Below are 144,179 nucleotides of genomic sequence, written 5' to 3'. Positions count from 1 at the left end.
GCATCAGGGTCTTTTCCATTGAGTCAGCTCTTTGCATCAGATGGCCAAAGTGTTGGACCTTCCGCTTCAGCATCAGTCCTTCCAATGAATTTTCAGGTTGATTTCCTTTAGGATTGACTGGTTTGATCTCCTTGCAATCCAGAGAACTCTCAAGAGTATTTTCCAACACCACAGTTCAAAAGCATCAATTCTTCCCCACTCAGCCTTCTTTATAAACACTTTTCCTTCGTTAGCTAAATTCTATTTTTACTTCCTGGTAACTGTGAATGGGCTTTGCTGGTGTCATCTGAGCTACATCCCTCCTGCTGATGTTAATTATGTTCAGTCGCTCAGTCGTGTCCGACTGTGCAACCCCAGGAAACGCAACACGCCAGGCCTCCCTCTCCATCACCAACTCCTGGAGTCCACCCAAACCCATGTCCGTTGAGTCGGTGATGCCATCCAACCATCTCATCTTCTGTCGTCCCCGTCTCCTCCTGCCCTTAATCGTTCCCAGCATTAGGGTCTTTTCAAATGAATCAGCTCTCCGACTTGCCCTGTGGGAGAAAGAGAAGTGCTAGTCACCCCTTCAGGAAGAGCCCAGCCTGCAAAGCTAGCTGACACCTGTCTGTGGTCCCCCAGTCCTCCTCTGAAGGGCTGCTGGGCACGTTTCCACTCTCCCCTGTGTCTTTAGCCTCCCGCTGTCTGTTTCAAAAGTGCCTTTCCTGCCTTCTTCCGCCTCCGGCCCACATCACTCACACCGTTCTGTCCTTCAGAGTCCAGCTTCTCCAGAGAGCGGTCCTCACAGTGCAGCAGATGCACTAGGGTGGACTATGTGGTGTTTTTCAGGTGGGTGAAATGAAGTCGCTCAGTCGTGTCCGACTCTTTGCGACCCCATAGACTGCAGCCTGCTTGGCTCCTCCAACCATGGGGTTTTCCAGGCAAGAATACTGGATTGGGTTCCCATTTATTTATCACTGTGTTTCATGCCTGAAAAAGATGAATTGTGAAGTGGGCTACTGGGTTCCTGAGTTACCTAAAGTGGTTTTTTAAAAAAATATTTAAATATTTATTTATTTGGCTGTGCCTGGTCTTAGTTGCAGCAGGTGGGATTTTTTTTTTTTTAAGTTGTGCCATTTCTGCACATGGGATTTAGTTCCCCACTTGTTTCGAGCACATAGTCTTAGCCACTGGACCACCAGGGGAGTCCTCCTGATGTGCTTTTGAAAGTATCAAATAAGGCAAAAGAAACAAAGAGTGGTCCCATGAGTTGCTGTTGTTTTGTTGCCTGGTCCTTTCTGATCCCCTGCAATGTGGCCCCCTCCCCAGCACACCACTGAAACTGCTCTGCCAATGTGACCAGTGCCCTTCGGTGTCTCTGCTTGCTTCGCTGGAATTCTCTGTGGTGTTTGATGGAATTAAGGCTCCAGGACTCTTGGCACCCTTTCTTATTTTTTGGGCAAACTCTCTCCTTCCTAGTTGGCCTCTTCATCTTTTCCCCCAGAGTCTCTTTTTTCCTATACTTTACCACCTGTCACCAACCTTATGTGCAGCCGCTGAAGAAGCTGATCTGCTTGCCTGTGAAGAGGTGCAACGGTGGGAAAGGACGAGCAGCGGGGCTTGGCAAGGGGACTGGCTGGAGCGGGGCTGGAAATTCTCCTCCCCGAGGCTGCCGCTCCCTCTGTGAGGACAGGAAAGTGGAAGCAGTGAGTACAGCTGACCCACCTAACTCAGGGGTTACAGGCACCAACCCTCTGGTCAGTGGAACATTCAAGTGTAACTTTACAGTCAGCCCTCTTATGTCTGTGGTTCTGCATCCATGGATTCCCCCAGGCCCTATCATGTAGTACTCTAGTATGTATGTATTGGGGGGAGGGGAAAGAGTGTACATATGGGCCCTTGCAGTTCATATCTAAGTTGTTCAAGGGTCAACTGTATATAAAATGTGTGGTATATGTTGCTTTTTGATAACTGGATAGAGTCTGAGACTTCCAGATCTCAAAAGATGTAGTCAGGAAGGCATAAAAGGGGAAGAGACTTTACAAGTATAAACATGTGGACCTGGCTTGAGAGGAGGCCTCAGCCTCCCCAGGGGTCTTATCCCCAAAGCAGGCTGGAGTCAGCCTTTTCTGCACTGTGACAAAATGACCATGTCTTAAGTTTATTAAAAAGTCAACTGAGTGCCTGCAAGGGGCACCCTGACTCTTCTCTCCAGATAAACGACCCAATGTAGAGTGGAAGCAGGAGATTGTCTCTTCCTTTCCTCCTGCTCCTACCTTCAGCTCAGAACAAACAGTTTTCAATTTTTCTTTCCTGCCCAACCTCTCCAATCTCCAGATTGAAATCAGTGGGAGAAGGTGCATGCTCAGGTCATTTCACAGGGAGAGAAGCAGGCAGGAGAGAACACGGGGGGAAATGCTTCTTTTAACACAATATGCTGGTCTAGTCTCTAGCTTTCCTACCAGAGGCCTCTACTCCTGTCTTGTGAGGTCTGAGAAGGACTGAGGACTGAGAGGCAGGATAGGAGGATAAAGGAATCTATGTTTGCATGGCTCCAGAAGTCCATCCTGAGGGCCCACTCAATCAGTGGCCTGTCTCCTGCTCCTGTCCCTTCACCAGGTAATTCCCACCCTCTCCAGAGGCCACCCCAGGCTGTGCTGTGTTGCTCTGCCTGAGTGTGGACTTAAGCACACTTGAGGACTCAACTAATGTTTGATGGCAATTAATGGAAGACTTGCAAAAGAGCACAATTTGAAGTGGAAACAAGATAAATGTCTTGGCCCGTTTGGGCAGTTATAACAGAACACCACAAACTGAGTGACTTCGAATTTCTCACAGTTCTGGAGTCTGGGAATCCTAGATCACAGTATCTGGTTAGAGTCTACTGCCTGGTTTGCAGATGACTGTCAGGGACACACAAACATTCATTCTCTAGCTATGAGTCATTTTCTCAGCATCTGCATGTTCCAGACCCTCCAAATGGGTCCTTGTAGTTACATCTTTTCTCTGACCGTGGCATGATGCTAAATCTTGCCCCTTACATGGGCAGTGGGCATCTCCTTGACAAATGTCCCTCCTGCATAGTGTCTAGCTTCTGACATGCAGAAATGGACAAAGATTTCCTGATAGATATAAGAGTTGGATAAATGGAGAGATCTGCTGTGTTCTCAGGTGGGAATACTGAATCCTTTAAAGATAATGACCCTATTATTTTAAAGGGTTAACATAATTACAATTTTTAGATCCCAACAGACTTTTGGAACTTTACAAATGGATTTGATTGCAAATTATTGAAAAAATAGGCAAAATGTTCTTGAAAAAGATGAATTATGAAGTGAACTACTGAGTTTCAAAATCCCTTTTAGAGAAAGCTAATGATGATGAGGATGACAAACTATCATTTGTTGAGAGCTTGTGATGTGCTGGGCATTATGCTAACCACTTTGTGCACATAATTTTTTTTCTGTTCTAACTGTAGTGCTGTGAAATAGGCACTGTTATTACCCATATTTTACAGAAGAAGTGACAGAATTAAAGTGGTTGTTCAAGATCAATAACTTGTTCAAGATAAAACAGCTAATCTGGGTCTCCCTGATTCCTAGGCTTATCGCTTCACTCCTCTTCACCGACCGGGAACCTACATGCTGCTGATTAAAGAGCAGGCAGGTGGAGCAATAGAATAGAACAGAGTGCTCAGGGTAATTTTCTTAAAAATTATGAAGTTAAAAATTATGAAATAAGACACAAGGAAAACGTCTATGAAAGTAACCAGGCAAAAATTTAAGCCTATATTGTTGCAAACACATACACATAGTATACAAACAAGTGAAGGCTTAAGAAACCAAAATGGCAGCAGATATAACAAAGAGTTGGAAAGGGGTCAGAGTTAGAATTGCAGTCCACAGCTGGAAAAGAAAAGCAAGTGCAAGCAGGAGGGAGTCAAGGGTGAAAGAAAGTCCAGAAACACTTGGAATCAATTTTTAACTCAGTATCAGCTGCCCTTTTGACCTATGTGGCTGAATGCATCAAAGATAAACCAGAGGATGTGTGAGAAGTCATTTTAAACAGTAGCCACTCATTTTTACCCCCTAGACTATCTCCCCTTCTAGGGTTCCACAGCCCCGACCCAGAACAGAGGAGCAACCCCCAAAGGATTGCCATCCTCATGTGTGAATGTGCTCAGTCCCTCAGTCATGTCCAACTCTCTGTGACCCTATGGATTATAGCTCGCCACACTCTTCTTTCCATGGGATTTTCCAGGCAAAAATTCTGGAGTGGGTTGCCATTTCCTTCTCCAAGGGGTCTTCCCAACCCAGGGAGCGAACTGGTGTCCCCTGCATTTGGAAAAATTATCCTTTAACTTTGTCACATCATTATTATTATTATATATAATATATTTATATTATTATTATCACTTATCCTTTAACAAATTATTGTTATTCGTCCTTTGACAGACTATGGTATATTTATCCAGTGATTTTCCTTTGTTCAGCTTATGGAGAAGTTGTGTGTTTGTTCAGTATCAGGATCTGAAGAGGGTTTTGTTTTGTTTTTGAGACTGAAGTGTTGTTCTACGTGGTGAGGCCTGAGCCCCGGCATGGCTTGGGGATGGAGCAGGCTCTTAGTCTGGTGTGCAAGCTCTTAGTCCAGGAGGACAGGTCTGACTTGACCCAGCCACCCTCTGGAGGTGTAATAACGTGGGCAGATAGGGAGGGGTGGGGAGCCATCCCTGCTGGGCTCCAGTGGTTGGCTTTTGCTTCTGTCCAGGGTGTGGCTAGGGCAGCCTGACCACTGTCAGAAACCCACTATCAGCACCTCTTAAGTGAGTATCACCTCTGCACCCCACGGGCTGATTGATGGCCGGCCTTCTCTCTTCTGGTATCTGAGATTTCCCAGGGCCCATTGGGTATCCTATGCACCCATTTCCTGGGTGAGGTCTCTGCACTGCTTGTGTTGAAATGGGGGCAGTTTGCTCGCATTACAGCTATATAGTCTAAAAACGACAAAGTATTTTCCACTTGTTCACAGTGACATCCCTAATTTTTCAGGGCTGATAGAGGAGTTCCTCTTTAAAACATAATAATTCTTTGCCAGTTTCAGTGGGGTTGGGGAAAAAACAAGGCAAATCAATGAAATCAAATAATTGTCAATCTCATTGTTTCTAAGGTTTAACTTGTGTAAATAGCAATGATATCACCTTCGTATTTGTATGATTTTTTTTTGGGGGGGGGTGCTGCTGTTCTCTGTGGCTAATGCTGTGTGACCACTATCAGCAGGAACCTACTGCTGACCTATGTCAGTGAATATCGGGGTAAAATTGGAACAAAATCTCCCTAGTCCCATAGTGGAATTATTGGTCCATGTATATTATCATATTTATGTCTCTTCATATGTAACTGCTAAATTACTTTTTCTAAAAGGTCAGTTCCTTTTCCAGTGCCTTCAGTGACAGATGAAGATGTGAAATGTCAAGACTCTAGTTTATCGTGAACATTTTTCCTCCCTAATTTGGTAGCTAAAATAGTACCCACTGCTTATTTTAATTTGTCCTTCTTTTATTCTTTTGAGGAGAAGTCTGTTACCTTCACATTAGCTGCAAGGATGCTAGCAAGTTCCTGCTTGCTGGTTTCACCTGTTCCATTTTATTGAAATAGCTTAAGTTCTCTTGGGTGATGGAAACCTGGTGTCCTCTGTGGCAGATCTGAAGATCTGATATTTTTCATCCAGTCAATTCTTATTCATTTTTTTCAAACCAATGGAAGCCTCTGTTTCTCCCATTTCTTACCTCATGTGACTGCTATCACTGTGTTTCCTTTTCTCCATTTCCCTAACGCACTCTTCATACCAGGGGCAGCGAAAGGAGAGGCGGACGTTTGCAGGGAAACAAAACGTCTCAGCATGGCAAACAACCTAAAGATGAGATGCAGGCCATCTCCATCATGAAAGGGCACAGCCATTCCTCCTCCCAGGAACGCGTCTTTGGTCCCTTGCATTCTTGGATCCTGGCTTCCTTCATCTGGCTGGCCTGTCTCTTCCTGACCACACCTTGTCAACTTCCCCTTCTAGAGCCCTCAGTCTGGGCTGGGCTCCTTGCCTTGTCTTTCTCTGAGGCTTATAGTCCCCTTCTCACTTCCACTTGGCCATATAGATTATTATTATTATAAAATATTATTATATTTTAATAATCTAGAATGATCCATTTGGTGCTTACCCAAGCAAAATGCAATTTTCTCTCCCTAGTAACTATGCCAATCACTTTTAACCATTTTTTTTTTTTCACCCTTTTCCTCCAGACATATTTCCTTTTGTCTGTTTTCCGGTCAGGTTCTTCACTTGTTTATCTACTTATGTCTTAATGTTTCTCTTATTGCTTAATGCCCTTTTTTTGTTCACTTAAAGATTCCTGAATTAAGAAAAAAAGCATAATTAACAGATGTTCTCTCCACAATAAACAGAAGGTACTGTTTCTTAGTTTCCAAAGAAAATTACTTTTTCCTAGAAGAATCAATAAATCTTTCAAAAGATTATTACATATATGGCTTCAAGCTACAAAACAGAAACTCAAATCTATATCAGAAGAAATTTTCCATAGTTGTGTTCATTTATCTCTGGCTGATCCTGGTAATCAATACCACTTTGTTACCCATAAAAAATACAATAAATAGTCAACATCTGAACTTTAATAGGCAAAACAAACATCTTTGTTTTGATTATTAGACGTGTTATTTTATTTTGAACCTTATTCTGAATAATTTGAAAATCATCTAATTTTAGAAACTTGTCTATAAAACTCAAATCTTTGGCTGTGTCTTTCCAGAAGTTACCTCATCTTGCTGTTTATTATATCTCATATGAAAAGAGGTAGATTTTTAGAAAATGCAGCTCATTGTTATTGTTGTAGTTCATTTGTTAAGTCGTGTTCAGCTCTTTGCAACCCATGGACTACAGCACGCCAGGCTTCCCTGTCCTTCACTATCTCCTGGAGCTTGCTTAAATTCATGTCCATTGTGTCGAGGATGCCATCCAACCATCTCATCCTCTGTCACCTCCGTCTCATCCTGTCCTCAATCTTTCCCAGCATTAGGTTCTTTACCAGTGAGTTAGCTCTTCACATCAGGTGGTCAAAGTATTGGAGCTTCAGCTTCAACATCAGTCCTTCCAATGAATATTTAGGACTGATTTCCTTTAGAATTGACTGGTTTGATCTCCTTGCTGTCCAAGGTACTCTCGAGAGTCTTCTCTAACACCATAGTTCGAAAGCATCAATTCTTTGGCCCTCAGCCTTTTTTATGATTCAACTCTCACATCCATACTTGACTACTGGAAAAGCCATAGCTTTGACTTAGACAGACCTTTGTTGGCAAAGTGGTTTCTCTGCTTTTTACGCTATCTAGGTTTGTCATAACTTTTCTTCCAAGGAGCAAACATTTTATAATTTCATGGCTGCAGTCATACTGTCCACAGTGATTTTGGAGCCCAAGAAAAGAAAATATGTTACTGTTTCCACTTTTCATAGCCAGGGCAAATTAATAATAAATGCTCATACCCTTTGCCAGCATTTCTCAAATATACATACAGTGACTCTTTAAGGAAAGCAAAAAAATTTTAAGAAAAAAAAATTCAAGAATGATGCACAAAGGCAGACTATAAAGAATCAATGGGGAATCAAAATAAATAGTAGATAAGTGCCATAAATATAAATATTTAGATATATTTTACAAATAAAAAAATCAAATCAAAATAAAGGGGTTGTCATATCAAGAGCTTGAAGGTGGAAGTAATTCTCTGCCACCAGATCTCTGTGACTAGCACTGGGCTTCGGTCAGAGGGTTAATGTGCATCTCCTGAGCAATTAGCAGGCTGCAGAAGAATAAGGAGGCTTCACATGCCATCTCTGAATGGGAGTTAATGAATTCCAGCCTTTTCTGGAGAGGTCCCTCCCACCATCCTAGGTGGAAGATTCACCAACTTGTTGTTCTTTATGTGACTCTATCCAACAGACCGGAGAAGGCAATGGCACCCCACTCCAGTACTCTTGCCTGGAAAATCCCATGGACGGAGGAGCCTCATAGGCTGCAGTCCATGCGGTCGCTAAGAGTCAGAGATGACTGAGCGACTTCACTTTTACTTTTCACTTTCATGCATTGGAGAAGGAAATGGCAACCCACTTGCCTGGAGAATCACAGGGACAGAGGAGCCTGGTGGGCTTCTGTCTATGGGGTCACACCGAGTCAGACATGACTGACGTGACTTAGCAGCAGCATCCAGCAGACAGCTGGCCAAAATACAGCAAACCTCTTATCTGTCAAACCTTTCAGCTCCTTGCTTCTGCCTGTATGTACGGGAGTAATTCATAGAAACTGAACAGAGGCCAAAGAGCCTCTTGATGAAAGTGAAAGAGGAAAGCAAAAAAGTTGGCTTAAAGCTCAACATTCAGAAAACGAAGATCATGGCATCCGGTCCCATCACTTCATGGGAAATAGATGGGGAAACAGTGGAAACAGTGTCAGACTTTATTTTTCTGGGCTCCAAAATCACTGCAGATGGTGACTGCAGCCATGAAATTAAAAGACACTTACTCCTTGGAAAAAAAGTTATGACCAACCTAGATAGCATATTCAAAAGCAGAGACATTACTTTGCCGACTAAGGTCCGTCTAGTCATGGCTATGGTTTTTCCTGTGGTCATGTATGGATGTGAGAGTTGGACTGGGAAGAAGGCTGAGAGCCGAAGAATTGATGCTTTTGAACTGTGGTGTTGGAGAAGACTCTTGAGAGTCCCTTGGACTGCAAGGAGATCCAACCAGTTCATTCTGAAGGAGATCAACCCTGGGATTTCTTTGGAAGAAATGAGGCTGAAGCTGAAACTCCAGTACTTTGGCCACCTCATGAGAAGAGTTGACTCATTGGAAAAGACTCTGATGCTGGGAGGGATTGGGGGCAGGAGGAGAAGGGGACGACCGAGGATGAGATGGCTGGATGGCATCACGGACTTGATGGATGTGAGTCTGTGTGAACTCTGGGAGATAGTGATGGACAGGGAGGCCTGGTGTGCTGTGATTCATGGGGTCGCAAAGAGTCGGACACGACTGAGTGACTGAACTGAACTGAACTGAACTGAACAGACCTGCTGAATATCTCCAGGAACTTTGAAGTGCTTGGAAGGAAACAATAGAGCTTAAAAATATAGGTGGTATTTTCATGTTTTTTTTTAACTTTCATTCAAAGTGAAGAGAAGAGCGATAAGATAGAAGTGAAAACTTGCTTTTATGGCTGCTGTCAGGGAAAGGGATTTGCTAAACATGCGCTCCACCACCACACACTATACTGAACTGTGTACGAGTTTGCTTTTCTAGATTACAGCTCAAATTTCCCAAACAATGGGTCTTAATAAAGGACAGAATGATTATCCTGAAGACCAGGGAAAAAAGCATTTCTTCCCGCTTTCATCCAAATATACAAAGGCTAATTATGTGGTTAGGAATGCTCATAAATCAATTTGGATAAATTATTTTTGTAACCTTTGGTATCTGGAGCCATACTAACGTGTGAGAAGATAAATAGAAGTGTAATTAGTATTCTTATTGTTGATGAATATATTCTTTGTTTCTGAGCCTGCAGCAAAGGATGCTGAGATCCCAGCACCCACTGTGTCATCTCCCACATCTTGGTCTTTGCCAGGCCGATGGGTGGCTTTTCCTCTCTTGCTGAGTATGTGATGTGGTTGGGGGGAAATATCAGGTGTGGGGTGCGAGGCACACAGAAGACAGAACAGGCTTGTCTCCTGCTGTCCTTAGCACCTAGTACAGCTCCAGGATCTACTTTCTATGGATACGGTGAGGATGAGTGGAATAATGGGAAGAATTATATAACATTGTGGAAAACAAAAGCAAACCCTATTTCAGGGATCAGATGAGATGGTTTCAAATTCCTTCACTTCCTAACATTACAACTTAACAACAATCGCTTAACCTCTCTGTACCTCCAGTTCTTCAGCTGCAAAACAAGAATGATCATAGTAGTCTCTTGTTTTGAAATGTTGCCTCCATACCAAAAAATAGGATAAGTCCAAATTCCTTATCAATACGTATAAACTTCATATTTTGGCCTCAGACTAACCACTGCTGGCTGTTAAAACCTCCTGATGCACCTTCTTCTCCTAGCATATGACCTATTCCTGTAGGACCATAGGGTAGAGGAGGATCCCTTAATAACTTGTACTTATTAGACAAGGTTGCGCTTTATCTTTCTGCCTTATAAAGTCCTCCTCACTCTTACTATTGTTGTTCAGTTGCTAAGTCATGGCTGACTCTTTGCAACCCCTTCCCTCTTAAGTTTCTCTCAAAATCTCTTCCTATTTCTGATGTCTCTGCTTCATGGGAATGAGATGGATCCAGTCCTCTGAGTGCACAGTGAACTCTGAATTTCCTGCTCTCTACCACACTTCTGTTTTACACTCTTTTTGCTTTAACTTGTAAGCATCTTGAGAGCAAAATATGTTTAAGTTATCTTGTCTACCATCTGTGACACTGTAATGGTACATAATGGGCTATCATTTAGTGTTGAGTGAATTAAGTTCTTCCATATGTCTTTTTTAACATGTTTTCTTAAAAGTTAAACAGTGTGACAGATAGTCTTATGTAAGAGTTTATACAGTAACTCAATTTGATCAATGAGTGAAGTGAATGAATCTTCTTACTATTGAACATCTTCACTGATGTTCAGTTCTGTACCTTGAGGCAGGTTGATTCTAACTTAGCTCATAGAAGAAGAGACACAAATAGCCAGTAAACATATGAAGGAAAAGGTTCAGCTGAACTAATAAAGAAGTTAAAGTATAACAACAAGCTACAAAAAGAAAACCCAATAGAATAAGTGAAAAAAAATTTAAAGATATATAATTCTGGCTAAGGTGCTGTGAAGCAAACTCTAATATATTGCAGGTGGGACTAGTGGTCTAACATTTCTGTAAAGCAATCTGATAATATGTATAAAGAGTCTTACAAATCTTATCTGTTCTGCATGAGCAACTTCTAAGAATCTCTCACAGGGAAATAAATAGAAGTCATGACAAAATACTGTGTCTGTAGGTACTCTGCATATAATAACAAAATTTGGACCAATCCAGCTGGGAAGAGTTAAGCAAGTTATAATATGTCCATGCAAGAAATGTTATGTAGCCACTGAAAATTATGACTATCTAGAGTCAGTAATACTGTTGGGAAATGTTGAGGATTACTAGGGCATCATGAACTTTAGCACGAGGATGATGGTGCATAAGCAGTCCGTAATGGCAACAGCACTTCTGTTGGGTATCTTTTTTTTTTTTATTCTGTACTACATTTTTCCTGACTAGTTTCAGTTTTCTCTAATGAACAAACATTTTGTTTAAAAATTAAAGCATTAGTTTAAAATTTAAAACACACATACACACACCCTGAGCTTATCAGAGAGCTGCAATCATGGCCTCAAGTCATTTCTTCCATAAATGGATCCTCTAGCCATCTTCCCTTTAATAGCGCCCCTCAGGGAAGGGCTCACTAATAATTAAGCTGAACTTTTTGAAGAATCAGAAGGAGTTTGTTAGGCAAGAAAGTAAAAAGGCATTCCAGGCAAGGGAATGAATGGCCTTGGCATAGGAGATGGGTTATCTTTTGAGATCAGTCTTTAGGTATTGCAGAGTGGGATACGAGAGATGGGTCTGGTATTGACATCAGGTTTATGGAATGTAGGGCACTGGGGTCTGTGCTATGGAGTTTGGACTTAAGCCTGCTGTTCGAGAAGAGCCTGTGGCTGAGGATTTCTTCTCCTATGTATATACCCAACTAAGTTGCACACATACGCTCACCAAAAGACACACTGTGGATGTTCATGGAGACTCTGTTTGCAGTGGTCACAAACTGGAGCAGTCCAGCTGGTCATATGTGAGGGATGATGAATGAATCTTGCTGAAGTCTTCGGTGGTGAAAAACAGCGAGACTGGATGAGGTTTAGTTGCAAAATGTAGTTGAACTTTGCAGTTTGGGTGTTGAGTGAGGGAGGCTACTCACATAGGGAAATACGTGTGTGATTCCAATTATGTGGAGAAAAAGAACAGGTCGAAGACACGTATGCTCTTGGAAGTCATCATGGTGATTGCCCTTGTGGCAGGGAACAGTGATAGGAGGAAGACACTAAGAGGGGCTGTCTCTGGTGCAGTGTGCAGTTTCATAAGCCGTGTTTGCAGCTCACAATGTGATTTGTGTTTGCATCCAATATGTGAAAATATATTCAGCCGTACAATTAAGATTTGCATGCTTTTCTGCATGTCACATTTCCACAGTATTTACAAAAATAAAATACGGTAAAATAAAACCAACTCTGGAATAACTTTCCTTTCCTGCTTCTCCACTGCAGCTTATGTAGTTGGAAGCCCTTGCTTTCTGACTGTCAAGGTCTGGAGGAGTTGAACAGCTGTCTTCTGCCATCCTAGCTCCCTTTGTAGTCAGTCAAAGAGCCTCAACCACTCAGGGCTCCAAATGATTGCACTGGCATCTACTTAATCAATATATTAGCATGGGGAGAAAAGCGCTCAAGTTTACCTTAGACCTGAGATGATGACTGGGCTAATCCAGGAAAATCTACAGCTGCTTATCTGATCTTAGACTTCCTCGTTCATACAGGTTTTGACTCTGTCCCTGAGGATTGATACTGTGACGAATCACACCCCTCACACTGTCCAAATTACAGAGCCTGGGGTTCATCATCAGGCCAGACTTCTATATATATTGCCAAGTAATCCAGATGTTTTTTTCCTATTTTGGTTTAAAAGTTGTAATGTTTTCTACATACATATTCATAATGGATTCCGTTTCAAGCAGAAATTATTGACCAGCCGCTGCAAGGTGGTTGGAGAATATCTTACCCAGAAAGGAAATACATTAAGGTCATGAAAGCCCTTTGGAGCATCCAAGTCTTGGCTCCGTTTTTTGGACTTCCTTCCACTTTCCAGAATCCTTCCTTCAGATATTTTCTTTAGATAAGGTGGCCTGTGATAACCTCAGCACACCCTGATGGTTCCTCCAGATAATATGTCCTCAACACAGAGGAGCCATGTGGTTTATTGAGAGCACATGTTCCCCACTGTCATCACTCAAGCTGCTGGCTGCTCTGTGTGCCAAAGCCACAAGCAATGCCAGAGCTGTTGAGTCAGAGAAATTGCTCCCCAATATCGACATGCCAACTCTCCTCTCAATAATGTATGCTGCTAAGTCGCTTCAGTCATGTCCGACTCTATGCGACCCCATAGACGGCAGCCCACCAGGCTCCCCCTTCCCTGGGATTCTCCAGGCAAGAACACTGGAGTGGGTTGCCATTTCCTTCTCCAAAGCATGAAAGTGAAAGTGAAGTCATGTCTGACTCTTAGTGACCCCATGGACTGCAGCCTATCAGGCTTCTCTGTCCATGGGATTTTCCAGGCAAGAGTACTGGAGTGGGGTGCCATTGCCTTCTCTGCTCAGTAATATATAGAGGTCTTCATTTGCTCATGAATTCACTCACTCAGCCCCTCCAACATTTCTTGAACGTCTACTGTAGCCAAGCATGTAGTAGTAGGTACTGAGGATAGATGATGAAGAAAATGGTCACAAACTTTGGCCTTGAGGAGCTTCCATTCTAAAGAGACAAGACTGGCAACAAAGAGGTAGACATGTGAAAGGATTGTGGGTGGAGAGAGGGCTGGGAAAAGAGAAAGCAGAGAGAGGGGAGATGGCAGGTGGACCTGGATATTTTGGGTAACCCAGTCAGCAGGGCCTCTCTGAGCATAGACCTCAGTGAAGGGTGCTTTAACTCCACCAAGATCTGGGGAAAGGGCATTCTGTGAAGAGAAACAGCCACAGAGATGTGCCCCAAGAAAAAGAATCAGCTTTGCTCATTCACCATGGAGCCCAGATAACTGGCTTTAAATATCTGCCAAAGAAGAGTCAAAGCCTGGTTCAAGCAAGCAAGTCCTTAGGGACTTCCCAGGTGGCTCAGTGGTAAAGAACCCACCTCCCAGTGCAAGAGATGCAGATTTGATCCCTGGATCAGGTTTGATCCCCTTGAGAAGGAAATGGCAATCCACTCCAGTATTCTTGCCTGAGAAATCCCATGGACAGAGGAACCTGGTGGGCTGCATTTCATGGGGTACCATAAAGTCAGACAGGACTTAGTGACTAAACAAAAACAAGCAAGTCCTTTCCTGCTTCTCCTGTTTTTCTGTGGCTTCCACTTATACCTTGGAGGGGTCAGAGGCCATACCAGGGACTAGGTATGTAGAGGTACAAGGAGAATATATTCTAGACAATGAAATAGAGAAGAGGTTGGTGGGTGATGTCCTACAAAGCATGACCTGGCAGTGTATGCTTCCTCTCTTTGCTGCTCTTATGGGCTGAACTGTCTGCCCCACCCCACTCCCATTCATATGTTGAGGCTTTAACCCCCAGCCCCTCAGAATGTGATTGTTTGGAGACAGGGCCTTTAAAGAGGCAATTAGGGTTAAATGAGGTCTTGAGGTGAGCCCTGATAGAATATAGCTGGTGTTCGCATAAAAAGAGGAGATTTGGTCATAGATATGTACAGAGAAGACCATATGAGCACAGAGGAAGATGGCTGTCTATAAGTCAAGGAAAGAAGGCTGAGAAGAAATCAACCCACCTTGATCTTGAATTTCTACCCTCCAGAATTGCAAGAAAATAAATTTCCATTTTTTAAACTGCCTGGTTGGAGGTGTTTTCCTAGGGCAGCCCTAGCAAAAATAATACAGTTGCCCATTATGGTTTAGACTTGGGAAATGACTTAAAACATTGAAGAACTACATTTGTAAATCAATCTTAGTATCCTATAATGTTCTGGAACTTTATTGGTAAATCAGTCCAATAAGTCTCAGCTGTACTTATTTTCCAAGATCAGTTGAAAAATCTTTAATCAGAGAGTAAAACAAATGGAGTGCCAAAGATGTCAACTTTTGAAGATTTTAGTGAATTGTATTTGTTGAAAACAACATATTTTCTGGCTTTTCCTCTATTAAAGCTGAGGAGGAATTGAACAGATTAAAATGAAATCCAGTTATGTCCTGGATTTAATTTTGAAAATTTATGAGTTTTGAAACATCTTGACTTGTAGGAAGAGCCTTTTGATGAAGCTCCTTTGTATTTAATTGGATACATTTATATACTATCAGGAATAAATAGAATAGAGGAGGCCTGCAAATTTTTAGCCTCTAAATTTGGCAAAACAGTAATAATTATAAAGGCAACTTATGTAATGGATTTTATTTTTTAAAATGTGATTTAAAACCATCAACAAAATGAAAATTTGGGGGAGTGGATGGGAAAATATTTACAAATCCTATATCTAATAAAGGGCTAATATCTTAAAGATATAATGAACTCTTACAACTCATTTTGAAAAAAGTTTAATTGAAAAATGGGCAGAAAATCTGAATAGACATTTGTTTTTAAAGAGGACATCCAAATGGCCAACATGTACATGAAAAGATGCTCAACATCACTCATCATCAAGGAAATGCAAATCAACAACCACTGTGAAATATCACCTCACACCTGTTAAAATGACTATCACACACACACACACACACACACACACACAAAACAAAAATAAGAAATAGCAAATGTTAGCAGAATGTGATGAGAAAGGAACTCTCATACACTGTTGTAAATTGGTGCAACCATCAGGGAAAACAGCATGGAGTTTCCTCAAAAATTAAAAATAGAACTACCATATAAGCCAGCGATTCATATCTGGATATTTATTCAAAGAAAACAAAAACACTAATTCAAAAATATTTCGGTACCCCCACATTCATTGCAGTTTTACTTACAATAACCAAGACATGTAAAGACCTTATGTGACCACCTTTGGATGAATGAACACAGGAAATATGATACATATACACACACACAATGGAATATATTCAGCCATAAAAAAAGATTGAAATATTGCCATTATTTCACAACATGGATGGACTTTCACAGTATTACACTAAGTGAAATAAGTCAGATAGAGACAGACAAATACCATATAAGCTCACTCATATGTGAAATACAAAAACAAAGAAACTGAGCTCATGGATACAGAAAACAAATTGGTAGTTGCCAGAGGCAGGGAAAGAGGAAGGGCTGAAATGAGTAAAGATGTCAAAAGGTACAAATTTCTAGTTATAAAAAAATAAGTCATGGAGATGGACACCACATTGACTGTGGTTAATAGTTTTGTGTTGTGTATTTACAAGTTGCTGGGAGAATAAATCTTAAAAGTTTTTATCACACACAAAAAAAGTTCGTAACTGTGGATGGTGAAGTATAACTAGACTTAGTGTGATGACAATTTCAAAATATATACAAGTATCAAATCATCATGTTGTACACCTGAAACTAATATGTTGTGCATCAATTATACCTTGATTTTAAAAATATATATGAAAAAGGAAGATACTCTTAATGGAGACCAATTACCTATGAGAATATTTGTCTACCCAGGGATTGATCGAACCTGGTATCTTATGTCTCCTGCATTGGCAGGTAAGTTCTTTACCACTAGAACCACCTGGGAAGTTCTATAATATTTATACAGATCAATATTAAAAACAAACTAGGATCAAATATATCCTTCATTTAGCAAAATTTTCTCTGAGCTTGACACTTGGCATGTTTCCTGGGTCCTCACCTACCAATGAGCTTCCCTGATGGCTCAGTAGTAAAGAATACACCTGCAATGCAGGAGATACAGTTTCGAACCTTGGGTCAGGAAGATCCCCCAGGAGGAAATGGAAACTCGTTCCAATATTCTTGCCTGAAAAAACCCTATAGACCAAAGGAGCCTGGTGGGCTATATTCCAAAGGGTCACAAAGAGTCAGGCACAACTGAGCACATATGTAGGCACCTACCCCACTCTTACCCCCAGGTGGTTTATAAAAGTTAGCCAATTTTAAAACCTGAAACCAAGTTTGGGATCTTGCTTCTAAATGAACTCTTTGATTTGTGAAAAAAGTGCACAAAGGTGTCTCTGAAAAACACAGTTTTCCTTGATTCACACTCTTACAGTATTCCTGATGCCAGATGAGTGGATTTGTTCCCACACCCACAGTTCTCCCACACCAGCTGGATGGTTTATAATTCAATTCATTTCTGACACTAAACAGATTTATCACAGACCCCACCAGGTTGCCCCCTACTCCAGATCAGATGCTGGTCACAAGCCGTGAGTCCCCAGGTTGGTACCACTTATGTCCTTCTTGGCTAAAATTAGAGGTTCCCACCACCTTCTCCATGGGTTAAGTAATTTGCTAAAGCAGCTCATGGAACTCAGGAAAACAGTGGACTTACTATTGCTGATTTATTACAGAGGATATTTTAATGGATACAAATGAATAGGAGAGAAGAGACACAGAGGGTGGGATCTGGTAGGGTCCCGAGCAAAGGAGCTTCTGTCCTATAGAGTTGGAGAGCATCAACCTCCCAGCCTGTAGACCTGTTCACCAACCTGGAAATTTCTCTGAACCCTGCACTTTTAGGGATTTTTTTTAAAATGAGGGTTTGATTATTTATTAACTCAATTGCCAGCCCCTCTCCCCAAAGTGGGAATTGAACCTGAAAGTCCCAAGTTTCTGATCATGGCTTGGTCTTTCTGGTGACCAGCCCCAATTCAGGAATCTATCCAAAGTCACCTCATTAGGACAAAAGGCACTCTTATCACAAGGAACTTACAAGCAATTTAGGAGCTCTGTGTCAGGAATTAGGAGCAGAAGCCAATGGATATTTATTTCCTATTATTTCGCAAAATGTTTGTCCTGCTGTCAATGTCAGCAGTGCCTGCCTTACCCATTCACTCTCTTTCCTTTTTGTTTCACAAATTATTTTACAGCTCATCACAAGGGAAAGTGAAGACACTGGAGGAACAGCTATAATAAATTACAAGAAATTCCACAATACACTTAAGGTTCCCTGTCCTCGTGTGTCCCTCCCCCACAGCACTACCAGTGGGTGGTCTTAAGGAAGATGTACAGGACCACTCCCCTCAGGGAGCCTGCCAACAACCCCCTTTCCTGCTATGGAATGAGGAGGGGGATGGTCGTACTTGTTCTGTTGACACTGGTGGATCAGCTGAGAACAGGAATTTAAAAGTGGCTTGTTACCTCTAAAAACCTCTATTGAGATGCAAGGAATTGGTATTTGGTTTCCAAAGCAGGTTTCACTAGTAGGAGGGAAAAATGTGTTGATATTTCCTGTCAACATGATCCTGGCAGTCATCTTCCTCATTAAAAATGACTGAGTTGACTTTGACCTCTAACTTGAACTCCTGTGGGATTGGACAGCGTTGCTGTGTTTCCCAGTGTATTCCTGCTGGGAATACTCAGCAGGAGTTAACTCAGGTTAACTCAGCCACAAAAGAAACTTAAAAAAAAATTATTTATTTTTTAATTGAAGGATAATTGCTTTACAGAATTTTGTTGTTTTCTATCAAACCTCAACATGAATCAGCCATACATGTACATTTGTCCCCTCCGTCTTGAACCTCGCTCCCATCTCCCTCCCCACCCCAACTCTCTAGGTTGATACATAGCCCCTGTTTGAGTTCCCTGAAACATACAGCAAATTCCCATAACTAAAACATGGAAGCAACCTAGATGTCTATCGACAGATGAATGGATAAAGAAGTTATGGTACATATACACAAAAGAAACTTTCAAGGTTCACTTTTGCCAAGCTGACAGACCAAATAGAAGTCATGCATCCTTTCCCACCACGTCGTCATTGTGAAGTCGCTCAGTCGTGTCCGACTCTTTGAGACCCCGTGGACTGTAGCCTACCAGGCTCCTCTGTCCATGGGATTCTCCAGGCAATAGTACTGGAGTGGATTGCCATTCCCTTCTCCAGGGGATCTTCCCGACCCGGGGATCGAACCCAGATCTCCCGCATTGTAGACAGACGCTTTACCGTCTGAGCCACCAGGGAAATAATCATAAACATGAATCTTTATAATGGGGCCAGTGCATTAGAAAAGGAGCTGAGATACTTGGGCAGTGCTGAAGTGACCTTGAGGAGGCCATCTGAACTCTGTCAGGCTGAATTTGTCACCTAATAAAAAAGTGGGGTGAACAATATTAGCCCTGCCTATTTCAGGGTGGTTGTGAAGATTAAACAAGGTCTGTAAAAACACTTGGCAAAGTATAAAGTGGGTGATAGAAGTGAAATACTATGGGTTATTTATTATTATATAACTGAATTACTAATTAGAAAAGAAATTGAGTTGAAACTAAATCAAAAATGTGTTTCTCATATCATAAAAGACAATGTTTGGGGAGATCATAAAATAACAGTACTAATAAACCATGGTTTAAATGTATTATCTCATTTACTGCTTATAAAACAAAGCTCCCAAGATTAGGGAAAAAGCTCCCACTTCTATTCTTCAAATTTGAGATCAGAAATATCTTTAATATTACAATGAGCAAATAATTATGGAAAAATGACTATAGCTGGGTCACTTTAACCCATCTTGGACATCAAGGTGTCTGCCTTTGAACAGTTCAGAACTTAAATGAGTAATGAGAACATATACCCAAGAAAGCAATTAATGTATATGGTGGTGGTGGTGATGGTGGTTTAGTTGCTAAGTCATGACCCCATGTACTGTAACCTGCCAGGCTCCTCTGTCCATGAGATTTCCCAGGCAAGAATACTGGAGTGAGTTGCCGCTTCCTTCTCCAGGGAACGTTCCTGACCTAGGGGTTGAATCGGCATCTCGAACCCATGTCTCATGCATTGCAGGCAGATTCTTTACTGCTGTGCTCCCAGGGGACCCCAGTTAATGTATATAGGCAGCAATAAATTATATACTGTGAACAAAAATTACCTCAGAAATTGAGAGGGGGAAATCTCTGTGAGCTGGGAAATTTAGAGTTTTGATAAGGCAATGTGACTTTTATCAGATCTTGAAGCACACATCATACGAACTTGGACATACATAGACTCCTAGGCGACCACTGCCCACAAGGAGAACAGTATATGAGCAAAGGTAATGGGTGAAAAATCATGGGTGCATTTGAAAAATGCATCTGTGAATTTAGAGTGAGTGGCTGGAGTCAAGGAAGCATGAAGTGGCCAAAGGAAAACAGGGTTGGGTTACAGGTGTTCCCAGATGTGCTTTGTCTTCATCAGTAACTCCCTCTGGGGATATCCCTCCATTCCCAATTTCAGCTCCATCCCAGTCATCACTCCTGCCTCGTTTGCAATGACACCCAAGGGAGTCCCAGTTTGCACATATACCATCTCAAGTTAGGAAATGACCTCTAGGGAAGACACCTCAAAAGAGGAATATTCTAAGACAATACTTGTGTCAGAGACTTTTTCCAATCATAATTAAATATCTTTTGGTTTAGGACATGCCTGCTCTTGACTTAAATAACACTATTATGCTTAGAATCAGAATGCTATTTTCTTAGAGTGTCCCTCTCTCTTCAAAGGTTAAAAATAAAAATAATCACCCTTAGTATTTAAAATAAAACTTTTAGAGCCCAATAACATTGAGAAAAGAAGCAAAGCAAAAGTTTTGCTTACTTTAATGCTGCTATCTTAAAACCTGTGTTGGTACTTTTGTAATAATGATGTTTAGTTATTTCATCAAGCAGTTATGGGCAATACAATAATTCTTTTCTATGAAGAACTTATAATGTCAAAGGGAGAAATCAACCATGGTTTAAAAATAATCTTTTTTTGTTTTCTGAGAACTATAAAACCGTCAATTTACTCATGGATTTATCAGTTTACTCATGGATTACATAAATCTTAAGATTCTTTTTAGCCAACAAACTTAAATTCTTTTATGGAACTAAATTGGAGCTAAAACCGCTGCTGCTGCTGCTGCTGCTAAGTCGCTTCAGTTGTGTCCGACTCTGTGCGACCCCAGAGATGGCAGCCTTCCAGGCTCCCCCGTCCCTGGGACTCTCCAGGCAAGAACACTGGAGTGGGCTGCCATTTCCTTCTCCAGTGCATGAGAATGAAAGTGAAAGCGAAGTCGCTCAGTCATGTCCGACTATTCGAGACCCCATGGACTGCAGCCCACCAGGCTCCTCCGTCCATGGGATTTTCCAGGCAAGAGTACTGGAGTGGGGTGCCATTTCCTTTGGAATCTAAATGTATTTGCACTCCATGTTGTATTAATTTAAATGAGGGAAACTGTAAAAGAGAAAAGGAAAAAGGACAAGACAATGAGAGGTGAAGAGAAACACAGAAAGTAAAGAGAAAGATTGATGGAGGAAATATCCCCTCAATACATTTACACAATAAGTAAATGTTTTCGGAGAGTCTCCTCTGTGACTGGACCAATGCTAAAAAGGAAGAAGGAGAGAATAAAACAAAAAAAAAATATTTTTTTAATAAAATAAAAAAAAAAAGGAGAAGCCATGTGGTTTCTGGACCAGAGGGAGTCAGGGTGAAGTGCTCTTCTCTAAGGCTGTGCTGTCTGAGGTTCTTCTGTCCTTCAACATTTTGATGAGTTAAAACATGCGGTCCGTTGGTCTCCCAAAGCATTGTTAAACCTTCACCATCATTAAACCTTCACAAACTCCTCTCAAAATGGAATAATCCCAACAAATAAAAGTGCCCTAAAGGTTGTAGCAGCTCTTGCCAGGCCCACACTCACATGGGGGATATTTGCCAAGATTCAGATGAATGAGAGCTGGGGCCACATTTGGCCCATGGGCTGGAGACTTGCCAGATCCAAAGTAATCCAGTATGTTTCTCCAGCAAATATTATGCTGTATGTGATCGTGTCCTGAGTTCAGAGTTCCATGTAGTGAAAAATGATCATAATCAAAAGCTACATATTCATGGATGCCAACCTGTTTAGATTCCTAAAAGATACATTAAATGAAGTGTTCAATTATTCAATATAATTGGAATATATAATTATTCAAATACATAATTGGTGCCTGTTATAAAATTCAACAGACTCAATTTACTAAAATTAGTACTTAAATGATTTTTAAACTACAGAACTAGTTCAACATATGCTAAGGACAGACTCTGAAGACTTATTGGATTTTCAGTGTTTCTTTCAGCTAAAGAGGTTTTCTGGTTTCTCCTATGAACAGACTTTCTGGATTGTTAACACTATTTTGCTCTTTCAGTTTCTTCAGACTCAGAGGACTTTTTCCCCCTCTCTCCCTTCCCCCTCCATCTTCTCCTTCTTTCTTGCACACTCTCTCTCTCTGCTTTTCTCATACATGCACGCACATATTCTCCTCTATTTCTGTAGTTTTCTGTTAGCAGTGGCTTCCGAAAGGTAAAGAAAACATGTCTGAGAATGTAAACCAAAGAAAGAGGAAATATATTCTGCTTTGAAATATTGGAGAAAATTTTTACAAAGCTGAAACCTTCTGATTTAGCAAAAGTATAAATTTCACATCATTTATCATTTAGACCTTTAAGCTAAAATGAGAAAAAGGATTGTGTAGATTTTAAGAATATATTTTCTTAGAGCTTATTTTATTTATTTATTTTACTGGAACTACAAAACCTTTCTTTATATAAATTATTTTCAATAATATGCTGTATCATGAAACATGGTTTTCCTGTTATTTTAGGATCAAATGTTTTCTAGAGAAAAGTATTTTTGGTTTCATACTGAAAATCAATCTCTTATTGACTCAATGGAAAGAAATGTATTCTACAGATACTATTGTTGGGACTGCAGCTATTTCACTTTTCTGTTATACATTAAGAATTTGAAGTTTTGGCAAGATTTTTTGACAAGACAAATTCCCACAGAAATTCTATAATGTGGGATCTCTATAAGAAAATAAAACTCAACTAGCGGCCCCTGGTTTGTCTTCTGCCAATCTGTCTTAAGGGCTTCCCTGATGGCTCAGCAGTAAGGAATCTGCCTGCAATGCAGGAGACCACAGGAGACTCAGGTTTGATCCCTGGGTTGGGAAGATCCCCTGGAGGAGAAAATGGTAACCAACTCCAGTATTCTTGCCTGAAAAATCCCATGGACAGAGGAGCCTGGTGGCCAGAGTCGATGGGGTTGCAAAGGAGCCAGACACTGCTGAGCGACTAAACACATAACACAACCTGTCTTTAAAATCGTCATGAAAACAAGAACAAGGTATAAAGTTCCTGCCCCATTAGAAGCTAGAAATGTGGATTAACATCTACAGGGAGAATTCACCTATTGAAACTGCAGATGGTAGAAGAGTGGGAGTGAGGGAAAACAATATGGCACCTCACATGTCTCTCTGTGAAGTCCCTACCTGACCATTATAGGGACTTTGCTGGGCCAGTGTGGACCATCAGTCTTCTCAAATCTCTTTGTTTAGGTAAGTGAGCTCTTTAACAAACATAGTAAACCCTTCCCTTCTTAGAACAGCTCTTTCTGTTTAATGTAGGGACTGTAATTTCCAATGATACAATAGAGCCATGGATAGAAGTGCCAGGAGTTGTTCAATATAATTTATCATGCTGTATATATATACACACACCCCCACATGACAAGGACTGCATTAAGAATTCAGGATAATAAGATGATGAAGTCATAGTCCTTGCTATTGAATATAGTGGTTAAATGAACATATATAAATTACAATATAAAAAGCATCCTATAAGAGGCTCCCAAAGGCCTGCAAGCTAAGGAAGAGTCTTCAGATATTGCAAGTTGACCACTGCAACATCCCTTCTCTCTTTCCTTCTTACTAACTTTTTGTTGCTGTTTTTGAGTCACTAAGTCATGTCTGACTCTTTCCCACCCCATGAACTGCAGCATGTCAGGCTCCTCTGTCCTCTTCTATCTCCCAGTTTTCTCAAATTCATGTCCATTGAGTCAGTGATGCTATCTAACCATCTCACCCTCTGCTGCTCCCTTCTCCTTTTACCTTCAATCTCCCTCAGCATCGCGGTCTTTTCCAATGAGTTGGTTCTTCACATCAGGTGGTCAAAGTATTGGAGCTTCAGCATCAGTCCTTTCAATGAATATTCAGGACTGATTTCCTTTAGGACTGACTGATTTGATCTTGCAGTCCAAGGGATTCTCAAGAGTCTTCAAGAGCATCAATTGTTTGGTGCCCAGCCTTCCTTATGGTCCTACTTGCATCTGAACATGACTATTGGAAAAAACAGCTTTGACTGTATGGTCCTTTATTGGTAAAGTGATGTTTAGCTTAGTTAAATTTAGTAACATAGCCCTGCTTTTCAATAGTTCACATGTTTCCACATGGAATGAAAGACTGCTGCTGCTGCTGCTGCTAAGTCACTTCAGTCATGTTCGACTCTGTGAGACGCCATAGACGGCAGCCCACCAGGCTCCACCATCCTTGGGATTCTCCAGGCAAGAACACTGGAGTGGGTTGCCATTTCCTTCTCCAATGCATGAAAATGAAAAGTAAAAGTGAAGCTGCTCAGTCCGACTCCTAGCGACCCCATGGACTGCAGCCTACCTCTGCAGGCTCTTCTGTCCGCAGGATTTTCCAGGCAAGAGTACTGGAGTGGGTTGCCATTGCCTTCTCTGGGAATGAAAGACTACATCTCCTATATTCTCTGTGTGGCTTGAGTCCTGGTTGACACAGCAAATCTACCTGGCCAGTCTGGAAAATCAAATTTCCAGAAATCTTTTATATGAGAAAGAGTTAAATTTTTCTTTTCCACCCTTAACGTGGGAGTTTAGCAGGTAAACCTAAATATGATACAAGGGCTAGTCAGAGGTGGAGAAAAGGAAAAAAGTGCTGCTTTAAACTTAGAAGCAAGAGATGGGAGACCTCCAGGAACAGTGAACTCTGCTATTGTGTTTTTTTTTTTTTTTTGTACCCTACTTCTCATAAAGGAAGACCTAAAATCACAGAGCAACTGCTCCTCATTCTAAAAGAACCACAGGAGATAAATGAAACCCTGGCCTAATATATTTAAGAGAAAGATCAGCATATTAATACATCAACCAGCATTCCAGTATGAAAAGAACTAACACAAGTGAGGGGGTCCCATGAAAAAGCACCAGTTGTTTACATGACTGCTGGAAAAACCATAGCTTTGACTCTACAGACCTTTGTCAGCAAAGTGATGTCTCTGCTTTTTAATATGCTGTCTAGGTTTGTCATAGTCTTCCTTCCAAGAAGCAAGCATCTTTTAATTTTGTGGCTGCAGTCACGATCTGCAGTGATTTTGGAGCCCAAGAAAATAAAATCTGTTGCTGCTTCCACTTTTATTTATTATTATTATATTTTTTCTTTCATTATCTTTGCATTTTGATTCATACTTAGAAAGTCTTTCCTTACGTTAAAGAAAAAATCATCCATACTGTCTTCTAGTGCTTCTGTGCTTTCAGCCTTTACTTTTTGATCTCTAATCCATTTGCAGTTTATCTTATGTTCAGTGTGAGATATAGACCTGAGTTTTCCTTTTTTTCAAGTTGCTCTCCTATTTTCAAGTCTCTCCCTCCTAACTCTGTTTAATCAGTTCACACCACTGCTTGATCTGTCCGCCTAAAGCCTAGCTTCCCTCACATGCCTCTCTTGCTCAATGGCCACAAATAACTTCTTGTCACCTTCTTGTCATCTTTGGACTTCTTTTCATTCTTTGGACTTCTTGTCATCAAGTCCAAAGGCTTTGTGCCAAAAAATTAAAGCACTCCGTAATATGTACCATTGGACATATCCAGTCCATCTCCATAATCTGAGCATGTAATGACTTTTTGGTCTTTTAAACTTTCAGTTCAGTTCAGTTCAGTTGCTCAGTCATGTCCGACTCTTTGCAACCCCATGGACTGCAGCTCACCAGGCCTCCCTGTCCATCACCAACTCCCGAAGTTTACCCAAACTCATATCCATTGAGTTGGTGATGCCATCCAGTCATCTCATCCTCTGTTGTCTCCTTCTCCTCCTGCCCTCAATTTTTCCCAGCATCAGGGTCTTTTCAAATGAGTCAGCTCTTCACATCAGGTGGCCAAAGTATTGGAGTTTCAGCTTCAACATCAGTCCTTCCAGTGAACACCCAGGACTGATCTCCTTTAGGATGGACTGGTTGGATCTCCTTGCAGTCCAAGGGACTCTCAAGAGTCTTCCCCAACACCACAGTTCAAAAGCATCAATTCTTCAGCACTCAACTTTCTTCACAGTCCAACTCTCACATCCATACATGACCATTGGAAAAACCATATAGCCTTGACTAGACAGACCTTTGTTGGCAAAGTAATGTCTCTGCTTTTTAATATGCTGTCTAGGTTGGTCATAACTTTCCTTCCAAGGAGTGTCTTTTAATTTCATAGCTGTAGTCACTGTAGTGATTTTGGAGCCCAGAAAAATAAAATTCAGCCACTGTTTCCACTGTTTCCCCATCTATTTGCCATGAAGTGATGGGACCAGATGCCATGATCTTACTTTTCTGAATGTTGAGCTTTAAGCCAACTTTTTCACTCTCTTCTTTCACTTTCATCAAGAGGCTCTTTAGTTCTTCTTTGCTTTCTGCCATAAGGGTGGTGTCATCTGCATGTCTGAGGTTATTGATATTTCTCCCAGCAATCTTGATTCCAGCTTGTGCTTCATCCAGCCCAGCGTTTCTTATGATATACTCTGCATATAAGTTAAATAAGCAGGGTGACAATATACAGCCTTGATGTACTCCTTTTCCTATTTGGAACCAGTCTGTTGTTCCATGTCCAGTTCTAACTGTTGCTTCCTCACTTGTATACAGGTTTCTCAAGAGGCATGTCAGGTGGTCTGGGATTCCCATCTCTGTCAGAATTTTCCACAGTTTATTGTGATCCACACTCAAAGGCTTTGGCATAGTCAATAAAGCAAAAATAGATGTTTTCTGGAACTCTCTTGCTTTTTCGATGATCCAGCGGATGTTGGCAATTTGACCTCTGGTTCCTCTTCCCTTTAAACTTTAAGAGCTAAAATTTATGTAAATAGATATATGAATTGCTATATGAGCTATATATTTTTAAATTTTATTGTATATAAACTATTAGTAAAGTTTTTAAAATATATAAATATATATCCCTTATTGTACCTATCATATTTGTTTTTACATTGATTATAATGACTGAGTTATAAGTTCTTTTCTCCTAGAAAGATGGTATTTTACAAAGTACTCTGTTCAAACCATGATCCATTTAGAGTCCAGAAGGTCCATCCTGGGAAAGTGGTACAAACCACGTGTCTCTAGTTTATAAGAAAACAGAGTTGCGTTTAATATTTTAATTGGGGGGGTTGGTCCCTCTATGTATCTGTTTTATTCACTAGAGACTTCACTGTTACATTTGGCAATAGTTGTAAAATTATAATTCTGAACCATCCTTAACATAGCTGCGTTGTAGGGTTTCAGATTTGTTCCTGAAAAACTTCAACAGCAAAAAACTTAAGGTAAAAATTGCACAACTTAAAAATAAGGAAATGACAAAAGAACTCTGCTATAGGGAAGTCAACATGGTTCCTTACTAAATATTTCTTGAGCTCCAGCTCATGTGAATGTCACAGGAGTCCATAATGATGTAAGCTTTGATCTTCCTCAAAAACAAGCAACCAAGCTTCTCCTGGGAAAACTGCTGTGTAACATTGAGCCATGTCATGTTGTTCTGTTGACAATTTTCTGTATATGATACTGCCCAGTATGGTCATGTGACTTCCTGAGGAACTGGTTATTAACCATATCAAACAGAAAAATAACACTGGCAGATATGAGATGAAAAAAATGTGTAATTATTATTAGCATATTTTTGGAAGAGAAGCTTTTTCACTCTCTGAGCTTTCCAGAACAGGAAAAAAAAAAAAATACTATATACAGTTCTGGAGTTTCCCTTTTCTTCCACCGACTTACTCTTAAGTATGACTGTGTGCCATGTGCTTAGTCACTCAATACATGGGGTCCGACTCTTTGTGACCCCATGTATTGCAGCCCACCAGGCTCCTCTGTCCATGGGGATTCTCCAGGCAAGAATACTGGAGTGGGTTGCCATGCCCTTCTCCAGGGGATCTTCTGAACCCAGGGATCGAACCCAGGTCTCCCACATTGCAGGCGGATCTTTTACCATCTGAGCCACCAGGGAAGTGGAAACGTCTCATTATTTTAGCCTATTTTTCTTCATTGTTCTCCAGTGTACATATTCACTTCACAAGTTTTTGTTAGCAGTTGCTCTGCTACTTAGTTCCTTTCTCTGAAGTATTTGCTTTTCAAATACCTCCCTGTGTCATCCTCCCAGGTCATATTAAGTGGCGCTAGTGGTAAAGAATCCGCCTGCCAATGTAGGAGACGCAAGAGATGCAGATTTGATCCCTGGGACTGGAAGATCCCCTAGAGGAGGGCATGGCAACCTGCTCCAGTATTCTTGCCTGAAAAATCCCACGGACAGAGGAGCCTGGAGGGCTACAGTCCATGAGGCTGTAAAGAGTTGGACACGATTGAGTGAGTCTATACAAAATGTCCTTTATCTAGCCCTGTGCTTGGCCCTACATATTTGAATTCATCAGCTTGATTCTGGAGTTAGCTGTTTTATCAGATCCCACAAAATAAAACTTTTCAGTATTTTAATGGAGTTTAGTGTTTACTCTCATTCGTTTGCTAGGTTTATGTGCTTTAGGTATGGATTCTAAAATCTAGTACCATTATATTGACAGGCTCTAGCTAATTTCCTGCATCTGTACTTGGGAATATGCACAGGTGCGTGTAATTACTTACCTAGTTTCAGCTAATATCATTAGTATTGGTATTGTCATTGTGGTATTGTCATTTTTCTTTTCTTAAATCTTTCACTTTGTTTACCCAAATGGAGACAGTATGCTGGCCCCGTAATGAATGGTCATTAGATAGTAATCTGAAATTAGCTGTATGTAGCCCTGCTGCTGCTGCTGCTGCTGAGTCGCTTCAGTCGTGTCTGACTCTATGTGACCCCATGGACGGCAGCCCACCAGGCTCTCCCGTCCCTAGGATTCTCCAGGCAAGAACACTGGAGTGGGTTGCCATTTCCGTCTCCAATGCATGAAAGTGAAAAGTGAAAGTGAAGTCGCTCAGTCATGTCTGACTCTTAGCAACCCCATGGACTGCAGCCTACCAGGCTCTTCCATCCATGGGATTTTCCAGGCAAGAGTACTGGAGTGGGGTGCCATTGCCTTATCCGGTAAGGCCTTAGTATTGTAATGACGTTTAAATAAAGCTTCTAATGAATAACTTCTCATATATGTAGCAACTAAATGATTACAATTTTCTAATTGTAACTTTTCAATTTCTTTAAAGTATTGTGGGTAATTACTCTACGAATGAGACTGTTTCAAATACCATACCTCTTTCCTGAATTCTAACTTCTCTACCTGTTGACACTGCCTTCTGGATGGTCCTCAGGCCCTTTAAGGCTTCCCTGGTGGCTCAGATGGTAAAGAATCTGCCTACAATGCAAGAGACCTGGGTTGGATCCCTGGATCAGGAATATCCTCTGCAGAAGGGAATAACAACCCACTCCAGTATTCTTGCCTGGAGAATCTCATGGACAGAAGAGCCTGGCGGGCTACAGTCCATGGGGTCACAAACAGCTGGATACGACCGACTGACTGACACTTTCACTTAAAGTTTTGGGCTTCCCTGGTGGCTCAGATGGTAAAGAATGCACCTACAACTGGGAGACTGGGGTTCAATCACTGGGTTGGGAAGATCCCCTGGAGAAGGGAACAGCTACCCACTCCAGTATTATGACCTAGAGAATTCCATTGACAGAGAAGCCTGGCAGGCTACAGTCCTTGGGGTTGCAAAGAGTCAGACAACTGAGTGACTTTCACTTTCACTTTCAGGCCCCTTAAGTTCAACACATGGAAATACTCACTCATTACTGTCCCTGATAACATTCTCCTCCTGGGTCTTTTACCCAGTGGCTCAGTTTAGAGATCTGAGAATCCCCTGAAGTCTCTCTCTCCCGTCCTTCCATTGCTCCCTTCAACTTTACCTCCTAAGTGTATCTTAGATTCGTTTTCTCTTTATCCAGAAATTAACTGATTTATTGCTTTGTGGGGTCTTGCTTCTGCTCTCTCTCCTGTCTAAGAACAACAGTTTAGGCACTTTTCTGGTTACTGCATCCAACTGTCAGAATGTAAAGTTATAGAATGAAGAAAGAGTGCACAGATCAGTGTTTATATGCAAGCAAAAGGCAAAATAAGAGAACAGGATGAGGATAACGGCTGTTAGGAGCATTCAGGCTGGTTTGAGGGTGCTGGTAGGTTGTGCCAGGTTTGTGTTTATATGATCCTATAAAACAAAGGGCTGGCATAATGAATTCGAGAAGAATTTAGATAAAAATGATTTGTGGATTTTCACTTTACATCAAAGATCATTACCCAGCAATAGATATGATTGTATTTTGTAAATAAAGGTCCATTCACTCAGAGTAAACTCAATGTACAGACTTGAAAGTTAAAACATTCACCAAATAGTGTTCAAGTTTATTTTATGTTACCTGAAGTTTTAAAATGGAAGGCACTTAGGAACCATAGTACACAAGCACTAGAAAATAGCATCTAGTAACTTATTTAAGCTCAGTCATATTTTATAGAATTTCAGAAAGCAAAAGAACTTAGTAAATATTCAGGAACCATTTTGTGAATACTGAAGGGACTGTCACCTCAGCAAATAATAGCTGCATAATTTACTCTAAGAAACATGGGAATCATGTATAATGTAGAAGACATTCCAAAAGAAGAAAATTACTTCAAATAAAAATGGAATTTGTGCACTAATTGATTCAATATATATAGCACATCAATTCTTCGGCGCTCAGCTTTCTTCACAGGCCAACTCTCACATCCACACACGGCCACTGGAAAAACCATAGCCTTGACTAGACGGACCTTTGTTGGCAAAGTAATGTCTCTGCTTTTGAATATACTGTCTAGGTCAGTCATAACTTTCCTTCCAAGGAGTAAGCGTCTTTTAATTTCATGGCTGCAATCACCATCTGCACTGATTTTGGACTGTGATTTTTTTTTTTTTTACTATTTTTTATTATTATTCTTTTTACTTTACAATACTGTATTAGTTTTGCCATACATTGACATGAATCTGCCACAGGTGTATATGAGTTCCCAACCCTGAACCCCCCTCCCACCACCCGCCCCATATCATCTCTCTGGGTCATCCCAGTGCACCAGCCCCAAGCATCCTGTATCCTGTATCGAACCAAGACTGGCGATTTGTTTCTTACATGATAGTATACATGTTTCAATGCCATTCTCCCAAATCATCCCACCCTCTCCCTCTCCCAAAAGTCTGTTCTATACATCTGTGTCTCTTTTGAGGTCCCACATACAGGGTTATCATTACCATCTTTCTAAATTCCATATATATGTGTTAGTATCCTGTATTGGTGTTTTTCTTTCTGGCTTACTTCACTCTGTATAATTGGCTCCAGTTTCATCCACCTCATTAGAACTGATTCAAATGTTTTCTTTTTAATGTCTAGTAATACTCCATTGTGTATATGTACCACAGCTTTCTTATCCATTCGTCTGCTGATGGACATCTAGGTTGCTTCCATGTCCTGGCTGTCATAAACAGTGCTGTGATGAACATTGGGGTACACGTGTCTCTTTCAATTCTGGTTTCCTTGGTGTGTATGCCCAGCAGTGGGATTGCTGGGTCATAAGGCAGTTCTATTTGCAGTTTTTTAAGGAATCTCCACACTGTTCTCCATAGTGTCTGTACTAGTTTGCATTCCCACCAACAGTGTAAGAGGGTTCCCTTTTCTCCACACCCTCTCCAGCATTTATTGCTTGTAGACTTTTGGATCGCAGCCATTCTGACTGGTGTGAAATGGTACCTCATTGTGGTCTTGATTTGCATTTCTCTGATAATGAGTGATGTTGAGCATCTTTTCATGTGTTTCTTAGCCATCTGTATGTCTTCTTTGGAGAAATGTCTATTTAGTTCTTTGGCCCATTTTTTGATTGGGTCATTTATTGGACTGTGATTTTGAACTGTGGTGTTAGAGAAGACTCTTGAGAGTCCCTTGGACTGCAAGGAGGTACAACCAGTCCATTCTAAAGGAGATCAGTCCTGGGTGTTCACTGGAAGGACTGATGCTAAAGCTGAAACTCCAATACTTTGGCCATCTCATGCAAAGAGTTGACTCATTGGAAAAGACTGATGCTGGGAGGGATTGGGGGCAGGAGGAGAAGGGGATGACAGAGGATGAGATGGCTGGATGGCATCACCGACTTGATGGACATGAGTTTGAGTGAAGTCCAGGAGTTGGTGATGGACAGGGAGGCCTGGCGTGCTGCGATTCATGGGGTTGCAAAGAGTCGGACATGACTGAGTGATTGAACTGAACTGAATATAGCATGTGCCACTAACCCAATATCCTTAGTTTTTGTCCTGAAAACCTAAGGTCAGAAGGAGTGACTTCCAGATCCATCTCTCTGAGTCAGGTTTTGTTGTTTTGCACCCAAAACAGCAACAAAAAAAAATAAAAATTAAAAATCTCAGTGGCTTACAACCACAAACATGGATGCCTTGCTCACGAGTCTGTGGGTCATGTGTGGCTCTTCTGGGCTCAGCTGGGCTCAGGTTCAAGCCTGCTGCACGTGGCTCTCACTCTGGCTAAGGAGTGGGGAAGCCAAGCCACACCACACAAAGACATTTAAAGCCTCTCCTGGAATGCGGCACATGCTACTTCTGGTCACATTTTATTGGTCAAGAGGCAAAAATCAGTGGAGCAGAGAAATACACACTCACTATGAGAGGTTCTGCCAAGTCACATGGCAAAATGTGGAACTGAGTGCATAATCCTTTTGCAGACAGTGGAATAATTGGGAATGCTAATCTGATGTACCATAATATCTCTCATATGCGTCTTTTTGGTCTGGCCATGTATGCGTGGCCAGGAGTCTCTCAGTTTCACTCAGGTACAAGAATCAGGTTTACTTTCTTCTGCCATCAGCCTGACTGTGTACTTAGTTGCTCCGCACCATGACATGAGTTCTTAATCTCTCAGTTTGTTGTATTCAAGATGTGCATGGCACAGATTTCATCTAGTGATCTTTGCAGTTCAGACAGATTGCTCCCTTCCCTGAAAAGCCACTGAACTTCTTATCCGAACTTTTCATTTGAAGTTTTACCTAACTTTTCAATATATCTAGTGCTCCCTTTAAAATACAATTTTCCTAAGAATACAGTTTTTAGTTGCCAGTCATTTTCTCTCAGAATTTGAATGCTGTTGCATCTATTCTGGCTTCCATCATTGTTGTTGAGAAGTCCATTAGCATTCTAGTTTTCCCTGTGTAGCTCATCTGCTTTTTCTCTCTGCTTTATTTTAAAGCTTTCTCTGTATATTCGATATTACCCAATTTTAATGCCAAATGTCCAGATGTGGATTTATTTTTATCTGCACTGCCTACTAGAGATCGTTCTTCCTATATCTACAAATTTTATATTTTATCATTTCTAGAAAATTCTCAGTCATCACCTCCCTAAATTTCTCCTTTATTCTCACGACTTGTTCTTTCTGGGACTCTAGCTGCATGTTGAAACTTTTCATGCTTTCCTCTGAAACTTTTAATTTCTTTAGCTTTGTTCATTCTCTGTTTATCTGTACTAAGTTCTGGATAATTTCTTTACCTCTTTATTCCAGTCTACAACTGTTTTTTTCCTCAACTACTACTTTTACCCATACGTTGAGCTCTTAAGTTCCACAAATATGTTGTTTGTTTCTAAAAATTCTGTTTCTTTTGAATGGTTTCTTATTTCTTACTTTTGTGATTCTGTGTGTTTCTTTCTTTAAACATATTATCTTCCATAACTGATCATTTCAATATATGAAGCTCTTGGGGTTCTGAATCTATTGCTTTTATTTGTGCTAAGTGTTACCTGAGTGTGCTTGGTTGATCGTTGATAGTGAGCCAGTATTTGGTTGACGTTAATCTGGGTAAACCCCGAGGAACTAAACTGAGGATGTTTTCTGCGGAGTTCGTGTTTCTATTGCGCGGAGTGCGTGGCTTAGTCCTCTGGGGAGGCTGAGGCTGAGCGCTGAGACCTTGCCATTCCCCCAGTTTAAAAGCTGATCTTTTAGTTGGCATCTGCATTTGTTTGTAGGCATATCTTGCCTTTTATATTTGTTTACTGTTCTGCATTGCCATTTCAGCATTTTTGCTTTTGTCTTGTGTTTTTCCTTTAGGCTTGATTCTTCTCATTTATGACACTGCAGAAATGCAATGAAAATTGTTTTCGTGCAAGAGCTTTTATTTTCAAGCAAGAAGGCTTTTCAGAGAGTATCTAATCTACCCTCCTGCTGGGAGTGGTTGTCTCTGTGATTTTTTTTTACTCTGGGTTTATAGCTATGCTCCTATTCACTGAGCTTGCCAAGAGCTTGAAATTCCCAGATAAATGGAGCGTGACTTAAATTATTTTAAATGTAAAGTATTAGAGTGAGAATACATAACTGAGACTTCCCTTCTCAAAACGGACCCTATATGAGGACTGGTTTGCTCAACTCACTGACATTCTATGCTAATGAGGTTGTGTGATTCAGTTAGGTTTGTTCTGCCTACAGAGTAACAAGTAGGTCTGTTACCACTGCTGGAAGGTTACTCAAAATATCAATCTTATTGAATGACGAGTTAATGATGTATCTCATGAAGAAGGGCTAACGTAATTATAATCCTAATCCTAATCATAATTATAGCTGAATATCTAAGGTTTTGAAACTTCCCCAGTGGTTCAGTGGTGAAGAATCTGCCTGTAGCACAGGAACCACAGGAGACGTGGGTTCGATCCCTGGGTTGGGAAGATTACCTAAAGGACGGCATGGCAACCCACTCCAGTATTCTTGTCCTGTTTGACTCTTTTGCGACCCTATGGACTGTAATCAGCCAGGCTCCTCTGTCCATGGGATTTCCCAGGTAAGAATACTGGAGTGGATTGCCGTTTCCTTCTCCAGGGGATCTTCTCAACAGGGGTCGAACCCACATCTCCTGAATTGGCAGGTGAATTCTTTACCACTGAGCCACCTGAGAAGTCCAGGTAATTGTCCTGTTAGTGAATTCCCTTGAATTAGCCAGAATTACATTGAATTGTGCTATTTATTAAGTATTATATTTGTATGAGGGGCTTCCCTGGTGGCTTATGAGCTTTTATACTATTATTGCCAAAAATGTGAGTGCTACCCACTGGAGACTTTCATGAAGGAATAAGTTGATTCAGGCAAGGATCAATAAAATACACTTGTGCGAGTTTGGCGTTAACATCCCGGGATGAATCAGGTTATACAAGTCTTCCTCTCTGCATGAAGCACTGTCTGGAGCTTCTCTACCAACTGTGTCTCCAAGGAAAGAGTCAATCCATTCACCCTTATTTAAACCCCTGTATTATATCCTTGTGTACATTTCAACCATTTGGGTTTCAGTTCAAGATACTGGATGCTCATACTAGGTAAATCAAAGTTAAAACTTATTAAATGAAATATCTTTCAATACCTGCACTTTCAGCCTTTGGAAACCAATAATGAGCCTAACTAACTATTATTATTTATAATTATAGTTCTTAACTATTATTTATAATTATGGAGTTCTGAATTATTTATGTTAATATAAGAAAGATTGAAAAGCTTAACACAAAAGGATGATGATTCAATGTTTTAACAGTTTAAATCTATTTCTAAGGCTTAATATTCAAGAAGAAGTCAAAATTAAGTGCTTTGAAATCTTGACATTTCTTCTTTCTCCAAAAACTGTGTTTTCATGAAATATACATTTAAAACCTCAAATAAACTTGTGATGGACAATTCATGGTATTTAACTGCACTTAAAAATTTATGCTTAATGTTTCAATACCAGACACTAGCACCCCTCATTTTGACAGTAGAACACAAAATATAGGGAAAATTCATCACTCTGAATTTTTTTATGAAAACTAAGGCAAATTTTATGTAAAAAGACCTCAAAATTCGTGAAGAAAAAGGGTTCTTGAAATGTAAGAAAAAAACCTTGAACTATTTTTTTTCATCATTTCCTTTATTCTTGCTGCTCTCTCTTTTGGTTTGAAAAATAAGATGAGAATATAGCTAAATGTATCTGGAAGGAGTCTTGGAGAATTTAGCTCACTTCTTAAAAGAGAGAAGAACTAACTGCATTATGTGATAAATGAAATATTTTCTAGTTGAAATTCCCTTTGAATCTTTATTCTGTCAAAGGCTGGAATGAAAGAAAGAACAATGAAAACCCCATTTCTTGTGATTTGTGATGATGTAGCCAGTCATCACAAGATAGTTTTTCAGTGTTGTTGTGACAGAATTCATAGCAACATATAAGAGTATTATTCCCTTAGAAAATCCTCTGTCCAAATCACAACTACAAAATGTTTAGTATGTCTACAGAGACATTTCTCAGAATTTCTTAGATGACGAAATTCTACAATGTCCTTTTGTAGACTCTTTATCATTAGACTAGGATCAACTGAATTCTATGACCAAAGTCCCTTTCTCTAACACTGACTATGCTGCTTTAAAAGCTGCTTTCAGGATGTAAGAACTGAATTATAATTATTATTTTCTAGTAGATGTGAAACACAGGATTGAAAGCAAGAATAAAAGTGTCCATTTAAAAAAAAAAGGAACATAATTATAGAGGAAGTAAATGAAGTTTAAAATATTGTGTGAATATCTTACAGTTAGTAACTATTAAACACAGGGCCATATATCTTAGTTATTACTATCTTTCTGTATGCCATTTGAAAACATTTAAGAGCATTTGAATGGAAGCACGTATTCTTCATATATTTGCCAGTGAGTAGCTTTTTGTTATTTGTTTATTGAATGAAAAATATGCTTGCAAAGAGTTTTGTCACCTATTCAGTGTAAATCTATTTCCCTCCCTATTGGAGAATTTCTATATATGATTGGATTTGAATTAAGAGCAAATCTGTGTTCACTTTGGCAGCATATATACTAAATTAGGAGCAAATTGTACTACATGCTTTAATGGGAAACTTTTTTAGAGTGATTTTTTAAAATGTTTTTTATAATACCAGAGTTTTATGTATGTCTCTCTGTACATACTATAATGAATTAATGATCAAGAAAACAACTGTAGATTTGAAATAAAATGAAACCAAAAAAAAAAAAAGAATGAAAAAGATAGGCTGCATAGTGACAAAGACCGTCTCCTTTCGTGCCAGTAAAGTTCTAGCTGTGAGCATGCTCAGACACAGGGGAGGCACCGAAGTTAGTATATCAGAACTCCTTCTGAGGTATAAGGAGCATACGTCTAATAACTCAGTTGCTGTGAACCCATTGTTACGTTTCTGGTATTAAGTGTCTCTTCAGCCGCAGATTGATTGCAATGTTCCTTCTACTTCATTTCATCGTTCTGATGGATGTCAAAGGTAAGGCTGCTGCTTTCTCGCTTAATGAGTGCAATTCCAAAAGAACAGACTATTTCTGCTTAGTTCTATCATATGTATAATGCACTCACTGCAGTGTTTGATGAGCAGACCTCCAGTTTGCATGGTCATTGTCACTAGTTGCTTGCAGTCTCATCCTAGCAGTTTCTAGATGCAACAGATTTTTCGTGGAAACTTGCCTTTTAAATGTGGTTAAAACTATAGACAAGGTAGCTTAAAAAAAAAACAATGATGAAGAAATCAATGATAATGGGGAAATTTTTTTAGTATTTGAAAAAATGTACGACACATTAATAAATTAAAATTTTGACTTATGAAATTTCAACCTGTTGAAATCTGTTCATAAATTTTATATAGTTGTTATAGTTCACTATTGCTATATTTCATTATTAACATAATTAAATATTGCTATATTTAATAATATATTGCTATATTTCATTATTAATTAAACTGGAAACTGCAAAACCAAAGGCAAATCTAAAATCAATATTTCTCCCTAAGAGCAAATCTAGATAAAAGAAAATAACTTAAATGAACCAAAGCTACCTATTAGGATAATTCTCCTTTCTGTTTTTAATTTTTAAACATTTCATTTTAGCCAAACTGCTCACTTTCATGTTGGTGGCATTTTTATTGTATAGCTGAGGAAAAAAACAAAATTCAAACTTTACCTGGTTTTAAAGAAAAATATAGACTTGTTTTGCTGTGAACTTGTACACTTCTAAGTAAATAATCTATTCATCATATCCAAGGCATGTGGGTTTATTATTAGTCTTATTAAGGATGTTTTTAGGTTCATAGGCTTTCTTAGAAACTTTTAATAAACCTCTGAGAATGAAGTTAAAATTCAAAATTATATTTCTTTTCTGAGAAATTTGTTTTAGGTTTAAAATTTTTTTTATTTTATTAAATGAATTCAACTGCATATTTTAAATATTGAAATAAAATGCAGTATTTATGAGCAGTTATTTAAGAATATCTACAGATAAAAGATTTTTAATATTTAAATTTTAGCTTGAATTTGGAATACTAAAACTTTTTTCAAATTATTTAAAAATATTTTAATACATGTAGCATGAGTGTCATATTTTAATCTTTCTTTCATGAAAACTTAAGTGTTATCTAAGGAGAAACATTATATGAACTCATTTTGCATGAAATACAGTTGTAGAAAGCAGTCTACTTCTTAACTGAAGATCTTCTTCATTCAGAAGTTAATGCTCTATGCACATTTGTAATTTCAACTTTTTATGATCTTTAGGAATAGACAGTTTAAAATAGGGTCTTGTATTCAACACATGTCATAAAGGTTATCTATGCCCTTAAAAATTCTTTAATGTACAGATATGTAACTATGGTTAACCAATTTTACTAAAATACTTGCTTATCGTAGTGCATCTAAATTGATTTGCCTTGGAAAAGCAAAATCTTTATCTATTACCAAAGTAATGTTTTTGAGATTTACCACAATGTAATGTTGTTCTTTAAAAAAGAGGGAAAAATTTAAAGAGATGATTTTTTTTATTTCTAAGTAAATGCCATATTTAAAATCCATAGTACCAATCTAATAAATATTTATTAATTATAATTCTCTGGAAATTTATCTTGTCTAATTTTATATTACTTTTAAACCCTTTATATTTAAAATCATTTGCTTTCAAAGTTAGATATGTTAATGCTTTGATATCTTACTCCTGCTTGTAAAAATAATTTGGTATATATATCAGTAAAATCTTTTTCTTTTCCATGATAAAATTATAATTGTTAGTTAAAATTACATAGTTAAAGCAATAAAGTTGTTTATAATAAACAAAGGAAAGTCATTTAGAATTATAGGAGTAAAAATTCCTTTTTAAATTTAAATGAATATTTGTGATAGATTCTAAGACCAGATCTAAATAAAAGGAAAAGTTAATAATTGTATGATTTGTCTTTTCTCTTCCGGCCATAATCACCCTTGTGTGCCTAAAGAATGAATGATATGGCTATCTTAAGCTACCAACATTAGTTAATCAGTCAAGATAACCGATCTTATCATCACTTTCCTCATGTATTTTATCATCAGTTTATTTACTTGTATTGTTAACCAGCTTCAAACTCCTTCCCCATAAAAATTTTATGGGCTAATTATGAACAATATTACAAACTAAAAACATGGGCTGGGAAATTGAAAGCATGAAGTACTGAGAAAGCTACTTGATAACTACCAGTTGCTACTTATTCAAATAATTTGTAACCTTGAAAATCGCAGTCATCAAAAGCAGAGCTAGAGCTCTGAGGTGAACAGTATTTGACTGCCCCCTAATGGACCAGTTCAAATCTCAGCCCTGTCCTTTCTAAGTCCTGTCAGCTCAGCCCTTGAGAAAAGGGCTGAGACTGTGTCTTAAGAAAAGGTTTATGAACTAAATCTTAATTTCACACAATTACATCCATGCTGCCAATAGCTGTGAAAAGCAGTTATACTGTGGGCCAGTCATACTGAGAGGCTGAAGAAGCACTGCTAATGAAAACTCACCTGCTTCAGGGCTGAATGAAGCCCACTGTGAGGGAAGAGGAAAAATAGCAGAAACCCAGAAGTGAAGGTCATTGGAGATACCTCGAAAGGCACTACCTAAAATACATCTCACAACAGATGTTATTCGTTTGTTCATCTTACCGTGAATGGATATGACCCAGTGTAGTAAAAGAGTTTTAAGGATTCTCACTTGAAATGACAAAATTGGCTGTCACCTGAATTTTAAAGACAAAAATTGGGATGTTGCTTTCCAGTAAGCTGATATTGAAAAATGACACATTTCATCCTAAGACACTGTGACTTGAATAAAATTCAGTTAACTAAGGATAGTTTCTGTGTACACAGTTACATGATGACAAATAAGAAATCATAAGAAATAAGAGTGGAAAATAAGAAATCAGAAAAAATAGTGGAAAATTTACACAAGATTTACACAAAATTTACATCATAGTGGGAAAAAAAAAGAGAATTCATAGTAGAATTAGCAGAAGCATTTTTAAATGCTTCATTCACATGCATCCATCCCTCATCCCTATAATTCTAGATGTTCAGTAGCATAGAAAAAAAATAAGTTTGCAATAAATGTTCTCATCAGTGGCATATCACTTTAATTTTTTTTCCCCCTCAAGGAAGTTCTGTGTGAATAGAATATGCATTTGATAAGGGGAAGATGTTTTATCTCCCAGTTCCCCAGGCATGAATTTTCTCTTTTTTGAAGGCCTGGACATTTTCATGAAGTTGGAGGGATTTTCCTCCTGCTCATTTCTCCCTATGAGCGATCTCAGAATGGCATCAACATAGTTCATTGGAGTGTTCAGTTCTGAGCCGTAAGTTTATATGAGAATCTCAGGGACTTTGCCTTGTGGGTGATCAAGTTCCGAATCTCATGCCCAGTTTGCAGAGATACCCCCGCTGCTTTTCTTCCTGGCTAGTATTAAAATCACAGCCTTGGGTGGTCAGCAGAGGTAACTTATCCCCCACGCATTCTCAGGGGCTGTACCCCAGCAAGGTGGCTTCATGCAGGTCCCAGCCTCTGCTGACCGGCTGTGTCCAGCCGCTTCCTCAAGCAGCGTGGAAGCCGGATCTAACTGCTCTTACAGAGCTTAGCTCCTCTCACAGCAGCAGCCTTTTCTCTGGTCACCTTCTGTGGAGATTCTCCCTTCGATAAACTAAATGTTTCAGTGAAAAAGCAGAGTTGTCAGTCGGCCCTGTGTCTTCGGAAAAGCGAGTGTGGTGGGGAGCGTAGTTGGGATTTGCTCACAATAGACCACCCTGACCCAAAGCTCAGAAAAGAAGGTAGTTTTTAATTCTGCTGGTGTTGCTTTAATCAGCGACTGGACACGGAGGGCACACACCAGCTGAATCATGAAGTGCTACACCAGCGGAAGGGATTAGGACACGAGAGGCAGCAGAGTGGCATGGATGCTAGATTTAGGGGTGAGCTGACCTGTGTTCAAGTTACAGCCCTCATCCTCTGCAGTCTTAGACCTTCTGCGTGCCAGACAACCTCTGAGCCTTGGTTGGACACTCATGCAATTATTAAACTCTCAGAATTATTGTATCATTATCATAAGTCCTGATATACAGATAACCAGTTCTCTCAGCTCGTTTTCCTTCTTCAAGACACAGCTGGCTCTTCTTGTCCTTTATCGTCCCCACGTGTGTTGGAGAAACAGCTTATCCATTTCCACACACACATACTTACCCATGCACACTCCTGGATTCTTACTGAAATTGCTTTGAACCAACCTATACATCAATTTGAGAGAAGAATTAACTCCATTTATTTAGGTCCTTAATATCTATCAATAACTTTACATACTTTGCACAAATGTCTTGCAAATTTTTCTTAGATCTGATGCTATAGTAAAAACTGTTGATGCTATTGTAAAAGGCATTTTTAAAAATGCTTCATTTTTCAATTGTTTGTAATTGATATAGAGATATTAAATTGACTCTACAGAAACCTTTATAAACTTTATAATGCTAATAATGTTTTAGTTTGAATTTGTTAATGTTCACACTGATATCATTTGTGAATAGTGACAATTTTATTTCTTCCAGCATGTATATCATTGATTTGCTCACCTTGCTTTACTACATCTGCTAAGCCCTCCAACGCAGACCACCCCCCACCACACACACACACAAAGTGTTTATTTATTTGGCTATACCAGGTCTTAGTTGTGAGTTGAGGGATTTTTAGCTGTAGTATGAGAACTCTTAGCATGTGGGATTGAGTTCCTGGACCAGGGATTGAACCTGGGCCCCCTACATTGGGAGCTCGGAGTGTTAGCCACTGGACCACCAGGAAAGTCCCCAGTGTAGTCTTGAAAAGATGCAGTAATAGTGGATATCACTGCCCTGTTCTCAACCTCGAAGTGAACATCTCCAAAAGTTTCCCATTAGGTATATTATATTTTATGGATTTTTATAAATATCCTCAATAAATCAAGTAAGTTGCCTTCTATTTTTAGCTTGCATAGTTAAAGTCAGGATCTGATCATTTCCTCTCTGGAGCCTTTGTTGTAAGCAAAGTTAAAGACAAGTGACACACTGGCAGAAAACATTTGTGAGTTATAGAACAGAGGGGCTAACCTCACTAAAGAATTCTGCTCGCATTGCCAGATTCAGTTTTCTCACACACAGTTCCAAACACTGTGTTCCAGCCCACTGCTGTCAGGAATGAAAGTTTCACCCATCCATGAGCAAAAATAAGTTAGTCTTTTGTAAAGCTAAATGTATTCCTTTCAAGGGACTGTCTTTTCTTCTGTGCATATATTCTCTCAGATTTTTAACAATAAAATACTGTTTTTCTTATAACTATTCTAATAATCATAATTTAGGTTTTTTTAGTGTTCTTGTTTGATAAAGCAAAATATTAGGAACTCTTCACAGGTCCCTCTAAATTCTTTAACTGACTTGATTCTGACCTAATGCATATCGGGGACATTCAGGGTATTGATGAAGAAAAAGGAGCCAACACATTAAGGAGATGGGGTGGGACTAGAGGAGGACCATGAGAGAGTGTGGAGAAGAAGGAGGTAAAGCAGGACAGTGAGACATCACAAAGACAAGGAAGAAAGGTTTCAACCAGGTGACTGTGGCTGGCTGGGTCAAATGCGGGCGAGAGCTAAGCAAAATGAAGACCATAAAACATCTATGGGGTTTAGAAATAAAGAGGACATTAGTGATTCCAGTGCGAAAAATTTCAGTGGAGCAGCACAGCCAAGACTGAATGCTGTGAACCAAGGAAAGCAATGGTGGTAAGGAACTGGAAACACTGGCTAGTAGGATTTTTCTGAGAAATTTAACTTTGAAGGGAGAAGAGTGTCTCAGCTCCAGTAGGACTGGGAGTTGGTTAGTTGGTTGGTTGGCTGCTTGGTTGCTCAATTAGTTAGTTGGTTGGTTGATTTGTTTGTTTTGAAGGTTAAGAGGTGATTGAGTAAGACTAATGTTAATGGAAAAGCCAGTGGAGAGACAGGGATATTGAAAATAGAGGAGAGAAAGGAGATCATGTCAAGAGAGGCAGAGAGGAGGAGATGAAGTGGAATATAGGACACAGATGGGAGTTTTGTCTGAGGGCAGGAAGGGAGCCCATCAACCTTTGTGCATCATAAAGGGTGCATCATCCAGGGCTTAACCTTGGACCTTGTGGCTTCTACATAGCTCAGCAGTAGCTGTTGTGTGAATGGTGCCCCAGACTTGTGCGAGGTTCATCCTGCCTGGTCGTACACAGCAGTCTAGGACACAGGTCAATATGTAAGTTGGAGTGACACAATTTGAGAGGGTTACCACCAAGAAGAATAGCCCATGAAAGTCCCTCAAGACAGAGCAGTCAACAAATCAGACAGGGTTAGGAGAGGTGAAAGGGAAAAGGTATCATCTTTTCTCCTCTCTGCATCTCCCATGCCAAGTCTCCATCAGGTTTCACCCCATCTCCTTCATACTAACCCCTTCCACATTCTTCTCCCATTCACCCATCACAGTGTTCATTCCCTTGGGTTCATTTTACATGGACAGGTTTTAGGAAGAAGTCAGTCTCTTACAGAACAAGATATGGATTTAAATAGTTAAAGACCAGATATGAACCTAAAAGGATGCATCCCTCAAAATGAAGTGAACTGGTCAGTAGAAGAGATCTTTTGAAAAGAAGTCCTTCTTGTGCCTTTATATACCTTAGAACCCATCAAGAGCCATGGTGTTCAGTGTGCCACCCACATAAAAGCACCCAGCCCAGGGGGACATGGGGTGGAGATCTGTCCCTTGTAAGAATAATGTTGGCAATTTAGAATTCTTTTTTTTTTTTTTTCAATTTAGATCAACACGTATTGAACCAATACTCTATTCCATATAGTTAGACATTGTTTCCCCAACTTTGTCCAAACTTCAGACAATAACCTGAGGAAGGAGCTGGGGTGATAGTTTCTGCAGAAAATCTGTGAGTAGGATCATGAAAAACACTCACGAGTTGGAGGCGGTCAGTTTGTCTCAGGAGAAAGGAACAGAAACGGGGGACTTAGAGAAACTCAGTTAAGGCCAGAGTCTTTGAAATGGGAAGAAGGTGGAGTCAGCGTGTGCATAAAACTGGACCCGAATTCTGCACATATTCACTGATGTGTGCATGCCAAGTTTTCCTTCAGTCATGTCCAACTTTGCGACCCCATGGACTGTAGCTCACCAGGGTTCTCTGTCCATGGGATTCTCCAGGCAAGAATACTGGAGTGGGTTGCCATGCTCTCCTCCAGGGGATCTTCCTGACCCAGGGAGTGAACCCGCATATCTTATGTCTCTTACGTCTGCCGTATTAACAGGCAGGTTCTTTACCACTAGTACCACCTGGGAAGCCCATAGTCACTGATAGGGCCTCACAATATTGTCAGGGATGGGAGGACCCAACAGTAGAGTAAAAGGATAAGATCTCTAAGTTTAGGAAACAACCACCAAGAGGCCAGTTTCTCTCCACTCACCTTAACATGGACTTCCCTTGTGGCTCAGCGGGTAAAGAATCTGCCTGCAATGTGGGAAATCTGGGTTTAATCCCTGGGTCTGGAAGATCCTCTAGAGAAGGGAAAGGCTCCGCTCCAGTATTCTGGCCTGAGGAATTCAATGGTCTGTATAGTCCTTGGGATCACAAAGAGTTGGATATGACTGAGTGACTTTCACCTTAACATAACGGCTTTTTTTTTTTTTTTAAGAGAAGACTTTACTAGCTTCCTTCAAACAAATAATAAATCCTGTGCCCTGAAAAGGTGGGGTTTTAGTCGAGCTCAGACTCTTCACAGAGGTCAGGGAGGCCTCCCGCATGTGATCTCAGCGACAGGGCTGGATTCACCTTTGCTTTGCTGAGTGGCATTGCTGCTCCTCTTGGAGATCCTGCCACCTGAGCTCCAGGTGGGGATGGGCAGCATCGTGTCTGCCTTGTTGACAGAGCACGTTGTAGGCGCTCAGCTGACGTTTTCTAGATGTTAAATGAATGCTCCTTCCCGTGATGCAGTAACTGTCTCCTTAGAGTGAACAGCAGAGGCCTCACCTCCATCTGAATTCCACTAGGAACAGAGAAATGGCCTCATGGGCCAAGATCCCCTGGGCTTCCTGTGGGTGGCGTCCTCCATCCCTGGCGAGGACGTGGAAAGAGCCTCAGCCAGAACACCAGGCTGAGAGGATAAGGACTTCCTTCCACAGCACGCAGGACGAGCGTTGGCAGAGAATCCAAGAAAGCAGAGAGGGCCTCGCTCATCCCCATCAAGTCAAACTGAGTACCTCAGAGATCATTCTCATCTGTTTTTCCCCCTCAGGAAAGGGTGAGCAAGCAGAAAAGTATGTCCTTAGGCAGCAGTCCAGTTGGCTTCAAAAAGCTATCAAGGAGTCATTTCAGAATCCCTTTGCACAGACATGTCTAGAATATTGACCAGAGAGAGGAGAGGAAGACTGTTACTGAGAGATTCTCCCCTCAGCTGCCCATTTGGCAGGGGCCCCATGGACATTGCTGCAGAAGCTATTGACACAGCTTTTATGTAGGCATCCTCCATCTTTATAATCCCCAAGTTTCAATAAAAACTATCTCCACTTGCACAGATGGCAGGAAGACTAGACAGCAAGATATGCTGTCTACAGACCAGTATTGGCTCTTTTTCGGTACCTGCCAACTATAGCAAGGACTCTTAATCATCTTCTAAATTGTATTATGACAGAATGATAAATGAGAAGCACTTTGAAGACTAAACAATATTTTGTCATCAGAGTCAAAACATTAGCCTGCAACTTTGGGAATTTTACATTTGAAAGGGGTTCCTCCTTCAACCCTTCTTTTATTCCTAAATGACCCATTAATTCATTTTAAAAAATTAATGAGCACCAACTAAGTACCAGGCACTAGGTTAGATAATATTCATGATACAGAGGGCAAGGGGGTAGGTAGGGAATAGATTTTATTTCCCTTCCACATACAATTTATACCTTGAGTTGTTATCAGGAAGATTCCATTCTGGGGTGAACAATGGGGATTTTTAGAAACACAGTTGGTAAGGTTCTGTTTGTACATGGTCAGTCTTTCCCCTCCCCTTCCTTCACCCATACTTGGTAAATGTAGCCTATTTTTTTCCCCAAGGAAAAGGAAACAACCTTGATCCTTCCTGTCTTTGACCCTGGATTGTTTGTCTCACTCGGAATGGGTCTGCATCTGTGAGATGGACAGTTAATGGGGCCAACCCTTGGGGAACTCAAGGTCATCTTCATAATAAACCCCATGAGGGAAGACAGTGTTCTGCCTTCAGAATCTCCTACACAGCCTCAGCTGTCTATTTCAAAACTGTCTTTAAAACCAAGTTGTTAATCACCTCTTCTAAATCAATAAAAAAATATTATTAGAAAGTTGCAAGGATATTTCTGTTGCCTAATCATTTACAATCCCCTTTCAGCTTTTAAGAGTTTGCGGTTACTTAAAACAGAAACCATGTTTGTCACATGACTTTTGACATAATAACATGAAGGAATAGGAGAAGCTTTATTATAGTCCTGTTATTTCTCTCATAGAAGTTGTATAAAAAGATCATGCAATGCTAAGGCCTGGCAAGTTTCCGTCAAAGTTCTGGTTTTTTCACCTTGCATTGCAATTGCCAGTGAACTGTGATGTTGGAGAAGACTCTTGAGAGTCCCTTGGACTGCAAGGAGATCCAACCAGTCCATTCTGAAGGAGATCAGCCCTGGGTGTTCTTTGGAAGGAATGATGCTAAAGCTGAAACTCCAGTACTTTGGCCACCTCATTTGAAGAGTTGACTTATTGGAAAAGACTCTGATGCTGGGAGGGATTGGGGCCAGGAGGAGAAGGGGACGACAGAGGATGAGATGGCTGGATGGCATCACTGACTCGATGGACATGAGTTTGGGTGAACTCCGGGAGTTGGTGATGGACAGGGAGGCCTGGCGTGCTGCAGTTCATGGGGTCTCAAAGAGTCGGACACAACTGAGCGACTGAACTGAACTGAACTGAACATTAATCAAGGGTCTTCCATGGGCCAGGCATTCTCCAGCACTTCATAAGCACTAGCTGGTCTGCTTCCTGGGATATTATCATTAACCCAGTTTTAAATACGAGAAAACTAAAGTTTACAGCTTGCTCAAAGTCACGTAGCTAGGGAGTGGCAGAGAGAGTTGTAATCTGGATCTGATGATCTCCAGAGTACTTCATTACTAATGAATATTTTTATTTTTTTATTTTTCATATTTTATTTTATTATTATTATTTGCTTTACAATATTGTATTTGTTTTGCCATACATCAACATGAATCCACCACGGATGTACACGTGTTCCCAATCCTGAACCCCCCTCCCACCTCCCTCCCCATACCATCTCTCTGGGTCCTCCCAGTGCACCAGCTCTAAGCATCCTGTATCCTGCATCGAACCTAGACTGGCGATTCGTTTCTTATATGATATTATACATGTTTCAATGCCATTCTCCCAAATCATCCCACCCGCTCCCTCTCCTACAGAGTCCAAAAGACTGTTCTATACATCTGTGTCTCTTTTGCTGTCTCGCATACAGGGTTATCATTAGCATCTTTCTAAATTCCATATATATGTGTTAGTATACTATATTGGTGTTTTTCTTTCTGGCTTACTTCACTCTGTATAAATGGCTCCAGACCTAACTGATATCTATAGGACATTTCATCCCCAAACAATGAATTTCATCTTTTTCTCAAGTGCACATGGAACCTTCTCCAGGATACATCACATCCAGGGCCATAAATCTAGCCTTGGTAAATTCAAAACAATTGAAATCATTCCAAGCATCTTTTCTGAAAATTTTAAAATAGTGATTTACGTCCCATTGGTGGCTCATGAGATCAACTTAGTGACTTTTTAAGTGAATGAGATAGAATGGTAATGATCAGAGTTCATCCACCGTAGTAAAACGTAAGTAATATTTGAAGAAATTTTGTTTTCTTTGTGTGTGTATGTGTGTGTGTTTGTATGCCAAATTGTGATGTGATGCAAAATTTATTTCTAACTGTGAGTTACTATCTTAATCTTAAAGCTGCTTCACTAAGAAATATTGACTCTTATTCATGTTCCAGGGCTTCCCAGGTGGCACAGTGGTAAAGAAACCGCCTGCCAAGGTAGGAGACCCAGGTTCAATCCCTGGGTTGGGAAGAACCCCTGGAGGAGAACATGGCAACCCATTCTCGTATTCTTGCCTGGAGATTTCCATGGACAGAGGAACTTGGCAGGCTACAGTTCATGGGGTCCCAAAGTCAGACATGGCTAAAGCGACTAACACTTTCACTTTCATGCATGTTCCAAACACAGGAGGACTAGTTTTTATAAACCTGCCCTCTGTGGAAATCTTTGCAGGAAAGCAGTTAAGAGATTTAAAAATCTATGACCTTTCATTGATTTTTTTAAACCTGTGAAATCCTTTACGTGTAGGAATAGGCTTAAAAAGCCGACCTCCAGAGCCTCACAGCAGAGAGTTTTCCTAAAATAGTCAGACTTGACTGGTCTTATGCCCAGTTGCTCACAGTAAATCATTCATCGATCACTACAGAAAAGGCAGAGAAAATCTGTTCTGCTTTTGTAAAAACAAAAACCCAGTGGGGAGAAAAGAATCCAAGGGCCACGCTCCCCACTGAGGGAAGGCCTCGTGGATGCAGCAGGTTCCATAGGAGAGTGAGCATCGCCACATCTCAGTGTCCACATGAGAGGCCAGATGCTGCTCCTTGATGTGTTTGCAGGATCTTAAGGGTTGTCAGGACTAAAGCTCAAAATATCCAATAATCTACTCATGCTCTCTATCAATATCACTAAAAGCTTGACATGTAGTATAACTCAGACCTAGCTTTAGTGTCTGTATCAAACTCCTGCCCTTTTACAAATGGCGTGATTCGTTAAACAAGGAGGGTCAGCCGGCATCACTGACTTTAGGAGAGTGAACACTCTGGCGGGAGAACACTTCATCACAATGCAGCATGGGCTGGGCGGACTCAGAGCTCACAGGGCATCTTCCCAAGAACCAGAGTAGAAGAGCCCTTCATATGCTCAGCAGCCGTTCATTATTTCTGTTGTTGTTGTTTAGTCGCTAAGTCCTGTTTGACTCTTGGCAATCCCATGGACTGTAGCCCACCAGGCTCCTTTATCCATGGGATTCCCCAGGCAAGAATAGTGGAGTGGGTTGCCATTTACTTCTCCATGGGATCTTCCTGACCCAGGGATAGAACCCACATTCCCTGCATTGGCAGGCAGATTCTTTAATGCTGGGCCACCTGGAAAGTCCACATTCCTCATCTTCACATGGAGACAATAATACCAACAACACAAATGTGTTAGGATTAAGTGAAATAATTAGGAAACACCCAGTACGCAGTAGATGATGCTCCCCAAAGGTTAGGTTGTCTAGTCCTCTGCTGTATTAAAAGGCACCATAAAGTGTGAAAGTTAAAGTCTCTTAGTTGTGACTGACTCTTTCCAACACCATGGACTGTAGCCTGTGAGGCTCCTCTGTCCATGGAATTCTCCAGGCAAGAATATTGGAGTGGGTAGCCATTCCCTTCTTCATGGGATCTTCCTGAATCAAGGATCAAACCCTGGTCTTCTGGTTGGTAGGCATATTTTTTACTATCTGAGCAACTAGGGAAGCAAAAAGCACTGGACCCCCAACCTAAGGAAATTCCTAGCCATGATGCCAACCTTCATGGGCATGATTAGGAAAACTTTGCCAACATCCCTTGTTCCCTTCAATTAGTCATAATGAACTGTAGCCCTGCCTGAGAATGCACTCTCCTTAAATCAATTTATTTGAAGTTTCATCTTGCACTTTTTCCCCCTACATTGTACATTTTATACCTTTGACTCATTTGTTTTGCAACTGGAAGTTTGCACCTCTTAATTCCTCTTGCCTATTTCTATCTAACCTCTATTCTCTTTTTAAAAAAAAATATGTGTCTCTTAAATTTTTATTAGATATTTACCAAAGAACCCCACATATCTTTATTTTCTGGAAAATATTCTTTAAAACTTGAGAGAATGGCTCTCACATCTGTGTTTCTGGAATCTCTCTGGTCATCCTATCTACAGATATAGTAACTTTGCAAATATTAATTATGTTTCCTTTCTGCACTTTCTCATTTAATCCAGCAGTTATTCAGCTCTCATTCATTTTCTTTTATGTTGCCTGCGCAAGGAGTAGACTTTTAGATCATCCTCACGGAGGACTTATGCTCCTTGAAATGCAGATTCCTGATTTTCTCTAGCATGATGGTTAACAATGGGCCTCTGGGGTCAGAGAGATGATTCAGATCAATCTGTGTGATTTTGCATTTCATTTCCCTAACCCTGAAACTCTCGAGTCTTCTCCAACACCACAGTTCAAAAGCATCAATTCTTCTGCGCTCAGCTTTCTTTATAGTCCAACTCTCACATCCACTCATGACTACTGGAAAAACCATAGCCTTGACTAGACAGACCTTTGTTGGCAAAGTAATATCTCTGCTTTTTAATATGCTGTCTAGGTTGGTCATAGCTTTTCTTCCAAGGAGCAAGTGTCTTTTAATTTCATGGCTGCAATCACCATCTACAGTGATTTTGGAGCCCAGAAAAATTAAGTCAGCCACTGTTTCCACTGTTTCCCCATCTATTTGTCATGAAGTGATGGGACCAGATGCCATGATCTTTGTTTTCTGAATGTGGAGCTTTAAGCCAACTTTTTTGCTCTCCTCTTTCACTTTCATCAAGAGGCTCTTTAGTTCTTCTGCCATAAGGGTGGTGTCATCTGCATATCTGAGGTTGTTGATATTTCTCCCAGCAATCTTGATTTCAGCTTGAGCTTCATCAAGCCCAGCGTTTCTCATGATGTACTCTGCATATAAGTTAAATAATCAGGGTGACAATATACAGCCTGACATACTCCTTTTCTTATTTGGAACCAGCCTGTTGTTCCATGTCCAGTTCTAACTGTTGCTTCCTGACCTGTATGCAGGTTTCTCAGGAGGCAAGTCAGGTGGTCTGGGATTCCCATCTCTTTCAGAATTTTCCAGTTTATTGTGATCCACACAGTCAAAGGCTTTGGCATAGTCAATAAAGCAGAAATAGATGTTTTTCTGGAACTCTCTCTCTTTTTCAATGATCCAGCGGATGTTGGCAATTTGATCTCTGGTTCTTCTGCCTTTTCTAAAACCAGCTTGAACATCTGGCAGTTCACAGTTAATATACTGCAGAAACCTGGCTTGGAGAATTTTGAGCATTACTTTCCTAGCGTGTGGGATGAGTGCAATTGTGCAGTAGTTTGAGCATTCTTTGGCATTACCTTCCAACCAGTCCATCATAAAGGAGATTAGTCCTGGGTGTTCATTGAAGGGACTGATATTGAAGCTGAAACTCCAATACTTTGGCCACCTGATGCAGAGAGCTGATTCATTTGAAAAGACCCTGATGCTGGGAAAAATTGAGGGCAGGAGGAGAAGGGGACGACAGAGGATGAGATGGCTGGATGGTATCACCAACTCAATGGACATGGGTTTGGGTGGACTCCAGGAGTTGTTGATGGACAAGGAGGCCTGGTGTGCTGCGGTTCATGGGGTCGCAAAGAGTCAGACATGACTGAGCGACTGAACTGAACTGAACTGAACCCTGAAACAGGAAGGATATTATCACCCACACATTGATTGAAGGTATCAGTTCAGTTCAGTCTTTCAGTTCAGACCCTCAGTTCAGGGTCTTTTCAAGTGAGTCAGTTCTTTGCATCAGGTGGCCAAAGTATTAGAGTTTCAGCTTCAGCGTCAGTCCTTCCAGTGAATATTCAGGACTCATTTCCTTTAGGACGGACTGGTTGGATCTCCTTGCAATCCAAGGGACTCTCAAGAGTCTTCCCCAACACCACAGTTCAAAAGCATCAATTCTTCGGCACTCAGCTTTCTTCACAGTCCAAATCTCACATCCATACATGACTACTGGAAAAATCATAGCTTTGACTAGACAGACCTTTGTTGGTAAAGTAATGTCTCTGCTTTTTAATATGCTGTCTAGGTTGGTCATAGCTTATAGCTGAGATTATCCACAGTGAAAACTACCCAGTACACAGTAAGCCCATTGAGTGTTGCCTGTCATTATGTAGTATTCTCGCTCCTTATTCCAACGTGGTCCTGAATTTCTCTCATTCACACTTCATCTTTCCTTCTGCATGTGTATTTTCATTATGTCACCTCAAATCCTTCTTATAAGGGATTAATGAGTAAATAAATCCATCTGTTTGATCCTGTTAGCTCATGGTTTTGCTTTCCTGTTTCCAGGGGTGAACAAGGCTTTGATTCCATACACAAGTAGGACAATCGCTTTGACTTTGTTTACTGTTGCTTTCCTAAAGCAGATTCATAATAAGCCTTGATTCCATTCTTGGTAGAGTTAATGTTTGGTATGATGGTGATTATTTTAAATGTTATAATTAGGACATTACTCAGAGAAACTGTAAACTAAGAGTAACGCCAGAAAACTCAACTCATAGAGCTTTGCGAAAATTAAACAGATAATATGAAAAGAGTTTGGCCATATCAGTAATTTCTTCTCATTACTTAAGATTCCTGTCCCCTCTTTCACATAGATTATGCACTGACTGAAGGCAGTACAATCACTCCTTTGTGCCCAAAAGGATATTTTCCCTGTGGGAATCTCTCCCAGTGTTTACCTCGTGCTTTTCACTGTGACGGCGTGGAGGACTGTGGGAACGGAGCTGATGAGGAGAACTGTGGTGAGTCCACTTGCTCAGCTCCATACGGACACGCCCCCTTGTGAACTCCCCAGAACTGTGCATGGATCGAATGCTAACAGTGATGAACTGGAAGAGGTGATTTGGTATTCCGTAGGGAATCCTATCGTGACACGACTAAACAACTCCTCTCCAATGGATTTGTGATAATTACTTGCATCTTCATATTTAGAGGTGGCTTAAATCAGAAACATAGTATGATAAAAAACAAAACTATTTTAAATCCTACTCAGATACCCATATTTTAGTTGTAAATGGCTTAAACGATGACCACTTCCTTCTGGCTTGGAAATTGGGTTCAGCTGCAAGAGTATCTATAAAGTGTGAATAGATCTTCCTAGAGAATTAACTGATTCAGTAGACCTATATCACGTCCACTGTGTCCTCCCCAAGGCAGCAGGACATGACAGGCTCAGGGGAGAGAGGCGCCTCACCCTTGTGGGGTTCACAGGGACCGTGTGAACAAGGATGTGAGCAAACTTGTACCTAAATAAATAATTTAAGAGAGTAGTAAGCCCCATGAGGTATGCAGATCAGGATAGTGGGAGAGGAAGTGACTTGGGGGAAAGGCTACTTTAAAGACATAGCCACAAAACCCCTTGCTGAGATGACGACATTTGACTTGGGAATGAAAGGAAAGAGGAAAACCGTGAAATATTCTGGAGGAACAGAGTTATAGGCAAAAGGAACAGCACGTGAAAGACCCAGAGGCTGAATGAAATAAGACAGCTCTGTGTGTGGGGAGTAAAAGCCAGACTGAGATGGGCAGAGCGAACAGGATAGAGAGCGTAAAGAGGTAAGAGAGGCCAGACCAGAAGGGCCTCACAGGCCACTTTAGGTCTGTGTATCAGGACTGTATAGGTCTTCTCATCTAACCTGTGCATTTTGCCTGTGGAGAAACTGATGTCCCAAGAGGCTGACATGTCTAGTCAGTCGTAGAGTAGACCCTAGGAACCAGGTGTCCTGAATCCGGAAGAATCATGTGTGTTTTCTACTACACCAAACTGCCCCTCCTTGGCACGGCCCAGCTAGCAACCAGGGGTGACAGCAGAGGCCAGGAGTGCCTGGTGTCTGGCTCTAGAATCTGCTCTCACGCCCCTGGGGACTCATGCATGCTCCCGGCATCTCTGCCTTCACCACCTGTGCGTCACTCCTTCTCAGCCTGCAGGATAGAGTTCAGGTGTCCCATCCTCACCTCAGAAGCTTGGCTTCCTGGCCATGCCTTCCGCCCTGAGGTGTACCACTGTCTAGGACAAGCACCCTTTCTCTCTGCTGCTATCGCATCCTACTGTGCCTGGATGACGGTACTAAAGACGGCCTCATCTTCCCACCATACTTCTTTCAGTAGACAGGAACATCTTGAGAAGGGTTCTTACGGGCATCTTACTTGCTTTGGTGTCACCAGAGCCTAGAACAGGCAAGGACAGTCAGTGCTCAGGAGTGGAGCAGCTCTCTGGGTGCCAAAGGCAAGCCACTCACGTTTTTGCCCTCTCCTCTTCACTGCGTGGGAATCTCAGACCATGCATGTTGTCTGCCTCATGGGAGTTTTCCAAATGAAAATTAAGTAATTCATGTAAAGACACCAATAGAATAATATTTAAAACTGTTGATAATATTAATAAGAAATAAAAATAAACTAAAATTTGCAGGGATCTGCAAAAAGGTACCTATGGAAGGAGTTCCCTGTGGTCAAGTGGTTAGAATTTCAGACTTTCACTGCTGTGACTTGGGTTCAGTCCCCACTGAGGTCCCATAAGCCACACAGCAAAACCAAAAAACAAAAAAGGAGAACAGTAAAGGGACCTGTGGGCAACTATTTAAATTTACTTTTCTATTTATATAAACTTTAGGATCCTGCATCATATTGTAAGTTTTATTGCCTCTAATAGTTTATGCTAATGCTAAGATAATCATATTTCAAAAATCAAGCCTTTTTTTTTTAAAAGAATATGTTTTCATTGCTAAAAAAAAGAGAAGGAAACCTGGCAAATAAGCAGATCATATCACCTGACAAATTGAGAAAATATTTTTCTCATCAGGACTAGACAAAATTTATTAAAAGGAGCTTCATTTTTGCCTTATTTAAAAAATCAAAGACATGAATTTTATCAGAATTCTTTACAGGTATCAAGTAGGTATCTGCATACACATACACAGATTATGTTTCCTTCTGAGGATCTCAAAATTAAGATCAAACATTTAAAATGTCAGCATTAGAAATCGATGATATTTCTCAAGGTGAATATGGAAAATAATCATCATATACTTTAAATATTTGTAATTGCAGAAACAGACAAAACCCGAGATGTTTGCCTGCTTTTTCTTCCTTACCATTGTCGTTACCTTTCTATTACTTAAACCTTTAAGTTGATTTCATGATCAAATTTTTATATTTTTGCTTTGTAGATTGATATTTTATTTATAGAATAACTGATACATGTTCATCACCGTGTGTTTCACAGGAGACACTAGTGGATGGGCGACTATATTTGGCACAGTCCATGGAAATGCTAATAATGTGGCATTAACACAGGAGTGCTGTAAGTGGTATTGGTTCGAAGACTCAGTATCAGCTTTGCAAGCAACATGATTCATTGTGCATGGATTTACCTGGGTAGTGTCGTTCATTCCCTTAAGAATCCCAATTTCAGTTCAATGTGTTTCAGTGGTCAACTGCTCTATTATCTGTTTGTGGGACTGAAAAGAGAGAAAAAGGAAAGCAACAGGCTTACTCTGTGTATTAGCCTGCAAGAATATATAGGTACTGAATACTTGTGATAAGTAATGAAGGTCTTACTCCCTTCAATCACCAACTTCTTTTCAGCCCCTCTGTTGGGCACTGAGAGGTCAAGGATAGCTAAAGTGTGGCCCCAACCTTCAAATACCTCACATGGCTCCACTAGAGACAGTTCCTTACAGAAGCAGGAGTGATACAATATTAGTGCTGAACTGAAGGGAGAATGTTTGCACAAGGGGGTATGGAAGCCCTTTGGGAGAAGTGATGTCTACACTAGGGAGGGTGAAAGATCCACAGACAAGGTGACACTGAGATGGACTCGGAGGTCCTTGGATGGAGGGAAGAGTAAGAGGTGACAGAATGAGCAGCGGAGCATGACCTACAGGGCAGTGGGGTAGGAAGTTCAGAGCATGCTTCCCGATGCCTTTCACACCAGTTCGCAGAGCGTAAGATGGAGGAGCAGGAGGTGGACCCAGAGGGTGGGGACCAACCCACAGGGGACTCTGGGTGCACAGTTCAGAGTTTGGCCTCTGTCCTATGGTAGAATTATCTCTCTATATATACACAGATTATATTATATACTATATATTACACACAATACATATAAATGGATAGATAATTATATAATGTATTACAGTTACATACACATATTAGTATGTATACATAATATGCATGTATAAAGTACATACATTAAGTTTTACACTAGTAGCATATTATATACTTTATAATATTAGGTCATAGCTACCACTTAGTATATAGTTTACTATATTCAAATATATCATACATGAAATTGGAAATCAAAAAAGAGTAAATTACAAAAAATGAAAAATAAATATATGAAAACTCTAGCATCTTCTTCCTGAGCCACAGTGGGTCATCTTGTACATACGCCATTGTGGAGGCCATTGCTGTCCACAGGGGGCAACCACCAAAGTCGTGAGCTTATTTCCATTTAGTGAAGAAGAGGAACCACCTGACAAGAAGTGTATGGACCAATGATTCTTGCACCAGAATTATAAAGAATGAGTTAGAACAGTGCTCTCAGCTTGAGACATGTATGCCCCTGGAGAACATTTGGCAACGTCTGGTACATTCTGCGTTGTCACTTGGAGAGGGGTGGGTGACTGCTGGCTTCTGGTGAGTGGAGGCCAAAGATGCTACTGAACCTTTTACAGTGTGCAGGACAGCACCCATGACAGAATGACCTGACCCAAATGTCCATCTTGCCAGGACTGAGGAGAAAGCTTGGTGAAGGAGACACTGAACATTACGTTTCTTGCAGTGCTCCAGACTAACACTAAGAATCCAAGCCCAGAAAACACCTCTGGAAGGAGTGAGGTAGAGAGGGCAGCAAGAGGCATTTCATAAGAAGAGTCAGAGGTTGAGGTGTGGCTGACCTGCAGGTGAGGGAGTTACGCTCACATCTCTGGTTTAGTCAATTGGCCCAGCTTCTACTACATGCAGTTCTTCTACTGGTAAATAAAGAGTTTCCAACCCTAGTAACGTAATCTAGTAATGTAACTACTTCAATATCAGTTAAATATTGAAGTAAACATTCTGAAGTCATCTTTAAGAAGCTGAGATCATTAGCGTCAGCCTATGAGCAACAAAGAATATTTTCTAAAAGTTTGTACACTAGAATGTGTCTTCTGAATTAGGCAGGTACTCAATAAAAGTTTGTCAGATTTATTAAAAGTCAGTGAAATTGATTTTAAAAATAAAGTTTGAATAAAAGTGATCTAGAAGAAGCAGAGCAATCAGAAAGGACTTATAGTCAGATTTAAATCAATAATAAATATAAAAAATTGAAAATAACACTTTTTTTAGCTCCGTCACAGCCAAGTACCATCGTATGCTCCATAAATCTCATTCCCCAAGACTCTCTCTCCTCTCACGCACACAAACACATACACGTGGTGATTGTTCTGTTGACCCACTTGACCAAGTTTCTCCAAAGATTTCTCACATGCTGTTATTTTAACAATTAACATATTTAGTAATTACATATAATAATGAATAGAATTACATGATGATGTCTATATATTATTAGTATATTATTACAAATCTTAATAATTATAATATGCCATTATATTAATAACTTACTCCTTTGGAGTCAATCCTAAATCATTTTTCTTCCCTCTGAATGCTTTAGATAGATGGATCTTTGGTTTTCTCTGCTTTATAGCTTCTCTACCACTTGTACCTACCACTTTAACTTCATAGTAATGAAAAACTAAGAACCAAAATAATAGGGTATCTGAGTTGGTTGGTTTTAGTAAGACACAATGGTGGCTATGGCAGAATCTGCATCTAACTCTCATCACAGCTCTAAGAGAAGTTTGAAAGGAGGGAAATAGTTGAATTTAGCTTTAACCAACAAGCATTTATTGAGCAGCCTTTCTGTGCCATTCAATTAAGTGAAATTAACTTAGTTATACCCATTAAATATTTACTCAGGCACACTCACGGTTTACATTGAGGAGAGCTTAATCTTGCTTCACTATATACTTTTTAAAACACTATTTAAACATGTTTGTGATTTCTTACTAATCTCTTGTTAAATGCCTCTAAAATGACCACTGAAAGCTAGAACTGAAATGAATACCACATGAGTCTATATTCAACTAGAAGAGATTTCTTTTTTGCTTTTATTTGGGGCCTGAATAAGTTCATTTAACAAAATGTGACTGTTATACATTCAATGGAAAAAGAACAATGTCAGTTACCAAAGATAAAGTCATAACTAAAGATACGTATTTTTTCTTATTGAATCATTGCTCTTTTTGCCCCCTAGTTTTAGATCAGTACCCACAACACTGTGTGTGCAAAGGAACTGAGTTGGAATGTGTAAATGCTGGCTTGAAGTCTGTGCCAACGGTTTCTAGCAATGTGACGTTACTGTGAGTAGCATTCAAATCTTGATATTTGCTCCTGACCTCATATGGAAACCATACAGTCTAATCTTTGTTCTGTTTTATGCTACTTGTGTATTAGCAAAATAATAGAAAACCATCAGCCATCAAAGAATTCTGCATGCTTCTTCTCCCAGGGAAAAAGTGTTTTAAACACTGTATGTTGGATGGTCCAGGTTATCTTTAACTCACAAACTTCTGGAATTCTTATTTCCAATTACTTTCCAATTTATGTGTTATTACTAATATGCCAGTGCTATTCAAGTGAAAATAAAACTTTGTGGGAAAAAAGGAAGAGCACATTACATGTTCTATCTCGTTTTAAATAATAGTAATTTGTCCCAGACTTTAAAGGTGTAGAAGATGCATGAAGATGACTATGGCATAATCAATCATGGAGGGTTTTTTTTTTAACTCTGCATAGATATTTGGAGAGCCTCAGGAAGTTGTTTGCAAATATATAATAATTTGGGCACACGTGAATTAGTTAGGATTTTTGTTGTTTTTTGGATGTACTTGCTGTGTTTTAGTAAATTGTCTACAGAAGAAAAAATTAAATCACCATAGATGTTCCAGTCTATTATACTAGCTGGCTAATGTGGTCAAATATTTGCAAGCTGCTTTAATTTTGCCTTATGGACTTTTCATTCTTATGTGAAAGTTTTCATTTATTATGGGCATTTTCAAATGTGTATGAAGTAAAATGGAGCATGATAAAATATTCTCAAGCATGTAATTCTAGAAAAGAGATTGGTTAGTCATAAATTCCATAATAAAGTCTTCTTTACATGTTGTTTTAGGTCTCTCAAGAAAAACAATATTCACAGTCTTTCAGATAAAGTTTTCATCAAATACAAAGAACTTAAAAAGATGTAAGTAGCTTTTAATAGTGTTTTTATGAGAAAATCTATGAGATGTTTTAAGCTGTTTTTAATCTGAGAATAAAATGAAATATAAAGTTGATTACCTTTATCATTAAGGTTATTTTTTTAAAAGTAATTAAGGTTAGACATTAAAGCATTGAAAAGTATGCTTTTTACCATTTCATAATTTAAACTAACAACTGGTTTTATTTAACCTTTTTTTTAGAGAGTTAAATTGGAGTTGCAGTCGAGCATCTCAGTAAGAATATACATAACTCCATGCTCTTACTTCAGAGCATTTGGAAAATGACATTGTAGATTCAGAGATACTAGATGCGCTTTTTAACCTGGAAGAGTGGTGGCAGAGACAGGAACTATCAGATCATTTAAAATGCATCATAATGGGGTCTAGACTGTCTCCCAGGATAAAAAAGAGCAAACACATGGTCTTGGTCAAATCAGTGAAATTAACATATTTGAGGAAGCGAGTGAAAGTCGCTCAGTCGTGTCCAACGCTTTGTGACCCCCATGGACTATACAGTGCATGGAATTCTCCAGGCCAGAATACTGGAGTGGGTAGCCTTTCCCTTCTCCAGGGGATCTTCCCAACCCAGGGATCGAACCCAGGTCGCATTGCAGGTGGATTCTTTACCAGCTGAGCCACCAGGGAAGCCCATATTCAAGGAAAGAAAACAATAAATAGGAAACAGTCAAACACAGAAACAGAGCATCGACATGCCTCCAGCATCATCAAAGAAAGGGAACCAGGACCTGAGAGATAAAGTCCCTAGACACAGTCTCCCCTGGGGGCAAGGAGAGACAGTCAGCCTACACCATGATGCCCATGAACTTTATTGTGACGCTGTCCATATCAGGATGGCAAATCTCTGTGCTTTGATTCCCTGCTCTTCAATCAACCTTATGACGATTACATTAACTTCCTAAATTATTTACACTAAAGTATTTGGGAAGTTACCTTGGATGGGGAATAAGACCATTCCAATTAGTGGAATGGGATACATCCTATTTAAATAAAGGGATTAAATGTTCAACCTCTTGAGAGTTCGCTTACTGTGTGTCAGTCCCTCTGAGCCTGAGTCACTCACTTGGGGATAATGGAGAGGTCAAATTTCTACAGTTGCGAAGATGATCGTCAGAATAGATTAGAAAATTAGCAAGACAATGTTGTAAGGTCATATCATCGTCTTACAATTTTTGCCCTTTAACATTCAGAGTAGAAGAGAAGGTTTCTAGAAATGTGATATATGTTAAATTCCAGGACTAAAAAGAATATAATTTTTTGCTGATACTGGACAAATGTACTTGGTTTGAAGTGGCATCAATAGTTCTATGTTCTCATGAGTCTTTAGGTATAGACTCACTCATACAAGAAAGGAAGTCCCTGAAGAGTCCATTAGTGAGAAGAACCTTGTGTGAGCATGAAGAATCATGCCTGGGTTTGATGGTAGCTTCTGTGATTCCTATCTGCAGTGAGCTCCTTCTGTTCCATCCTATGCCATGTGGTCACGTTGTCATTGTTCCGCTGGAGTAGCTGTGCTTGACTCTAGGGTTCCAGATTCCTCTAGAGAAGAAATCTTAACAACACTGCTTCTGGTCTTACTGGGAATGCTTAGAATCACAACCTGTTCATTCTATGAATCAGTATTGCCTTTGAACTCCCTGAATAATGCTAAAGGGAAGAAAAATAATATAGCACTAGCAGAAAAGAAGGAAAAATGTTCGTGTTTTAGAGTAGCTGTTTAAATCTATTATCTAGAGTCATAGAAGTCTTATGAAGTTCCAATTAAATCTTATCATTTATAAGGCAACTGAAGCTTGCAGCAATTAAATGACTTACCTAAGATCTCCAGCTACTTAGCAGAAGAACCAGAATTACAGTCCATATCTTCTGATGCCCAATGCAGTGTTCATTTTACAACACAATAACCAGAAACCTAGAGGTGGAAAGAAATTGTTCTAGTACCTAATTGAATCTTCTACCAACACATACTCTTCTGCCCCACACACAACTCCATTCTATACTTTTGCTCCCCTATTTAGGGGAAGCTGACCTCTGGTGAGGCTCACTAGAAGATCAAGCAAAGAGGTTTAAGATAGGACTTCTCAGGGCAAGTCTTTCCCTGAACCACTGATCCACGCTTTGTTCCGTGTCAGTACTTCTTCCTCAGTAGCTGGTAACCCACGGAAGGGAAGGACATGGAAGCACTAACTCTGCACATACAAGTTCCAATTTTTCCTGGTGAAAAAAAAGTTGAGATTTTTTTTTTTTTCCTGCCAGATTGCCCAGAGCTGAAAATTTCTCCAATTAAATGTTTATTTCTGCTTTTTCTGAGAAAACTTAGGTACCACGTCATAACCTGAGTATCACCCAGCAGGAGTTCCCTTAATGCAAGCTGCCTTTTGATGCTTTCTAGGTGAATTTTATTCTCCCAGAGAACCAAGAATTATTAGAGTCTTATCAATAAACATTCACCAAGTGTCTTTTACATGCAGGGTACAGCATGGGAGACAAAACACAACTCCTTACATTTAAATATCATTTTTTAAAGTTAACAAAAGGCTTCCAGGATTTGGAATTCTCATTTGGACTTTGTCTCCAAAGTCTATGAGGAGAGATAAACAGCATTAGATCCCTTTCAGTAATGAGGACACCATCCTTGGAAAAGAAAGATTATTTCCCTGATGACTCAGATAGAAAAGAATCTGCCTGCAATGCAGGAGACCTGAGTTCAATCCTGAGTCACAAAGATCCCCTGGAGAAGGGAATGGCTACCCACTCCAGTATTCTTGCCTGGGATATCCCATGGACAGAGGAGCCTGGCAGGCTACAGTCCATGGGGTCGCAAAGAGTTGGACATGATTGAGTGACTAACACTTTCACTTTCTTTCAACCAGCTGACAAGTATTAGAATTTGGCTTTAAAGGCAAACCTTTGGCTGTGGTCTCCTGGAAATCCACCCACATGGGCCATTGTCAGTATATTGTTACTGTCAGTGAAAATGCCCAGAAACCAAACCTTGGTTGCACAATAACAGCAGTTCTTCATAAGCATTATTCAAATAATCTAAAGCCATTCATAAACTCAGCAACTCTTCTTTAAATCCTTTCCTCCCGTCTATTGTTTTCTACTTCTCAGCTACTCCTGCCACTCTTCCCCTAAACTCCCAGGAAAACCTCTACAGTCTCAGGCAGTCCCCTGTCCTGTCCAGTCCCTTTTTCTACCAATCCTGCATTTCAACAGTCCAAACAACCAATGAAACTAAACATAAACCATCCACAGGAAAAGGTGTCCAGGGGAGGAAGAAATTAGATGCACACGCCCAGAACTGTCGGTAGAGACAGCAGGAGGGGAAAAGCTAGCCAAACCCACATTTTAGCGCATTCTTTCAATGAATAGTTGCGGATACCCATCAGGTGTCAAGGATATAGTGGTAAACAATACATCTGAAAAGTTCTTCCCTCAAGGAACTCAACTTCCAGTGGAGAAAGATAAAAGCACAGTGTGTGTTAGATACATAGTGATTAAGGGCCGGGGGTGGGGGGGGGGGGGGGGAAATAAACCAGAAAAAGGATTAGGAGGTGCTGAAGGAAAGGAATGCTATTAAATTGTCCTGCCATGTAACTATTATTGCTGTTTGGTTGTTAAGTCACATCTGACTGTTTACAACCCCATGGACTGCAGCATACCAGGCTTACCTGTCCCTCACTGTCTCCCGGAGTTTGCTCAAGCTTATGTCCATTGATTCAGTGATGCCATCCAATATCTCATTCTCTGTCACCCCTTCTTCTCTGGCCCTCATTCTTTCCCAGCTTCAGGATCTTTTCCAATGAGTCACCTCTTCGCATCAAGTGGCCAAATATTGGAGCTTCAGATTCAGCATCATTCCTTCCAATGAACACTCGGAGTTGATTTCCTTTAGGATTGATCTGTTTGACCTCCTTGCTGTCCAAGAAACTCTCAAGAGTCTTGTCTAGCACCACAATTTGAAGGCATCAATTCCTCAGTGCTCAACCTTCTTTATGGTTCAACTCTCACATCTGTACATGACTACTGGAGAAACTATAGCTTTGACTAGACAGACCTTTGTTGGCAAAGTGATGTCTTTGCCTTTTAATATGCTGTCTAGGTTTGTCATAGCTTTTCTTCCAAAGAGCAAGCATCTTTTACTTTTTTGGCTGCTGTCACTGTCTGCAGTGATTCTGGATTCCAAGAAAATAAAATCTGCCACTGTTTGCACTTTCCTCCATCTATTTGCCATGAAGTGATGAAACTGGATGCCATGATCTTAGTTTTTTGAATGTTGAGTTTTAAGCCAGCTTTTTCACTCTCCTCTTGAATGCTCATTAAGAGGCTCTTTAGTTACTCTTCACTTTCTGCCACTAGGATGGTATCATCTGCATATTTGAGGTTGTTCTTGCTATTTCTCCCAGGAATATTGATTCCAGCTTGTAACTCATCCAGCCCGGCATTTCATATGATGTACTATGCAGAGAAGTTAACTCTACTACTGCCCAAAGTACCTGTAAATCTTTTTGTGATTCTGAGAGTTACCCCATGAGACTGATTAGAACACACAGTCTCCTACCTAATTCCTCTGATATTCAAAGCTAGCCATTATCACCATGCCCCCTACCAAAGGTCTCTCCCCCAAGCAGCCTCGAATCCTTAACTTCTTCCCCTAAGGACCTGATTTCAAATCTGTTTGTCACTCTGTATATGATCACTTACACATTCCTTACAGATAGTATCTAGAATAAATGTAACATTATCATCTGTATGACACCTACAAGGGCAGAACGAGGAAAGCTAGCAACCCTTCTCTTCTAAACTGCATATGCCGTAAGGTTACATTTGTTCTTTTTGTGGCTGCTTCATACTCTTTAACTCCTACTGTTTGTGTCCCTAAAATTCCTAATCCCATGCCACGTGCATTAGCTGAACAAGTGACGGCTTCTCCATCCTGTACTTGTGCACTTAGCATCTGAGAGCTAGCTGTGGGACTTCAAATTTATCCCGGTTCAATTTCATCCTGTTAGATTCAACTTTTCTTACCAGACTCTGAAGATCTTTTTTGGCTCATCCCAACAGATTTACTATTCGTCCCAGCATTCTGTCATCTGAAAATAAGATGAGCCATCTTCACCTAAGTCATGGAGTAGAATACCAAGCAGGATGCTGTGAGATCTTCTTTCCAGATCCCTTCATCATCATCGTCGATCAGACAACATGTCTTGTTCTTTATTTTGTCTATAAAACCGCTTGGTCACTGCCTGGTAGACATATAAGCAAAGTCAACCACATTTTCATCTGATCAGTATTTCAAAGCAGAAAATCAAGTTGATCTGACATGTCCTGTTTCTTGGGAACTGCCCTGTTCCTGTTCTCTCTGAGGTGTTCACAAGCCCCCATCACAAGATCCTGTCCTGTGATCTCACCTAGAATCAGCCTCAAGCTCATCCAGCTATAGCTTGTGAAATCTACTTCCCTTTTTGAAAAATCAAAATGGCATTTGCCGTCTTTAATTTTCAAGCTGCTCTTCTCTTTTTCCAGATTCCTGAGCCATTGATCATGACTGAGTGTTCACATTTTCAGTGTTTTCTCAGTGTCTAGGAGAAATTGTCCAAACAAGCGGGTTTTAACTCATTTTGGTTAATGTATTCTATCCTCTTGGGCTTTCACTGCCACAACCCCATATCCTATTTATTCACTCCAGTTCTGAGATCATCTTTTTTAACCAAGAAGACAAGAACAATGTAAGAGTTGAGCATTTATATTTTGTTAGTATTTCACCATTTTGTAAAACAGGTCCCATACCACAGGCTTGGGCTTCTCTGTAAACATTTTTCTTGTTTCCAAAATATAACTAGAAATTCATCCCTATTTCTCACAGTAGTCTTCACTGTCTGAGTTTTGAACAAGACTTAGGTCATTCTTTCCATTATGATTCCATTTTTATGAACCCCTAACATTCATCCTTGGATTTTGAAGGAAGCCCTCACTGACCATCACACCCTCCTCCTGAACTGGATGGTCCTTCTGGTTCCCTCACACTACCAGGTACCACCACTGCCACCACCCCTCATTGTCAACTGTGTTGAAACATACAGAAGGGTCAATGAGTATTTATTGAAGGGTATTCATTGGAAGGGTTGATGTTGAAGCTGAAACTTCAATACTTTGGCCACCTGATGCGAAAAGCTGACTCATTTGAAAAGACCCTGATGCTGGGAAAGATTGAGGGCAGGAGGAGAAGGGGACAACAGAGGACGAGATGGTTGGATGGCATCACTGACTCAATGGACATGGGTTTGGGTAGATTCCAGGAGTTGATGATGGACAGGGAGGCCTGGCATGCTGCGGTTCATGGGGTTGCAAAGAGTTGGACATGACTGAGCGACTGAACTGAACTGAACACAGAGGGCGAAAGAGAAGGTAGGGAACATCTTCAGCAAGGAGGACCCAAGAAACATGAACAGAAAAACTCAAAGGCTATTTAGGAAGAGAGTGACTGGACAAGTTTGTCTAAAGGAGGAGTTACCATAGGAAGTGGTGGAGTATATGCTGGAGAGGTCATTGAATCATGATGCTAGGGCCTTTGAATGCCAGGCTAAAGAATCGGGGCTTTATTCTGTTTGTCCCAGGGAAAGACCTTCTTGGATACACATTTTCAGTTGTACTGAGCTAATAAATCTGGTCTGCATTTTTAAGTTGTGTTGGGATATATCCTAGGGAGTCACCCAATTTAGTGTCAAGTGGGTCTCTGGTCTTATATGCTCTAAATATTCACAGTGAAATTGAGGTCATTGAGGCATCCAGAAAAATAAATTTCTAAGTCAAAATTAAAAAAAAAACATTGATAGATGAACAGATGCCACTCAACTTACTTGAATCCTTTTATTAGTGATCAGTTTATTCATTTTAATAATTTGTTAAACTTTCTAACTCTGGATGATAAGAAGCAATTTAAGATGAACCTTCAGAGAAACAAAATACCATGTATGAGCTTGACCATAATACTTTATGACTGCTACCATGGAAACCAACAGCAGTTCCTCTCCTCACTGGGACATAAATTTTACGTAAATTGGACCTCCTTCTTAAACTGGGCTCTTGTTCAGTGCAATCATTGGTAACACAGTGTAACTCAAGGAGTCTGCTTGGCTCATGAATACAAAATGTGGCATTTTAAAAAATAGCCTATAAACATGCTTGTCATTAAAGCATTTATTTGCTTTAGTTTCAGGTACATAAATTCCTGCCGTTTCTGCTCGAAAAGTCCTGACAGCTGAAACAGCAGGAATTCATGAACCAGTAAGTTATTCTTAGAAAAGCCGCTCAGTATAAAGTATATCAGACGGGCTCATATCTCAGCTCTGAATAAAAAGAGGATATCACTTGCCAAATTGTCACATTTCTGTATTTCCCCCTTACATTCACCAAGTTACTATTCTGTAAAAAAGAAAGCAGGTACTGGAGGATCAAGCTAAAATTCAACAGCCTAAGTCTGAAACAAGGGACCTGGGACTCTAGTTCTCCATGGGGTGCCAGGAAACTGACTAAATAGATTAGAGGCTGTTTATTATTTAAGAAATTGGGAATCTTAACTCATGTCAGTGAAGGCAGATAGACTGAACACATCAGGTGAGTCACGCAGATCAAAAGCACAAGGTCAAATTCACAATGTATGACTGCTCCCATCTCTTCAAGATTAACAATGTATAGGTTAAATGTACAGTGGTGCACTTTTGACTTAATTATCTTAAATTCAATGTCACAGAAATAGCACTAGTTAGGTAGTAAATTTTATATTTAAGAGAAACTTCAAATATACATATTACTGTATACCTTTCTCCATTTTCATTTGCTATTGTAATATAATTCACCATATTAACTTTAATGGCATCACTCCGGGGGCTCTGAAAATGCTAAAATAGATACTGATCTCTTCTGTTTTAGAACTCTAAAGCAAAAGCAGAATTTATGCTACAACATGAAGCATCTCCTGATAGACACGGCGCATCAGAGAGGGAGGAATGGAATGGCACAAGTTCTTACTGTGTTTCAAGTTCACTTTGTAGCATTGAAATTGATGTTTTGCGTGCCACTGTAGCTGTAACGCTTGTGCTCTGTGACACCCACATTTTCCACATGGTGGTACACAGAGAAAACAATATTTGTTTGATTCTGGGGGTAAAAGATGAGTTTGTTAATAACTGAAAGCTAATCTTGGCTTTACTTTGCACCTTGGAAAAGGAAATGGCAACCCACTACTGTATTCTTGCCTGGAGAATCCCATGGAGAGAGAAGCCTGGTAGGCTGCAGTCCACGGGGTCACAAAGAGTTGGACACGACTGAGCAACTTCACTTTCACTATCACTTTTACTTTAAGGGCTGAGGGCATCAACCTGCCTGCACACCTGTAACATTCATGACCCAAAGGCTGGGAAGCCCCGATGAGGAATAATCGTGGCATAACAAAATTCAGAGTAGAGCCAAATGCCGAATGAACGAGGCCACGATCTACCCAGAGTTTTGCAGTGAAGCTAACCCACTCCAGTGTTCTTGCCTGGAGAATCCCAGGGACGGGGGAGCCTGTAGGCTGCCATCTATGGGGTTGCACAGAGTCGGACACGACTGAAGCGACTTAGCAGCAGCAGCAGCATAACAATAAGAAAGTGTTGTAAAATATTTTAGGAACCAGGAATTCCCTGGCCATCCAGTGGTTAGGACACTTAAGCTTCCATTGCCAGGAGCACGGGTTCAATACTGCAAGCCACGTGGCAAAACAAACAAAACAAAACCTCAGAAACCAAAACAAATCAAAACAAGAGATAGAGAAGCTACTCAGAAGATTATACAGACATTAGTTACTATTAATAGAGTGATTTTTTCCTGCCTAAAGATCTTTAGAAAATATGAATTCAGGGCTAACCTCTCATTGTTTAATGAACACAGGAAATAGAATTTAGTTACTTAGATCCTCCTGAAAGAGGGCTTCCCAGGTGGCTCAGCAGGAAAGAATCCACCTGCCAAGACAGAAGAAGAGAGTTCAGTCTCTGGGTTAGGAAGATCCCTGGAGAAGGAAATGGCAACCCACTCCAGTATTCTTGCCTGGGAAATCCATGGACAGAGGAGCCTGGTGGTCTACCATCTATGAGGTCACAAAAGAGTCAGACATGACTTAGAAACTAAAACAAGCAACAAGCTTATGAAAGTGCTATTATCAAATCCATGCGCTCTTGCTAGATTGAAGGTAAGTAGATCATGACCCTGTGAGCTAACCTTGGTGCACTGGTCCCAGTTCAGCCACTTGTGACCTTGAACACCTCTCTAATTTGCTATGTGCTTCTCACTCTGCATCTTGAAACAGATCAAAGTAAGACTTGCCTTGATCTTTTTTCATGTGAGTAGAATGAAAAGAAATAAAGAGTTGAAGGTGAAACTCTGGTACTGAAAGAGTGAGGAAGCTCAGCAATGAGAACCTGGCTAATCTCACATGATGGGCAACTCCTGCAAGTCAGAGAAGGAAGGTCACCAGGGTGCCAGCTTGCAGAAGCAAGGCTGGCTCCTTGCTCACACACAATGCACAGACTTTGGTGGGTTCAAGTCAGAGATGCCGGCATCTCACTGCACGGGTGCTCTCAGAACATCAGGCACTGGCTAGATCCACAGCCTTCTCTCACGGGCCGTGCTCCTACCTCCCAACGTGAGACTAGGACTTAGGACTTTATGAGCTGGTTTCACAAGTCATCTTTAGGTGAACAAAGTGGACAGCGCATTCAACAACCTAACAAAGTACGAGCACCCTAATCACATGACTCTCCTATCTCATTCCTACCAGATTCCTCCAGAGTAACTGTATTACATATATATCCAGGAAAGCATTCTTTGGATTACATAATCTGCAAATACTGTGAGTAACTTTTTTTATAATTATATCTTGAGTATAACTTTAGGTAAAGATTAAAAGGATAGAATGGTATTTTGTTAAAGGCTCAGCTGTGGATGTAGAGAAGAGGGAGCAATAGGTTTTCAGAAAGTATCTAGAATAGTTGTTACACTGAAAGAATTACTAAAAAACAAAAAAAATCCTAGTTTTACCAGAAGATAGATATGAAGGGTCCCTTTAATCTTGTCTCCTCGAGTTTGGGTCATTTCTACAATATTTTATCATATTTTTTCTAACCCTTGCTAACTTCACCTTTATGGGGCTTCCCTGGTGGCTCAGTAGTAAAGAATCCTGCTGCAATGCACGAGATGCAGGTTCGATCCCTGGGTTGGGAAGATCCCCTGGAGGAGGAAAAGGCAACCCAGTCCAGTATTCTTGCCTGGGAAATCCCATGGACAGAGGAGTATGGTGGGCTACAGTCCATGGGGGTCACAAAGAGTCAGATACAACTTAGTGCATACTTTCTTAAAACAATAGTCTACAAAGGAGGTGAGCTAAAGCAAAAATCACCTTACATGTTTATTCTGCTCTTACATGCTAAGGTCATATAATACCCCAGTGCATTATTTCCGGCCACTTTCCTGGTGCTGGCCCTGGTGCTTGTCACACTGGGCTTGGGGTCGTCTGTATCTCCTGGTCGGCCTTGGTTTTCTCCCCTTGCCCATCCAGTTGAGTGCTGTCAGAGACAGATGTCCATACTTCATAATCGCTAACAGAGGCTCATATTCTAATTATATGTGATGAAAGTGGAGTATTAAGTTTGCCTCATTGACTCACTCATCCTATTTGCAGATATCTCAACCACAACTGCATTACAACTCTCAGACCTGGAGTCTTCAAAGACTTACATCAGCTGACTTGGCTGTAAGTATTCTAGCTTCTTCTCTGGGATCACAGCCCTAATGATACTCATCAAGGCTCATAGTTTCCATCTATTTATGTATCTTGCTTATCATACGAGTTTTTCTGCTTGTCACATAATCTGGAGCACGTTGCTCTGGCAATTCAGATCATGGCACGCCAGATGGTAGCTGTGTGAAGAGACATCGGTGCTGTGCCTTCTCAGGTGGGCTTCTGCGCCCAGTGGTAGGCTTGCTAAGTCATCCATCCATCCAGTGTTCACCTGTGACAGGATTCTCAGCCCAGCTCTCTGTTGGCCTTCTGGCTGAGATGATTCTTTGACTGGGCCGGGAGGGTGGGGTGGGGGTGGAGCGGAGTGGAGGGGGGATGGAGGGGTGGGGTTAGTCCTGTGTATTTTAGGATATTTAGCACCCTTTGTGGTCTCTACCCCACTAGATGTCAAAGTACTGTCTCCCAGAGTCATGCCAATCAAAAATGTTTCCAGACCATCCCAAATGTCCCTTGGGGGAAAGAGTGCCCTCTGTTGAAAACCACTGACCTAGAAAGTAAGCAAGTTGAGGACTTTTTTGATTTCTAGAGAAGGTATAGAAGCAACTGAAAACATGAGAGCTTGTAGTGTTTCATCACTTACCTGGCTGAGCCACCAGCTTCATCCCAGGGAGTCTTTTATCAGAGGTCCACATTTTCATCAGGGAAGATGAACAAGAGCAGTTTAGAAGGCTGTGTCAGTTTTCCCATTTTCTCTAGGTCAGCCTGGTCCAGAGGAAAAGCCAGGACTTCAGTTTCATCCAGATCCTTGTGTATGCTATAGCCCTGTGCTTTATGTTCCAGGCAATTTTCTTAATCTCCTAGGTCTGTTTTTCCTCATCTTTATTTTTTTTCCTAATGCCATTTTTTAAATTAAACTTTTTATTTTGTATTAGAATGTAGCCAATTAACAATGTTGTGATGGTTTCAGGTGAACAGAGAAGGGACTCAGTCATACATATACAGGTATCCATTCTCCCCCAAACTCCCCTCCCACCCAGGCTGACTCATAACATTGAACAGAGTTCCCTGTGCTATACAGTAGGTCCTTGTTGGTTATCCATTTATAACTTAGTGACCGTATTGACTATAGCCCCCCAGGCTCCTCTGTCCGTGGGATTCTCCAGGCAAGTATACTGGAGTGGGTTGCCATTTCCTTCTCCAGGGGATCTTCCTGGCCCAGGGATCGAACCTGCATCCCCTGCATTGCAGCAGGATTCTTTACCACTGAGCCCCCAGGGAAGCCCCTTAAATATAGCAGTGTAAACTATAATTATAATTCCTTTTTTTTCTAAGAGTGATGTTGTGAGAATTATATATGTAAAGTGCCATATGCAAAATGCTTGTCATATAGTAGGTATTCAGTGAGCTTCCTTCTCAGAATCCTACCCTCAGATTCCTCCAAGGGTAAGGGAAATGGTACCTGGCTTTGAAGGCAACAAGAGAAAAGAAGTCTCATATTTCCTCTTACGGTAATTTTTTCCTAGGAGAATACCATATAGAGTTTAAAACAGTGATTTGAATTTGTAAATCTTTTTACTCTTTCTCCCTCAAAGCTCCCAATAAGTTTGTTTGCATTCATTTAAATTCCATGAAACTAAGGAATCACTTCCTAAGAATTTTTTTCATTCATTCTTCATTCAGTCAATCAGTAGGTCAAAGCATTTATGGAGCCCATAATCAGCCAATAAATAAGAACAGCTTGTCCGGACCCATGTATCTAGAGGCAGAGGGTCTTAAGGCAGGTGGATGAAGGGAATGAAGACCACCAGGATGGACTTGATAAGTGCTGGGAGAGGTAGGGGCTTGGAGGAAAGGGTTCTCCAACCACAGTGGGGAGGAAAAGCTCTCTGGGAAAAGACATGAGCCAAGTGTGGACAGACAGGAAGGAGGAGAGCAGGTGTTGGGGGAGGCACGATTGACATGACCTTTTATTTCTTCCTGGTTGTATTTCACAAACGTCTCTAACATTGGAAATGTTTGTGATGTGTTTTGTCAGAATTCTAGATGACAATCCCATAAGCAGAATTTCACAGCGGTTGTTTACTGGATTAAATTCCTTGTTTTTCTTGTAAGTATTCATCTACCTTTCAATCCATCTGTCTATGAATTGCAATGACATCTAAAACTAGCTTACAAAAAAGAGCTTTAAGAAAATTTCTATTAGTCAAAACATTTCCTGTATTTCAAGCCACAATTACTGTTGCTACTTCCTGGCCATGGCTCATGGCATATTTTAAGCCTACTAGTTCATTTCCTTTTAATCTCCTTTCATTCCTTTTAGTTTTAAGGCATGTTTTTATTTGCCATGGTTGACCAAAGATAGTATTCATTTTTATCTTCTTACTACATTTAAATCTGTCAGAATCTCCCCAGAGTTCAGCTCCAGCTACATTTTTTAACAAAGGAAAATGTGTCTTTGCCCAGCAAGAGTCACTGAAAATTCTAAAATCTTTGTCTTAGCAACTAAACTTTTCTCATCATTACATTTTCAGTGTTTATTAATAGACTGGGATGGTTTATCAACGAGGGATTATTATGCTCCTTTACACAACTGATCATATAGCATCGTTAATTTTCCATTTGTGAAAAGCAATACCATAGATTTCCATTTGTGAAATGGGATAGCACAATATCATAAATTAATCGTGCAACTTAATGTTCTCATGAGTTGTCTTCTTCCCCAAATGTCCCCCCTCCCCACTGTCATCAATTCTTAGATTTAATGCGGTTTCCAGTGTGACCTTATAATGTCATAAATGATTAGCATTTCTCTTAAAGCGAAACTTTGGCTGTATGATGCTGGTAATGATCGTAACTTTGAAGTTTACAAGGAAAGTTACCATGAACTTCAAAACTATTACCCAATATGCTTTTGTTTCCTCTCACAGTCATACTGTTTCAAATTTATTCCTAGGTTATGTATCACACTTGTGCATCCATAGTTTCTCTGACATCTGCTGTTTGATCCATGCCACATGTGTATCTAGAAACCATTTTGAAGGGGTGGTTATGTTTATGGTTTTCATCCTAATATACTGGTTTTAACATGCAAGTTTTCCAGTTGTGAAAATAGTGAAAACACCGTCCCTAAAGTGGCATGTCATTCCTGTTTCTAATCAACCTTTTCTGCATGTAAAGGTCCATGGTGAACAACAACTTACAAGTCCTTCCCAAGCAGATGTGCACCCAAATGCCTCAGCTCAACTGGATGTGAGTACAAGCTTAGTGGCTGATTTATTAATTGACCAGATTCAGAAAGCTAGCCCTGCAGTTAATTCACAATTACACTGAGAGCTCATCTGTGCTTTTCTTTCTAAAACCAAAATCTGATCATGTCCCTTCCGGGCTTAAATCCGTTTCCTATATAATTTTATTTATTTGGTTGTGCTGGATCTTTGACACTGCACTCGGACTTTCTCTAGTTGCTGCACACAGGGGACTCCTCTCGTGGCGGTGGCCTCTCTCACGTGGAGCGTGGGCTCCAGAGGACAGGCTTGCTGATTGCAGTGCACGGGCTTAGTTGTTACCCAGAGTGTGGAATCTTCTCGGAGCAGGGATTGAACCCATGTCTCCTGCATTGGCTGGAGGATTCTTATCCACTGTGCCACCAGGGAAGTCGTATTTGGACTTTCAAGGGACCACAGTGTTTATTTGTAATTGCTGTATTTTAAGAGCGGAAAAAAATAAAGTTGAGTTCCCTCAAGTCCTCCAAGATGGTTTAAAATAGGAATTTATATTAAGGGTAAGTTAATTAACGACAATGTAGACATTTGAAACATTAAACATCAGATGTTCTAAGATGGAAAAAGTAAAATAGGATTTTAAAGGCAATACAAAGGAATTGGTCATTTTAGTGTGAGTGTGAGGAAGGTTCAGAGGCAGCAATATAGCTACTGTCTGGACCTGGAAGACTGTAGGACGCCGATCATAAAAAGAATTAGGAGACTTGGCAGAACAGCCGACCCTGTCGTTCCTTGGCGCTGCTGGGAGCGGTCATGTCAGGGTGTTCCTGAGGTTGTGCCCTAACGACGTGGCTGCTGCTGTCGTAAGGCTCACCTGCGTAATCTCTCCCCCAGGGCTACTCCAGCATCAGCAGGCATCACAAATAGCTCTGGGACTGCAGATAGACGGCTGGACCTCAGTCCTAGGGTTTCTGATTTAGTAGGTCTGGTAGAGCCTGGGAATCTGAACTTTTAACAAGCTCCCATGTGAGGCTGAGGCTTGGTCCTGGGCACCCTTGGAGCAGCACTGCTTTCAGCGTCAGCACCACAGAGGGAGGTAGAAAGAATGGACATTTTCTATCACATGGCTTGGAGTTTGCATCCTGACTCTGGAATCCAGTATTTGGAAGGCAAACTAGACTGAATTTCTCCTTCAACAAAACAGAGACACAAATATCCACCTGATGTTGGGAGGACATGAGAATTTAACCATCTGTGATGCCATGTCTAAGTGTCAGGCAGATCTGAGTTAGAGGGTCAGTTCTACCACTCAGTAGCTGTGCGACCAGAAGAAAAGTGAATTTCCAAAGTCCTCAGATTCCTCAAATTATTACCTCAAATGGTAGGTAATAATGCCAGCTTCTCAGGAGGGTGTGTTATTCATGCAGAACAGCACCTGACACTGGGAAAGCCCAATAAATGGAGTTACTGCTATTATGGTGGCAGCATTATGAGAATTAATAGCATGATATCCAGCATAGAGAAACAGTCACTAAATAGTGGGCTGCCCTTTCGCTCATTTTTTTTTTTTAAGTTCTAACATTAATTGGAAGGGGAAAAGAAGCAGAATATTAATTATACTGATCATGCAATAATTAGGAGGAAAGCCTAAAAAATTGGAATGAAGTAAAAATAACGTTTGAAACTGTTACATCAGTGACAAATGGCTTTAAACTTATGATTTGTGCAGAAACATTAAAAAGAAAAATGTTCCCTCCATGCCTTTTAGGGATTTGGAAGGCAACGGGATAAAATTCCTCTCGAATTCCACCTTTCTGTCGTGCAGTTCTCTCACAGTGCTGTAAGTATACAATGGTGAATGAGGGGAAATTTAGCAGCTTTGGAAATCAAAAGAAAACATTGACAAGGAATTTCAAAGTATGTTTTGCTTACAGCCTTGGTCTGAAACTACAGTACTGGAAAATGCACACATGGGTGGTGGGGCCAAGCCTTATGATTAGCTGCCAACCATTTAAGCTTCCTTCTTTCTGAGGGCAGTTGTTATTTCTGTGCACTCTCCCAGCGGACCTGGTACCATGGTCACCAAGGAAATGAGATAATGTGTGTGAAAGTGGTTAGGGTTTCTGCCAGTGACACATCACTTAATATTTCTCTCTTTAAAGAAAAAAAAGTTTATTCTAAGGAGAAGAATTTCAAACATATTCTGGTTGGTCAAAGATTCTGATTGCTGTGTTGTGTTTTTTATGAGGGCAGGAAGGCAGATGGATTGGTTAACTGGCACATTTGTGTGGTAAGCTTAAAAACGCAAAAATGGGCTTTTGCTTTCATCACAGTTCTCATATATAGTTAGTGCTTAGTAATGTTTGTTGCTTAGATGGGTAGTTGGAAAAGAAAAATCATTGTATATCCATTTGTGGTAGTCCAACCACTTTTCACCAACAGACTGAGACAAAGCTACTGCCAGGTTGCAAACTAATCAATCGGATTGAAGATTAGCATACTCAGTAAGGAAAGAAGGTGTCCCACATAGGAGATGGGTAATGAGAGAGAGCGCTGGCGATCTACATGAGTGATACCCACGCCTTCTATTTCATAGTTCCATGTAGCTTTTGAGTCACCTTCATACTCATTTGGTGACTTCCCTGGTGGCTCAGATGGTAAACCGTCTGCCTACAATGTGGAAGACCCAGGTTTGATCCCTGGGTTGGGAAGATCCTCTGGAGAAGGAAATGGCAACCCACTCCAGTACTCTTGCCATGGACGGCGGAGAGCATGGTAGGCTACAGCCCATGGGGTCGCAAAGAGTCGGACACAACTGAGAGACTTCATTTTCACACTCATTATCTCATTTGTTAACACCTCTGTAAGGCAGTCAGTTGCCGACCCCCTCTTTTTTGCCATTTGTCCTAGAAGCTTCCATTTCAAACAGAGGAAATGTAAAACTACTGTTCTCCCAGCCCCAGTTTAAAATCCGTTTGTGGCCCAAATGGGGTTGGTTCGCGCTTTGCTCTTTCTGGCTTTCTTCTTGTAAGGAAGGTGCCTTGCTCAAAGATCCTCTCGAAGCCTTCTCTGAGAATCATTAACAGGGCCCAAATTTGGCATTCCATGTGTGTATGTTGGAAAAAGAAAAGCTTTCTAAAATAATCGAAATCCAAACCAAGTGCACCTCTGTAGCCTACGCTTGACTGCTCAGGTTCCTTGTGGCAGCATGTCCCGGAGCCAGCAAGTGTATGGAGACACTGTCAGTGAGAAACTGCCACCTGCATCCCACTCCAGGACTTGCCTTGCCTGAGGTTTACTAAATTACAGCCAGATCAATGGCATCTCCCAGTGAGAACTGATTACTGCAGCAGACTCAGACCAACAGTGCTGACTCTCACCATGTCTTACAGGTTTCTGCCTAGAAATCAAATTGGTTTTGTTCCAGAGAAGACATTTTCTTCATTAAAAAATTTAGGAGAACTGTAAGTAGCATTGTCTACTAGGAAAAATATGATTGCTTCTTCAAGATTACAAATCGAAATGACTAGTGAGACTGCTTTTTCACTAGTAGCAATCAAAATCCTGTAGACTGATATTCAAAATCAATTAAGAAAACCAGCACTATCCTGAAAACAAATTAAAATCAGACAGTGGGCTTGATATGGATTTAGCCTACTCTGATTTCCCTGCCTGTTTTCTTTGGGTGATTTCATATATGTGTGTGTTTGGGAGTAAATGAGTTTTCCATGGCCCCTTAAACTCACAGATCCTAACTCTGATGGCTGGAGTACAATTAATTCTCAGTTGAAGTTTGCTGAATGAATAATGAACTGACTGAAATAATATTAATTAGGAAACGAACAAAAGGAATGAACATGCGTATTATCCCTTAAGAATTTATGACTTCTGGAAAAAATGAAGCAAACAGAAATGTCTAGAAAGATGAAATAGTATTAATTAGTTATAACCAAACAAAGGAATGAACATGCTTATTATCCCTTAAGAATTTATGACTTCTAGAACAAATAAAGCAAACAGAAATGTCTAGAAAGAGGATTAGGCTCATTGAAAAATATTCAGAGAGCTCATGTACATTTTTCCATTCAAATATATATTTTATAGATCTAAACCTTTTGAAAATCATTTGTCTTGCTATTAATTCATTGTGGCCCATAAAGTAGGGCATCACTGGAGTTTAAAATTGTCTGTGACATTACAAATAAGGTAGAGACCTCCTTCTCCTGATCTGAAGTCTAAAAAATGGAAATCCATTTCTTGATTATCTTTTCTCCCCCATTCTTTATACCGTGTTTTGAAATCCAGAAAGGACTGAGAAAAATAGTTTAGTTAAGAGTAATTTGAAAAACACTTATGAATAAGATAATTTAATCTAATAATGAGCACTATAAACCAAACCCACACATATTTATTTTTAGGTACCTACAAAGTACAAAGCACTGTATTAGAACTAAAATGCTACCATTTTATGGCAAAAAAATAAAAGATAGCTCACTCCTTTCTCACAGAGGAATTCCTAATCAGACCTTGGAGGATGGATGTGGATTTGGGTTATAGGAGTGAGATGGAAGAGTAGCCCAGGACAAACAAAAATGTGTTTTTATACAAACTTAAGAAAACAGTGGTATGAAGTCCACATCTGGAAGTTTTTCCTAATCCTTCTCTTATCCTACACTTAGGCAAAGTGCTCCCTCAAAAAAAGAGCCTAATTAAGAGATGCTAGTTTTCCTTTTTTTAGTACCACCAATAATTCATTCCAATCCAGACAGCATCAGCATGATGGAAGAAATTCAGAACTCAATAGAATGAACTTGAACCGGGCATTTATATTTCTTAAGCTGACAAAAATGTTAGATAATTTTATTGTGCCTTCATGACCATAAACCTCTCCTGGAGAGGAATAAGTCCACTTCGGTGAAATCACTCAGAATCTTTTCACACAGAAGACTACTTTATTTTTCAAGGTAGCACTTTGCAGGACGTTTTCTAGGTGTATGAGATCATCATCCTCTTGCTCTGTTGTCAGGCTCCCTCTGATCTGTGCACACCTGAGGCTTTCCTCTGAGCCATGACCCACATGTGCTCCTTGCACCTGGAGCACCAGACCAGAACACCAGCTGGCAGCCTGTCTACACTTGGATGTCATGACAGCACCACAAAAGCCATCTTTTGAAGTTAATTTATAGATGACACTTACCCCACAGCTTGCTTCTTCCCCTCAACTCTCCCGTCTTCGTCAAATGATCATTCTTCCTGGCAGCCTGGCTGGAAGACTGCTCCCTTCCTTCTACCTCTCTTGACATTTGATATCCCATCAACCCATAAGTCCTGCCAGTGCCTCCTTAAACTCTCAGCAGTTCTCACCTGGTCCAGGGTCAGAGGTCCCCCTCCTCTTCATCTCTGCCTTTTCGTTTTATCTTTCATTCTTCTAACAGAATTACCATACCATAACCCAGAGCATATTTTGCCACTGTCCTGTTTAACATTCTCCCTGCTTGTTGCCTGCGATAAGGCTGTCTTTAACATGGTTCTCAAACGTTAATGTTCAGAGAAATCACAGGGGATTCTGGCTTTAAATGCATATTACCAGGCCCCTTCCAGCGATTCAGGTGTGATGGCTATGGAATGGCCCCAGGAAGGTGCTCTTCTTACAGGCATCCTTGATTCAGATGGCTAAATTGTACTCTGAGAAATGCTGCCTTGGGAAGTATTATCAGCCTTCCCATTTTATCTCCACGCTCTTTTCTGGGCTCACCTCCTCCATGTCTCCCCATCCTTTCTATCCCCCATCCACGCTAGACCACTTACTGACTCCTGACTGTGTCACTGACTTTTAGCATCTGTCCTCTAATCCCACATCACCCTCACCTGAAAACCTGCTCTCCTTTGACTCCATTTATACAAATCATTGGTTCAGTCACTCAGTCGCATCTGACTCTTTGAAATGCCATGGACTGCAGCACACCAGCCTTCCCTGTCCATCACCAACTCCTGGAGCTTACTCAAACTCATGTTCACAGAGTCGGTGATGCCATCCAACCATCTCATCCTCTATAGTTCCCTTCTCCTCCCACCTTCAATTTTTCCTAGCATCATGGTCTTTTCCAATGAGTCAGTTCTTCACATCAGGTGGCCAAGGCCAAAGTATTGGACTTTCAACTTCAGCATCAGTCCTTCCAATAAATATTCAGGACTGATTTACTTTAGGATGGACTGGTTGGATCTCCTTGCAGTCCAAGGGACTCTCAAGAGTCTTCTCCAACACCACAGTTCAAAAGCATCAAATCTTCAGTGCTCAACATTCTTTATAGTCCAACTCTTATCCATATGTGACTACCGGAAAAACCATAGCTTTGACTAGATGGACCTTTGTTGGCAAAGTAATGTCTCTGCTTTTTAATATGCTGTCTATGTTGGTCATAGCTTTTCTTCCAAGGAGCAAGCATCTTTTAATTTTATGGCTGCAGTCACCATCTGCAGTGATTTTAGAGCCAAAAAAATAAAAGTCTGCCACTGTTTCCACTGTTTCCACATCTATTTGCCATGAAGTGATGGGACTAGATGCCATGATCTTAGTTTTCTGAATGTTGAGCTTTAAGCCAACTTTTTCACTCTCCTCTTTTACTTTCATCAAGAGGCTCTCTGGTTCTTCTTTGTTTTCTGCCTTGAGGGTGCTGACATCTGCATATCTGAGGTTATTGATATTTCTCCCAGCAATCTTGATTCCAGCTTGGGCTTCATCCACCCCAGCGTTTCTCATGATGTACTTTGCATATAAGTTAAATAAGCAGGGTGACAATATACAGACAGGATATACTTCTTTCCTGATTTGGAACCAGTCTGTTGTTCCATGTCCAGTTCTAACTGTTGCTTCTTGACCTGCATACAGATTTCTCAGGAGGCAGGTCAGGTGGTCTGGCATTCCTATCTCTTGAAGAATTTTCCATAGTTTGTTGTGATCCACACAGTCAAAGGCTTTGGCATAGTCAATAAAGCAGAAGTAGATGTTTTTCTCGAACTCTCTCGCTTTTTTGATGATCCAACGGATACTGGCAATTTGATCTTTGGTTCCCCTGCCTTTTCTAAATCCAGCTTGAACATCTGGAAGTTCACGGTTCACATATTCTTGAATCCTGACTTGGAGAATTTTGAGCACTACTTTGCTAGCGTGTGAGATGAGTGCAATTGTGTGGTAGTTTGAACATTCTTTGGCATTGCCTTTCTTCGGGATTGGAATGAAAACTGACCTTTTTATGGTCCTGTGGCCACTGCTGAGTTTTCCAAATTTGCTGCCATATTGAGTGCAGCACTTTCACAACCTCATCTTTTAGGATTTGAAATAGCTCAACAGCAATTCTATCACCTCCACTAGCTTTGTTTGCAGTGATGCTTCCTAAGGACCACTTGACTTTGAATTCCAGAATGTCTGACTCTAGGTGAGTGATCACACCATCATGGTTATCTGGGTCATAAAGATCTTTTTTGTGTAGTTCTTCTGTGTATTCTTGCCACCTCTTAATATCTTCTGCTTCTGTTAGGTCCATATAATTTCTGTTCTTTATTGTGCCCATCTTTGCATGAAATGTTCCCTTGGATTCTCTAATTTTCTTGAAGAGATCTCTAGTCTTCCCCATTCTATTGTTTTCCTCCATTTCTTTACACTGGTCACTGGAGAAGGCTTTCTAATCTCTCCTTGCTATTCTTTGGAACTCTGCATTCAAATGGGTATATCTTTCTTTTTCTCCTTTGCCTTTTGCCTCTTTTCTTTTCTCAGCTATTGTAAGGCTTCCTCAGACAACCATTTTGCCTTTTGCATTTCTTTTTCTTGGGGATGGTCTTGATCCCTGCCTCCTGTACAATATCATGAACCTCCATGGCTCTTCAGGCACTGTCTATCAGATCTAATCCCTTGAATTTATTTGTCACTTCCACTGTATAATCATAAGGGATTTGATTTAGGTCATACCTGAATGGTCTAATGGTTTTCCCTACTTTCTTCTATTTAAATCTGAATTTGGCAATAAAGAGTTCATTGCTGAGCCACTGTCTGCTCCCAGTCTTGTTTTTGCTGACTGTATAGAGCTTCTCCATCTTTGGCTGCAAACAATATAATCAATCTGATTTTGATGTCAACCATCTGGTGATATCCATGTGTAGAGTCTTCTCTTGTGTTGTTGGAAGAGGGTGTTTGCTATGACCAGTGCGTTCTCTTGGCAAATTTCTGTTAGCCTTTGACCTGCTTCGTTTTGTATCCCAAGGCCAAATTTGCCTGTTACACCTGTTATCTCTTGACTTCCTACTTTTGCATTCCAGTCCCCTATAATGAAAAGGACATCTATTTTGGGTGTTTGTTCTAGAAAGTCTTGTAGGTCTTCATAGAACCATTCAACTTCAACTTCTTCAGCATTACTGGTCAGGGCATAGACTTGGATTACTGTGACATTGAATGATTTGCCTTGGAAATGAACAGAGATCATTCTGTCATTTTTGAGATTGTATCCAAGTACTTCATTCTGGACTCTTTTTTTTGACTATGATGGCTGTTTTGTTTCTTCTAAGGGATTCTACAAATCATTAAGCTTTGCTCAAACACTTTATAATTCCCCAGGCCAAGTTTGATGAGTCCTTCCTCTGTTTTTCATCTGTACTTCCGTAATAGCCCTTGTTTCTTTCTTTTCTTATTTTATAATCTAGTTTTTAAATTCTAGGCTTTTTTAGAGAAAGAATTTTCACAGTTATTTGTAACTCCCATTTATCCATCAGGAGCACCATAGCATCAGAAACAGATCTTTTGTTTGACTCCTAGGCAATTTCACATCTGTTTCACTTTAACACCTTCTCTGGCTCAGAAGGATATTTTGGACTCGTAAAGATTCCTGATTCCTTCTTTACCCTGACAAATCTTGTTTTCACATTCTCTAGAAACACTTCCCTGCTATTGTTTCTGGATTGGACATCCCTATTAGAGTCAGATCTAAAGTCTCAATTTCTTCTAAAAAAATAACACCATGTAAAAATAGACCAAAAATATGTGAACTTATCCATTCAGGATTATCTGGGTGGATATTACATGGTCAAAACTCTTAGTTGGAATGCAAAATAAGTAGAAAACACTGGTCTTGACCTCAGAAAGCTTCTAATGTAGTTGGGTAAACAAGGTATCACATATGTGAACCAAATAGGAATTGTAGAAACAATGAATGGTGGAAGGTACAAAAAGTACCTAAAACAGAGGAAACTAATGAAAGTAGACCTTGAAGCTAGGTTGGGAATGTGTTGGAGAGGAGCTGAGAGGAAATTCCAGACTGAAACTGGATAAGCAAAATGTCACACGTCTGAGAGTGGTGGAAAACATATCCGTTTGGCTGAATCACATGGCTTAGTTGTGTAACAAGCTCTCAGGTTGGTTAAAGTGGATCGTATTTTCTGTTATGTCAAAGGGGATGATGACAGTTGTGAGGAGTAACAAATATGGCACTTATTTTCATTGTAATTGCTTTGGGTTTTTCACTGTCACCAACAGGGACCTGTCAAGCAATATGATATCGGAGCTACCACCCCACATTTTCAAAGACCTGAAGTGTCTACAGAAACTGTAAGTTCTTCTTCCCACCCCCGTCATCAGAGTTAAATGGCAACATCTTGAGTCTCCAAAATAATAACATCCTGATGCTTCTTTCCTCCTCCCTTCTAATGGTACAAAAGGAATCTGTCGTCCAATCCTCTTTTGTATCTCCACAAGAGCCAGTTTGGAAGTCTTAAACAACTTCAGTCTTTGTAAGTGAAATGTAACAGTATGTTGATTGTGATGTTAGTGGGTTGCTTTACTCAGAACCACATTTATTTATAAATGAGTGTTTGGCACACAGAAGGGCTTTTACTGTGAGCATGCATTCTCAGACAGTTGTGAATATCATGGTTATCAAATGACAACCAGAATCTCATTTTTTACCATTCAGTGTATAAAGACCATTTCTGGGTTTGAAGCTACACATAGCTCCTTCCTGAAAAACAGGATTCTCATGGAAAAATCTCATCTTACGGTTCTCACAAAAATTTAAATTTGCAATAGTTTCATCACTAAGTAGTTGGTTAAAAAAATTTTTTTGAAGACTTCTCTACTTTTTCCCTTTCTTCTTTCTTACAACGATCTACTTGATATCAATCTGCAGAGCATGCTTTTTACTTTTCAAACAGTAAAAAAAGTTACTCCACAAATATGAACATTCAGACAATTAACACTGTTTAGTGTTTTACAATTTCAAATGTACTAGATTTCAAATGGTGCCAAGAACTCTGTCAGTTAGTCTTAAAACCTCAACAATTCCTTTCCCATAAACAGCCATTGTTGATCAAAGCTTTTCTTTGTCCCCCACAAAGGACATGCTACCTTACCTGATCTCAGCCAAAAGCTTTTCTTCATTTAATTCCAAAAACCAATCCTTAATACCACTTTTTATTCTTGCTAAATAGTTTCCTATTGGAAATTAATACAGGATTTAGATTCTCTCAGTAGGTATTAGTGAACATCCAGTGATGAAAAAGTCTTGGTTCCTGCTCTCAAGAAGCTAGAATATTAAACATATATATATATATATATATATATATATATATATGAAGCATATGCTTATATATATATGTATATGTGTGTGTGTGTGTGTATATATATATGTATATGTGTGTGTGTGTGTGTATATATATATATATATATGCTCCCCTGGTGGCTCAGACTGTAAAGAATCCCCTGCAATGGACCTGAGTTCAATCCCTGGGTTGGGAATGTTCCCTGGAGAAGGGAATAACTACCCACTCCAGTATTCTTGCCTAGAGAATTCTGCAGACAGAGGAGCCTGGTGAGCTATAGTCCATGAGGTTGCAAAGAGTCAGATACAACCAAGCGACTAACATTATGATGATAATATATATGTGTTAACATATGTATAATATATATGTATGTATATATTATATATATATATAATACATTGTTCTTAAGTATAACAAAAAGACCTGAGGATGTGGACCAAATGATCTTCCCTTCACTCACCACATACTGAATTCTAAAAACCAAAATATCATTACACATCCTGCCTTTCTGAAAGATAATTCAAAGTAGTAACTATTTACTCCATATGTCTCTTTCTTCTTTTCTTTTCTTTCTTTATTGCTTCATTTCCTATTCTCTAAAGATTCATTTACACATTTATTTTACAAACATTTATTGGCCAACTTAATCATAGCACTGTCTTGGGCACTCAGTATACAGTAGCCTCTGCTCTTTTGAAAACTACAGGCCAGTCACCAAATAATCACATAACCTGTGTAATAGTGAAGCTATGATAAGTCCAAAAGAAAGCTAGAGATCAAAAGAAATAAAAGAGAGAAAAATTCTTTAAAAAGGACTCCAGAGTTTTCTGTAGGAGGGGCCCTGTTCAATAGTAATAGTTGCTCCCTAAGTCTCGTTTCTGACCATCAAAGTCCTCTACAAAAGTCTTAGTGAGCAATGGACAACTTGGAACCTTGTCAAGAAATCTTTATTCTGATTTGCCCAAAAGAAACTGAATGAGAATCACCCATTTTTCAAAATAAGCCTTAAAAGGAATAGGTTTCTGTCTTCCTAGATTATCTTCTTTCTACCTACATTTCCTGAGAACATGAAGACTCCTCTAAATCATGTCATCCTAAAGAGTCTTCAAAGAATCCACACTTAAAGAAGCTTCTGGATAAATGAGGAGTGTTGGGGGTTACCATTGGAGCCCCCTGAGGACGTTTTATGGGGCTGGAGGAGTGAAAGGAATTATGCTTCCCACTGTGGTCTGAGAAAGCAGTTGCCCTGAATCAGAGTTCTCCTTACCACTCCCATGGTTTTCCACCCTGAAGACACATAGGCCAGGAGGAAATGACTCTATTTAAATCTGGGTTCTGACAGAATTCACTTTGGTAATGTTCTCAGGTTGAAATTATCAGCCCCTATCTGAAACCCTGTAGCTCATATTGTTTGGTTTATGAGATCAAGCTACAGAGCCAATTTCACAATCAGACAAATCACAGCTGTGATTTTTACATCAAAAAAATGAATGAAAGTGTATTATTAGAAGGTAGTTCTGCATGTGAAAGTGACAAAATCAACTCCAACTTATGGGAGGCAGAAATAGAAATGGCAGTTTTCTAAGATGGTTTATTGTTAAGATTTTCATCCTAATTTGAATTGATAACAGAAGATTTTGAAGCATGGTTTTTAAGATCAACAAGGAAAAAAATAATTAAAAAGTTAAACCCTAAAATCATGAAACCTATTGTGCCTATTTTCCAGAGACCTGGAAAGGATAGAGATTCCGAATATAAACACACGGATGTTTCAACCCATGAGGAATCTTTCCTACATGTATGTATGTATGAAAGAACAGAGAAGAAAATACGGTGAAATGTTACGGATGCTCTAGCGTAAACTGTCTAATGTATCACTGCAATGTGTTTTTATGCAAGAAAAGTTTTTTATTGAGAACTTTTTAATTTTGTCACCTTTGGTCCCTGTTCAAATAGAGTTCAATATTATGATGTGCCGACATGAATGACACTTCTCTCTGGAAACACGCTGTTTATCCAATTGAGGCCCAATAAGAGATCAGGGTACCAGAATGCCACATATTACACAAGATGAAGTCACTGGCTAATGGTACTCAAGAGACCTGGAAACATTAATTCACCTCACATGAGTGAGCAGTCGGCCACTCTAAGATTTGAGCCCCTAGGAAGAAAGATGCTATATAAATTCCAGGTGTTGTTTCTGTTACTGAGTGCACTGCAAAATGGAGGTAATTCATCTTTATAGTAGTTTTTGATAAGTCACGTTAATATATTTGGCTAAAGTGCACTGTGTAAGTTGTGTTAATATATGTGTATATGACATGATCATTTCTTTATCAACTGTGTAACCTATATGTTCTGATTTCAAAAATTAACCATTGTCATCCACAACAATAGGGAGGATTCGATGTAAGATATCAAGTTGGGTGCAGCAAGTGGCTGAAATGGTTAGTGTGAAGGTGCACTTTGGGAAGAATATTTTGTTTATGTTTATGCAGCAGGACTGATTACCCAAAGACAAGTATTTGATGTACATCCAAATGGTTTTCATAACTTCTCCTTTTGTGGTTCCAGTAGATAAATATTTAATGAGGCTAGCGTTTCCTTGTTGCGGGCAGAATGTGAGGTCCTCTTAGAACAGAGAAATTCAACCTTTGTAGAACTTGATGGAGAAGCAGCTGCTTTAAATATGAACCTCAGGTTGAGGTCAAGAAGGACCCAAAAATTAACAGAAAGTGTGTCAATGTGGTTCCTTCCCTACTAAGTGACCTAGTGATTCTCCTTTCATCTTCCTTGTCCATCATTTATTGAAATACCTTCACCTGCCCACCTGCCCTGGTCACAGCGGGCGGAGAGGCTGGACCACTGCTATTTGAGGACGGGGGTAGCTGACACACCCAGCGTTAAACCATTCATCTGCTTGTCTAACAAGTGTGTGTGTGTATGGCCTCCCTCAGGCCAGGGGGAACACAGGGATTAGCAAGAGAGAGAAGAATCTGCCCCACGGAGCTTCCATGTAGCTTCGGGAGCCAGAAAGTAAACTAGGAAACAAATAAATGATGAAGAAATGCTGGGAAGGAAAGTATTGCGAGTTCAAGGGATGAAGGAAGGGAATGTGGATGGTTCACCCAGAAGTCAGAGACGTGACAGTCAAGCAGCCCTGAATGGAGGGAGGCAATTCTGGGGGGAGGTTCTTGCAGGCAGAGGGAAAAGCAAAAGGAGCACACTAAGAAGGTGAACCTGCTTGTTTGAGGATCAGAAGAAAGCCCACATGTCTGGGTGGAGGGAACATGGTCAGGAAGCGGTGAAATGATCAGGGTAGCCAGGGGTCCAATCACGGGAGGCCTGGAAGCCAGGCAAAGTAAAGCTTTCTTTAACGTGCTAGTTTAGCAAAATTGAATGAACAAATGAAAAAAAAAAAAAAAGATTAGATGAGAAAGGAACTGAAAGAGATGGTAAATGAATACATAAATAGGACGAGTTTTATGGGAGAAAATCCTAAAAATAACATGTTTGGAGAATGACCTTAAATCCAAATGACCTCCCCAGTTTAAACCCTTGAAGATTGCACACACTTAGATCATAAATACACCAATCACAGTCGAGCCTGTATTTTCCTCTCGAAATGGTTTAAGTCCTTCCAGGCCCTGACCAGGAAGCTGTGTAGCTGCTTCTCCTCCTCGCTGCCATGAGACTGAATTTTCCTAGTCTCATGGACCCTCCCTTCCTGCCCCTACCAGGGAAAAGAAGGCTAGTTTAAGGGAATAGACTTAAAAGTAAGTACAAGACAGGAATGTTTTTAGTGAGAATCAACATCCCAAACCCAAGCCCCTGAAAGTTTGTCAAATATCAGTTTCATAATGACCATCAACTTCTTATAACACCCCCAGAGAACCACCCAATGTGACAGGGAAAATTAGAGCCCTGGAGACTTCCCATTTTCACGTCCCTGCCACAGATCCCCGTGTTCTTTAGGCTCTTCACCTTAAAGGAAGAAGACTGCCTAGCGTAAAGTAATACTGAATGAAGAACTCTGTCCCTCCATAATCACTCCTAAACAAAAGTGACCAAGCCTAGTGAAGCCGCACACCTTCCACAGCTGCAGCCCCAAACAGGACTGCACGCGCCGCCTCTGTGTCATTGCTGTCCAGTGACTCTTTTTTCCCTTTGACTTTAGTTATTTCAAAAACTTTCGATACTGCTCCTATGCTCCCCATGTCCGAATATGTATGCCCTTGACTGACGGCATTTCTTCATTTGAGGACCTCTTGGCTAACAATATCCTCAGAGTATTTGTCTGGGTTATAGCTTTCATAACCTGCTTTGGAAATCTTTTTGTCATCGGCATGAGATCTTTCATTAAAGCTGAAAACACGACTCACGCTACGTCCATCAAAATCCTTTGTTGTAAGTATATTTCCCGTGTAAATGGATTAAGGGTATCTTCAGTGTGCTGTGCTCTAGATTATATCAGCTTTCAGCAAATGGCATTTAATATGAGTCACATATTCTGGGAAATTTATTTTTTAAGTATGAAAGTCCTATTGTTCTCTTTGGTTACTCTGTTCTGGATTGTATGAGTCTGCAGTGACTTATAAGGGATGGATTATAGAAGGACAGGTTGTAGGTTACAAAACTATGCTTTGTTTAACCTTTAATTGCAGTAACATCCATGTTCCTCAAGCCCAGAAAATTATTCCCTTTATTAAATATGCAAGATATTTTTTTTACTGTTTAAAACCTAGATTCCCTACATGACTCTATGGACTGTAGCCCACCAGCCTCCTCTGTCCATAGGAGTCTCAATGCAAGAATACTGGAGTGGACTGCCATACCCTCCTCCAGGGAATCTTCCCAGCCCAGGGATCGAACCCTGTGTCTCTTATGTCTCCTGTATTGGCAGGCGGGTTCTTTACCGCTAGCGCCACCCGGGAAGCCCAGGCTCCCCACAACCCTAATTATCTCCCTACCACCACTTTTTCAAAATTACAAAGATTCAGTGTAGTACTTTAGAAATAGTACACCTTTTGAAGTCTGTTGACTCCTAAGTACTATTGTGAGTGTTTTCGTTAGTTCATTTAGCACAGTATAGGGGAAGCAGATCTAATCAGAAAACGAAGACAGAGATGCTGGAACTACCAAAACACACTCTGTGATTCTTCAACAGGTGCGGACTGCCTGATGGGTGTGTATTTGTTCTTCATCGGCCTTTGTGATCTGAAGTACCGTGGACAGTATCAGAAGTACGCGCTGCTGTGGATGGAGAGCTTGCAGTGCCGCCTCCTAGGCTTCCTGGCCATGCTGTCCACTGAGGTCTCTGTCCTCTTGCTCACGTACTTGACCCTGGAGAAGTTCCTGGCCGTTGTCTTTCCCTTCAGTAACATTCGTCCTGGAAAATGGCAGACCCTGGCCGTCCTCATCTGCATCTGGATTGTGGGGTTCTTAATAGCTGTGACCCCATTGTGGAAAGAGGATTATTTTGGAAACTTTTATGGAAAAAATGGAGTATGTTTCCCACTTTATTATGACCAAACAGAAGATATTGGAAGCAAAGGGTATTCTCTTGGAATTTTCCTAGGTAACTTATTTCTCATTTCCTGGACAAACATCATTTTGATAGAAATACCACAAACTTCAGTAAAGCCATATTTGTCCATTTCAGAAAGTAAGCAAATATAGTTAAGACTGTCTCTTTTTTTAAAGAAATTTCTTGCTACATATTTATAAGTGTTTTTATTAAATTTTTTATTAAGAGATTTAGTATGAAAAACAAAAACATACTGTCAGAATCTCCAAATGATCTTTTTTTTATTATCTGTGAGACCCTTTGATTTTATGTTCATACGCAGTGACAATGATCTGGAGGAATTCCAGTTCACTGCCATGTCCTGTGACCCTTCCAAGTTATTTGAACTCATTTTTTCACAGTCTAGATATAAGCCAAATAAATAATAATAACAAAATTCTTGAAATTCACTAGCAGGAGATTATCTGAGTGGAAATGCCAGAAAGGTTTATTGCCTTTCATAAATGCAGCTCTAGAGTCAGCAACAGAAGGGTGCTTTTCCATTTCCTTCAGTTCAGTTCAGTTCAGTTCAGTCACTCAGTCGTGTCCAACTCTTTGCGACCCTATGAATCGCAGCATGCCAGGCCTCCCTGTCCATCACCAACTCCTGGAGTTCACTCAGACTCACATCCATCGAGTCAGTGATGCCATCCAGCCATCTCATCCTCTATCATCCCCTTCTCCTCCTTAATTCTCCCTAATTTGTTAGAAAAGAAAACCCAACCTTTTCTATTACAAGTGAACGAGTTTAGCCCCTAAAGATTAAAAAAATGTTTTATATTGTCTAATAGGTATCTCTCTTGCTTAACACTAAAGCCATCTCCATGTTCTGTCTTTAACCAGAGCTGTATCATCAATTCAGTTCCCCTTTCGCATCTGGTCCCCTAATCTAAGGAAGAAATAAGCTCTGTCATCCCTTCTTTTTCATCAAATGTTTTTTCTTCAAAATATGCCTCTGACTTCTCTTTCTTTCAGTCTCTGCCTACTGCTGTCACCTTTCTTTAAAGGCTTATGACCTTCACCCTGAATGATTACATTAGTCCTTACTGGTGTTTTGGCCTCTGGGGTCTTTGCTCTCCTGTTTATCTGTTTACCACCTGAGTGTCCAAAGGACTGAGTATCCTCTGCTTGGAGACCTTCAGGAACCCCCTACAACCAGGGTTAAGTTTAAAGTAGTCACTTAAAAGCCCATCACAAAATGACCCTAAGCACCATTCCCAGTTATTCTAGGCCTATTCCTTCTCCCTCTGAAAAAGAAAACACTTTATTTGCACCATTTTAATAATACTCCTCACACACAACCCTATTTGGTAGTTGGGTTTTCATGACTATATCATGTCTGCAGTGTTGTAAGCCGTTCCCAGTACAGGCACACTTCATGGAAAACTTCCCTCCCCGACACACGCATAGCCACACACACAGGCACACACACACACTAACTACCTTATATTCATTGATTCAAAAAGGATTTATTGAGCACCTACTATAGGCCAGGCACTGTTCTGGGTACTGGAGATCAAACAGATTGGTCCCCACAGACCTGCAGCCAGCAAGGAGGATGAAGACAAGTAAACACGCCCTTGTGTCACCGGCTGCCAGAAGTCAGGAAGGAGGAGTGCAGAATGTCCTGGGAGCCCAAGATCGGAGGACCGGGGAAGGCGTCCCAGGAAAAATTAGCCCAAAGCATGAGGATACTTTTCAAGTAAAGGCAGACATTGTGTTCCAGGAGTGAGAGACCTGCAGCCAGGGAACAGGCCCAGATAAAGGGCAAAAGAAGTTTGAGTGGCTGGATCTTGTGATGGAGGTGTGGGGTGGTTGACAGGGCTAAGCACACACACACACATAAATATCTACATTTACGCAGCTTATTTGTGAGACATGGAGACTTAAAGGCCCATATTTTTGCTTAAAAATAAGAATATATAGTTTTAAAATAATTTTTAAATATTAGAATATGTTTAGATTTAGAGAAAAGTTGCAAAGACAGTACAGTTTCCCGTATTCCAGACATGCCTCACCAGATTCCACTGTTGTTAACATCTCACATTCCTATGGTGTTTCCAGAACATACACTTCTGAACCTTTCTATAGGTCTATTTTCAGGATTTGTACCAGAGAAACATCTTTAACAGTCATTTTTTAAAAATTATTCTTAACTTTCTGATAGTAGACCTAAGATCAACCAATTTTGTGAAATCCAATTGTATGGCTTTGTAATGAGATTCCATGCGAAATGTTTTGGATTAAAAACAATGAAACACCATGAATTTATAGTATTTTTCCCTAGACTTTACTAGTCTTACATACTTTGAAATTATATGGATATTTTACATTTACTATAAAGAATAAGATGAGCACTCAGGATTTTTATGGTAGCAAGAATATAACAAAGTGACCAAAAAGTCACTAGTATGGGATAAGTGACTCTAAAGCAGTAATTCATATAGTTGAATTTTTAGTTTTTCTCTTACTCTTCCTTTTTCTAAAACAGTCTAAAGAGTTCTGAATTTTGGTTTCGATTACTATGGACAATCTGAAGGAAAATAAAGATTTTTTTTTGTCCTAGGTATTATTTTTATTTAAGACCAATAAACATGAGAAATAATGTTTCTGATGCTATTATCTTCTTGATATCCCAAGGTTATCTTAATCATATTTATAAGATAAAGGAATAGGGCTTATTGATTTTTTGATATGTACATGTGATTACAGTAATCCTTTAAGGTTTGAATTTGCAGAGAGATAAAAAAATTAAATAGCCTTTTTCCTGCTTTAAAAAAGCTACAGATTACCTCATGATATACCTAGATCTGAATTTCAAAGTCTATAATTCTTGGTAATGTGTTTATGTATTTGAAATATCTTTTTGATCTGGCGAACCCAATGCCTTTATTCCAGTTTATAGCCGTGAGTTCAGAGTTTTACCTGATTACCACTCGGCTGATACAAAGAATGGTTCTTGGAAAAGGCACCGTACCAAACGTCTAAGTAATGCAGTATTTCTCCTGTTGATGTATACAGCCGAAATGTTAAGAGGTGTGCTTTTCCCACAGGTGTGAATTTGCTGGCTTTCCTCATCATTGTGTTTTCCTATACTGTCATGTTCTGTTCCATTCAAAAAACTGCCCTGCAGACTTCAGAAGTGAGGAGTCACATGGGAAGAGAGGTGGCTGTTGCAAACCGTTTCTTTTTTATAGTGGTCTCTGAGGCCATCTGCTGGATTCCTGTATTTGTAATTAAAATTCTTTCCCTCTCCCGGGTGGAAATACCAGGTCAGTCCCTTCTATGATTCCCAAGCACGTTGTGTCTTCTTTCGTCCTCTGTTTGACGAGGCCAGAATACAGGGTCTTACGTGTAGTAAATTCTCCATAAATACCTGCAGCTTGAGTTATGATTTCCTCAGTGTTTATACATGCACATATATATACATATATAAATAAAATATACTATATATTTCATATATATTATGTATAAATAAAATAAATATATATGTGTATGTATATATAATTTTATTTGCTTTTTACTGTGCGGGCTTCTCATTGCAGTGGCTTCTCTCGTTGCAGAGCACAGGCTTTAGGGCGTGTGGGCTCTGCAGTTGCAGTCCGTGGGCCCCAGGGCACAGGCTCGATAGCTTTGGTGCACGACCTAGCTGCTCTGCAGCATGTGGGATCTTTCCAGACCAGAAATCAAACCCATGTCTCCTGCACTGGCAGGCGGATTCTTTAGCACTGAGCCTCTAGGAAAGCCCTCCTCTGTGCTTTATAATCAGTATTTTAAGATAGGAATTGGATAATGGTGTAGCCCTGACTAGAATAATAAAAACACAGGAGATAGAGAAAAACTAAATCTTAGTGTCTCCCTTCCACCTGAGCTAGATAGTGGTGTTTCATCAAGGGTACAGAAAACAGAACAAAATATTTATGCCCAGCTTCCAGCCTGCCTCTGAATTCAGTCCCTAAGGACCAAGGCCTAGGTATGGGTATTTTAGAAAAGATCCCGCTGTGATTCTAGGTGCACCCCCTGGTTAAGAACCACTAGTCTGCTTCGTGGCTCTGGCCCTGTGGTTGTCACACTGGGCCCTGTGGAGGCTAAGTAACAAGTGTGTGTGCGTGTGCTTAGTCGCTGTCGTGTCCAACTCTTGCAACCCCATAGACTATAGCCTCCCAGGCTCCATCCATGGGATTCTCCAGGCAAGAATACTGGAGGGGGTTGCTGTTTCCTTCTCCAGGGGATCTTCCCAACCCAGGAATCAAATCCAGGTCTCCTGCATTGCACGCAGACTCTTTAAGTAAAAATCTCCTGCAACTATTTATGTCCCTCTGCCTTGTCAGATGTCTCACAAATGCCACACAACACCCACCACATGCCTTTAACCTATCAGCTTAGTCTCACGACAAGGTTTTCTGATAGTAGGGGTTGTGATAGTTCATTAGTTGCTAAGTTCTGTCTGAGTCTTTTGGGACCCGATGGTAGGGTAAGTAGCCCGTCAGGCTCCTCTCTCCATGGGATTTCCCAGGCAAGACTACTGGAGTGGATTGCCTTTCCCTTCTCCAGGGGAGCTTCCCAACCCAGGGATGGAACCTGCATCCCCTGCTTTGCAGGCAGATTCTTTACCACTGAGCCACCAGGGAAGCCTGACAGGAGGGGTAGTAATCGTCATTCTTGGAGAAAGTCTAAGACATTTCAGACCATGATGGGGAACCAGATCAGGAAGAAATTACCATGAAACATTATTGGGCCACACGTTAGTCTTTCTCTACAGTTTATAGTTCAGCAGTTTGAGGTTTGTCTTGAACGCCGCAGTGGAACCAGGAGAGAAGTCTTTACCACACTTGACTAAGCCTCCCCTTCCTTGCCCAGCTTCCCATGGTGTTGGGAAGACCTAAACCCACCCCATCCCCACCCTCCAAGAACTATGGGGTCTTCTCCACCATGGCAGGTGGCCAATAGTACCTGGGCTCAGGCACAAAGGTAAGCCGGCTTCAGCCCTCCCATCTCAGTCCTGAGATGATGCTAACCTTACATCATCCAGTGACCCTGAGACTAACGGGACATCTCATTCCTGATCACAGCTTCCTTTAAGGACTCAATAGACCAAAAAACTACTGTTTTTCTTCCATCACATACTCTTTGTATCTAATTTTTTAAAAATTAAGGACAAGAAATATATAGTAATATAAAACTTCATTGAATCAATCTAAGATATGCTAAATACAAATGTTTTTCTTTCATATTCTTTCCAGTTAAAAAGAAATAAGGAAAAGAAAGAGAAGACGGGATGAAAAGAGGAGAGGCAAACATAGAAAAAGGAGAAGGGAGAGGTCAAAGGGAAGGAGGAAGGGGCAGATAAGTAGTCAGAGAAGAGATGGAAAGCAAAGCAGAAGAAGAACAGAAAGGATGTAGGGAAGAGCGGGACAAAGAGAAGAGCAAGCAACAGTGTGTGAAGGATAAGAAACTGCGGGGTGGGGAAGCAAGGGGTCGCAGTCACAAAGGAGTGGGAGGGGGGAAGGAAGGATGCTGGTCCCCCGAGATGACAGTTCTCTGACTCTGAAGATAGGGGAGGAGGTGGCAGAGTGTGGTGGGTCTGGAGAACCACAGGGCTTAGTGCTGAAAAGGGACGTCCGCAGAGCCGGCCCAGCTCCCGGACATCAGTCATGTAAGTTATCATCAGCCCCTTTCACAGATAAGGCAGTTGAGGTCTGGGGAGCTTAGTCGATTTGCCCACAGTCTCAGAGCTGAGAGGTGTGCAAGCCTAGAATCGGGCTCTATTTGAGGAGGAAAACACATTTCATCCTAACCAAGTAAATGATGTAGCCGGCCCATCGTACCTCGGCATTCCAAATCCATGGATTCAACCAACCGCACACCAAAAGTATTGGGGGAAAATTTTCCAGAAATTTCCAAAGAACAAAACTTGAATTTGCCTTGTGCTAGCAAACATTTGCATAGTATTTACATTGTGTTTATAACTCTTTACATGCAAGTACATTGTATTAGGTATTATAAGTAATATAAAGATGATTTAAAGGATATGGGAGGATGGACCTAAGTTACATGCAAATACTATGCCATTTTCTATAAGGGACTTTAGAATCTGCTGATTTTAGTATATGTCCCACCGTGGAGATCAAGGGACAACTGAATTCAGAAAATGCTCTGTCATCCAAAATATCTCCTCCCTTTTTGTGAAACATTTCCCTTATATTCTATTAGCCTTTGAAAGGCTTCACACAGAAGGAATTCACTGAGTTTGGAGATATATTTATTTTTGCTCCTCAGATCTTCTGACTCCATTCTGAATATAATAGTGTAAGGCACGAAGATCTTCAGGACTGAAATTTAGACCAAGTTCAGATCTGACTCTAAACCAGAAGATTCCTGGACACTGTCCAATTAATTGCTCTTTTTCCTATTTTTCTATAAGGAAAGGCAATAAAAACTAGAAAAGTACATATCAATTTATAGTTTATAAAGTGTTTTCACATAATGTTTCCTCCCATGTTGATTTACGACAAACTACAGAATAGTTACTGAAACTCAGAAAAGTTCATGTAGGACCTTGAATCCGTAGCTCCTATGCTCTTCTGGCAAAGATTTTCCATAAGGTGAGAGAAGACTTAGATGGAACAGGTAGCCCTCTCAAAAACAGCATTAGCTATAGCATGTAATGTGTTTTGTGTGTATTAAATCTTCACCTTTCTTTCACGTTTCGTTTCCTTCTCCAGGCACAATCACCTCCTGGGTCGTCATTTTTTTCCTTCCAGTAAACAGTGCCTTGAACCCAATCCTCTACACTCTCACAACCAGCTTTTTCAAGGACAAGTTGAAACAGCTGCTGCACAAACATCGGAGAAAATCGATTTTCAAAACTAAGAAAAAAAGTGTGTCTACTTCCATCGTGTGGGGGGATGACTCCTCTGCACTTAAACTTGGGGCTTTGAACAAAATAAACCTCGAGGACAATATAGTGAAACCAGCTTCCTAGTCATGGTTTTGGAGCACTGGGCTTCAAATGGACTACCTGAAAAAGCACAGCATTTGGAAGATGACGCCTGCAACACTTTTCATCTTTACTGAGGGCAAAACTTGACTGCACTGGGAGCATAGTAGGAGGGTGTCAGGCATGACGTTCCGATGGCAGCCGTGGTGTTTAACTGAGGACTGTACCTGAAGGTCTCCTCACCCCAACATGCCTGCAATGCACTAATGGATCCATAAACAGCAGGCTGATGGGCAGTGGATCTCTATCTCTGCAGCACGGCCAGCCTACCAGTGGATGCCCACCCCTTGGCCCTGCACAGTCTGCTCTTAAATTGAGTTGCACTGTCATTAAATAAAAACATTCATGACATCTAATTCTAGCGTGGCCATAATCACATGAAGCCTAAATCGCTTTCCTTGCTTTTCCAATGTCAAATGAATCCATCAGCATCCTGCTGAAGTGATAGCAAAAGGACTTCTGAGGAAGTGATAGCAAAAGGACTTCCACCTCAAGGCCTCCCTTTGCACAAAGTCCGAAGTCTAATATATGACCAGAGAGGCATGCTGACTACCTGGTACCATTCACCTTTTTGGCTTGTATGTGATGTCAGAAGAGCTGTGCTCTCAAAATATTTTTCTTAAGGTTGCCCACACCTTAAGAGGAAAACTGGGCATTACAACTGCCAAAAACTACATTTCCATATGTTTTAAAATATAATTTCTGTAGAGCATCATCCCTATTGCTGGCAAGTTCTGCCTTCACAGAACACACAGATAAGTGTTAAGGGGGATTTAAGAATACTGGACTCAGATATATTCCCATTGTTTTTAACAAAAAAGCTAGTAAATTTGTTCTTTTTGTTTTTTTTTTTTGGAAAATGAAAAGCACTTGTGAAGGCCTGGACATGTTTTTGTACTGAAAGATTATATGTGAAAAAAAGAATCAGGTAAATAAAATTCTATTTTGCAATTGTCTGTGTATTATTTTAAGTTCAACAAAGACCACATTCATGTGCTCAGTAGCTTCAGTCATGTCCAACACTATGGACTGTAGCCTTCCAGGCTCCTCTGTCCGTGAGATTTTCCTGGCAAGAATACTGGAGTGAGTTGCTGCACCCTCCTCCAGGGGAATCTTTCTGACCCAGGGATCGAATTTGTGTCTCCCGTGTCTTCTGCACTGGCAGGCAAATTCTTTCCTGCTGAGCCACCAGGGAAGACCAGCAAAGACCACTGATAGGGCTTATTGACTATTAACCATTTTTTCCTCTGGCAGAGAATATAACTCAGAAACAAACACATAACCTCAGTTAACAAGATGCTTTTTACATTTTTTTTCTTCCCCCCTTTCCAAATCATGAAGCAGTAACTTAATTTCTTTATTTTTCACTTCCTTCGGAGTTCCCTTAACGAGATGACATGTAAGCAGGTGAGAACCCCAGACCACCTCCTACTGCATATTTCTCTAGTAGCATCCGTGACGAAAGGAATCCCAGAAGTGACGCATCACAACTGTTTTGGTAATGTACTGTTATTATCTAATATTGACTAAAACCATCACGTGAGTTCCTTTATTTTGATCACGTGAGATATTTCTTACATCAGTAAAATCTTTCCACATTTACTCTAGAAATAATTTCCCTACCCATCGACTAAGCTGCCCTTTTTTCTTACAGTTTCAGATTTCCCTCCTCTTGTCTCCTCACTATGATTAGTCACTTCCCCATGTGCCTATTTGATTAAATGTCCTTTCCAGTCCTTGAACATCATATGATTTATTTCCTAATACATTTCCCAACATCAGAAGCATAAATAAGGAATAGACCCTGAGCCTTGGGTATTTCAATCTTAGCACAAATGTGTATCTCCCAATTTCCCATTCCTGAAAGGCATCAGGCATGGGCCAGGAAGTGAGGCTCTGGGAACTGCTTTTGAGTGTCTGCACTCTTGCTATTGAGCTTTGGGCATGAGGAGAAGCACAAGAGCAGATGTACCAGGGAAACTAGCAGCATATGTCAGAAAAAATGGAAGTTATTCATGCGTATTGGTCAGCAGCATGCCAACAAATAGTACAAAATTGAATTCTAATAGCTTAGTGATTTACAATCTTATTCTGTACTGAATATATAAACAGAAAACCATCAGAAACTATCAGAAAACCATCAGCTTTATTTGTGCTAGACATAACCTGGCTTTATTTCTTTTTCCCCCCAAGGGGAGGGTTTCTATTTAATTTTTTAATTTTTTTTTTACTTTACAATATTGTATTGGTTTTGCCATACATCAACATGAATCCATGTTCCCCATCCTGAACCCCCCTCCCACCTCCCTCCCCATACCATCCCCCTGGGTCATCCCAGTGCACCAGCCCCGAGCATCCTGTATCATGCATCAAACCTGGACTGGCAATTTGTTTCACATATGATATTATACATGTTTCAATGCCATTCTCCCAAATCATCCCACCCTCGCCCTCTCCCAGAGTCCAAAAGACTGTTCTATACAGCTGTGTCTCTTTTACTGTCTTGCATAAAGGGTTATCATTACCATCTTTCTCAATTCCATATATATGCGTTGCTGCTGCTGCTGCTGCTGCTAAGTCACATCAGTCGTGTCTGACTCTGTGCGACCCCATGGATGGCAGCCCACCAGGCTCCCCAGTCCCTGGGATTCTCCAGGCAAGAACACTGGAGTGGGTTGCCATTTCATTCTCCAATGCATGAAAGTGAAAAGTGAAAGTGAAGTCGCTCAGTCGTGTCCGACTCTTAGCGACCCTATGGCCTCCAGCCTACCAGGCTCCTCCATCCATGGGATTTTCCAGGCAAGAGTACTGGAGTGGGTTGCCATTGCCTTCTCTGATATATGCGTTAGTATACTGTATTGGTGTTTTTCTTTCTAGCTTACTTCACTCTGTATAATCGGCTCCAGTTTCATCCACCTCATTAGAACTGATTCAAATGTATTCTCTTTAATGGCTGAGTAATACTCCATTGTGTATATGTACCACAGCTTTCTTATCCATTCGTCTGCTGATGGACATCTAGGGTGCTTTCATGTCCTGGCTATTATAAACAGTGCTGTGATGAACATTGGGGTACACTTGTCTCTTTCAATTCTGGTTTCCTCGGTGTATATGCCCAGCAGTGGGATTGCTGGGTCGTATGGCAGTTCTGTTTCCAGTATTTTAAGGAATCTCCATAGGTTCTCCACAGTGGCAGTACTAGTTTGCATTCCTACCAACAGTGTAAGAGGGTTCCCTTTTTTCCACACCCTCTCCAGCATTTATTGCTTGTAGACTTTTTGATAGCAGCCATTCTGACTGGTGTGAAAACGGTACCTCACTGTGGTTTTGATTTGCATTTCTCTGTTAATGAGTGATGTTGAGCATCTTTTCATGTGTTAGCCATCTGTATGTCTTCTTTGGAGAAATGTCTATTTAGTTCTTTGGCCCATTTTTTGATTGGGTCATTTGTTTTTCTGGAATTGAGCTGCAGGAGTTGCTTGTATATTTTTGAGATTAATTCTTTGTCAGTTGCTTCATTTGCTACTATTTTCTCCCATTCTGAAGGCTGTCTTTTCACCTTGCTTATAGTTTCCTTTGTTGTGCAGAAGCTTTTAATTTTAATTAGGTCCCGTTTGTTTATTTTTGCTTTTATTTCCATTACTCTGGGAGTTGGGTCATAGAGGATCCTGCTGTGATTTATGTCGGAGAGTGTTTTGCCTATGTTCTCCTCTAGAAGTTGTATAGTTTCTGGTCTTAGGTTTAGATCTTTACTCCATTTTGAGTTTATTTTTGTGTATGGTGTTAGAAAATGTTCTAGTTTCATTCTTTTACAAGTGGTTGACCAGTTTTCCCAGCACCACTTGTTAAAGAGATTGTCTTTTCTCCACTGTATATTTTTGCCTCCTTTGTCAAAGATAAGGTGTCCATAGGTGCATGGATTTATCTCCAGGCTTTCTATTTTGTTCCATTGATCTATATTTCTGTCTTTGTGCCAGTACCATACTGTCTTGATGACTGTATACTACTGTTGCTGCTGCTAAGTCGCTTCAGTCGTGTCCAACTCTGTGCAACCCCATAGACGGCAGCCCACTAGGCTCCTCTGTCCCTGGGATTCTCCAGGCAAGAACACTGGAGTGGGTTGTCATTTTCTTCTCCAATGCATGAAAGTGAAAAGTGAAAGTAAGTCGCTCAGTTGTGCCCAACTCTTAGCGGCCCCGTGGACTGTAGCCTACCAGGCTCCTCTGTCCATGGCAAGAGTACTGGAGTGGGGTGCCATTGCCTTCTCCGATGACTGTATAGCCTGGCTTTATTATCTCACCTTGTTTTATTCTTGCTTTATATCTGATTAAACTAGCCCATTCCCATTAGAAAAAGACCCCGATGCTGGGAAAGATTGAATGCAGTAGGAGAAGGGGGTGGCAGAGGATGAAATGTTTAGAGAGCATCACCGACTCAATGGACATGAATCTAAGGAAACCCTGAGAGATAGGAAAGGACCAGGAGCCTGGCATATTGCATGTGGTCACAAAGAGTCAGACATGACTCAGTAACTGAACAACAATGCCCATCACAGTTGCTGAAATAGCTTGAATTAGGGATATCAGAGCTTTGTGTAAGTAACAGTATCACCTCCCCCCAAACTCATCTTGCACCCCAATTCTGTAGCTTCATCTACTGGTCCGTGTAGCATCAAGGAGCCACAAAAGCAGACCCATCTCTCCAGCGTTTGTCTCCTAAGGATGACGTTGTTGCCAGATCAAGTAAGTATTTGGTCATTTGCTACCTATCTACTCATGACACGTTTTTAAGATTGCGTCTCATGCCCCAGGTAAATCTTCTCCCTGCTTTAGCATCCTCAGGTTCATAAGCAGAGATCCAAAGAGTGCACATGTTAGAGGTGAGAAACAGTAAAGATTTCATATCCATCATATCCACCCTATCATATGATAAATACCCCAAGGGAGTCTGAAGGAAATGTATCTTCCAAAACTAACAAGGAATACATGTAAGACGTTATTTCTCTTTTATTTTTGCAGTGTAACATAAACAGGCATACAGTTCTATTTAATAAATAGCCTTAGGCAACTTTACTCAAGAAACAAAACATTGAAGATAAGAATTTGTGTTTTTGCCTATTTCCTTATCCTGGTGAGTAACAAAGAGTGATTACAAAGCTCTCTTTATGTGTATGTGTTTATTTGTTTATGTATGTATCTGTATATCAGTTGTCTGATATCTTATTTATGAAAGACAGAAGATGCATATTTAATAATGATAGTGTTTATATCTGAACCAGGAAAATGAAATGAGAGGGTTCTCTTTTTAGATGGCTTTTCAGTGGGAGATCTCAGAGTCCTTGAGAAATACTTCCGAAAGCCCTGTAAGCTAATTGAAACCTATTACTCAATGTATTTCATCACACTCATCTTCAGGATATTTCTCCACATGACACAGACAGAAGAAATAAGTTGAATAAAGGAAGAAATAGCAAACAAAAAGTCCAAATGACAAAACTGCAGATCTGGGAGAGGGGACCTTCTGCTGTCTGAACAGCCTGGTCCTAGCCCATGGTGGCACTCCTACCTCTAGGACCTAAGCAGACTCATAATGAACTTGAGTTATAAACTCGTAACTACTTTATGAAACAGAAGAAATTATTCCTGGTCTATATGGAACCCAGTAAAGCATTTACTCATTTAGTGATTCTCTAAATTCATGGTTCAAAGGTGTTTGATTCAGTATAGGTTTCATAATGAAAGCCATATACTTTCTAGACAAAGATAACACACATTTAATACAAGGAAAAACAGTATCACAAGTGAGAGGACTGGCACCATAATTCCAGGTCAGCCATCAACTACTTACAGGGCCTCAGACAAATATTTTTCAATCTCTTTCATTCTATGTAACCAACTTTCCTTAAGATTATATCACAGAAGCTGATGTCTTGTCCCATTTCTGGAAAGGTCTGTTGTGTAGATTAAAGCATATGCTGAAGGTTGGTGTGGATTAAAAATCTCAAAGTTTACACAAAGTTCAAGGATTATTCGATTCTCAATTTCCCCTTTCTCAGGAAGAATCAATGCACAGAGCACCCGTGTTCTGAAATCCACCCCTTCCAGTGAATTTCCTTCCAGGAAGCTTCTCTTCTGGAAAAAAAGACTGAAGTGAAGCCTCAGACATTGAAGCTTCTTCTAACAACACAGCGTAAGTACAACCTAAAACTTAGGCAGCCGATTGCTAGCAGAGTCCAGAAATGCAGTTCAGTTCAGTTCAGTCAACCAGCAGTGTCTGACTCTTTGCAACTGCAGCATGCCATGCTTTCCCTGTCCCTCACCAACTCCTGGAGCTTCTGCAGACTCATGTCCATTAAGTCAGTGACGCCAGCCACCATCTCATCCTCTGTGGTCCCCTTTTCCTCCCATCTTCAATCTTTCCCAGCATCAGGGTCTTTTCAGATGAGTCCGTTCTTCACATCAGGTGTCCAAAGGATTGGAATTTCAGCTTCAGCATCAGTCCCTCCAATGAGCACCCAGGACTGATTTCCTTTAGAATGGGCTGGTTGGATCTCCTTGCAGTCCAAGGGACTCTCAAGAATCTCCTCCAACACCACAGTTCAAAAGCATCAATTCTTTGGTGCTCAGCTTTCTTTATAGTCCAGCTCTCACACCCATACATGACTACTGGGAAAACTATAGCCTTAATACACAGACCTTTGTTGGCAAAGTAATGTCTCTGCTTTTTAATATGCTGTCTAGGTTGGTCATAACTTCTTTTCCAGGGAGCAAGCATCTTTTAATTTCATGGCTGCAGTCACCATCTACAGTGATTTTGGAGTTCCCCAAAATAAAGTCTGACACTGTTTCCACTGTTTCCCCATCTATTTTCCATGAAGTGATGGGACCAGATGCCATGATCTTAGTTTTCTGAATGTTGAGTTTTTAAAATTTCTGAATGCCAACTTTTTCACTCTGCTCGTTCACTTTCATCAAGAGGCTCTTTAGTTCTTCTTCGCTTTCTGCCAAAAGGGTGGTGCCATTTGCATATATGAGGTTATTGATATTTCCCCCGGCAATCTTGATTCCAACTTGTGCTTCATCCAGCCAAGTGTTTCTCATGATGTACTCTGCATAGAAGTTAAATAAGCAGGGTGACAATATACAGCCTTGACGTACCCCTTTTCCTATTTGGAACCAGTCTGTTGTTCCATGTCCAATTCTAATTGTTGCTTCCTGACCGCATACAGATTTCTCAGGAGGCAGGTCAGGTGGTCTGATCTGTCTTCCCATGTCTTGAAGAATTTTCCACAGTTTGTTGTGATCCACACAGTCAAACACTTTGCATAATCAGTAAAGCAGAAATAGATGTTTTTCTGGAACTTGTTCACTTTTTTGATGATCCAACGGATATTGGCAATTTGACCTCTGGTTCCTCTGCCTTTTCTAAATTCAGCTTGAACATCTGGAAATTCACAGTTCACGTACTGTTGAAGCCTGGCTTGGAGAATTTTGAGCATTACTTTACTAGTGTGTGAGATGAGTGCAATTGTGCGGTAGTTTGAGCATTCTTTGGCATTGCCTTTCTTTGGGACTGGAATGAAAACTGACCTTTTCCAGTCCTGTGGCCACTGCTGAGTTTTCCAAATTTGCTGGCATATTGAGTCCAACACTTTCACAGTATCATCTTTTAGGATTTGAAATAGCTCAACAGGAATTCCATCACCTCCACTAGCTTTGTTCATAGTGATGCCTTCTAAGGCCCACTTGACTTCGCATTCCAGGATATCTGACTCTAGGTGAGTGATCACACCATTGTGATTATCTGGATCATGAAGATCTTTTTTGTATAGTGCTTCTGTGTATTCTTGCCACCTCTTCTTAATATCTTCTGCTTCTTTAGGTCCATACCATTTCTATCTTTTATTGTGCCCATCTTTGCACGAAATGTTCCCTTGGTATCTCTGATTTTCTTCAAGAGATCTCTAGTCTTTCCCATTCTGTTGTTTTCCTCTATTTCTTTGCATTGATCACTGAGGAAGGCTTTCTTATCTCTCCTTGCTATTCTTTGTAACTCTGCGTTCAAATGGGTATATCTCTCTTTTTCTCCTTTGCCTTTTGCTTCTCTTCTTTTCACAGCTATTTGTAAGGCCTAGTTAGACAACCATTTTGTCTTTTTGCATTTCTTTTTCTTGAGAATGGTCTTGACCACTGCCTCCTATACAGTGTCATGAACCTCCGTCCATATTTCTTCCAGGCATTCTGTATATCAGATCTAATCCCTTGAATCTATTTGTCATTTCCACTGTATAATAAGGGGTTTGATTTAGGTCTTACCTGAATGTTCTAGTGGTTTTCCCTACTTTCTTCAATTTAAGTCTGAATTTGGCAATAAGGAGTTCATGATCTGAGCCACAGTCTGCTCCTGGTTTTTGTTTTGCAGATTGTATCTTAGGCTCCATCTCTGGCAAAGAATATAATCAATCTGATTTTGGTGTTGACCATCTGGTGATGTCCATGTGTATAGTCTTCTTTTGTGTTGTTGGAAGAGGGTGTTTGCTATGACCAGTGTGTTCTCTTGGCAAAACTCTATTAGCCTTTGCCATGCTTCATTCTGTACTCCAAGGCCAAATTTGCCTGTTACTCCAAGTATTTCTTGACTTCCTACTTTTGCATTCCAGTCCCCTATAATGAAAAGGACATCTTTTTTGGGTGTTAGTTCTAGAAGGTCTTGTAGGTCTTTATAGAACCATTCAACTTCAACTTCTTCAGCATTACTGGTCAGGGCATAGACTTGGATTACTGTGATATTGAATGACTGACTTGCCTTGGAAATGACCAGAGATCATTTTGTCCCTTTTGAGATTGCAACCAAGTACTGCATTTCAGACTCTTTTGTTGACGATGATGGCTATTCCATTTCTTCTAAGGGATTCTTGTCCACAATAGTAGATATACTGGTCATCTGAATTAAATTCACCCATTCTAGTCCATTTCAGTTCACTGATTCCTAAAATGTTGATGTTCATTCTTGCCATCTCCTGTTTGACCACTTCCAATTTGTCCTGACTCATGGACCTAACATTCCAGGTTACTATGCAATATTGCTCTTTACAGCATTGGACTTTACTTTCATTACCAGTCACATCCACAACTGGGTATTGTTTTTGCTTTGGCCCCATCTCTTCATCTTTTCTGGAATTATTTCTCCACTGATCTCCAGTAGCATATTGGGCACCTACCAACCTGGGGAATTCATCTTTCAGTGTCCATGAGTGCAGAGAGCAGGGTAATTAACAAGCAAACCTAACTACAAATCATAGACTGGTCTCTTCACATAAGTGTAAAAGTGGGTCTACTGTCACCTGTATTATCCTCTGAAACAGACATAGATGCCCTGGGATGTCCAGCCCTTAGGACTCGGTATACTTCTAGGGATAGCATTGTTAGGATAAAGAGATTATGATTTATTTAATTCCCCCATGGAACCAGCTTAGAACATGTGGTTCTTGATCCAGGATTGATCTCTACCTCCAACTTTGCACCGTCAGTCATAAACTGACTCCTTGCTAGTCAACAATCTCTCCCTCTTTCTACTGGCTCTTCCTCCTCAGCTGGTAATGCTCATGATTCTCAGCAATAAGAAAACAGTCCTCCCATCCGTACCTTCCTTTAGAATTTGTCTTCTATTTATGGCTAAACGTTTTGAAAGAACGATGCATTCTTGGTCATCAGCATCTCATCTCCTATGACTTCTCAACAACTGACCTCCACCTTCACCACTCCACTGAGCTGCCCTCCTGAAGACTGAATCACCATGTTGTCACATGAAACCAATATGAGGTTATGTCAGCTACGCTTCGGGGCTTCCCTGGTGGCTCAGACAGTAGAGTCTTCCTGCAATGGGGGAGACCTGGGTTTGATCCCTGGGTCAGGAAGATCCCCAGGGAGAAGGAAATGGTAACCCCCCTCCAGTATTCTTGCCTGGAGAATTCCATGGATGGAGGAGCCTGGCGGGCTATAGTCTGTGGAGTTGCAAAGAGTCGGACATGACTGAGCGACTTCACTTTCCTTTTTCCTTTTCAATTATGCTTCAATGAAAATGTCAGTAAGTTACTTTGTTTTCATTGAAGTGTATTTGATTTCCAACGTTTCAGGTGTCCAAGGGTCTCTGACTCTTCCACCACTTCCTGTGCAGGCCACAGGAGGGTGAGAGGGGAGGAGGGTTTCTGTAGCAGCTCTGGGTGACGATGTCTAAAACTGCAGGGTGACTGACTCCTCCCCGAATGGACTCTGTCCACAGGAGAGAGAAGAGAAAGGCGGGCCAGCAGATCAGTTGCCACTGTCCTCCTCCAGTTCACTGCTCCTAGGAATATGTCCCTCCATGGCCTACCTCCAGAGACACCCCATTTGGCCAAGTGGGTCCGCCTGCCCAGCCACTCTTCTCGGCTTGCTCAGAAGCCATGGCATTTGCACAAACCTTGCGCTTGTCCTCATCCTTCTCTGCCCTGCATCCTGCTTCCCTGAGTCCCCCTGCTCTAGGGTTGGCTTCCTAGCAAAGCATCAGCTCTTAAGCCTTGATTCAGGCTCTGGCTTTTCTAGGGGCTCCAGGCTAAGACATCTCACAAACCAGCAATTCACTTGCAGGTGTTCACCCTAGAGAAACTGAAACACGTGGGCACAGAGAGATGAATACAAAGATGTTCAATGTTACTATGTGTGTTCAGTATTTGCATTTGCGTGAAAGCAGAGGCAATCTAACTGTCCTGTGGTAGGAGAATGCATAAACAATGATAATTAAAACAATTCTTATATAGCAGTTAAAGTGATCTCATGTATCAAAATAGAGAAATGTCAAGAGCATAATACTGATTAAAGGCAAAATTATAAAAGATAAACAGTGTAAGTTATGAAAGATGAACAGTATAATATTTACCCAAAATTTTAAAATACAAAACAATATATCCCCTTACATATTTAAGCCATGGGAATGATATTCTGCAATTTTAAGAAAGGATTTACCTCTGGGAAAGAGAGAAAAAAATTAATCTGTCTTTAACAGTTGTTCCTAAAAAAGACCTAAAGCAAGTATCACTAATGTGATTATCTGTTTAACTTTGCCAGTGTATACATTGTTATCAGTTATATTAGTTCATAAGCCTTTCTGTGGTTCCACTATCTTTTTTAAAATTTTATTTATTTCCTTACAGTTGCTCTGGGTCTTTGTTGGTGCTTGCGGGCTTTCTCTAGCTGCGGTGAGTTGGGTCTGCTCTTCATTGCAGTGCAGGGGCTTCTCATTGTAGTCAGTGGCTTCTCTTGTTGGGGAGCCTGTGCTCTAGGCACTTGGGCTTCAGTAGTTTGCAGCACGTGGGCTCAGTAGCTGGGGCACACAGGCTTCAGTTGCTCCGCAGCAGGTGAAATCTTCCCGGACCGGGGATCGAACCTGTGTCCCCTGCATTGGCAACCAGATTCTTATCCACTGTACCACCAGGGAAGTCCCCACCATCATTTAGAATTAAAATGTTAATGTCTCAAGCCCTCATCCTGCATATCATGGCATTAGCATGTCCAGAGGTCTTGTCAATCAAGGTTTCTTTAAATTCTCAGGGGATTTATAATTGGCGAAGTCAGTTTGTCTTCTGTGAGCCCTTTCCTTCCCCCCGACCCCTTGCTCTGGGCTTCCTCTAGCCTCGTCTGTCTGGGCCACAGGCCTTGGTCCTCCCACCAACACAGGTGCAGAGCAAAGGGATGTTGTAGGCAGGACTGGGTTACCCCTCAACACTGTGCATTATGGCTAACACAGGGCTACTTGTTTGCAGACTTAGAGCTGAGGATAATGAAGACAGATGGCAGTTCAGTCAAAAAAAGAATTTGAATAAAATGTGTCTAAAACTTCATTCAGCCATTTCCATCTCTGCATTTAGGTCCACACTGTCTCCATCTTTGGGGGCTTTTCTGTTAAACACACACACATGCATGCACATATACCTTCTCCCTACCCTGACTGCCAGCCTTCCATCCCATAAATTCTGTTAATCCCTTCTTCAGAAGAATTTTGTTTTTTAACCTCTGCCCCAAACTGAGTTTCAAGCCTACCCTTGCTTATCCAAAATATGAATCTACGTTGCTAAACAAAGGGCCTTCTATTTAAGGTCTCCACCCTTTGGCTGCACAAAACAGAAGGAAAAGCTTTGAAATTTTCGGTTTTCCTTTAGCATGAACAAATTTTATGAAAAATAGCTTCCCCCTACAAGTCTTTCTGAAAACAAAAGGAAAACAGTATGAAAATTCACTTCATATCTGTTTGAAATAAGTTTGCAAGCTTGGTGAAACTCCCCCATACCCAACTCAGCCCCCCTACCCATATATATAAACACTAGAAGCCCTGAAATCTAGGTCCATTTAGTACAGGGGCAAATGCTTCATCCACCTTAGTTGACACCAAAGAAATATCTGTATTATGGCCCAGTGTTAGAATGACTGTCCATAAGGATGATGCCTTAGATGTGAATAGCTTTCCATATTTTATGAAGAACTTTTATATAGAAAACAATCTCTAGAGAAATATATGTGTGTGTTAGTCACTCAGTTGTGTTTGACTCTTTGCAACCTTGTGGCTCAGATGGTAAAGAATCTGCCTGCAATGCAAGAGACCCAGATTCAATGCCTGGGTTGGGAAAATCTCCCAGAGAAGGGGATGGCAACCCACTCCAGTATTCTTGCCTGGAGAATTTCATGGACAGAGGAGCCTGGCAGGCTACAGTCCATGGGGTTTCAGTTCTACTAAAAATTATTTGTGATCCCTTATATATTTCTCTGGGCTTCCCTAGTAGCTCGGATTGTAAAGCATCTTCCTGCAATGCAGGAGACCTGGGTTTGTTCCCTGGGTCAGGAAGATCCCCTGGAGAAGGAAATGGAAACCCATTAAAGTTCAGTTCTCTCAACACTGAATATTATTCTTTACACCCTACCAAACTGTATCTAATCTTCTGTCACCAAGAAAAGATTAGATTAGTATAAGAGTTCTATAGAAATGATTCTTTTGGACAGTGGTATTGGAGAAGACTCTTGCGAGTTCCTTGGCTGCAAGGAGATCAAACCAGTCAATCTAAAGTAAATCAGTCCTGAATATTCAATGGAAGGACAGATGCTGAAGCTGAACTTCCATTTGGCCACCTGATGTGAAGAATTGACTCATTGGAAAAGACCCTGTTGCTGAGCAAGACCGAAGGCAGGGGAAGAAGAGGATAACAGAGAATGAGATTGTCAGGTGGCATCATTGACTCAATGGACATGAGTTTGAGCAAGCTCTGGTAGTTGGTGATGGACAGGGAGGCCTGGTGTGCTGCGGTCCCTGGGATTGCAGAGTCAGACATGACTGAGTGACTGAACTGAACCGACTATAGAAAGGATTAAGTGAAAAGAAATATAAACGATTTCAGAAGGAATTCATTCCAAAGTTTAAGCTTTGATGGATAAATGGTTACCTAGAATAGTGCCAGGAGAAGGCAATGGCACCCTACTCCAGTACTCTTGCCTGGAAAATCCCATGGACGGAGGAGCCTGGTGGGCTGCAGTCCATGGGGTCGCTAAGAGTCAGACACGGCTGAGCGACTTCACTTTCACTTTTCACTTTCATGCATTGGAGAAGGAAATGGCAACCCACTCCAGTGTTCTTGTCTGGAGAATCCCAGGGATGGGAGAGTCTGGTGGGGTGCCATCTATGGGGTCAAACAGAGTCGGACACGACTGAAGCGACTTAGCAGAATAGTGCCTATTGCATAGTAGATGCTCAAGAATTTGTTGAATGAATTAATGAAATGTGTATATCCTTGGCTGCCTGAAATCACTATTTAGTTATCCAGAATGACTCAAGGGTTTTAGATGGCTACAATGGTGTTATCCAGGATGCTGGGATGTATGAACACATCTCCCAGCATCCTGGATAAATGAAATTTTCTGGCCCTTATTTTATATATATATATATATATATATATATATATATATATATATATATATATACACACACCAGCTGAGCCACCAAGGAAGTCCTATACATATATATATATAAATTTCTAAATATATATATTTATATAAATTTATAATACAGTTCTAAGTTTATGTATAATTTCTAAATATATATATATATATTTCTAACTTTCTAATATATATATAATATAAATTTCTATCTCTATTACTCTCTTCCTTGCCTACATCCTTGGTCTCCAAAACCACATTAGAAGGTAAAGATTGTCAGTATACAAGAAAACATACACAGGGATATGTCTATCTAGAGGAAGACCCTGAGATTCCGGTAAGAGTTTTTCACAACTTTGTTACCTACTGAATAGAGTACCTGTTGTGTAATTTTCGGTGACATCAGACTTTCTTAAAGGAGCGAGCTTATGTGACAACCTTCTTCTTGGCACTGAAGATGAATGTGGCTGTGCAGAACACAGAGATGATAGAAGGTGAATAAAGCCCTTGATTTTGATTCACAATATGGGGAAAATTTGCTCAGAGAATGGAACACATCAGAGAACAGACCTTGGAGTCCCAGGCTTGGAAGAGACTTCCCAGTGGCTGAGAAAACAGCAGAGTTTCATTTGGCAGAATTTGCTTCACAGAGTAAGAGAAGAGAGAAGGGATTCAAAGAGAAAGAGTGAAATCAGGTTTTAAACTTTCATACCAAATACTTGTCAGGCTTGAAGCACAATGGAGAGTTTAGAACACCAAACCAAAATAGAAGCAATGTCTAACGAAAATGCCAGAGCGTTCTTAAGTCATCTGCAAAGCACATTCAAGAGAGGAGAGAGGTCTTTGCAAGAAAAGACAGCAATCCCTGAATGGGTTCCTGGTCTATGACCATGTGAAGCTTAGAAAATACACCAAATATTGAACTTGCATGATTGTGTTGAATTAAAAACTTGTTAAATGATTCAAACATCTTATGACAAGTGAACACAAATCCAAAGAAACAAAATTCCATTAACTCAATGCAATTTTGAATCAGCAGATATTAAAATTCAATTTAAGAATTAAAGATTTTGTAATAGCCTCTAGCAAGAAGATAAGGGCTTTCCTGGGGCTGGATTCAGCCTTCCCAGATGTCCACAGCTGCTGAATAGCTTCCTCTTCCAGGTCTATTCCCCATCTCTCTAAACCCCATCTCACTGCTGAGACTCAACAGGCTCACTCCCAGGTTGACAGTGATGCCGGCAAAGCCACAACTGGTGGTTCGTCTTCTCAACAATGTAAGTAATATCACACAAACTAAATTATGGCAAAACTGAAAGAACAAACAAAAAAATGCAAACCACCCACAATCCTACAACTTTAATATAATATGACTTTCATTTATTTATTTTCTGGCCCTTATTATGTTAATATATACATTTCCATCATTTCAAAGCATATGTATGTATGATTACATTGTGCTATTTTTCAAGAGTGTAAAACCTTTTTCATGTTCCCTAGTTTTCATAATTGCTGTTTTTTCTACATTAAGATGTCTGATTTTCCACTGAAGTATTAATCCTAATTGATTTAACCACTTCCCTACTGTGAACATTTTGGTTCTTTCCAACTGTTTTTATTCATTTGGAAAGCATGAAGTGCCTTTTATGTGGTAAACATTGCACTAAACATTAGAGACGTAAATAGTCCCTGCTCTTGATAAATTCAGGAGGAAAGAAATACAGTCACTGAAGGGGAGACCTGGAACCACACTGCTTGGATCCAGAGCTCCCGAGGCATTGGTCCTGCATCCCAGCTCACTTCTCCCTCTACCTGATCTGCCTCCTCCCACTCCCTTCCACAGGTGTCAACCCCGAGTACACCCTGAAGAATCCCTTCAACACTATACTCTGTCTCAGAGTCTGCTTTCTGAATATACCAACTGGTAAAACACCATGAGGAAGATGAGGTTGTCAGACCCTTGGGTAAAAATGGAATGTGAATCTCATATCAGGCATCAAAAGACCTGGTTCAAGTCCCAGATCAGCCACAGAGAAGCAGTGTGATCATTGTTTTTTTTTTTAATTTATTTTTTTTATTTTTAAAATTATTTAATTTAATTGGAGGCTAATTACTTTACAATATTGTAGTGGTATTTGCCATAAATTGACATGAATCAGCCATAGGTGTACACATGTTCCCCATCCTGAACTCCCCTCCCACCTCCCTCCCAATCCCATCCCACTGGGTCGTCCCAGTGCACTCTGTTTCATGCGTTAAACCTGGACTGGCAATCTATTTCACATATGGTAATATACATATTTCAATGCTATTCTCTCAAATCATCCCACCCTTGCCTTGTCCCACAGAGTCCAAAAGTCTGTTCTTTACATCTGTGTCTCTTTTGTTGTCTTGCATATAAGGTTATCCTTACCATCTTTCTAAATCCCATATATATGTGTCAATATACTGTATTGGTGTTTTTCTTTCTGAATTACTTCACTCTGTATAATAGGCTCCAGTTTCATCCACCTCATTAGAACTGATTCAAATGCATTCTTTTTAATAGCTGAGTAATATTCCATTGTGTATACGTACCTCAACTTTCTTATCCTTTCATCTGCTGATGGACATCTAGATTGCTTCCATGTCCTAGCTGCTGTAAACAGTGCTGTGATGAGCATTGGGGTACATGTGTCTCTTTCAATTCTGGTTTCCTTGGTGTGTATGCCCAGCAGTGGGATTGCTGGGTCGTATGGCAGTTCTGTTTCCAGTATTTTAAGGAATCTCCACACTGTTCTCCATAGTGGCTGTACTAGTTTGCATTCCTACCAACAGTGTAAGAGGGTTCCCTTTTCTCCACACCCTCTCTAGCATTAATTGTTTGTAGACTTTTTGATAGCAGCCATTCTGACTGGTGTGAGATGGTACCTCATTGTGGTTTTGATTTGCATTTCTCTGTTAATGAGTGATGTTGAGCATCTTTTCATGTGTTTGTTAGCCATCTGTATGTCTTCTTTGGAGAAATGTCTGTTTAGTTCTTTGGTCCATTTTTTAATTGGGTTGTTTATTTTTCTGGAATTGAGCTGCATGAGCTGCTTGTATATTTTTGAGATTAATTCTTTGTCAGTTGCTTCATTTGCTACTATTTTCTCCCATTCTGAAGGCTGTCTTTTCACCTTGCTTATAGTTTCCTTTGTTGTGCAGAAGCTTTTAATTTTAATTAGGTCCCATTTGTTTATTTTTGCTTTTATTTCCATTACTCTGGGAGGTGGGTCATAGAGGATCCTGCTGTGATTTATGTCAGAGAGTGTTTTGCCTATGTTTTCCTCTAGGGGTGTTATAGTTTCTAGTCTTACATTTAGATCTTTACTCCATTTTGAGTTTATTTTTGTGTATGGTGTTAGAAAGTGTTCTAGTTTCATTCTTTTACAAGTGGTTGACCAGTTTTCCCAGCACCACTTGTTAAAGAGATTGTCTTTTCTCCACTGTATATTTTTGCCTCCTTTGTCAAAAATAAGGTGTCCATAGGTGCGTGGACTTATCTCTGGGCTTTCTATTTTGTTCCATTGATCTATATTTCTGTCTTTGTGCCAGTACCACATTGTCTTGATGACTGTAGCTTTGTAGTATAGCCTGAAGTCAGGCAGGTTGATTCCTCCAGTTCCATTCTTTTTTCTCAAGATTGTTTTGGCTATTTGAGTTATTTTTGTATTTCCATGCAAATTGCGAAATTATTCATTCTAGTTCTCTGAAAAAATACCGTTGGTAGCTTGATAGGGATTGCATTGAATCTATAGATTGCTTTGGGTAATACACTCATTTTCACTATATTGATTCTTCCAATCCATGAACATGGTATATTTCTCCATCTATTTGTGTTATGTTTGATTTCTTTCATCAGTGTTTTATATTTTTCTATATATAGGTCTTTTGTTTCTTTAGGTAGATTTATTCTGAAGCATTTTATTCTTTTTGTTGCAATGGTGAATGGAATTGTTTCCTTAATTTCTCTTTCTGTTTTCTCAGTGAATAGATACAAGTGTGGGATACAAAATTAACATGCAGAAATCCCTTGCATTCCTATACACTAACAATGAGAAAACAGAAAGGGAAATTAAGGCAGTGGGATCTTGAACAAGCTTCTTACTCTTTTGAACCTCAAGTGTTGGTTAAGACAAATGTAATTCCCCCCCATCTATCTTACACAGTTTTGGTCCTTAGGACTTAACAGTAAGATAATATATGTCTTGGGAAAACACTATGGAATGTAAGAGGTTCGATAATTTGTTATTCAGTAGATTCTGGAGTTGTTCTTTTCTTTGCTTATTATTTAAGTTTATCCTTCTCAGCATTAAACCATTCAGATTGCTCTAGAAAAATACTCCCCTGGACTATTCTCATAGGTGGTTAGAATTAACTCTTCAAGGCTCATGTGCACGTGAATGCTCAGTTGTGTCTGACTCTTTCTGACCCCAAGGACTGTAGCCTGCCAGGCTCCTCTGAACATGGGATTCTCCAGGCAAGAATACTGGAGTGGGTTGCCATTTCCTTCTCCAGGGGATCTCCCTGACCCAGGAATTGAATCTGCATCTCCAGTGTCTTCTGCATTGGCAAGGTGGATTCTTTACCACTGTGCCAAGTGGGAAGCCCCTTTAAGGATCATAAAGAGATGTAAAAAATCAAGAACTCTGAGTGACTGTCAAAGGACTCTGCAAATTTCACACAAACATTTCTACGTACGGGAATTCCCTGGCCATCCAGTGATTAAGACTCAGCACTTTCATTGCTCTGGGCCTGGGTTCAATTTCTAGTCAGGGAACTAAGATCCTGCATGACACAGCCAAGAAATTTTTTCTACACAATATATTTTATGACTACACTCAGATCCTAGGCTACATGAACACCTGTAGTCTTGGATATAAATGAACTACATGAGACATAAGAGAGCTCACAGTAGACAGGAACAGATATAAAGGAGATATATGGTCCCAAGTCCCGTTAATGTGCAGGAAGTTATCTGTTCAGTTCAGTCACTCAGATGTCTCCAACTCTTTGCAACCCCATGGACTGCAGCACTCCAGTCTTCCCTGTCCATCACCAACTCCCAGCACTTGCTCAAACTCATGCCCGTTGAGTCGGTGATGCCATCCAATCATCTCATCCTCTGTCATCCCCTTCTCCTCCTGCCTTCAATCTTGCCCAGCATCGGGGTCTTTTCAAATGAGTCAGTTCTTCGCATCAGGTGGCCAAAATATTGGAGCTTCAGCATCAGTCCTTCTAATGAATATTCAGAACTGATTTCCTTTAGGATTGACTGGTTTGATCTCCTTGCAACCCAAGGGATTCTCAAGAGTCTTCTTCAACACCACAGTTAAAAGCATCAGTTCTTTGGTGCTCAGCTTTCTTGATAGTCCAACTCTCACATCCATACACGACTACTGGAAAAGTCATAGCTTTGACTAGACAGACCTTTGTCGGCAAAGTAATGTCTGTGCTTTTTAATAGACTGTCTAGGTTGGTCATAACTTTAATTTCATGGCTTCAGTCAACATCTTCAGTGATTTGGGAACCCAAGAAAATAAAGTCTGTCACTGTTTGCGTTGTTTCCCCATATAGGAAGTTATAGTACAATGATTTTATGGGGAAGGGGTTATATTGCTAATGTGTCAGCCCATCCTGGGCTTCCCAGGTGATGCAGTGGTAAAACTCTGCCTGCTAATGCAGGATACACAGGTTTGATCCCTGGGTCAGGAAGATCCCCTGGAGGAGAGCTTGGCAGCCCACTCAAGTATTCTTGCCTGGGAAATACCATGGACAGAGGAGCCCGGCAGGCTACAAGCCATGGGGTCGCAAAGAGTCAGACATGACTGAGTGAGCACACACACACAGAGCTCATCCTGGCTAGAGAACTTTGTCAAGTACAACTTGGTTCACTTTTCTTCCTGTCATTGAAGTTTCTTCATAACTAGGAAGAGAGATAGTAACTCAATTGGAAATCAGGACAATGATGGACTTTTGGATTTACAGTGGAAGGAGAGACTGACGATGCAGAGACTGGATGTAGTGGGGTCGGCAGCTCTCCAGTGGAAAGTGTCAGTTGGAGCCTCTTGCACTGAAAAGGTATGCTTGTCATCTCTCATTGTTACCAAAAGGTATGCATAGTGTGTCTGACTGCTCACCACTCAAAAGCCAATAAGCAGGCCAGGATGGTGGAAAGGAAAGTTTGCTTTATTTTAGATGGCCACTGAAGGGGAGGGAGCAGGGGATGGCAAACATCTGTCCAAAGGCCGACTCCCCCCACCCTCCGACAAGCAGAGGGTGAGAGCATTTATAGACAGGAGTCTGGTCGGGGGGACTACATGCAGAAACAGCACAGTCATCTCTAACAGTCATTTCAAATTGATCATCTGTGGTCTGACCAATATCATCTTGAATGTTTTAGGTGCAGTTAATCATCAGTTCCAGGGTTCATTTGTTCCCATTCTTTGAGGTCATTTCTCAGAATTGTGGCAGCTGAAGTCCTGGGTATAGTCCGGCCATCGTGTAGTTAACTTCTCCACCTGGGGTTTTGGTATCTATAAGGCAGCTTACAGGATATGGCTCCAAATACTATCTACAGCCCTTGAGAAAGAACTGAAAGTCCTTGACTATGCCTAATGACCACATTATTATTATTATTTAGTCTCCTTAGACTGCTTTTCTTTGTTTCAGTATTTCTCACTTCTTTGATTAAACTTACTCTTTGATTAAAATTTTGCACAGGCAAAAGGCAGACAGAGGACATGGTGGGGCGATGGGGGCGGGGGTGGGGGGAAGGGTCATATGGTCCTGCTCTGTTTCATTACCACCGGCCCTGTGGCAGGTCAGTAAGTCATAGCATCCAGTGAACTGTAGCCACTGCAAACATTTCATCTATCATCTATCTATCTATCTGTCTATCTATCATCTCTATCTTGTTGAGAAAGTCTCAGGTTAGTGTAACAATTCTTTTACCAATTTGCTTGCTATAAAAGAAAAATTAGGGGCTATGATGAGGGTCTTAGCCTGTCTATGCTTCCAGCAACTTTCAGAGGTCTTTGAGTTCCTCATTTTGATTAACTAAAAAACAGATTATTAATCAAAAGTTAAAGTGTTTTCCCTTTGGTAAGGACAGTGATCTTTCTCTTAGCCCTTTTCCAGTGCTGATAAAGACAAAGCAGATCCTATTCAGAAAGCCCACTGTCACAGTTTACAATAGCCAAGACATGGAAGCAGACTAAATGTCCATCAACAGAGAAATGGGTAAAGAAGAGGTGGAATATTACTCAGCCATTTAAAGGAATGAAATTGTGCCATTTGCAAAGATGTGGATGGACCTGGAGACTGTCATACAGAGTGAAGTAAATCAGAAAGAGAAAAACAAATATCATATATTAATGCATATAAGAGGAATCTAGAAAAATGGTATAGATGATCTTATTTGCAAAGCAGAAGTGGAGACCAGTTGTAGAGGACAGATATATGGATACCAAGGGGAAAAGGAGGGGTGGGAGGAATTGGGAGATTGGGACTGATATATATATAGTATTGACACTAAGCATAAAATAGATAGCTAGTGACAACCTACTGTACAGCACAGGGAACTCTGCTTGACACTCTGAGGTGACCTAAATGGGAAGGAAATCCAAAACAGAGGTGATATTTGTTTACATATAGCTGATTCACTTTGCTGTATGATAGAAATTAATACAACATTGTAAACCAACTATACTCCAATAAAAATAATTTTTAAAAAAACAAAACAAAGCAAAACAAAAGCCTACTCTTGGAAATGGAACTGCTCTGTCAACATTAGCAAACAAAAGTGAACAAATTATCCTTGATTTTCCCCTAAAATATTAACAAATAATTAACAGAGAAAGTGGAGTCCATTTGATAGTAAATAGAATAAGATCTAGGCTAAACAAAGAAAATGCAAAAAAGCAAATTGGTTTAAGTATCTCTTCTCTACCCTTCTCTGTTTCTCTTTTCTCTGACTCTTTAGATCTACCAAACTTTGCACAGATTTCTTCTCTTGCTGTCCCTTGGTCTCTCAAGCTCCTCACCCTAATTTGGCTCTCCATGACTCAGAATCTTGATTTTAGCTCCAACCATCAATCCAAGGCATGTACTATTTCTCCACTTATAACCCCAATAGTTAGTGGGTTCTCATGCCCTTGGGTTTTAAAGGCTAACTAGCTAATCCAGAGGCTACCCAGGCGGCGTGCTGGTAAAGAATCTCCCTGCCAGTGCAGGAGAGGCAGGTTCGATCCCTGGGTCGGGAAGATCCCCTGCAGGAGGAGATGGCAACCCACTCCAGTATTCTCTCCTGGAGAATCCCATGGACAGAGGAGGTTGGCAGGCTACACAGTCCGTGGGGTTGCAAAGAGTTGGACACGACTGAGCACACAGCTAATCCAGAGGCTAACATAGTCTTACAGAAAGAGTCTTGCAGGGATGGGCTACTCCCAGATAATATGTAACAAATGCATGTTACTAATAACCTCCTAAAGACAACTGGTCCGTGGGAACCATTTTTCCCATGAGAGAGTCTAATGACAGACACTCACACTTGCCAGCTAAGAAGGGCCAGGCTCCATCTGCCTGGGAATGCACAGATAACTGCAGCCAGAATGACCGCTCTCACCCCAACCAGAGGAGGTTCCTCCCAGCCCTGATCTCTTGATGTCGAGGCCCTCTACCTCCAGTTTCCTTCCTTCAGAGTTCTGGGAACATTGATGCTATCTCACCAAAAGCCTTCTGATTCCCTCAATTCCCTCAGTCTGGTAGTACACTTGGCTTCAGAACAGAGAGGGTTGAAATGTCTGTCAATGATGATCTCCTCTGATCTGGCAATCCTAAAGGATAAACATGCCAAAATGAGACAATTAAAGGAGCAGTGTCCTGTGCATAAGAAAGAACTATGATGTATTAAAGTGTGGAGTGCCACCCAAATGATAAGGAGTAGGTACCCAGACATGCTGTCAGTATTTTCATTTTTATATTTAAAAAGAAAAAAAATATCATGAAGCTTTAAAACTCCTCCAGTGAAAAGAATCTTAAAAAAAAAAAAAAAAAAAAACAGACTGGATATATATAGGGCCTTCAAAGGTGACTCAATAGTAAAGAATCTGCCTGCCAGTGCAGGAGACACGGATTTGATCCCTGGGTCAGGAAGATCCTCTGGCTGAGGAAATGGCAACTCACTCCAGTATTCTTGCCTGGAGAATCCCATGGACAGAGGAGCCTGGTGGGCTCCATGTGTCCATGGGGTCACAAAGAGTTGGACAAGATTGAGCATGCACGAATATACAACTGATTCACTGAACTGCACTCTTGAAACTAACACAGCATTGTAAATCAGCTATACTCTAGTAAAATGTTTAAAAGAAAAAAAAAATTCCCCCAGCAGAATCATTCTGCATTTCCTGATGTAGAGGCTGTGAAAACAGAGTGAGATTGCCAAGGGTATATGGGGAGGCTGATCAGCAGTGACATTAAACAGCAGTTTCCTGTGAGAAGCACAGCTGGCATTTGGACAAGGCGGGAAGAGCAGAAACCGAGCAAAGGGGACTCGAGAGATGGCGGGAAGTGAAGCAGGATGAATGCAGACGCCAAGCCATGACAGTAAGCAGTAACGTACCAATGAAGACCCCAGCAAATGCCACTGCTCACAACACACACCCGCCACCATCTCCTGATCTCAGGACACCTGAAGCATAAACCCCCACACAGCAACCGTTCCTTTGTTCTTTTAAATTGGCAACAGGCCCACATCACTCATGTTGCACCAAAGTCCTGACTATACAAAATATCTAGAGACAAATCATTCACTCATTCAGTGAAATGAATGGAGTGGACAGTGGGGGATAGGGACAAGGGGGACAGATTTCATCAACTTCCACACATTCCAGAATGACCTTTATGTTTGCAGGGCTTCCCAAGTGGCCCAGTGGTAAAGAATCCACCTGCCAATGCAGGAGATGCAAGAGATGTGAGTTTGATCCCTGGGTCGGGAGGATACCCTGGAGTAGGAAATGGCAACCCACTCTGGTATTCTGGCTGGAAAAATCCCATGGGTAGAGGGGCCTGGAGGGTTATAGTCCATGGGGTCGCAAAGAGTCGGACACGACTGAACAACTAAACACATTTTATGTCTGCCTTTCACTTGGATGTTAACATACGTATGTAGTTGAAAGAGACTTTTATTCCTCTTGTTAACATATTTGGGTACCTGTGTTTCACATGATTAATATACAGGTACATGATTTAAATTTGGTCAATTTTGCTTATTTTTGTTTGTGCCTTTTTATCAACCTCTCTCTATTTTTTCTCCTCCCTCCCTACCCCAGGGCAGCCACTTTTCTACACTTTGTTTGACATTTCCAAAATTTTATTTTATTTAGTCATTTATTTCAGATTCCACATATAAACAATATCATGAGGCATTTTTCTTTCTCTTTCTGGCATATTTCACTTGGCATCATGTCCTCAAGGTCCATTCATTTGTCACAAATAAGAACATATCCTTCTCTGTTGTATTATTCTGTCTGAATAACACTCAAGTGCATTTACAGATCTTTCTTGACTTATGATAGGGTTATACCCCATAAACCCATTGTATGCTGAAAATATCATAAGTTGAAAATGCATTTGATACCCCTAACCTACTGAATGATGTAGCTTAGCCCAGTCTACCTTCAATGTGCTCAGGACACTTAACATGAGACTATAGTTGGGCAAAACCATCTAACACAAAGCCTATTTCACACACAAAAAAGTGTTGAATATTTCATGTCATGTATTGAATTCTGTACTGAAAGTGAAAAACAGAATGGTTGTTATGGGTATGGAATGGCAACAGGCATGTCAGCTGTACACTCACGTGTTCCTCTGGCTGACTGGGAACCAGGCCCCCAGAACCACACAAGAGAATAGTGTAGCATGTTGTCACTAGCCCAGGAAAAGATCAAAATCCAAAGTACAGTTTCTACAGAATGCGTATCACTCTTGCACCAACATAAAGTCAGAAATCATAAGTCAGACTATCATAAGTTGGAGGTCGTCCATATATACATCACACCTTCTTTATTCATTCTTCTGTGGATGGACCCTTGGATTGATTCTATGTCTTGGCTATTGTGAACAGTGCTCCTGTGAATGTGAAAGTGCAACCATCTCTCTGAAACTCTGTTTTCATTTACTTTGGATGTATACCCAGATGTGGGATTGCTGGATCAAACGGTAATTATATTTTTAAGTTTTTGCGGAACCTCCAAACTGTTTTCCTCAGAGGCTAAAACAATTTACGTTCCCACCAACACTGCACAAGGGTTCCCTTTCCTCGCTGCATCCTTGCCAATGCTTGTTATCTCTTGTCTTTTTTATTTTTCATTTTTATTGGAATATACTTGCTTTACAATGGTGTGTTAATTGCTACTGTATAGCAAAGTTAATCAGCTACATGTGTATATATATCTCCTCGTTTTTGGATTTCCTTTCCATTTAGGTCACCACAGAGTATTGAGTAGAGTTCCCTGTACTATTCAGTAGGTTCTCATTAGTTATCTGTTTTATATAGTAGTATATGTATGTGAGTCCCAATCTCCCAATTCATCTCACCCCCTCTTCCCCTCTTGGTGTCCATACATTCATTCTCTACCTCTATGCCTCTGTTTCTACATTGCAAATAGATTCATCGGTCTTGTCTTTTTGATGATAGCTATTCTAACATGTGTGAGGTGATGTATCAATGCAGTTTTGATGTGCATTTCCCTGATGATTAAGAAAGTGAAAACATTCCCACGTACCTTCTGATCATTTCTATGTCTTCTCTAGAAGAATGCTTATTCAGTTCCTCTCCCCATTTTTAAATTGAATTGTTTGGTTTTTTTGCTTTGAGTTGTATATGGTTTTTTTATATATTTAAAATATTAACCCCTTAGCAGATGTATGAGTTGCAAATATTTTCTCCCATTCTGTAGGTTGCATGTTCTTTCATTTTGTTGATGTGCAGATGCTTTTTAGTTTGATGTATTCCCACTTTTTAATTTTTGCTTTTGGTGTCAAATGTGAAGAAAAAGTCACTGCCAAGACCTAAGTCAAGGAGCTTACTCTCTCTGTTTTTATGTAGATCAGTTCTGTCAACTTGGTCAGTTATAAGGAAACTTTATTCCTGAATAACTTGTTCATTGAGTTGTCACTGTGAAAAGAAAACAACATTAAAATACAGACTTAGAAACACGAAAACTATAGCAAGTTTTTGCAAGGTCAGAGTGCTACTTACTTTTGCTCAATATCAGATTGTCAAAATTAATAATCATCACTGCAAGAAAGAAATAATTTATTTTTTCAGAGCCTTGGCTAAAGATTCAATTTTTACAAGATGGAGAATAAATTGTATTTTTTTTTTTGAGATGAAGAGTTTATTCAATTTGCTTCAAGGCCATTACATAACTGTTTATTTTGGTTAGCATAATATTTTGTTGTGCAATTAGTGCTATTAATTTATACCATCAAATTGTATGATTTTTAGCAAATTTCCCCTTAGTATCTGAATAATATTTTTCTAATTAAGGAACAAAATTTTTAAAAAAGAAACAACATTTAAAAGAAAAGTTCAGTTGTGTCAATGTACCTAATGGATATTTTAAAATAAACCATATTATTGGATTGGGCTTCCTTTCCTAATAATTGACCCAGAAAAGAAGTTAATTTCTTGGAATGTAAAGTAGGACTATTTCCTTGTATTTGTCTGTTAGTCAAATATCTTAAATCCAAACTTATAATGGGTATATATAATACATCCAGCATTAAATTGTTTTAAAAATTAAGTACTTTATTTCTCTGACCCAACAGCTATTACTGAATACTACAGAAATGTCTGTAATTGTGTTTGTGTGCACAGCTATAATGGTTTCTGAAATATGGTTTTAAAATCAATATCTAAAAGTATTTTAAATGCATACTTGGGCATTATTCATCATAGAGGCATGCACATTTTATTTTCTAGAAAAATCAAAGACATACTTTGTCAAACCAAAAACTGCATTTTCAATATTGTCTATATATTTGATTGTGCAGGGACAATACTTAGATTTAACCAACTTAGAGGATGAACCTAAAAGATGAAAGAATATTAAACTTGAATATCATTTCCCTGATGGCTCAGCTGGTAAAGAATCCACCTGTTAATGCAGGAGATACAAGAGACATGAGTTTGATCCCTGGGTTATGAAGATGCCCTGGAGAAGGAAATGGCAACCCACTTCAGTATTCTTGCCTGGAAAATTCCATGGACAGAGGAGCCTGGTGGGTTACAGTTTATAGGGTTGCAAAGAGTTGGCCAAGACTGAGTGTCCACGCACGCACACACACACACACACAGGGGATGAACAAAAGGATGAAAGAATATTAAACTTGAACAGCATAGATATAGATTTTCTGCAGCTACAATTCTGTGTTTTAGTAATATGTAGCTACCACAGCCACTGACTAATGATTAAAGTAAAAATTAACTGTAAGTTTCCCTTATCTTAACATTTCTTTTAAAGTATAGGAAAAAGAGCATTTATATTATTTATGAGCTTAGTATTATTATCCATTAATTATGTAATGCTTATTTTATTCCAGTCCATTCTGAAGGAGATCAACCCTGGGATTTTTTGGAAGGAATGATGCTAAAGCTGAAACTCCAATACTTTGGCCACCTCATGCGAAGAGTTGACTCATTGGAAAAGACTTTGATGCTGGGAGGGATTGGGGGCAGGAGGAGAAGGGGACGACCGAGGATGAGATGGCTGGATGGCATCACTGACTTGATGGATGCGACTCTGAGTGAACTCCGGGAGTTGGTGATGGACAGGGAGGCCTGGCATGCTGTGATTCATGGGGTCACAAAGAATCGGACACGACTGAGCGACTGAACTGAAGTGAACTGAAGTGAACTGAATACATGTTTGGAAAAACAAGATAACAATATTGTAGGGAGTACATTAGTGAAGAGCAATCACTAAATAACAAATCAACAACATTTATAACAAATATAAAGTAATTGTTAGGGTATTTAAGTCCTTAGGAATTTTTGAATATTGAAAGAGCAAACAGATATAAATATATTTAGCTTTAGTTTAGGTTTGTAATTTTTCTTTCCATGGTTACTTTTGGGGAAATTAAGGCACATTTTTATGGAAAAAAAAATTTACTCTATAATTACATATTACTTCAAGATTTTAAAATTCATGCTCTGTAAATAGACTGTAATCAAACTAATTAATAATACTACATTAACCTGGTTCATACAAATCAGGCTACAATTGATTAAACACTCATTACTGTTCATCTTTAGTTTATATATAATTGAATGTAAAGTTGATTTGTTTCCAAACAAAAATGTATTAGGAATATAATTTTTATTTATAATAATTAAGTGTGCAAATCCACCAAAATTATATATTTTGCTAATCCTTTGGCACTAGAGAATCTATAACTTTTTAGCACATGCCAGAAAATTATAAATTTACAATGTATTGTAGTTTTAGTTGCCATCGAATAGTTACCTCAAATTGGAAGCTTTAACTGTTAAATACTCAGAGCTTCTTACTTCAGACCTTGGTAGGTGTTGGTTTGAAAAGACTTTGAGAGAAATACGTTACTTAGAAACATATAGTCTAGGGTGGAAATGAAATACATAAAGATTTCACAAGAAATTCTGATGTCTGCAGGCAGACCCAAGGACATGTCCACTGAACCACACCTGGCCCACAGAGTGGCAGAGGACAAGCTAAGTGCAAGATGGAAGCTGAGAATAATTCTGCAAATGTTGCTGAAAACAATCCAGTTCCTCTCAGTATAGTCTCTCAATCTCCACATTCCAACTCAGGTGGGAATCTCCCTCCCCTTGTCCATTCCCATCCCTCAAGCTGTAATTTACACTTCTGTCTTCAAGGTGGCTGCTGAGTTTAGTTTCACCTGATTTCATTTCAATAAGGGAGACGCTCTCTCAAGTAAGGGAGACGCTTGCCGTCGGGGATTTCCAGACTCTGTGCAGGGGTAGAGGTGGATCTGACCTGATCGTCGCCTCTCCAGGCCCTTGCAGGTGGCCAGTCTCCACATGAGCCCTCCATGCTGCCTAGTTAACAAGAATCCATCTGATTTTTTAAAAAATATATTATTTATTTATTTGTGGCTGCACTGGGTCTTTGTTGGGCTTCCCAGGTGGTGCCAGTGGTAAAGAACCCATCTGCCCATGCAAGTAGACATAAGTGACACAGGTTTAATTTCTGCGCTGGGAAGATCCCCTGGAGGAGGGCACAGCCACCCACTCCAGTATCCTTGTCTGGAGAATCCCATAGACAGAGGAGTCTGGTGGGCTACAGTCACGAGGGTTGCAAAGAGTCAGATGTGGCTGAGCAGCACAGCAGCAGCAGCAGCGTCTTTTTTGCCATGCAGGCTTTCTCTAGTTGCAGCGAGCTGGAGTTACTATCTAGTTGTGGTGCATAGGGCTTCTCATTTCAGTGGCTTCTGTTGTTGCAGAGCATGGGCTCTACGTTCTTGGGCTTCAGTGGCTGCAGTGCTTGAGCTCAGTAGTTGTGACATAATGGCTTAGTTATGTCTAAGCAACTAAGTGGAGCTTAGTTGCTCCGTTGCAGGTGGGATCTTCCTGGACCAGGAATCGAACCTGTGTCCTATGCATTGGCAGGTGGATTCTCAGCCACTGGACCACCAGGGAGGTCCCAGCATTCATCTGATTTTTAAATCACACTGAGAGTTGTAGAACACAAGGCCTCAGGAACCAACCTAAAACCTTAAGACATTGCTGTTATTAGTTGTTATATATCGGAGAAGGCAATGGCACCCCACTCCAGTACTCTTGCCTGGAAAATCCCATGGACGGAGGAGCCTGGTAGGCTGCAGTCCATGAGGTCGCTAAGAGTCAGACACGACTGAGCAACTTCAGTTTCACTTTTCACTTTCATGCATTGGAGAAGGAAATGGCAACCCACTCCAGTGTTCTTGCCTGGAGAATCCCAGGGATGGTGGAGCCTGATGGGCTGCCGTCTATGGGGTTGCACAGAGTCGGGCACGACTGAAGCGACTTAGCAGCAGCAGTTGTTATATATAGTATAAGATATACATGGTTCTTCCAGTAGTCAGGTGTCTCTTAACCTGGTAAAAGCAGTGAAGTGCTAGCTGGAAATGAGAACCAAATCTGCAGAATGAGCTTAGATGACTCAACTCTTCCCCTGAGCCAGTCTTGAGACAGCCCTCCATCTATTGCTATCACCACCAATGTCAGAGCTCCTCAAGTCCATTTCATAACTAGACCTACATCCTCTGAAAAAACGTAACATGATTGTTTCTATGTTAAGTGGTCAAAGACAACCTGGCTATAGTAGTTTTTAAAAGAAATAGAAAAGAGAGTTAAGAAGTAAAAAGGATGAGTTCATTTTTTGAGACAAGTTTAGCTACATCAAAAAATGCTTCAAATCAATTTAAAAAGGAACAATTTCACTGTCAATCTTCTCCATATGCCTCCTTTGGGTTTTGTTTTATTATCATTTGAAGGTAACTAGAATTGCAAACATCAGCTCCTCTGAATAATCACTAAGATGTCTTCCAAAAGAAAGTCAAGGGCTATAATCCTAGTCTAAATTTTTGGATGGCTTCCCAGTTAAATGTCAAAACAGTAGCTTCTTTTGGGATAGCTATTCCTTTTTATTGTACCGAAGAGCCCTTTTAGTGGCTAGTTCTGAATAATTACATATCATGCTTGACTTTCCTTTTACATAATATGAAAATTTTTTATTTCCTTATTCTCTATGGTAACAGCCAAGTTGCTTCAAGCCTGTTTCTTTTCTCTCAAGTACAAAGCCATTTTCCTGGAAGTGGAGGTGGGGGATCTGTCATACATGCAGGCAGAGAACGTAAAGCAGTTCAGATGAACAGAAACACGCACCCCGTCTGCACTCCATCTGCATCAAGTCAGCTTGCTTTCTCCTGAAGCCATGTGCATATCCTCACCCCGGCACTTCCGAGGTGCTGTTCACTCAGCATAGAATGCTCTTCCCTCCTTCCCATCCTCAGACTACTGTGCGTCACTCATCTCTCACTGTCAGTTCAGAATCCGTCCCTATCATGATGACTTTCCCCCTGATCATCCAGACAGGATCCTGTGCTCTTTTCTCAGCTAGGGAAAGGGTGTGCTTAGTCATTCAGTCGTGTCTGACTCTGTGACCCCCATGGACTGTAGCCCGCCAGGCTCCTCTGTCCATGGGATCTCCCAGGCAAGAATACTGGAGTGGGTTGCCATTCCATTCTGCAGGGGATCTTGCCGACCCAGGGATCGAAGCTACGTCTCCTGCATTGACAGGTGGATTATTTTACCACTGTGCCACCTGGGAAGCCCAAGGAATGGGTCCCCACTGTGAACTTTTAAAAGTATGCAATAAATGGTAGTATTAATTTTGATTTTTTTTTAATTCACAATTTTCACAATACCTACAAAATTGTTCTTTTTCATGGGGTTACCAATGTTTGTAGTCACCATCTGCATGTATCCTTTCCTGAAATATTGTCATAAGATATATTAATTTTCCTAGAACAGAAAGGGGGACACCTGGCTAGCTGATTGGACACACCAGCATTGAGCAGACCACTCAGCAGGGGAACATGCTGGCTTCCTCTGTCTTTTTTTGTTGTTGTATTTTGTATTTATTTTTTAATTGGAGGAAAATTGGTTTACAATGTGTTGTTTTCTGTCATACAGCAACACGAATCAGTCATATATATGTTCCTTCTCTCTTTGATTGGCTTTTCTCCCATAGAAGCAGGTCGTATCAATATCCCAAGGGCAGAGGCAGTCACTGTCCCAATGGCTCTCTGCCAAGTGACCTGGAACGAAGGAAGGCTGCTTAGAAGGCTGCTGAGCCACGGCTTGGGGGCAGATGATGGCTGACAACCCCTTGAACCCCTCCAATGGCACCTCTTCCCTCCTCTCGAGGACTGCTCCCACACTCTGTTTGTTACATGTTAAGTCGGTTCAGTTTGTTACAGTTAAGTCTGTGTGTGTTGGTGTTAGCTGTGTCGTGTCTGACTCCTTGAGACGCTATGGACTGTAACCCACCAGGCTCCTCTGTCCACAGAATTTCTCAGGCAAGAATACTGGAGTGGGTTGTCATTCCCTTCTCCAGGGTATCTTCCCTACCCAGGGATCGAACCCACATCTCCTGTATTTGCAGGTGAGTTCTTTACTACTGAGCCACCTGAGAAGCCCTCTGATTAAGTCAATCCTTTTGTGCAAAGCACTTTTTTCCCTAAATCTATTAGGGAAACTATCATGTTCATCAGCTTTTTATTTTTATCAGTAAAGGATACTTATTTAGGGAGCTGTCTGTCTGGGACTGATGATATTTGATAACATTCACAAAGCAGTTTGCTTATTTTCATTATCTCATTTCTTGCAGCCCATCCTAACTCCTCAGGGAGGGCAACATCTGTTCCTGCAGGGGGAATGTTTCTCGTTGGTTCTCCCCCCAGCTTTAGACTCCAGGGAAACCAGCTCTCCCTCATTCCTGTGGATTCCCTAGGTTTTTGCACGGAGATTTGTGAAAAAGAGACTTGTAATGCTTCAGTGTTAATTAGATATCACAGTCTTGTGAACGATAAAAATGAGACTACCGTGATCTGAAAACAGAAAAGCAAAGGAGATTTAGAAAAGATTTCAGAGATTCTTTAAAACCACTAGGAAATTCTCTCTTCAGAAGGAAAAAAAAAATTCTACTACAAATATGATAATTATTCTGCTGTCAAATACTTAGCTTATTTGCTGTTAAAATATTAATATTGTGCCTTCCTAGACTGAGACTAACTTTTAAGTTTCAGGCATTTAGATTTAGAGTTCAACTCACAGCTTATTAAAGTGTGGAGTGTGATTCTCTAATATTCTTACAACTGTGCCCAGAACTCCAGAGCATACATACTATATGGGCCAATTAATTTTCAGATTTCATAAAGTATGTCAGTGCTATAAACAATTAGTGAGAAAAAAAAATGATACCCTTTTTGATGGTAAAATGACATGGAGCACTTAAACATTCATTGAGGGCCTGTTGGGCTCCAATGGTAGGGATGGGGGTGGGGAAGGGGACAGGGTAAGGATGAATGGAAATGCGAGTGGGGGGAGGGGAAATCAGGAAATTCACAAAGAACAGTACCTGCTTTCAAAAGGTGTCCACTATCCCATGAGGGGGAAAGAAAAGGTGGAGGAAAAAAAAATGCTGTTGGTATGCTGACAGTTGTATCATGACGAAACATGTAGGTAGCCTCCAGTTTTCAAATTGTTGAGCCACTTTTTAAATAAAGCCTGGAATCCAGGAGTTTCCAGCATAGGCCCAACTAAGGAGTGAAGGAGATCAGTAGCTGTTTTTTTTTTTTTTCTTTCTCTTTGTCCCCCTTAGGGCCTGTAATAATCCTACTTCCTGATCAAAAAGTAGATCAAGTGTAAAAACAGTTTCATTCTCTGCAGCTTAAAAAGCTTTCTTAGCTCAAGAGTTCAGTGATGCAGTTCTGTCCCAGCTCCATTATTCAGAATTCTCGAGGCCTTGAGTGCATCCCCTCACCGCTCCACCTTCAGGAGAAACTGCAGGAAAGCCCTTCGTGTGCTAAAAAGGTAGAAGCAAAGGCCAGTTAATGGTACTATGATACTCCAACAAGATGATGGAACTGGGTTTAGAGTAAGACCATTCACCAAAATTACACACTATACCAGGGATAAGAAACACCCAGAGGAATTCAAATTTTAACGTCCTGATTAAGCTGTCCCTCTTGAACTGAGCTCTGATCCACCGTGATATTTTGTCCTGGGAGTAACTGTCCAGCTTCACTTTCTGCCACACTTCCCACCCTGGGCCACATCAGCTGTCACTAAGACACCCAACTCCAGTCTCTCTATGACTGTGCCAAGGTCCTGTCTTAGGTCTTAGTACCCAAAGCTGTGAGAAGTGGGCCATAACAAAGGCTGAGCATTGAAGAATTGATCCTTTTGAACTGTGATGCTGGAGAAGATGCTTGAGAGTCCTTTGGACAACAAGGAGATCAAACCAGTCAATCCTAAAGGAAATCAACCCTGGATTTTCATTAGAGGGACTGATGCTGAATCTCCAATATTTTGGCCACCTGAGTCGGGAAAAGCCAACTCATTGTGAAAGACCCTAATGCTAGGAAAGATTGAGGGCAGGAGGAGAAGGGGATGACAGAGGATGAGGTGGTTGGATGGCATTGCCGACTCAATGGACATGAGTTTGAGCAAATTCCGAGAGATGGTGAAGAACAGGGAAGCCTAGCGTGTTGCAGTCCATGGGGCCAAAAAGAGTGGGACACAATTTAGGGACTGAACAACAACAGCCCTAAACCTGGCACTGTTTTACCTCCTTGGAATGACAACTTATTGTATTGTAACAATTGCCCCCTAACAGTGTGGGCACCCATTGAAGACAGAGACCGTGTATTATTAATCTTTGTACCTTGTCAGTGTACTTGGCAAAGACATATGGCTTAGTGAATGAATGGGTACATGTACACAAATCATAATTTCTGCCCATAAAGAACAGGATTGTGACATACTCCAACTACATGTTTCTGTGTGTTTCCCTAAAGCACTATTACTGTCTATATAGTTTTATAACAACTTTACTGAGATGTAATTCCCAGGTAACCTCAGCTTTTCAAAAGTTTACTGAGTCTGAGTGAACTCCAGGAGTTGGTGATGGACAGGGAGGCCTGGCATGCTGCAATTCATGGGGTCGCAAAGAGTCTGACACCACTGAGCGACTGAACTGAACTGAACTGAACTGGGTATCACTTGTTACAAAAAAAACTACATTAGTTACCATTTTCGATCACCAAAAGAAATCCAAAGAGACTTTTTGCTTTTATGCAAAAGGCAAAAGGCAAAAATAGCACTCAGCACTTGATTTGCAACAAGCTTATACAGCGGCAGTGTCAAGCTCCACCTCCCGCCCCCAACTATACTGGGCATCTCAGTATCAATCTGTCATAGATTTGAAATAAGTCTGTGAGCATCTGTGCTTTATCTTGATTGATTTTGTGTGTTCATTAGCAAGATGTGCCCCAAGGTAATTCTTTTGTGCTCTCTGCCCTTTTGGCTTATGAAAGGTTTCATAGAAACACTCTACTTCAGGTAGGGGGTAAGCTTGTACAAGTTCACTCAAAGTGTATTAATATAATGCAGTGGTTTTTAGTGGATTCAGAACTGTGCATCCATCACTACTAACAAACTGAGGGAACAGTCTCATCACCTTCAAGAAACCCCAACCCATTAGCAGTCACTCCCCAACCTGCCTCGCGCCCCTAGCAACCATTAATCTACCTTCTGTCTCTATGGATTCTTAATTTCTTGTTACACTGTGTACACAGCATCAATTATTAGAACGCATCTCTGTGCCTGACTGAGACGTAAGAGCTGAAGCAGTTTTGAGTCAGCGAAGAAGTACAAAATCAATCTCCTTGCTTTGTGACCTTGGGTAAGTTGTTGAACTGGATTTAGTTTCCTCCTAAAAATGAAGAAGTTTGGACTGTGTAAGAGGTTAAAAAAAAAAAAAAGCAAAACCCCTTTGGCTATAATTCCAACAGGCTTCTTAATACATGTCTTCCCGTAATTAAGATTTCACACCAGAACTGCTGCAGCCGCTGCTTTCCCTGCGAAGGGCCCTAGAGAAAACGTTTTCTCTTTCTCTGCCCTTTGTGGGTGTCTATTCCTGGGCTGGCCAAGGAGAAACTGCAGGGCCCAGGAGCGGAGTCTCTCGCGCGCGGCGCCCGCAGGAAGCCTCGCCCAGCTCGGGACCGCACCCTCAGCGGCGCCCCCGGGAGAGAGCCGGCCGCCGCGCGCGCCACGGACGCGGGCAGGGGCGCGGCCTTGGGGAGGGGGGCGGAGCCAGCGGCCCGGCAGCCAATCCGGGCGGCCGCGCGTCCCGAGGGCCGCGGCTCGCCGGGCGCGCAGGGGGCGGGGCTCAGCTTGACAGTGGCGGTCGCCGGGCAGCGGAGCCCGGGCGCAGCGAACGCGGCGCGGCGCAGGGAGCACGGACGGCGGCGGCGCAGGGCCCCCGCTAGCTCAGGGTATCCGCGCAGCGGAACAGCCTCTCGCGGCTGCGGCGGCGGCGGCGGCGGCCGGGCGATGCAGCGGGTCTCCTCAGGCGCCGGTGTCCCGACCTCTCCCTGAAGGTACCGCGCGGAGCTCGCCCCCTCGCCCCGGGGGGCGCAGCGCCGACCCCGCGGCTTTGTGAAGCCCCGGCTGGGGCGCTGGGTGGGTGGGGCCGGGCGGGGCGGCTCTGTCTGGGCAGCTTTCCCCGCGAGGAAGAGGGTGGCGGCGGAGGGAAGCGGGCTGAGGGAGGAGGGCTGTCTCCCGGGCGCGGCTGGCGGCCCTGCCGCCCTCCATCCTCCTGCCACCCCCACCCTCCCCACCCCACGTGGCTCGAAAGAGGTTTCGTTCCAGGAGAAAGTTTGGTGCTGAGACTCTCAGAGCCGGACTCGGGGGTCCCTGAGGCGCGCCCCGGTAGAGGGGAGGCAGGTCGTCCTTGCCGGGGACGCCCGTGACCTCTTATGGGCAAGCGGGAACCCAGGCCACTTTCTACCCTCTCCCCACACCCACTCTCCCCCCAGCAGCATTCCCGACGCAGGCCCTTTCTCGAGGGAATTCCTCGATGGGGATTTCCACCTCCCCCCCCCCCCGACCCAATCGGAGCAGGGAACAGGCACGCAGAGCACCCCCCCACCCCCACCCCCGCTGTGGCTTCTGCCGAAGGTAGTAGTTCAGTCTCCCGCACCTTCTAATTAAAGGTCCCTGAACAGTGTGTCGGAGCTGCCGGTGATTCCTCTGTGTCACATCTTGAATATTTTTTTATGCCACTAAGGCTTGCAGTTGGCTTCTCCAGCGTGCTGGGGTGTGGAGCACAGGAACGGGAGTAGAAGCTGTGGCCCATCTCTCAGGGGGCAGCGTGGGGAAAAAAAAGAATACAGAACGCACTGATCCACTTGACGATGGGAGAAAGTTTCAACCTTCAGAAAAAGATAGGTTTCCATGTGGATTATTTGCTTTGAGGAAACTTCCTCAAATGCAGAGAAATAGAGTTAGTACTGAGTTTTACACAAGGTTGTAGGAACACAGTCTGTCATCACTGTAGCTGGGAGTAGAGGTGGTCATGTGTTTATCATAGGGACTTGAAATGAGCAGATGTCGATAACTGTGTGTTGAATTCTGTTTCATTCTCATCAGCCTGATACCTTTCTGATCATACGTGTGGGTTCTCACAGTTACTTTATTTCTTACCAAGAATATTCATACCATAAGACAATTTCATAATACCTTCGGTACCCTGCAGACCGCCTTAGCCAAGGACATCGACCTCTTGTTCTGGTCCACACTGTTTCTCCCTTCACCAGGTCCCATCACTTCCATAAGAATGTTTACACGTGAAAGAGCAGGAAACCTCCTTCCTCCATGGTGACAGGATACAGCATATACATAGTGCATGCAGGTGTCTTAGATATTTTGTATGTAACTTTGATTCTCATAGTCACCCTGATGTGTTCTTATCACTTCCCCTATTTTAGGATTTAAAGAGTTTTGCAGTCTTCCCAAGATTGGAATTTGAACCTGGATGTCTTTGACTTCCTGCCTGGTGCTCGTTTCCACTAATCTATGCTATCTCTTGGCCTCTCTGGAGAGAGAGTTACCCTTGTGATGATACAGTAGGAAATCCCAGCGTGGCAACGTACGCTGCGTCTCCTGACCTCCTGGGTCAGAGCCCTTTATGGAGTGTCTTCTCCTGGGAGCCCACCACTGTGTGCCCAGCCGCTGTGACATCAGGGTTGACATCAGGGACTGACATCATGGGCTCCGCACACTACCCCCACTCCCCTACCCCCAGGATGTAAGTCAGATGGCAATCTCCAAACATATAAACACCTTCCCCTTCCTAATACCTTGGTTCCAGAAGACAGGTGACCGAGTGTTTTCCCTTTCTGCTGCTTAAGGAGCAGTTTCTCCCCTCTCAGCCATTCAGGTCTATTTTAAGTCTGCACAGATAAGTACACCCCACCAGCTGGCAGCCACGCGTCCCCTGTGGTGTTCACAGGGACACACTCACCCTCCTGTACCAACTGTCAGAGAATTCCTCACACAGCCCTGCCTACTTACAGCGGAAGGCTGAAACAAGGTCTCTGGGGAAGATGATATTTGTCCAGGGAACCCCAGGATTCTCCTCTACTGACCAGAAAGGAGATTCACCCAAAGACCCTAGGGGCAGGAAGCAGGCCTTCTCAATAGTACCACATGCCATGTGTGTGGTGGCCTGTTGTCAACACTGTTAAAGATAATGTATTCACGGTATAGAAATGCTTCTACCGGTTGTCTTCGTGATGGATGGAGGTGATCACCTATTTCTGATTTGATTACTCACTTTTACACTGAGGCAGTTGTCACCTGGGTGAAGGGTCTGGAAACCTGGTATCACAGTTGTGATAGTGAGTTTGAAGCTGTGTCTAAAAAAAAAAGAAGTGTCTTTTATTATAACCTACAGCTACTCTTTTATCACTTCTCTTCCCTAGGCGGGTTGTATGTATGTCTATTCTCTCCCTTGCTATAGTCTTCAACTCTTCTCTGGTTCCGAAATGGTTTGCAGTACTAAGGCTAAAAAGAGATAAATGCATTTTTGAGCTGTGACCATATGCTGCCTGGGAGTCTATCCTCGTAGTTGGCATTTTACTCATGTTACTCTAGTATCTCAGCATCTCAGAGTCCCATGTGCATGCTTTGGGATTTCACATGGGCTCTCCTGTCTAATCATTTTACTCCATCCCCCGCAGCGTGGTGAGGTTTCAGTCTAGAAGACAGCCCTGGCACCTCCCCTCTGATAGCTCTAAACTGTGGAAAACTGGAGCAGCACTAATTAAAGTTGGGAAAGTGGAACATGAGGTGTGCTCATTGTCACTCTCGCACCAGACTGGGAAATGTACCAAAACCATTTGAAAGAGTGAAGCCAACTTCTTTAAATGACGGGATCTGCAAAACGGTACCAGATGATTGACATGGTACAGTCAACCTGAATTTGGGAGCATGCAGATACCTCACTAACTTAAAAGTGTCCGCAGTCAACAAACTTCCACTCTGCATTCTATTCAGGTTTTAAAACCTCTTATTAACTGGCAACCCATCTTTATTTCTGTATTTCATCAAATCGGGAATGTCATCGGAATGTAAGACATAGCATGATTTTTCTTATGCAGGGAGGAAAAGAAAATACTGCCAATTATATTATGACTTGCCACTCTAACAGTGGTCTTCCAGGACACTGCATGAAACTCATGCTAGCATCTCGCAGCTTTCAAGGTTCGTCTCTTCCATCGGTTGTGGTACTTTTTACTGCTGGTACCTCAGTAGCATTGCTTATGGTGTGATAGGCAATCAGTTTGTATATGTCTTAGTTACGAACCATAACACAGATTCCTCTTCTGTGTTTTCCTTCAGTCTAGTTAAGCATTTGGATTTTGCTTTGCAAGGTAATGTGAAAACGCTAAACAAAGACAAATGTTTCCTTTAGTAACAGAACATTTAGACCCCACTACTCTGTTTGCCTTGGTGCACACACAGTAACATCTTTAAGTGCCAGATCATAGTGTAATCTTTTTCAAAGCCATTTAAATGGCAATTTAACAGAATACGTGCAATGCCAACGATGCCTCTTAGTGGAAGCAATGACAAAATGAATAGCAGTGACCAAGTTGATGCAAATACAGGGAATTGACGATTGTGCTGTGACTACTGCCAAGTTGTCAGTCATTTTAAGATACTGTCCTTATTAAGACCCATCCTGATTTCAGAGATATTAAAGTGCGGGGGGGAAAAATGAACCTTATCAATGAAATATGTTAATCTGTGCCCATTTAGTTTGGGGAACTTGACCTGCCTACTATCTTGCGTGTTTTCATTCATTCATTCATTCACAGAGTCATTCATTTTGTTTAACTCCATGCTTCAAAGGCTGATGATGAGAGCTGGCAGAATGGCCCAAGTGAGAGAGCCAATAAGGAGGTGGTTAGGAGTGTGGCCTCAGGATCGGTTGGTTTGCATATGAAAGGCTTGTGGGAAGGCCAGTCTTTTTATCTTTAGGAATTGGCTCAGCCTGGGAAGGGCACTCCCTCCAGGGTCCTCAAGGGCCCCCTGAGATGTCAGAACGTCAGGATACAGAAAAAAAAAGGCTTGGTTAATTATCCGGAGATTTTTTTAAATAGTCAACTAATGGATTCAGCTCAGGTGCAGCCAAGCGTGCGGAGGTGCCTAGCTCAGGATGTAACACATGGTCTCATCCAGTCAACATTCATTAAATCCGAGTTGTGGTGCCAGATGGTCCAGCTGTGCTCACAGTCAGACTGTGCTGGATACTGTATCAGGTGTGCACTGTTCATCTTGAGAGAGAGCAAAAAATGAGAGACTGTACACTGCCCAGAGGACCCCCAGATGAAAGATGAGCCATCCAGGACAAAGACAAAACACAAGTCTCTAAAAACAGCAATGAACCCTTAAGCAGATACATCTTCAGGTTTAAGATCTGAAAATCTGTAAGGCAATTATATATTTGGGGCTTATTCACTGTGGATTTGGAAAATCAATAAGAGTCAGGAAGCATGAACAAGTTAGTATTAGTCGCTCAGTCATGTCTGACTCTTTGTGACCCCATGGACTGGGGGTCAGGTTCCTCTATCCATGGGATTCTCCAGGCCAGAATTCTGGAGTGGGTAGCCTTTCCCTTTTCCAGAGGATCTTCCCGACCCAGGGATTGAACCCGGGTCTCCAGCATTGCAGGCAGATTCTTTACCAGCTGAGCCCCCAGGTGGTTTGTCAGAGTGAAATTAGAGTTGGGAAGTGTCAGTGAGTGGTGCGCTCAGGAGTCGGTCACTAAAGGTGAGTTACTCGAAATAGCATGAACCATCCTTTTCTTCTCAGCTGCAGGCAATATCGATCAGATGAGCAGATGATTTACATAGACAGAAAAGAATGTCACTGGAGAGAGTTATTTAAAGGCAATTAATAGGATGTGTGGTGGCAACAAGTCTAGGTGTAGAATATTTCACATATACCTGACTGACAAGTGTCCGCTTTGAGGACACTGATAGAGAAGGCAATGAGTGGGATGGACCTGGGTTTAGATTCAAGGCATTGCTCTTAATAATGAAAACAGGGGTGTTTGAGGATGGCGTGTCTGGACCCACAGTGAAGTAAATGAGTCCTTCCTCTCGGCAGCCTCTTGACTTTTCTTTGTGTGGCTGATGGTTATAATGTCTTCAGAATCCTATGACTTTTTCTTAGAATCTTGACCATGCATGTTAAGAAATAATCATGAAGACGTAAGCAGGAGGTCAGTCTCTTCATGTAAGAAGGGTAATTCCTTTGTAGTGAAAGTAGCCCTTCGCGTGCAATTCCTCATAGTCTGTGACTTTGCACACATCATTCTTGTGTTCATGTAGGAGCTTATCTGTGTTGATGGAAGTTGTAGAAAGGCAGCTGCTCTGCCTTTGTGTTTCCACACTGATGTCATAACTCTTTAGTTAAAGTAGTGGTGGTAGCCGAAACTGGCCAGTAAAAGCATTTCTTACGTTGCTGACCTGGATTTGACATTGGTCAGGATGGTCTTTGGGTTTATCCACTCCAGTGATGCATTACCTCTCAACCTCACATACATTTCGTAATCCAGGCTTGTATGGCCTTTTAACCTGATTCCCTACATGAATTAGGTCCACGTGAAAATGGAATATTCAGTCGAATGAGATAATATGCAGAAACATGTGAATCGGCCAAGAAATGTAACAGACAATTACATCAAGCTGAATATTGCTTTCAGGTGTTACTCAACGTCAGCAATCCTTGGGGGTCCTTGGCTTTCTGGAGCTCTTTCTTTGTGATGATTCTTAAGTGAGACCCCCTATGGAAGGCTGGGGGAAGAAGGGACAGCCTTCCTGGAGCTATTCTTGGTAATTATGTTCTAACTTTAACCTTTGTGAATTTGAATTGCTCTCTTCTGGGAGTGGCTGGAAAGAGGCATCTCCCTGCTGATCTCTTCAGCCCTGGAGCCTAGAAAAGTGCCTGCAGGTGGCAGGGGCTTAATGATTATTTGCTGAATTAAGAAATATCCTTTGACTGGTTGACACAGGAATTCCCATCCTTCTGTGGTCCAAAGATTCTTATTGCTTATGAATAGAAATCCTCACAAAATACCTTATGATTTCATATCTAAATCATTTAGTATAAAGAATCAAGGATATCAAACCTGAAATTTTAAAGAATGGAAGTCATGAAGATAAACTCTCCTTAACAAATTAAAAAAAGGTAGTGCGAGTGATCATTATTAAAATTCTATAATATTGGATTGTAAAATAGGAAGACTAAAAATAATGGTATAGAAATTCCAGATTTTGACTCAGATTATTTAGTGAGCTTAACACATACAAATACGAAATACAGCTTTTGAAAAAAGACTCAGTTACCTAATGAAGCTTGCTAGAACAACAGAATAATAGCTTGAAGAGAAAACAGTAAGAAAGAGAATAATTTACATTTTGGTCTTAAGCAAATAGTGCATGAATTTCTGATAAGTGTTGAATGTTGGAGAGAAAAAAAGAAATAACCATAATGATGGATACATGTCATTATGTGTGTGTCTGAACCCACAGAATGGACAGCACAGAGAGCGAACCATACTGTTAACCATTAACCATAATGGACTTTGGGTGATTATGAGGTGTCAGTGTGGGTTTATCAGCTGTAACAAATGTCCCCACTCTGGTGGTGATGTTGACAGTGAAGGAGGCCGGGTATGTGCGGGGACAGAGAATATATGGGAAATCTCTGTACCATCCCTTCAACTTTGCTGTGAACCTAAAACTGCTCTGAAAGAATAAAGTCTTATTAATAAAAAAGGAAAAGAGAGGAAGAGGAGGAGGAATGGACAGACAGAAAGCAAAGTCATTTTTCTATCCCAAGTCTGAAGGCAGTGAAGACTTTTCTGAATATTCATGTCATCTTATAAGACAAATACATTAGAATATAGAAACTTGATAATCATTTAAATAATGAACTGTAATAAAACCATCCTAAAAGGCAGCATGACAGAACATGGCTAATGGAAGATATCTAAAATCTGTAGGGGGTTGATGCGAATATGGGATATGTGGCCTGGTCACACATCCCAGAGGTTGAGGGAGGGAAGCAGATGTTTTGGTCCTTGGTGTACAAATATGAGATCATTCCATGATAGGCCCAGAGTGTAAAACATATACATTAATCACTACCACTTAAAGGTGTAGTTTGTGTTTTGACAAAGATCAAAGATCAGAAGTAATTGGGAAGCTGGAATTCTATATCCACTGACTGCTTGTTCATTTGCTGCACTACTGGAAAAAAACAAACAAACAACCCTGCACAGGAAGCTCAGTTTAGTGCTCTGTGATGACCTAGATGTGGGGGAGGGAGGTCCAAGAGGGAGGGGATAAATGTATATATATAGCTGATTCATCACACAACATTGTAAAATAATTGCACTCCAATTTAAAAAAAACACCTAAAACCCAAAAAACAACAGAAACCATCCTTGAAACACCACTCAATAGTAAGGGCTTTATTCAGAAACCACTTGAGACAGAATTACATATCAGAATTTTCTTCTCTTGTTTTTCCAGACAATAGAAACAAATTTCACACTTGGAGGTATTAGTAGCACATTAGACAGTGTCTTTGCCTTAGTTGTGTGCCTTAAAAGTGCACTTATCTGAAACAGTAGTTCAGGGTTTGAAATCTGCTCTCAATTCTCATCACATGTCCACTCCAGCATTGTTTTTCTTATCTCTGTGGGAAGTGGAGGTAGAAGCTCTGTCTCTGTGAGTATTGCATGTGGCTGGACAGTGACCTTCCAGCCCATCGAAAGGATCAGAACAGAGGTTGGGAGGTCCCTTGAGCAGTGGCTATATTATATCAGGTGTGTCTAGGGGATGGAAAGAGCTTCGACTCAGACTGACATGGGCTTGCCATCCCCTTGTCATGGAGTGAGAAGTGCATCATTGCCCGGTGGGGGGCTGTGTGGCTGATACCCAGGTAGAGGCTATCTGTTGTCTCCCTATGCCATTTAATCCTCATACAGCCTCTGGGCGGTCAACCCTGTTACTGTCTCTGTTTTGCAGATGAGGAAACTGAACAACAAAGAGGTTAACTATTTTGCTTTGGGTGACCTTCATAGCAAGTGAAGAGGCTGAGAGAAGAACCTGGAGCATCTGACCGGGATGCAGCACCGACTTTATGCTCCCATGGGGTGTGCGTAACACCCTTCAGACTTAGCTTCCTTGTCTGTAAATTGGGGCCATTCATTTCTATACTCAGCCAGGTGGTGGTGAGTTTGCAAGAGAATATGAATAAGGTATCAAGCACTTTATAGCCCAGTGCGCAGTGGTTACCTGTTATTATTGCTGTCTTTTCCCCTGGTGATCCAGTGGTCGGAACTCCACACTCCCAATGCAGGGTCCCAGGTTCAATGCGTGGTCAGGGAACTAGATCCCACGTGCTGCAACTAGTTCACATGCGGCAGCTCAAAGATTCCGGTGCCGCAGTGAAGACTGAGGATTCCACGTGCTGCAACTAAGACGTGGTGCAGCCAAATAAAAATTGCAAACAATCTTAATAAAGTTTAAAAAAAAATTAGCCCATTGCCATAGCAGCCACTCTATCCTAGCTCTTCACTGATACAGGTCTACAGGAGCTTCTTTACTGATGTCCGTTAAGTCCCGTCTAGAACCCTCTCTTCTCCACCTGGATGAATATTTTCTTCCTTCTGAAGAGTGACTGGATGTGAGGGAAACAGAAGTGGAAGAGGACGAACTTTAAAAGGGAGGGAGGCAGAGCAGCCTTAATCCTTGTGGGAACCTCACCCCCTCAGTAAAACAGTAGACTTAAACCCACTGAAAGTAACACAGAAGGCACGTTTTCACTCAATGCTCCGGTGCCAAGAACTGGGGAATCTTCATCCCCATCTCTTATCCTTTGAGTCCTGTATCTGTTATGTTCTCAAGTAAGAATAAAACTATAGGCAACCTCTAGTGTACTCTTGAAGCAGTAACTATATAGAAAGAGTACATTTAATTACAAGGTCTTAAGTAGTTAGTGACCGACAACATTCTTGTAAATATATTGTAGCCAGTGAAACCTACAGTGTATTCCTCTAGACCTTAAAGAGATTCTGGTACATCCACTTTGAAGTATTTAGAAATCAATTAAGAGATAACTTTTTGTTTTCTCACAAGTCCAGTGTCATATTTATAGAACGCCTCATTTATACATTTGTAATACATTTTAACTTATTTAAAATATGCTGTGGCTTCCCAAGTGGCGCTCGTGGTAAAGAATCTGCCTGCCAGTCCAGGAGATACAAGAGACTCGGGTTTGATCCCTGGGTCAGGAGGATCCCCTGGAGTATGAAATGGTACCTCACTCTGGTATTCTTGCCTGGAAAATTCCATGGACAGAGGAGCCTGGTGGGCTACAGCCCATAGGGCCGCAGAGAGTCAGACATGACACCGAGATGGAGCACAAAATACATTAGATATATTTTTAATGTTAGCATGTTTTATTATGCAAGTAATATGTTCAGTGGGCTTCCCTGGTGGCCCGGATGGTAAAGAATTTACCTGCAATGCCAGAGACTCTGGTTCGATCCCTAGGTTAGGATGATCCCCTGGAGAAGTGAATGGCTACCCACTCCAGTATTCTTGCCTGGAGTGTTCCCTGGATAATGTTGAAAATTTTAAAGATTTAGTTAACCAAATAGAAGAATATAAAAACCATCCATAATTCCACCTCCTAAATATCATCACTGTTTGCATTTTTGCATGTTTTCTCCCAGATTTCTTTTTTTCATGTATAGATGTATTATATACAAGATTGAATCATTTAGTATACTGTTTGATAAGCTGCTTTTTTCACATAGCACAGTTTATCCCAAATCTCTCACCATGACAGTAAACCGTTACATAGATTTATTAGACAAATGTCAACAGACCTTAGCCCTTGTATTTCAGGATGCTAGAAAGGCCTCCACTTAGCCCCGAGGCTGAGGACGTTGTCCAACTCTATACAAAACATGCTGTCTGCCTGGTGGAGCTTCTGAGTCCCTGAGCTGGGCCTCACTTGCACAGTGTGAGGTCTACATCTGCACTCCTACCTCTGCCCAGTACCCTTCTCATCCTGAGGCCCCTGCTGTTTATCTCCTGAAGGTTCTCGGTGTCACCCTGGTGTTTCTTGACACGGAACTGCAAATGAGCTTTTTCTGCCTCCCATCTTCTGACGGGTGAAGGTCAGGAGATACACAGCCCTGCCAACTGGCTTCTTAAAACCAGGACCATCTGCCGATAAAAACCTGCCATTCAGAATGCTGACTCCCTCCCCATTTCTACAGCTGGCTCTCAATTACTGCTTCCCCTGGGAGCCAAGATCCCTAAGATCATTAAAACCCACAGTGGAAAACCAAACTTCACGAGAGTTTAAAATTTCCTCCTTGTCCATCTTTCAACTAGAGCTGCTCACAAATGCACTGATTTGAGTTTCTTCTCCTTTTATTCCCCTGATTCAGAGCCTAATGAGCAATGAGGTAGCCAAAATGTGGTTATCAGACAGACGAGCAAATGGCCTGTCTTTATGATCCTGCAGTTTGAGTGTATGTCTCTGAAACCTCTCCTGCCTTCACTGTGAAGGGTACTAAGCAAGGTGTTTTATAAGTTGCTTTTTGCTACCTAGGTTTTCCAAAAACCCATCAGAGCTCTTCACATTAAGTTCTAAGTAATTGATATTCTCTTTTTTAAACATTATTTCCTCTGTTTCAGTCTGCCATCTAGTTTCCAACCTTCTGCAAAAAAACAACTATATACACACACAAGTCTATGTGTATTTCTTTGTATATTCATACAAATACACTTTTAAAAAAATGAATCATCTGTACCATCTTTCTAGATTCCACATGCTGCTGCTAAGTCACTTCAGTCGTGTCCGACTCTGTGCGACCCCATAGACGGAAGCCCATCAGGCTCCCCAGACCCTGGGATTCTCCAGGCAAGAACACGGGAATGGGTTGCCATTTCCTTCTCCAATGCAGGAAAGTGAAAAGTGAGAGTAAAGTCGCTCAGTCGTGTCCGACTCTCAGCGACCCCATGGACTGTACCCTACCAGGCTCCTCTGTCCATGGGATTTTCCAGGCAAGAGTACTGGAGTGGGGTGCCATTGCCTTCTGCTAGATTCCACATACATGCGCTCA

The 144,179-nt window shown here is 41.0% G+C and overlaps 1 protein-coding gene across 1 annotated transcript; it reads left to right on the top strand.

Moving 5' to 3' along the window:
* The first annotated feature begins 37,348 nt into the window (after positions 1-37,348).
* On the top strand, positions 37,349-96,847 carry RXFP2 (relaxin family peptide receptor 2). Its single transcript, XM_068984354.1, has 18 exons — positions 37,349-37,361; positions 52,968-53,138; positions 55,619-55,696; positions 58,688-58,793; positions 59,606-59,677; positions 69,532-69,603; positions 70,432-70,503; positions 72,527-72,598; positions 73,669-73,740; positions 75,481-75,552; positions 77,105-77,176; positions 83,236-83,307; positions 83,418-83,489; positions 86,023-86,094; positions 88,474-88,703; positions 89,464-89,874; positions 92,916-93,134; positions 96,588-96,847. Exons 1-18 carry the CDS (start codon positions 37,349-37,351, stop codon positions 96,845-96,847), a joined length of 2,208 nt encoding a protein of 735 aa, XP_068840455.1.
* The last annotated feature ends 47,332 nt before the right edge of the window (positions 96,848-144,179 follow it).

Source organism: Capricornis sumatraensis, chromosome 12, assembly GCF_032405125.1.
Source record: "Capricornis sumatraensis isolate serow.1 chromosome 12, serow.2, whole genome shotgun sequence".
In the NCBI taxonomy this organism is placed as follows: Eukaryota; Metazoa; Chordata; class Mammalia; order Artiodactyla; family Bovidae; genus Capricornis; species Capricornis sumatraensis.
Note: the sequence above shows the minus strand (reverse complement) of the source record. Positions and strands in the feature narration are given on the sequence as shown.

Excerpts from the sequence above, each read along its gene's own strand:
- RXFP2 (XM_068984354.1), top strand. Across the intron at positions 83,490-86,022 it reads CTTAAACAACTTCAGTCTTT|AGACCTGGAAAGGATAGAGA; the intron begins GTAAGTGAAATG and ends CCTATTTTCCAG. Across the intron at positions 89,875-92,915 it reads TTCTCTTGGAATTTTCCTAG|GTGTGAATTTGCTGGCTTTC; the intron begins GTAACTTATTTC and ends CTTTTCCCACAG.